The sequence below is a fragment of the Amborella trichopoda genome, chromosome 11 (genome assembly GCF_054954075.1).
Source record: "Amborella trichopoda isolate Santa Cruz 75 chromosome 11, AtrichopodaSantaCruz75HAP2 v2.0, whole genome shotgun sequence".
NCBI classification, from domain to species: Eukaryota; Viridiplantae; Streptophyta; class Magnoliopsida; order Amborellales; family Amborellaceae; genus Amborella; species Amborella trichopoda.
This window is the reverse complement of record NC_142346.1, coordinates 38,325,778-38,469,956: the sequence shown is the minus strand read 5'-3', so window position 1 is coordinate 38,469,956 and position 144,179 is coordinate 38,325,778. Positions and strand designations below refer to the sequence as shown.

The 144,179-nt window shown below is 35.2% G+C and overlaps 5 protein-coding genes and 1 long non-coding RNA gene across 13 annotated transcripts in view; 3 read left to right on the top strand and 3 right to left on the bottom strand.

The window, feature by feature from the left end:
• Nucleotides 1-17,476: 17,476 nt before the first annotated feature.
• On the top strand, nucleotides 17,477-25,071 carry LOC18436844 (ribonucleoside-diphosphate reductase large subunit). Of its 2 annotated transcripts, XM_006847066.4 has the most exons (17): nucleotides 17,477-18,107; nucleotides 19,421-19,482; nucleotides 19,610-19,697; nucleotides 20,002-20,265; nucleotides 20,409-20,649; nucleotides 20,737-20,813; nucleotides 22,090-22,260; nucleotides 22,336-22,428; nucleotides 22,509-22,658; nucleotides 22,786-22,872; nucleotides 23,012-23,176; nucleotides 23,273-23,392; nucleotides 23,525-23,727; nucleotides 23,821-23,970; nucleotides 24,069-24,216; nucleotides 24,527-24,610; nucleotides 24,708-25,071. In XM_006847066.4, the coding sequence occupies exons 1-17, from the start codon at nucleotides 17,880-17,882 to the stop codon at nucleotides 24,807-24,809; spliced, it is 2,433 nt and encodes an 810-aa protein (XP_006847129.1). In that variant the 5' UTR covers nucleotides 17,477-17,879; the 3' UTR covers nucleotides 24,810-25,071. The 2 variants fall into 2 exon arrangements, with proteins under 2 accessions (XP_006847129.1, XP_088707721.1); XM_088851595.1 differs by having other exon boundaries at nucleotides 23,525-23,970.
• A 9,323-nt stretch (nucleotides 25,072-34,394) lies between these two features.
• LOC18436843 (uncharacterized) lies at nucleotides 34,395-37,962 on the top strand. The gene is made up of 2 exons (XM_006847065.4): nucleotides 34,395-35,068; nucleotides 37,032-37,962. Exons 1-2 carry the CDS (start codon nucleotides 34,651-34,653, stop codon nucleotides 37,727-37,729), a joined length of 1,116 nt encoding a protein of 371 aa, XP_006847128.1. The 5' UTR covers nucleotides 34,395-34,650; the 3' UTR covers nucleotides 37,730-37,962.
• A 763-nt stretch (nucleotides 37,963-38,725) lies between these two features.
• LOC148779897 (uncharacterized) lies at nucleotides 38,726-72,205 on the bottom strand. Of its 3 annotated transcripts, none has more exons than XR_016044161.1 (4): nucleotides 72,047-72,205; nucleotides 71,821-71,957; nucleotides 62,247-62,320; nucleotides 38,726-39,002 (listed from the first exon to the last, which is right to left on the bottom strand). It is a non-coding gene; the product is annotated as an uncharacterized LOC148779897 (long non-coding RNA). The 3 variants fall into 3 exon arrangements; XR_016044162.1 differs by having other exon boundaries at nucleotides 71,825-71,957; nucleotides 72,047-72,204; XR_016044163.1 differs by lacking the exons at nucleotides 71,821-71,957; nucleotides 72,047-72,205 and adding an exon at nucleotides 70,641-70,905.
• A 4,836-nt stretch (nucleotides 72,206-77,041) lies between these two features.
• Nucleotides 77,042-87,349, bottom strand: BOB1 (HSP20-like chaperones superfamily protein). Its single transcript, XM_006847062.4, has 6 exons — nucleotides 86,866-87,349; nucleotides 80,251-80,423; nucleotides 79,974-80,022; nucleotides 79,525-79,691; nucleotides 77,512-77,595; nucleotides 77,042-77,429 (listed from the first exon to the last, which is right to left on the bottom strand). Exons 1-6 carry the CDS (start codon nucleotides 87,284-87,286, stop codon nucleotides 77,388-77,390), a joined length of 936 nt encoding a protein of 311 aa, XP_006847125.1. The 5' UTR covers nucleotides 87,287-87,349; the 3' UTR covers nucleotides 77,042-77,387.
• Nucleotides 87,350-97,029: 9,680 nt separating this feature from the next.
• Nucleotides 97,030-133,710, top strand: LOC18436839 (protein S-acyltransferase 8). 5 transcript variants are annotated; one of them, XR_002281370.2, is made up of 7 exons: nucleotides 97,030-97,858; nucleotides 98,449-98,634; nucleotides 113,369-113,671; nucleotides 116,634-116,867; nucleotides 131,401-132,033; nucleotides 133,012-133,057; nucleotides 133,126-133,710. XR_002281370.2 is itself a non-coding variant. In XM_006847061.4 (5 exons), the coding sequence occupies exons 1-5, from the start codon at nucleotides 97,820-97,822 to the stop codon at nucleotides 131,938-131,940; spliced, it is 1,302 nt and encodes a 433-aa protein (XP_006847124.1). In that variant the 5' UTR covers nucleotides 97,030-97,819; the 3' UTR covers nucleotides 131,941-132,359. The 5 variants fall into 5 exon arrangements, 1 of the variants encoding a protein (XP_006847124.1); XR_016044159.1 differs by having other exon boundaries at nucleotides 132,971-133,053; XR_002281372.2 differs by having other exon boundaries at nucleotides 132,971-133,057.
• Nucleotides 133,711-141,084: 7,374 nt separating this feature from the next.
• Nucleotides 141,085-144,179, bottom strand: part of LOC18436838 (peroxidase 12) — a 4,945-nt gene continuing 1,850 nt past the window's right edge. The window contains exon 3 of the mRNA XM_006847060.4: nucleotides 141,085-142,249. Within this exon, the coding sequence (XP_006847123.3) occupies nucleotides 141,632-142,249 (618 nt within the window). The 3' untranslated portion in view covers nucleotides 141,085-141,631. The remainder of the gene's footprint in view (nucleotides 142,250-144,179) is intronic.

Sequence of the window (144,179 nt, the reverse complement as noted above, 5' to 3'; positions counted from 1 at the left end):
ACAAGTATTTCTTGTCAAAAAATAAATATTTGTAAAAAAAAATAAAAGGTAATACAACAAATATTTCTTGTCAAAAAAAGTATATGTAAAAAAAAAGAAGGTAATACAACAAATATTTCTTGTCAAAAAATAAATAAAATGTAATACAACAAGTCTTCTTATTCTTTTTGTCAAAAATAAAAACGTAATACGACAAGTATTTCTTGTCAAAAAATAAATATTTTTCCAAAAATAAAATAAAAGGTAATACAACAAGTATTTCTTGTCAATAAATAAATAAAAGGTAATACAACAAGTTTTCTTATTCTTTTTGTCAAAAATTAAAATGAAAGGTAATACAGCAAGTATTTATTGTCAAAAACAATATTTGTCAAAAAAAAAAAAAGTAATAAAACAAGTATCTCTTGTTAAAAAATAAATAAAAGGTAATACAACAAGTATCATGCTTTTCAAGCACGCATTTGAGTTGCGATTATCGTAAGCTTAAATTAGATATGTAATGGTAATACGATATAGGCTTGAAGCATGTTAGCTCGTTTTTTATCTCTCATATATGAATGCTTATTGTTATATTTTTTTTTTACTTAGGAATAAATAATCTAATTATATTTTTTAGTTTTATAACATGGTAGTATTTAACAAAAATTTAGGAATATTAATTTAAAGATAGGGTTCGTACAATGAGGCCATTTGAAATCTCTCTCTCGTTACTAATAATCTCTTCCACTAACTTAATTCTAGAAACCTAAAAATTAGATTTTTGAAAAATTAAAGTGTTATTTCAAAAATTAGTGTGCATTCTAATAATTTCTAAATTGATAACTAAATCTTGTATTTTATTTATTACTTTATTTGCATTATAAATTATATAATATAATATTTTTTCTTACAGTGGTCAATAAAATATTTTAAATTAGATGATATTATAAGATATTTTGAGCTTGTTATTATTTGTATAGTAAAATAATTATAAAATGTAAACCAACAATTTCAATTTCAGTATATAATATTATAGTTAGTTAGGTTGTAATAATTTGAGTTTTTTTTTTTAGTGAACTAGGGTTTTCTGCCAATTCGATATTTTGGTGGCCATTGTTTCATCGATTTCATCCATTCTTTATTGTAGTCCATGTATGATTATATACTTCATCCATGATATTCTATGATTTTTCTTTTGCGTGATGTAAATTTAATGGTTAAAATAAGTTCATACAGTGAAAGAACATCTCAATATTCGCATCTTGATGAAAAAAATGAAAGTTAATAATGTAATACCTTTTTTCTTATTGGATTCCTAAAAAACAACATTTATAATGATTTTTAATAATTTTTTGGATTTTTTTATTGTCGAATCTGACCGATTCGGCCATTTTCCGATTCGAACTGCCGATTTATCGATCCAGATGGTTTTTTAGGGTTCCCGATCCATGGCACCGATCCATTTTTTAAACCATTGGTTTCAACTGTGATATAGTTACATAAAATGTATGCATATCACACCAACCATGGTACAAAGAAAAAGAGAATAAAAGTTATAAGGATGCAATTTTATAATGTAGAACTACGGGTGCACCTCAAAAATCTATCAAAAAAGGTAGTTTTAATGTTGAAAAACACTTTGATTGATCATCTCGACATCGAGATATATGACCATGAAAAATAAAAAGATTTTAAGTCTTAGAAATAGTACATTTTATAACATAGTATATACACTGTCCATTTTCAAGATTTTGATATGTTTATAGATCTACTTGATTTTAACCATTTTTGAAATATAAAATTTTATAATTAGATATAAAAATAGATTTTGAGATAATCCTAGGAACATTTTATCTCAAAATTATGTGCCATGATAAAATTTGAAGGTGCACCTAACCTCTACAGCTACGGATGCATCTGTCTGCCAACTACACTCTTTTAACAAAAATAAAAAGGAAAAAGTTTAAATAAGGTTGCAACCTTAAAATGTAGAATTAAAGATGCACATTAAAAATCCATTATAAAAAGTTGTTTGGATGTTGGAAAAACCTTCTAATTGATGATCTCGATATCATCTCGCATTCGAGATACATGGATATAAACCGAAAAAAGATTTCAAGTTTACGAAATAGTGTATCTTGCAACACATTATCTAGACTGTCCATTATCAAGATTTTCATGTGCTTATCGATCTACTTGATTTGAACCATTTTTAGAGTTTAAAATTTTACAATTAGAGATGAAAATAGATTCTCAAACCATCCTAAGAATTTTTAATATCAGAATTATATTTATGATAAAATTTAGAGGTGCTTCAATTGGATTGTTTAAAGTTGCAACCTTATGAAAACCACACCCTAAAAAAAATGCTAATGTTGTGAGAAAAAAACTTACGGCCATAGATATGATGAAATAAAATAAAAAATAAGTAAGTTATTCCAAAAAAAACCTAACGGTCATAGAATTGGCAAATACTCCAGTAGATGGTCAGAGGTTTCGCAACTATTCCTAATGTTGAACAACCTATATCAAGGGTTGTATGATGTTTGAAACATCAGACATTTTACGCTACACACGAAATAATTAATATATATATATAGGTGCAATTTGTATAGAGCCTAGGCTCTAAACAATAAAATTAGAGCCTACCTTCAAAGAATGTCGGGAAATGTGGTTTCAAAACTGGAAATATTTGTGATAGTTTCATCTTTATTTATAAAGTTTAAAGATCAAAAATAGTCTAGAACGACAGATCTATGAAAACTTGAAGATCTTGAAAATTGATGGTCCAAAAATGCGTTACAAAATACACTATTTCCAAAACTTGGAATCCATTTTTTTCTCATATCCATGCATCTTGATGTTGAGATGATCAATTTGAAGATATTTGTGCATCAAAACAACCTCTTCTAGTGAAAATTTTGAGGTAGGCTCTTATTTTATTGTTTAGAGCCTCAGCTCCATATAAACTTTTCCATATATATATATATATATATATATATATATATATATATATATATATATATATATATATATATATATATGATAAAATTTAAAGGTGTGTCTCGATTGGATTGTTTAAGGTTGAAACCTTATGCAAACCACACCCTAAAAAAAATGCTAACTTTCATGAGAAAAAAACACTTCATGATCAAATAAAAATAAAAATAAGTAAGTTTTTCCAAAAAAAACTAGCGGTCATAGATTTGGCAACTACTCCAGTAGATGGTATGAGGTTTGGCAGCTATTCCTAGTGTTGAACAACCTATATCAAGGATTGTATGATGTTTGAAACATCAGACATTTTACGCTACGCACAAAATAATATATATATATATATATATATATATATATATATATATATATATATATATATATATATATTATGGCGGAGGTTTTTAGTGTTATGATTAAATTTGCAGTAGAGATGGGGTTATTGACTGGTTTCACAATTAAGAACAATGGTACAATTGTATCTCTTCTGCAATTAGCAAATGATACATTTATTTTCTGTGGAGCAAGTGAGTTGGAGGTTTAAACTTTAAAGAGATTCCTTAAATACTTTGAAGTGATCACATGGTAGAAAGTAAATCTGCGTAAGACAAATATTTATGGGGTGGCCTACGACAAGGATCAAGTCAAGGAATTTGCAACGGTGGTAGATTGTGGAATAGGCACTTTACTATATGTTTCTTTCTAAATTGCCAAGCAAAGTTGTGAAAACTTTGGAGAGCATCATGAGGAAGTTTCTATGGGGTGGTTGTGGGAATAAGAGATGTTTTAATCTTGTTAAATGAGACAATGTATATACTCCATTATGACGGGGGAATGGGGATCAAAAGATTGAAGTTTATTAGCAATGCCCTACTAACTAAGTGGTGGTGGAGGTGTGCAAAAAGATAAGGATCGACTTTAGAGATGTATCTTGACATAAAAATATGGGATTGACAAGGAACATGGATTGATGGCAAAGGAGAGTAATAAGAAATGGATTTCAGTTATGTGGATTGGAATTGTAGCTCATCGAGATTTTTTTATGAGTTACATGAGAATGATGGTTCGTAAAGGTGAAGAAATGTGTTTTTGACAACAAAAATGGATTGGAGACATGCATTTAAAAACCCAATTCGCTAACCTTTTCACGAAAGCTATTTCCAAGAGCAAGATGGTTAGTGAAATAGTGGAGGGTAGAGGCTTTAATGCAAATTGGGATATTGGATGCTCATATAGAAGAGTGGATAGTAATGTGGTTGATGAATATATACAGTGTTTATGAATGCTCCAACCACATTTTTACTGTCAAAAGGATAAAAACAAAATTGTTTGGGAACTAAATAAAAATAGGGAATATTCTGTTAAATTTGAATATAAATTCTAGAATGATCATATTCGTTGGAAAGATGCACACGTGGTGAAAATCTGGAAATGGCCCATTCCAAGGCCTGTGTTTTTTTTTTATGGCTGTTGAAACTTAAAAGACTGTCAACTGCTGATGTACTCAGAAAGTATGGGAAAATATTACCAAAATGTCCGTATTATGTGCAAACGTGATAAGGAAATTGTTGATCATTTGTTTCTCAATTGTTTTTATGCTAAAACAGTTTTGGCAGTGGTGTCTTGCATGGTTAGGAATACAAGTTGATATCCCCTTGCAATCTCATAATTTATTTGGTGGATGAAAAGCTGTTAAGGCAACTCTTTTATGGGAGACATGGAAAAAACGCAATAGAAGATATATTGAGGGCATTGAAAAATCAGGGATTGAATTGAATGAAAAAATAAGAATATTGGTGGTAGAGTGACTAGTTGTTAAAAAAAAATGGTGGAGGGTATCTAGAGTGGATCTCATGAACAATCTACATGTGTTAATAAGGGAGAGGAGTATGAAGGAAACAAGGGTGGGTATTTGGCAGCCACAAGAGAGTGGATAGATGAAACTGAATTTTGATGCAAGTTCGATGGGGAATCTGAGTTCTGTTGGTGTAGGTGGTATTGTTAGAGATTGTTCTGGTTGTGTTTTGCTAAAATACTATGGCCCTATAAGAAGGATTAGGGACGGAGCTAAAATCTCTGCTTCAAGGAGTGAAATTCGATGTATAATAAACCAGTGGTGGTAGAAGGAGATTCAATGAATGTTATAAAATAGTTGAAGAAGGAGATGAAATATCCTTGGTCTCTACATGAGTTGGTTAGAAAAGCAATTGAGGTCTGCAACAATATGAATGTGCATTTGGTTCATGTGTATAGAGAATGCAACATGGAGGCAAATAGATTGGCGAAAACAGAGTTTGAGTTTTAGAGTTGTGTTTTTTTGTTTTTCACTATTGTAAGGGCATGTCTGCCCGGTTTTGATGTTACTGTTAACTAAGGTGCAATGAAATTGTTATTGTTTCTTGAAAAAAAAAAAGAAAAAAAAAAAGAGTAAGTTCCACCTTCATCCTCATAAAAAATGAAATGCATCGATTGATTAAGGCGCCACTTGACATTTCCAAGCACTTCCTCACCCTCAAAATTGACAAGTCCAAATAAGGCCACAGAAGGACACTTTTTCAGAAAAGAATAAAAGATACCATAAAATTGGAGGTATTGATGATGTTAATTTGAAACAATATTATTTTGAGTCTATTCCTCCTACACTCGGAAAGGAAGCAACAAAGACAATGGAAAATCAAGGACTAACAATCCAAAATATTAGTTTTGGTGAAATCTTCCAATTTGTCCTCCATGCTTTAGAAAGTCTTTGTAACCAAGTAGAATTTGTGAAACAAATGGAAAAAAACAAGCATCTTCTTGGAAAATATTGTGATAAGCCATACCTGAAGATCAAGTGTGATATAGAAAAGCAATGTGCATGTCCTCCTTTTGAAAAAAAAAAGAAGGTTGACCAAAAAAAGAAAAAGAAGAAATTCAAGAGATTTATTCGCAGGCCGAGATTTCGAAAACACATAAACAAATGAGATAGATGCTATGTTTGTGGAAAGAAATGACATTTTTCAAAAGACTACCCAAATCAGAAAAAGAAAAAGAAAGTTATAAATTTGTTATCTCAAGTCTTGGAAGAAGACGTTGAAGATGATTTGGAATCAATATTTTCTCTAGATGATGAACAGAATGCAGAAACGCTGATATCCATATCTTACACGGATGATTTTGAGCTAAATGAAATAAACAACACAGTGGTTCCAGAGAAATTGTCCCCACAGGATAAAATCCCTGATATCAACAGCCTCCCTCATCAACCTACTCCAATAGCTATTGTCCAAATCCTCCATGAAAACTATTTCAAAGCTTTGACAATCCCAGCTTTTTTTTATTCTGGTGCATCTGCTAGCATTCTGGAACCTGATTTGTTACCAAAACAATTTGGAAAAACTGTAACCAAACTTTTCGAGCTGCTAACAGAGAAAAAATTTCCATAAACCAAATTAGCAAACCCATCCTCATAAAATTATCTCCTAAAGTTGTTATCCAGCATAAACTCTTAGGTTCTTACCTACCAAACAAAGACCTTTTACTAGGCTTTGATGTTTTACACCAAGTAAAACTTCAATGGACTTCTAAAGGACTTCATTTTAGAAACCTAACCTTACCCTGGAATGCAAGCATAGACCAACCCCAGACTTTAGAAACTGTTAGGCAAAAAATTATCTCTGATTGTTGTGTCAATTCTCATTCTGAATTCTTTAAAAAGTGCACCAATCCTATCTGGACAAATCAAAACTTTTATGTCAGACTCCCATTTAAAGAGAGTGATGACATCAATCCTACGAAGGCTTCTCACAGAGGACTAAATCCTAATTTGTTAGACCAAGCTAAACAAGAAATACATGATCTGATAAAAGAATAATTAATTGAACCAACCAGCTCTCCATGGGCATGTGAAGCTTTTTATGTAAATAAAAGAGCTGAGAAATCCTAGGAAAACTTAGATTGGTTATAAATTATCAACCTTTGAATACCTTTCTTGTAGATGATAAATTTCCTTTACCAAACCAGATAGCATTATTTTCCCAGATATCCCATGCTCACATATTTTCAAAGTTTGATTTACAATCTGGATTTTGGTAAATTGGAATACATCCGGATGATAGACCAAAAATAGCTTTTTGCCTTTCAAATTATCATTTTCAATGGACTATTATGCCCTTTGGTTTGAAAAATGCACCCACTTATTTTCAAAAAGTTTTAACCACCATTTTCGAACCAATTTCAACCCAAGCTTTGATATACATAGATGATATCCTTTTGTTTTCTCCTGATCTAGAAAGGCATACACTACTGTTATAAAAGTTTCATTCTCTTTATTATAAGTACGGCTTTATGCTCTCTGAGAAAAAATGTGTTTTTGCTACTACTGAAATAGACTTTCTTGGTATGCATTTTCATAATGGTATGTACAAATTACAACCCCATATAGCTAAGCATTTGTTAGAATTCCCTGACACCCTGTCTTCTGTAAAGCAAATTCAGCAGTTCTTAGGACTTGTAAATTATATGTCCCCTTTTATTGCTAAGCTTTCTTTGTTTACCAGTCCTCGTTACCTACTGTTAAAGAAAAAAACACCACCATGGTCAAAGAAATAAACTGAGTGTGTTCAGGAGCTCAAAAGATTATCACAAAATTTACCTTCTTTGAAAATCCCTTTAACATGAAAAAGAATTTTGCAAACAGATGCCTCAGATGAATTCTGGGCTTGTATTTTGCTCGAAGAAATTGAAAAAGAACAAATGATTTGTGGTTATAAGAGTGGAAAATTAAAGGATTCAGAACTCCATTACCATTCTACTTTCAAATAAATCTTTGCTGTCAAAAGAGAAATTGAAAAATTCCAATTTCACCTTATATGACACAATTTCCTTGTTGAAATGGATTTATCTGCCTTCCCTAATATGTTTAAGTTAAAAAACAAAATACTTCCAAACCCCCAGTTACTCAGATGGTCAAACTGGTTTTCACAATGGAATTTTCAATATAAGCACATTTTCGAGAAAAATAATGTTTTGGCAGATATGTTCTCAAGAAGAAAGTTTTTGGAAGACCCTGTTCTCCAAATTGTTCTTTTTTTGGGAGCAATTATTAGCATCAATGATGACAATCCACAAGACCTCCCCGATAAAATTTACGATGTTATCATCAGAAAAACCATGACTTCCAGAAATGATCTAATGCAATAAAAAATGCATGAAATAGTCATTAGAAATCATGGAGATGGCTTTCAAGGAATCCGATGCCATCCTACATACCCATTTTTGTCTCTTTTCCAAACCAGACACTACTACAACATGCCAAAATAAGCCATTTGTTTTTTCTGGTATCTCCCCAAAACCACCACATGTGTTTTAACTTCCATATAAGAAAACTCCTATCTCACCTTAGACTTTGCCATTTTTTACAATGGAACAATTACCACCATCCTAACCCCAGAGCTCTAAACTTTTATAAATTTCTTATAAAACATTACCACTTTAACCAAATGGATCTCATCTTTTGGATACCCCCATAAACCTTACATCATTATCAGTTTCCATTCCCCAGATTTATTTTGAACACACCTACATTACCCAACATCCCATTTATAGAAACCATTGGATGGTATGATTCCAATCTTCTGAATTTCTGGCTATATCAGATAGATTTATGGAAAGAATTAAAGATCATTATGTGTTATATTAACCGAATCCAGCCAAAATGGATTCAAGTGGATGTTTATACAGGGAATACAGTGTGGAACAATGAAACCTTCAGGGGAGCAGCTTTATTGCACGACCTTTATCTGTGGTTTGCAGACCACCCTCTTCCTGAAGAACCACCCACAGACAGCTCAAGCGATGACACATACATTGGACCATCCCATAGCCCATCTATTCACTCATCACATAGCTATGACTCAGATGGATACCCTCTCCAATATGATACAGATTAAAACAACACTGTGGAGTACTGTCTTGTCAGCAGCACTGTGGACTACTGTTTTGTCGGCAGCACTGTGGAGTACTGTTTTGTCGACAGCACTGTGGAGTACTGTTTTGTCGGCAGCTCTATGGAATACTGTTTTGTCGGCAGCCCTGTGAAACATTGTTCACATGTCACTGTTTGTCGACTACCTGTCACTATTTGTCGGCCACCTGTCACTGGATTTGGGATGAGCTTGGTATCAAAATGTTTGGTTTTTTTCTTAACTGAGGAAAAAACATCTCTTCAGGGAAACATCTTTCATCTTCAAAAGAGCTAAAAGACCTAAAACCAAAATTTCTTGGAGGAATCATACCTGTAGGAGGATATATGGTTCTTGTAGGAGGAAAAGGGTCAGGATTTCTAAAAGTTGGGTAGTTTGGGACATAAGGATTTCCTAATAATGGTTGGAATTGAGATTGGTATGGAGACTGAGAATACTGATATTTCATCCAAAGGTCTTTTTCAAGACTTTGCAATTGTTTTTCCAAAAATATTTTTTCTTTTCCCTTTTAATTCAACAAGTAAGATTGCTCATGAATATCTTTAACTGAATACAAAATCTGCATCAATTCTTCATCCATCAGATGTATTTTTTCTTTTAACTGCATAATTAAGCTAGTTAAACCTTGTAACTGAGAAGACATATTATTCTGTTTTTCTTCTATCCGGAGCAATGCTAAGTTCTGAGACTTAGCATTCTCAGCTTGCCAGTTAAGGCTTGCTTCAACAGGAGAAATTGTCTTTAAAGCCCCAGTAGAATATCTGGTAGTAGGGTTTCTAATATTCCATACATGTCTTCATTATCCTGGATCTTTTCATAATCATGTAATGGAAGGAAAATTATTAGCATAATTAGAACTGTGAGGATCAAACATCATGCATTCAGAAATGTAAGACTTTTCATCAGTAGCATCATTCTTGTCATCCCATCCAGTAGGGATGATTTCAGAAGTTTCAAGTGTTTTTGGGTGCTGACTGCTATAAGTTACGTAATAATCCCATTTTCTAGAACTTTCACCTAATAATCCAACTTTAGGATCACCATCAATGAACCTTTGGTGAAGTTTTTGTTAAGAAGAGATTTTCTTTCTTTTTTCTTTTTTTTTATTCTCTTCAACATCATCTTGATCTTGGATGCAAGTAGGGCAGTTACAATAATCAAACCAATTATGACCATCTGAGGTCTTTTGTTCATAAATAGGATTCCCATTTTTATCAAATGCAACAATTGGAAATTTTCAAGTAACCCTTGAAATTGAGTAGGGAATATTTCTCTTGTTTGATTTTCAATATTGCTTGGGGACTGAAAACTTATTTGGACCATTCCATATGGCAACCTTGTCATTTTAGATTCAGACTGCATCACAGGTTGACTTTGGGTTCGTAAATTTTCATAATTCGTAACTCAGGAAGATGAAATTAACTCAAGCAACTGTTCCCTTGATATCTGTCTCGGGATGTAATGACATACAGGCTGGGAGTTATTATCAACTTTGCTAAACAGGGCAGTGTTTTCACATTCAGGGGTTAATGGTGTAACAATATCAAAAGCATGATTCTAAAGCCTATACACCATTTGGTAATGAAGTGTGGCTACAAAAGCAGTTTCAATTTGTCTTTTGCCAGTAATTTGTAATTAAACTTTGAAAGCCGAGTTCAAATGGGGGTCTCTGATAGGGATATTGAACTTAGGAAAGAAGGTAACAAAAATGGTGTCAGTATTTAGGGTTGTTTGGATTGTTCTGATGCAATCATGCTGGTATTCTAGAAATCTGGTGTCTAACAATGCAATTCTATTTATTGCTTCCATTCCTTTCCGACCATGGAAGGTTGGGGCTAGTTTATGGCTCCAAAATGGATATGGGTATATCCTTCTTTAAGCCATTGGGGGAAAAGGTTTTTGGGAAGGCTAATGGTGATATATTGTTCAGCTTGACTGGCTGGGATATGGTGTTGGTCAAAAGAAGAGGTTTGAACATATTCTTTGATGGCTTCTTGATTCTTTTTTCCACAAAGTTTTTTTATTCGTTTAGTCCAATTTAAGCTCTATTTATCATAAACATGATAATGATTAATTAATTGAGAAACGAGTTTCAAATAACTTTTATGGGGTATAGGTTATTTCAAAAAGGTGTTCTTGTTTTGAAAACATAAGTTCTAAATCTGGGCCAGAGGAAGCAGTTGGGTCAAAAGAAGTATCTAAGATGGTTTCATCTGCCATTTTAAAGAATTTACAGAGTTGACTGTAATTATAAAGCACGGGTAGGTTAAGGCCAACTTTCCTGGGATGGTTTACAAAGTATGAACTCATTTCTAGGCCTTATTGCCATCTTCAGAGCTCCTATTAAGTAAACCTAAGAAAGTATTTGATAATGAAATCATCATCAATAAAATTAACCTTTAATTCGTACTCTGTTTTCTGATGCGAGAGATCGTAGTCCAGCTACACGCAAAGCATACTAATCCAAGTACGGACTATAGATTAACCCAGTCAACAAAGTAAATATGGATTTAATCTCAACTGACAACTTGGCTTTGATACCAAAAGATGAGATGTGTAAACAAACAACAAAGAAGTAAAAGTACAGTGAAGTATACAAACAGATAGGTTAAACTGATACACACCAAAGTCTAACAACTTTAAGGATCAAACTAAGATACAAGATAGAAAGACCTGATGAAAAGATCTTCCAAGCATAAAGAAAATTTACAGCAGATAGATAAGTAACAAGGAAGCATACAAGTAAGAAAAACAAAGCACACCAAAGGCAAACAAACTAGGCTGAGAGGCTCTAGAGGCGGTCTGCCCTTTACAATGACGTTAGAGGCTATTTATAGACCCCGGACGCGAAATCCAGACTTCAAACAAAATTAAATAAAGACAGGTGGCCTGGACAGGTGGGCTTTTGAACAGTAAAAAGGTAATCTACAGTGACAAGTGGCCGACAAACAGTGACAGGTGGCCGACAAACAGTGACAGGTGAACAGTGTTCCACAATGCTGCTGACAAAACGGTGTTCCACAGTGCTGCCGACAAAACAGTACTCCACAGTGCTGCCGACAAAACAGTACTCCACAGTGCTGCCTACAAAATAGTACTCTACAGTGCTACCGACAAAACAGTACTCCACAATGCTGTCGACAAAACAGTACTCCACAGTGCTGTTTTAGTCTGTATCATATTGGAGAGGGTATCCATCTGAGTCATAGCTGTGTGATGAGTGATAGATGGGCTATGGGATGGTCCAATGTATGTGTCATCGCTTGAGCTGTCTGTGGGTGGGTCTTCAGGAGGAGGGTGGTCTGCATGCCACAGATAAAGCTGGTGCAATAAGGCTGGTCCCCTGGAGGTTTCATTGTTCCACACTGTATTCCTTGTATAAACATCCACAGGAATCCATTCTGGCTGGATTCGGTTAATATAACACATAATGATATTTAATTCTTTCCATAAATCTGTCTGATATAGCCAAAAATTCAGAAGATTGGAATTATACCATCCAATGGTTTCCATATGGGATGTTGGGTAATGTAGGTGTGTTCAGAATAAATATGGGGGATGGAAACTGATAATGATGTAAGGTTTATGGGGGTATCCAAAAGATTCGATCCATTTGGTTAAAGTGGTAATGTTTTATAAGAAATTTATAAAAGTTTAGAGCTCTAGGGTTAGGATGGTGGTAATTGTTCCATTGTGAAAAATGGCAATGTCTAAGGTGAGATAAGAGTTTTCTTACATGGAAGTTAAAACATATGTGGTGGTTTTGGGGAGATATCAGAAAAAGCAAATGGCTTCTTTTGGCATGTTGTAGTAGTGTCTGGTTTGGAAAAAGGACAAAAATGGGTATGTAGGAAAGGATCGGATTCCTTGAAAGCCATCTCCATGATTTCTAATGACTATTTCATGCATTTTTTGTTGCATTAGATCATTTCTGGAGGTCATGGTTTTTCTGATGATAACATCGTAAATTTCATCAGGGAGGTCCTGTGGATTGTCATCATTGATGCTAATAATTGCTCCCAAAAAATGAACAATTGGAGAACAGGGTCTTTTCAAAAACTTTCTTCTTGAGAACATTTTTGCCAAAACATTATTTTTCTCGAAAATGTGCTTATATTCAAAATTCCATTGTGAAAACCAGTTTGACCATCTGAGTAACTGGGGGTTTAGAAGTATTTTAATTTTGAACTTAAGCATATTAGGGAAGGCAGATAAATCCATTTCAACAAGGAAATTGTGTCATATAAGGTGAAATTGGAATTTTTCAGTTCCTCTTTCGACAGCAAGGATTTCTTTTAAAGTAGAATGGTAATGGAGTTCTGAATCCTTTAATTTTGCACTCTTATAACCACAAATCATTCTTTCTTTTTCAATTTCGTCGAGCAAAATACAAGCCCAGAATTCATCTGAGGCATCTGTTTGCAAAATTCTTTTTCCTGTTAAAGGGATTTTCAAAGAAGGTAAATTTTGATATAATCTTTTGAGCTCTTGAATATACTCAGTTTATTTCTTTGACCATGGTGGTGTTTTTTTCTTTAACAGTAGATAAAGAGGACTGGTAAACAAAGAAAACTTAGCAATAAAAGTGGACATATAATTTACAAGTCCTAAGAACTGCTGAATTTTCTTTACAGAAGACAGCGTGTTAGGGAATTCTAGCAAATGCTTAGCTATATTGAGGTGTAATTTGTACATATCGTTATGAAAATGCATACCAAGAAAGTCTATTTCAGTAGTAGCAAAAACACATTTTTTTTCAGAGAGCATAATGCCGTACTTACAATAAAGAGAATGAAACTTTTATAACAGTAGTGTATGCCTTTCTAGATCAGGAGAGAACAAAAGGATATCATCTATGTATATCAAAGCCTGGGTTGAGATTGGTTCGAAAATGGTGGTTAAAACTTTTTGAAAATAAGTGGGTGCATTTTTCAAACCAAAGGGCATAATAGTCCATTGAAAATGATAATTTGAAAGGCAAAAAGTTGTTTTTGGTCTATCATCCGTATGTATTCCAAATTACCAAAATCTAGATTGTAAATCAAACTTTGAAAATATGTGAGCATGGGATATCTGGGAAAATAATGCTATCTGGTTTGGTAAAGGAAATTTATCATCTACAAGAAAGGTATTCAAAGGTTGATAATTTATAACCAATCTAAGTTTTCCTAGGATTTCTCAGCTCTTTTATTTACATAAAAAGCTTCACATGCCCATGGAGAGCTGGTTGGTTCAATTAATTATTCCTTCATCAGATCATGTATTTCTTGTTTAGCTTGGTCTAACAAATTAGGATTTAGTCCTCTGTGAGAAGCCTTCGTAGGATTGATGTCCTCATTCTCTTTAAATGGGAGTCTGACATAAAAGTTTTGATTTGTCCAGATAGGATTGGTGCACTTTTTAAAGAATTCAGAATGAGAATTGACACAACAATCAGAGATAATTTTTTGCCTAACAGTTTCTAAAGTCTGGGGCTGGTCTATGCTTGCAATCCAGGGTAAGGTTAGGTTTTTAAAATGAAGTCCTTTAGAAGTCCATTGAAGTTTTACTTGGTGTAAAATATCAAAGCCTAGTAAAAGGTCTTTGTTTGGTAGGTAAGAACCTAAGAGTTTATGCTGGATAACAATTTTAGGAGATAATTTTATGAGGATGGGTTTGCTAATTTGGTTTATGGAAAATTTGGTTTGCTAAATTTGGCTTTAGACAAGTTTTTAAGAAAGTACTCATATCTTGTAAAGGTTTGGAGAGGTCAGGCTTTGTGTAGGTATTGAAGAGGCTATAACATCAAAATCACTATATGATGCCTGAAACATTTGAGTTTCATTTTTAGGAGGAATAGTTGTGGGAGGTTGAGTTGGACCTGGTTGTGAGGTAATAGGAGGTTTAGGAGCTGGGATTTGGGATGAGCTTGGTACCGAAATGTTTGGTTTTTTTCTTAACTGAGGAAAAAACATATCTTCAAAAGAGCTAAAAGACTTAAAACCAAAATTTCTTGGAGGAATCGAACCTGTAGGAGGATATATGGTTCTTGTAGGAGGAAAAGGGTCAGGATTTCTCAAAGTTGGGTAGTTTGGGACATAAGGATTTCCTAATAATGGTTGAAATTGAGATTGGTATGGAGATTGAGAATACTGAGATTTCATCCAAAGGTCTTTCTTAAGACTTTGCAATTGTTTTTCCAAAAATATTTTTTCTTTTCCCTTTTGATTTAACAAGTAAGATTGCTAATGAATATCTTTAACTGAATACAAAATCTGCATCAATTCTTCATGCAACAGATGTATTTTTTCTTTTAACTGCATAATTATGTTAGTTAAACCTTGTAACTGATAAGACATATTATTCTGTTTTTCTTTTATCCAGAGCAATGCTAAGTTTTGAGACTTAACATTCTCAGCTTGCCGGTTAAGGCTTGTTTCAATAGGAGAAATTGTCTTTAAAGCCTCAGTAGAATATCTGGTAGTAGGGTTTCTAATATTCCATACATGTCTTTCATTATCCTGGATCTTTTCATAATCATGTAATGGAAGGAAAATTATTAGCATAATTAGAACTGTAAGGATCAAACATCATGAATTTAGAAATGTAAGACTTTTCATCAGTAGCATAATTCTTGTCTTCCAATCCAGTAGGGATGATTTCAGAAGTTTCAAGTGTTTTTGGGTGTTGACTGCCATAAGTTACATAATAATCTCATTTTCCAGAACTTTCACCTAATAATCCAACTTTAGGATCGCCATCAATGAACCTTTGGTAAAGTTTTTGTTGAGAAGAAATTTTCTTTTTATTCTCTTCAACATCATTTTGATATTGGATGCAAGTAGGACAGTTACAATAATCAAACAAATTATGACCATCTGAGGTCTTTTGTTCATAAATAGGATTCCCATTTTTATCAAATGCAACAATTGGGACTTTTTCAAGTAATCCTTAAAATTGGGTAGGGAATATTTCTCTGGTTTGATTTTCAATATTGCTTGGGGACTGGAAACTTATTTGGACCATTCCATATGGCAACCTTGTCATTTTAGATTCAGACTGCATCACAGGTTGACTTTGGGTTTGTAAATTTTCATAATTCGTAACACATGAAGATGGAATTAACTCAAGCAACTGTTCCCTTAATATCTGTCTCAGGATGTAATGACATACAGGTTGGGAGTTATTATCAACTTTGATAAACAGGGCAGTGTTTTCACATTCAGGGGTTAAAGGTATAACAATATCAAAAGCATGATTCTTAAGCCTATACACCATTTGGTAATGGAGTGTGGCTACAGAAGCAGTTTCAATTTGTCTTTTGCCAGTAATTTGTAATTGAAATTTGAAAACAGAGCTCAAATGGGGGTCTCTGATAGGGATATTGAACTTAAGAAAGGAGGTAACAAAAATTGTGCCAGCATATAGGGTTGTTTGGATTGTTCCGATGCAATCATGCTGGTATTCCAGAAATCTGGTGTCTAACAATGCAATTCTATTTATTGCTTCCATTCCTTTCCGACCATGGAAGGTTGGGGCTAGTTTATGGCTCCAAAATGGATATGGGTATATCCTTCTTTAAGCCATTGGGGGAAAAGGTTTTTGGGGAGGCTAATGGTGATATATTGTTCAGCTTGATTGGCTGGGATATGGTGTTGGTCAAAAGAAGAGGTTTGAACATATTATTTGATGACTTCTTGATTCTTTTTTCCACAAAATTTTTTGATTTGTTTAGTCCAATTTAAGTTAGATTTATCATAAACATGATAATGATTAATTAATTGAGAACGAGTTTCAGAAAACTTTTATGGGGTATAGGTTATTTCAAAAAGGTGTTCTTGTTTTAAAAACATAAGTTCTAAATCTGGATCAGAGGAAGAAGTTGGGTCAAAAGAAGTATTTGAGATGGTTTCATCTGCCATTTTAAAGAATTTACAGAGTTGACTGTAATTGTAAAGCAAGGGTAGGTTAAGGCCAACTTTCTTGGGATGGTTTACAAAGTATGAACTCATTTCTAGGCCTTATTGCCATCTTCAGAGCTCCTTTAAAGTAAACCTAAGAAAGTATTTGATAATGAAATCATCATCAATAAAATTAACCTTTAATTTGTACTTTGTTTTCTGATGCGAGAGATCGTAGTCCTTCTAAAATAGCGGGGCCACCAAAAAGTTGAATGCCCTCGACATTACCCTCAAAGGGTGGCACTTTATGATCCCTATGACCATTGAAAATCCGTGCTCACAAGTTATAACCGTTGATCACCATCAAAATCAACGCCCTAACGGTCATGAATAAGGAGTGGGAATCAAGGAATCAACACCCGGTCTTATCATGTTCTGGCCGTTTCTCTTATTCGCTATCACCGTCGCTCTGTGGATCAATGGTGTTAAGCGTACATAACCCTATGGGCCTGTGGATCATGGTACGCGATCCCAATCTCAAGAACTAAAAAAAATGGCGCCTAATGTTTGAAGTTGGATTCCATTAAAACGCTCTCATTCCCCTTGCTTTTTTAGTGTCGCTGTCCCCTTTAAACCAACGCAGGGCCCCTCCTTTTCCATGGCGGGAACTTTTCAAACTCATTTTGCGGGGGAACCCCAACCCTAATTTCCCCCTTATAGCCACGCCCTCCTCCCCTCTTCTCTCTGCAATTCCCCCTCTCTCTCTCTCTCTCTCTCTCTGTGTCTCTTGATATTTCTTTGCAACTCTCTCTTTTAACCCTAGTACCAATCGAGACATCCCTTCTGCCAGGTTTAGATCAAAGGAATTTGAAGTTTCAGGCCAATTTCAGGCTAGAAATTTCTGGATCGATTCTACCTTTATACCCTAAAGCTTAGTTTTTAGGATTCGGTGAAGTGGAGATTCGTGATTGCAGGCCAAGCGTTTGCTCAAATTTCTTATATAGGGAGAAAGAGGTGATCTTGATATTGATCCGTTTGTTGCGTTTCTTCTCTGATTACAGAGATGTATGTGGTTAAGAGAGATGGGAGGCAAGAGGCTGTCCACTTTGACAAGATCACTGCGAGGTTGAAGAAGCTGAGCTATGGCTTGAGCACTGAGCATTGTGAGCCTGTGCTTGTGGCTCAGAAGGTTTGCGCTGGTGTTTATAAGGGGGTAACAACAAGCCAGCTTGATGAGCTCGCTGCGGAAACTGCTGCTGCCATGACTGCATGTCATCCTGATTATGCATCAGTGAGTGATTTTTGCTGGTTTGATTTCCTTTTTTCTGAAGTTAAAATAGATGGTAGAGGTTGATATGGTTATTTGTGTTTGAAGGACAGGCTTTCTGGTCTTGATTGTGCTTTTTCTTTTTTCTATTTTCATGCCTGTTTTTCTGTTTTGATTTTATTGACTTGTTACAACCTGGTTTTGATGTTTGGGATCATTTCATTCACAGCGTTTATTGCTTTTGCTTGCCAATGTTTTTGTCAAATTTCATTTAAAATTTATGTTCTATCTTATTGCTGTATAAATAATTCATACTTAGCTTGTTTCTGCTGGTTTTGCCTATGGTTTACATATCAGGCTCTGGTTTGATATTTTTTGTGTCCATGCGTCACTTGTTCAGTCTCTCTCATCGGTGTGCCTTTTTTTTGGGGGACAATTCAGCTGTAGTTTTGAACTTGGTGCATACTGTTGCAACTGTGAACACCTGAATAATCAACCCAAGCTTAAGTCCTGCCGTTGCAATAGCTACAGGATGTGTGTGTGTGTTCTCTTTTTTTTTTCATTGGCCAGATGTTTACTTTCTGTGCTTGCAATCTCTCTCTCTCTCTCTCTCTCTCTCTCTCTCTCTCTCTCTCTCTCTCTCTCTGTCCCCCTTTTCATGTTCATTTTAGTTTTTTGGTTGGGTTTGGGCTTAACAAGTCATGAGTATAATTTTGGGATATGATCCAGTAAACAATAAATATGCAAACTCTCTCTTGTTTGACTCTATGATTTTAAATTTTCTCCTATTTACAAAGCAAACAAACTTTCTTTTTGCAGTGTTCAATGGCAGGATTCAAACATAGGGTGCAATATTTATGCGGTCAAGACATTAATGATCAAGACTGAGCTTGGATCCTAAAACTATAAGTTTAATCATGATTGAGTTTAAACGTAAGACATCTTTTATAGATGCTACAGCTCTACTGCTTCATCAAGCACTTGTTTGTGAAAACAAAAAGACATATGGAAAGGATGGTATTTCCAGTATGAATATTTCTTTAGGCTATTTTGCATTAAACATGAGCTCTTGGTGTTCTTGTTCTGTCTCAAGATGCAGATTTCATTTATTTAGCCTCTTTTCTTTTTGTGCTCTCTAGGGATTGTGAGATACATATCACCACAAATAGGTTGCTATTGGTTGTTCTTATTTTATTGGTCATTTCCTTCTTTTTCTTTGTTGTTATATTTTTCTAGGTTTTTTTTTTTGGTTTGCTCAGTGATTATTTATTGCTCTTTGATTGTTTCTAATGGTTATGAATGACATGGTCTGACATAGCCTTTGTTATTTGTTTAAGCTTGCTGCAAGGATCGTTATTTCAAACCTACACAAGAATACCAAGAAATCATTTTCAGAGACGTAAGTTTGGATGATCTGGCTCCTGTTTGATTACTTTTTGGGAGCATCCTCCTTTATTTTTATCAATTCATATTTGTTAAATTCCAGTTGTTTAGGTTTTATTGGACATTGATTTTTTTTGTTGCAGGATCAAAGAGATGTACAACCACTTTAATGCTAGATCAGGACAGAAAGCTCCATTGGTTGCTGATGATGTTTATGAAATAATCATGAAGGTAAGCAAGTTACAGAAGAGGTCTCACAATAAGTGATTGATTATTAAACATCAGGCAGTGGGTGCAATCTTGGCTTTTGCATGTCTTCTCTTAATTATGATGCGTCTTACATCTTGCTGTTTGGATTATGTCTAACTGCTGTTATTTATAGCTAGTTCATGATTGTGGCCTCTTTTGATTTATGGCTCTAGGCTTATTTTCTCTTTTGCTGTTTTCTTGAAACCCAATAAGCCACAATAGTGCTATTGTGTTTTGCCTTTGACTACATTTCTTTGGTGTTTGTTTATTCACTTATTTTTTCCAGAATGCTGCCCGACTGGATAGTGAGATTATCTATGATCGGGACTTTGACTATGATTATTTTGGGTTCAAAACTCTCGAGCGATCTTATCTTCTAAAAGTTCAAGGAAAGGTTGTTGAGAGGCCTCAACATATGTTGATGAGAGTAGCTGTTGGCATTCACAAGGAAGACATTGATTCTGCTCTAAGGACATATCATTTGATGTCTCAACGTTGGTTCACTCATGCTTCTCCAACCTTGTTCAATTCTGGGACACCTCGTCCCCAAGTATGGCTTTTTGAATTTTTTTCAATAATGAATAATATATTTTTATATTTACCTCTGTGTTTTCCGAATTGCATATATACTCCCTGTTACAAATGATTCCTCTTGTCAAACAACTTAATATTTTTATTTTCTTTTCTAATCAGTTAAGCAGCTGCTTTCTTGTGTGTATGAAAGAAGATAGCATTGAGGGTATATATGATACCCTCAAGGAGTGTGCTGTTATTAGCAAATCAGCAGGAGGCATTGGTGTTTCTGTCCATAATATTCGAGCTACTAGTAGCTACATTCGTGGTACAAATGGCACATCTAATGGGATAGTTCCAATGCTACGAGTGTTCAATGACACTGCTCGTTATGTCGATCAAGGGGGAGGCAAGAGGAAGGGTAATTTACTCGTTCTTGGTTTAATCGTATTTCTGATTCTTGATTTAGAGATATATGATAAAAGGGTTTCCTTTCTTTTGGATTTAGGTGCATTTTCTGTCTACCTTGAACCATGGCATGCTGATGTTTTTGAGTTTCTGGATTTGAGGAAGAATCATGGGAAGGTATTCTTTTAAGTCATTCTACTAACAAATTGGTGTGTGGGAATACAACCATTGTCAGCAAGTCTTTGTTTAAAACACAATTTTTTCAAAAGATCTCTGATCTTTTGAAATTCGCTAAGAACTTTGAGTTTCTTTTTTAAATAGAACCAATATAAATCAGTATTTTGTATTTTTTCAAGAAAATATAAAAGATATGGGGACTTATGGCCTCATTGAAGGTGTATGGCTCTTAATAGAGCAAAATGGTGGATCAGGATTTGTGTAATTGATCCCAATTAATTGGAAAGGCTTTGATGATGATGATCTTTTTTTCAATAAACTTTTCCCAAAAACTTCTTCCTTGTAACTTTATTTCATCATTAACTTAATATTATTGAATTTTGGTTTAAGATAAGCACATTAACAATGGGAATAAATTAAAATTATTGCTTTAACAAAAATTTTATGAAAGATTTCACCATTAAGTTCCCTAAAAACAAAGTGTACGAAAAAAATAAAAGGTATAGATTTTCCAAAAAATGAGAGAAAAAATAATGATATATCTCAAAATAATAGGGAGAGTTAGAAGATGAGTAACTCAATGAAAAAAATTGTTTTTCTTTAAACCTAGAGCATCCTTATAAAAAACAAGAGAGGTTCAATAATACTAGGCAATTAAGAATTCAGCATGAAATTTGAATTTGCTTGAGAATTTTGTTGTTTTAAATAAAACATAGAGAGGTTTGATTAATTTTCTATTTATATTTTTATATTTTTATTCAATTGGTATATGCAATGTAGCATTTGGATGGACCGCTATCTTACATATTTGGGCCCTTATATTTTGTTTTAGTTAATTGCAATCCCATGTTGAGGGTCTTTTTTTATTTTTTGAAAAATAATCATATACATTAGTTTATTGTTCTTTTATTTACTAATGTAGTTCTTGTGTTTAGCATTGTTGTCGTTATTTTATTTCATGCTCCCAATTAATCTATGATACATATTCAATTTTTAACTCCATTTTTTTTGAGCCAAATATAAAATATTCATGATTGTATAACTTACCTCTTTTTGGTGATTCATATTTTTGATACGATTTCTTTTTCAATTTTTTAAAATAAAACTTATTTATTGCTGATATTTTGATTTACGGATATATTATTATTCCTTGCTAACTATGAATACACATGCCTGAAGCATATTGAAGATTGCATATTTGCTTTTAGATATGCATTTGTTATTTGTGATTCTCACTCTACTTGGTGTCCTGATCTTATGTATTTATCATTTGCAGGAAGAAAACAGGGCAAGGGATCTCTTTTATGCACTTTGGGTGCCTGATCTCTTTATGAGAAGGGTCCAGGAAAATGGGGAATGGTCCTTGTTTTGTCCCAATGAAGCTACAGGTCTAGCTGATTGTTGGGGCGAGGAATTTGAAGAACTATACACTAGATATGAACGCGAGGTACTATTAATTATGGTATGAACATTGATATTCCTGATTGAGAGTGAAGTTTCTGACTTTTGTTGTTGGAAGCAGGGGAAAGAAAGAAAGGTTGTGAAGGCACAAAAACTTTGGTTTGCAATTTTGGAATCTCAGATAGAAACTGGAACACCATACATGCTTTTCAAGGTATCCTATCTTTCAGTTGTCCAATTCACTTGTTTTTGAGTTCTATTGGGCCATATTTTACCGCTGGATCCTTGTTACAGGATATGTGCAATAGAAAAAGCAACCAACAAAATTTGGGCACAATCAAGTGTTCGAATCTGTGTACTGAGGTTGTTGAATATACAAGTCCTACGGAAACTGCGGTGTGTAATTTGGCATCTATTGCACTGCCAAGATATGTGAGGGAAAACGTAAGATTTCTTGTTTCTCTGTAAACAGGAGAAATTGTTTCTCTGAAAACAAAAGAGCGAGAAGGAGTTGGTACTTGCCCCTACTTTATTGCTTAGTTGTTTATTAATCTTGCTGCTTTTATTGCAGGGGGTTCCCATAGAGTCACATCCTTCAAAGCTGGTTGGAAGCAGGGGATCTAAGAACAAATACTTTGATTTTGATAAGCTGGCAGAGGTATCTTACTTCTTTCCTTCTGTCCAACTGTGGTTTGTATTTGATTGGATTTTCTTTCTCTTTCTGTTTCTTTCTCATACTCGAGTCTTTGCCTAACAGATTGCTTTTGAATGACCTCCTCTTTTATTTGCTGAAGCAGGTTACTGCAATAGTTACTGCTAATCTCAACAAAATCATAGATGTCAACTTTTACCCTGTTGAAACTGCGAAAACCTCAAATTTGAGGCACAGGCCAATTGGAATAGGTGTGCAAGGTCTTGCAGACACTTTCATACTGCTTGGTATGCCATTTGATTCACCAGAGGTGAGAATAATTGCTATTTGTTCTATTGAACTATGGCAGTTCTTTTTATTGTGCATATGTTTGTCAAACATCGAATCACTTTACTGGCTTGTGCAGGCCCAGCAGCTGAATAAAGATATTTTTGAAACCATTTACTACCATGCCTTGAAAGCGTCTTCTGAACTTGCTGTGAAAGAGGGCCCTTACGAGACATATTTTGGGAGTCCTGTGAGCAAGGTTTGTCTTGATACTCTGAATCCTGCCAACCAAATGTATTTTGAAATCTAACAAATAAATAAACCTTATGTTTTTCTGCACTTTTTTATTTTTTTTATTGTTGTAGATAGTCTGAGAACAACTTGTACGCAGGGAATACTTCAACTTGACATGTGGGGTGTAAATCCATCCAACCGATGGGATTGGGCTGCTCTAAGGAACATGATTGCAAAGAATGGAGTGAGAAACTCCCTTCTTGTTGCTCCAATGCCCACGGCTTCTACTAGCCAGATTCTTGGAAATAACGAGTGTTTTGAACCTTACACCTCCAATATATACAGTCGAAGAGTTCTTAGGTATATTTTTTTCTTCTTTAACCCAAAAAAATTGAAACTTGCTTTACATGAGCAAAAACCATTTATAAGAAATGACTTTCCTTGCTTTTGCAGTGGTGAATTTGTCGTGGTGAACAAGCATCTTCTTCACGATTTAACGGAGATGGGTCTGTGGTCTCCTGCCCTAAAAAACAAAATAATTTATGAGAATGGTTCTGTCCAGAAAATCCCTGAAGTGCCAGATGATCTCAAGGCCATTTACAAGTAACTACTGGTCATTTCTATGTTTTTATTTGTATCCGGAAATGTAACTTTTAGGATGTTATCTTCTCTGAGAACTTATATGGAGATCTTATTTACAGGACTGTTTGGGAGATAAAGCAAAGGACTTTGGTGGACATGGCTGTTGATCGTGGTTGCTATATTGATCAGAGCCAGAGCTTGAACATCCATATGGACCAGCCCAATTTTGGGAAGCTCACTTCCTTGCACTTCTATGCCTGGTCCAAGGTAATAATCAGCTCATTTTTTAATGCTTACAATAATTGCTATTACTCGAAACCAATATAGGCCCCTTATATGTAGCCCTTATAATTCATGGGTTTTGGTCATGAGGGTACAGTCAATGCTTTGAACAGTGACGGTGATAGTGGGGCCTACCAGACATTGATTTGACTTTATGGTTTCCCCAATCTTTCTTCATCACAATTCAGTGCATCTATGGTGATCATAATTCCTACAAAAAAGTAATCTACTGGGTTTTGTATTTTCTCTTATTTGTAAAGATTTGCACTTCATTGAATGTTTGTTGGAATTTAAGGGCCTGAAAACTGGAATGTACTATTTGCGTTCTCGTGCTGCCGCGGATGCAATCAAGTTCACTGTGGATACCTCTCTTCTCAAGGTAATGGTGGCCTTAGGGTATAGTATTTGGTAATTCTGAAATCTGAAAGTTGTATCTTTTTACTTTAGTATGAACTGTAAGTTTTATGGATATACAGCAGGAAAGCCCCAAGCCTGCACGTGATGATGATGATGCGAAGATGGCACAAATGGTTTGTTCTTTGGAGAATATGGAAGAGTGCATGGCCTGCGGAAGTTAAAAAGAGATTTGGATTCTATTTCTCTCCTCAAATAGTATTTCTAAGTTTAAGGCCCTCCTCTTAAGGGAGAATACTTTTCTCCCTCAGCATCACTTGGAAATTTGTGACTCATAACATGTGCAGAGGTTGCCTCTAGTTTAGTCTGTGGCCTATTTTGTTTAATGAAATGTGTGATTGATATATTTCTTTAACTTGTGGGTTTAATGCACTTAAATTTTGTATATTCTAGACAATAATTTGAAAGTGAAGTCTTTGCTTACAAGTGGAGAGCCCACTTGCACCTGTTGGCTATTATTGACCCTAAGCAATCTCTCCATTGACTTTGAATCTACGATTTTCGAATGTTCAATCTAGTGTTTCTATTTCGATCCATAGATTTGAAGGACCTTTAAATTGTTTTATGTTTTTTGTTCAATGTTGATTTTTTGACCGATTAATGGGTACGATCTAGATTTTGATACTCATCTTGTGCTTGAAAACAAGTTCCAAAATTTAGAGATAGCTTAAGAGCTCCTAATTGTTATCCTATTCCGAGTCCGCAGATGTTGTTATTTATTTGCATTTGTATATGAAGTCTTCCGGATCTACTTCCCAAGTCAAATGCATAATCTGTGAGAGCCATCAATATGTTCTATCGAATGGAGTGGCATTATTTTACTTCAGGCCAAAAGCTTGGCCATGTATGTCAAAGGCAATGTTATCTCTTTAAATTACAAACAATGAACTGAAAGTAAGCAGCTACTATATGTATTGTAAGCTTGTGCGTTAGCGTTCGCATCAAGTGGGCTTTGTCCATTGACTTACTTCCATGGTTTCTTAAATTCCTGAAATATTGTCTCACTCTAAGCTTCAATTTTTGTATGTATTCAGTGTCCTTTTCTCTCTCTAAAAAGTTCATAGGGTACTGTGCTCAAAAGCCTGAAGGATATGGATATAACTTGAATCGTCTTTTTTGCTCATTGGCCTGCACTTTGACTGCTGGTTTGTCCGTTCTTCCCTCCCATATATGGATAATATATTTAGGCCTAATTCTACTGTTTCCCTAGGTTTTTCTTATTATTATTTTCCCAAGTTTTTCACTATATTCTCACCTGTCTAGTCGAAAAATTGGACTGATTGGACTTTTATCCAAGTTTGAACGTAACCTTGCAAGTGGTAAAGGTCGTAGCGATAAATGCCAAAAAGTTCCTACGCTTGAACGGGTACACTATCTAATTACTCCCATAGGCAAGATACATGTTAGGGATATTTTTTTACATAATTTCTGATTTTGGTAAAGATCCACCATCCATATAATAATCTCATTTTTTTTTTCTTTGTAATAAAAAATAATGCCCCAAGAATAGGGATGGCAATGGGTTGGGTTTGGGTCTGGTTGGACTTGGACTGGGTTACCTTGTGTAAATTCTTAACATTTTTTTATATATTTAAGGGTTTTCACTTTTGGGGGTTCAAAAATAAACCCTATAGCTTTTTTATACAAATTTGGGGGGTCAAAATAATCCCCTTTGTTTTTTTGGGTGAATTTAAAAATTGAAAAATGCCTTATGGCCCGGGGAATTAGACGCGTCGAGCGGATTGCCGGACCTGTACTAAAAAATATGGTGTGAGACCCAAACCTTGGATCATTTGATTGGACCCAAACAAAAAATTAAAATATATATGTATTTAACTAAGGAAAAAGTTTAAATAGAGTCGAGGCTCTAAGCAATCATATTAGAGCCACCTCAAAAATTTCATTAGAAGAGGTTATTTTGATGTCAAAATACCATCCGATTGATCATCTCAACATCAAGATGCATGGACGTGAAAAAAATGAATTTGAAAATTTGAAAATAGTGCATCTTGTTACGTATTTTTGGGCCATCAATTATCAAAATTTTCATAAATCTGCATGATCGAATCTAATTTTGAAGCTTTGAATTTTATAATTAAAGATGAAAATATATTTTAAAGCTATCACAAAGAGTTCTAATATTGAAACCACATTTCTCAACACTATTTGAAGGTGCACTTTACTTTGATTGTTTAGAGCCTCGGCTCTATACAAACTGAATCGTTTAACTAATACTTAAATATATTTTATATATCGGGACCTGAAAATATTATTGGACTCGAACCTGGATTCGAACTCGAATAGTATTTAGGTCCAAGATTTGGACTCAGACCCAACCTGTTGGGTCTAATTTTTGGACCCATACCCAGACCTGGATCCGGTGTACCCCTATCGCATCAAGGCAATCCAATTTTTGAAGGACTAGATTTAAGTGTTACGAAACTCAAAATTTAATTTTTCTTTTCAAAATAAGGAAAAATTTCATATAAAACCCTAATTCTTCATATTATTTCATGGTGGACCCTCCTTCTGTTTTTCTTTGAAGCGGTATAAATAAACCTCTAAAGATTTCACCGCAATCCCTCATCTCTTATCTCCTTCTTTAACTTACTTTTGACTATAAAAATTAGCTCCAACAAATCTTTTTATACCATTTCAACTCAAAGGCTTTTTTAACCCTATTTTTCTCTTTCTACCCATTAAAAAAATTTTTGGGTTGAAAATGGTATGAAAAGATTTTTTGAAGTTAATTTTTAAGGAAGAGTTTATATAGAGCCGAGGCTCTAAACAATCAAATTTGAGCCTACCTCAAAAAGTTCACTAGAAGAGGTTGTTTTGATGTTTAAATATCTTCAAATTGATCATCTCGACATCAAGAAGCATGGACATGAGAAAAAAATAAATTTCAAGTTGTGGAAATAGTGTATTTTGTAACATATTTTTTGACAGTCAATTTTTAAGATTTTCAAGTTTTCATAGATATGTTGATCTACAAAATTTTTGAAGCTTTAAACTTTATAAATAAATAAAAAAAACATATTTTAAGATTATCACAAAGATTTCTAATAGTAAAATCACATTTTTCCATACTATTTGAAGATAGGCTCTAATTTGATTATTTAGAGCCTAGGCTCTATACAAACCACACCTTAATTTTTTATGATAAAAAATAAATAAAAGAGGGAGATAAAGATGATAGGGTATGGTGATATATTTAGGGATTTCTTCATGCCGCTTGAAAGAAAAACGGAAGGAAGGTCTATCATGAAATAATATGAAAAAATAGGGTTCTACATGAAATTTTCCCTAAAAATAATTATCTAATAATTGTTGTATAGTTTTCAAAATTTTAGAATAAAAAAAAACCCGACCTAGCTATAATTATTGTATAGTTATCAAAATTTTAGAATAAAAAGAATCAACCTAGCTAGGTGTTTTGACGGAGGGAGTAGATGCGATAAATTTCTCACTCAAGAGCTGCAAATTCAATCTTAGGTCCATATCAACGAGCTAGTTTGGGTCCTCTATCAACTGGATCTTATTCAAATATCTTTTTCTCTCTAGAATATTGCCAAGTGGTCAACTAAACTTGTAGTTTTCATTTGTTATTTCAGGATTGTAAGTGCGTGATGACTGATGTATGGTCATGGTCATCCAAGAAATGGAAGTGCGATGGACCGGATTTCACCTCTCGTTTTCACATTTTCAACCATTCAAGAACAAGGTTTTGATACCTAGCCATGCCACCTATTCAAATGTGATGTCCTCCCAATTTTTTTTTAGAGATGAAATTTTTGACCTATAATTTGAGAAGTTGACAATCTCGATCATTATGATTTTAAAAAAGACATTGAATTTTAAGATGGTTGGTTTTAAACTTGTTTTTTAAATCATTTATTTTAGTTTTTCTAAAAATATGCGTTTAGAACAATATTTTCTAATATTCATCTTGGTGGTCGAAATTGTTGTTTTGTAAAAGTTTTTAAATCCAAAATTCATTTTCAAGATAGTTTTTAAAGATAATATATAATCATCATCATCATCATCAAAAGCCTTTTCCCAACTATTTGGGGTCGGCTATACTAATCTTGGTTATTACTCATATCTTTAGTGAGAACATAAATCCCTATATATTTTCTCACAACTTCCAACCATGTCATTTTGGGTTTATCTCTAGCCCTTTTGAGCCTTCCACTAAAACTAACTCGTATATCTTAACAGGTGTTGTACTAGATCTACATTGCACATGACCAATGCACCTAAGTCTATTTTCTTTCATCTTATCGCCTATTAGTGTTACATGTAAGTTCTCTTGAATGTATTCATTTTGAATTCTATCCCTTATTGTTTGGTCACTCATCCATCTCAACATCGTCATTTAAGCTATACTGATCCTATAGACTGTCCAAAATTCCATCACATGAAGCAAATCTCGTATCATAACTGTCCTATGGAACTTATCCTTCAACTTCATTGGTATGAGCGATCACATAAAACTCTGGTTGCACATCTGCACTACGCCCACCCAACTCTAATTCTATGTACGACATCTTCTTCAATCTCTTTATTTTTCTGGATTATCGATCCAAGATATCAAAGTGTTATTATTTTTTATATTTCTTGGTCTGCAATTGAATTACTTCATCTTTACTCTTATTATTACTAAACTTGCATTTCATAAACTCAGTCGTATTCCAAATAATTTTAAAACTATTTGATTTTAGAGTGTCTCTCTAAAGTTTTAACTTTAAAATAAATGTATGTAATGATATTATTTACTTATGATAGTATTTTAATGCCCGGTGATTCTTGATATGGATTGTTAATACAAATGGGAAATTAGTTGGAACCAAACCGGTTCTGATATGGTATGTGTCTAAGCCAAATTGCTGCCCTAAAAACCATATATATATATATATATATATCACCCTATAAACCACTATTTAAATTTTTATTTTATTTTGTTTATTTTAAACATTTTCTAGATCATTGATTTGGAATGTTCCAAATTGATTTGACTCGCCAATCTATTAATCCAACATGAATTTTTTAGGTAAATGATTAACCCCATTGATTTGGTTTTTGAAATATAACTTTTGATGTAAGGTCACAAAACATTATTGGCGTTTAGATATGAAATCAGGTGGTTGACAATGTGTCACTAAGTAGGCGCATTGTTCAAAATAAATTTTTTTAATGTTGTGACACTTTCAAATTGCCTTAATCAAATCCATAGCTAAGAGTAAACATTTCTTGTTCCAAAGATGAAGGTCATATCATGTACAATCGCACATTTAAAATGGTGAAGTTTGTACAAGGTGCCCATCTTGTGTTATACAAGTAAGGCACATCTCTAAATTTTGCTTTAGATGCAGTTTCAGTATTACAAACCTTTAGATGTCTTAAAAATCTATGTTGAATCTTAATTATGAAATTTAAAATTTAAAAAATAATGTAGATTGACCATATCTGCAAACATTTGAAAATCTTAAACATAGATAGATCAAGTAGGTACCTGGTTATAAAATGCGGTATTTTTAGGTTTTAACAATTTTTTTTTTTTTCTTTATATCCACCAATGTCGAGGTTGAGTTGACCATTTAGAAGGTTTTCCAACTTAGGAACACCATTTTCTACTGAATTTTTGACATGGACCTTCTACACTATAAGATTACAGTCTTGTATATTCCTTTATAAAAAGGATGTAATTTGACTAATTTCTATAAAACCTAGGTTTTATGAAAACATAGTAAAGCCTCACCTCGAATCCCTAACTAGAAAGCACTTGGGAGCCCCAGAAATCTCCATCACAGCTCTAAAATAAATTTTCAATACCGAGTATGAAATTTGAAGTTAAAAAATCTTAAAGATCTTGTGGATCTATGAACATCTATTTTTAGGGCAAAATCTACCGTCTAGATAATTTATTACAATATATGCTACTTTTAGATTTGAAATCCTATTTTTTTCACAATCATAATGGTCAACGTGGAGATAAACGATTTGAAGATTTTCCGATACCAGAATTACTATTTTTGGTGAGTTATAAGGTGAAGCTTGAGTTATTTTCACAGGGTTGCAGCCTTAATAAACCATTTTCCTGCCCCGGGTGTGAACACCCAACACCACAAACTCTTTTTTTCTATACTCCTACTAGTCGTGAGGGACGACAAAATAAAAAAAAAGAGGGGATGTCGCCATCCTATTGGTCAAACAGGCCTTGTATGTGATCATGCCTTGCCATTTGCAAAAGGGTTTGGGGTTCCAAAATAAATAAAGTAAAAATAATAGTATTTAAAATCTTGAAAGAGGATTGTGTACTTGCAAGTACGAGTTGGGCCCTTGTGGCTACCTAAATGCCGATGCTTAAGAAAATTATAATTCTTTATAGTAAAGAATATTTGATTAAAATTCAGAAAATTCTCGGGCTTTTGAATGATGCAAATACCAATCAAGCTTCTGAATAATCAAATAGCAATCAATTACCACATGCCTCTCTTGTGTGGTCCTTAGCGTCTCCAAGCTCTCTCTCTCTCTCTCTCTCTCTCTCTCTCTTGTGGGAGGTCTATTTGCATTCTATTGCTTTAAAACCTCTGTGACAATTTAGATGGGCTAAACAAATTGTTTGGTCAGAGTTGGGCATGTCATAAAGTGTTTAAAAAAATAAAGATAAAATATAAAAAAATTCAAAAAATAAAAAAAGTACACATCTAAATGAGTTTAAAAAAGTAGTAAAAAAATACATATTAAAAAACCAATTTATAATTAAGGATATTTTATAAATAATTCAAAAAGAACGAAAAAATGTAAAAATAAGTATTCATGATCAAAACACTTCTCAATCTTTCCCAAAATAATAGAAAACCTAAAGAAATACATTACATATAAACTTCTTATTTTTTTGGTTTTTTATTACTTTTTCAATTTCTTTTAAGATCCTGCTTGACTACCAAAACTCGCGAGGGTGAGTCCAGGTTGTGTTGCTCGAGTTGTCGAACACAATGTTCAATTGCTCGGGCGAGTTCGCTCAGATCGCTCATCTCCCTGGTGAGCCTAAGTTTCCCCGAGTTGGGTGTCTACCTAGGAGTAAAAAAAAAAAATAAAAAAAAAAGAAGAATTTGTTTGTAATGTGGCTTTTTATGTTTTCTGTCATTTTGACAAAAGCTGAAATGTGTTTTGACCATAAATATTTTTTTTCTATATTTTCCTTTCTTTCTTGATTATTTTTTAAAAGATACGGTTAACATGCGCCGAGCCCACATATGTATAAATGCGGGCTTGGAAATAAATATATTTTTTAAATATAATTTGATCCTAATTTTTAAAGAATATATAGTTTTTAACATGAAAATCATGAATATGAATTTTTTTTTGAAAAATCAGAAACAATAAATATATTAACAAAGCATTTGGACTGTTAGTTACTCGGGCCCGCGCCTACAGCGGCCCGAGTAGCTCTTTTGAAAACTGGTCGAACTGGGGTTGAAGACATTGATCCTTGTGACGGACGTGCGGATGCAAATGATGGGAGTTCAGCAAAACTGCATGGATTCCCAAACATCATCATTCTTTGAATGCTCAAAGCTTTATTTTTAATATTTGTTTTACGCACTACTTAAGAGAAAATGTCACCGGTCGTATTTGGCTGCATTTAAAATTTTTTTTTTCTTGAAGAATGAGCCTTTTACGTGGTTAGGCATCCATTGTGCCGCTGACCACGCTTCCTGACTTATCTAAAAAAAAAAAAAAAAAAACCAAACATGAAACTTGCTAGTATTCCGTTGGAGGGATGGTAGCAGTTATTTTCATGTTCATTGAACCATACCATGTTTAAAGCGCTGGATTATACACTTTCGGTTATGCTCGCCTTAAAAAAATTGTACAAAATATCTTTATTCTTCAAAAATACAAGAAATACTATTTTCCCTTGAAATTCATGTGAATACCCTCTTTTTTTTTTTTTTTTTTCTTAGTATTCATGGATGTTTGAGGAGCCCATTGGGTGCTTCCCTTGAACATCATGGCCCCATCAGAGCTGTATTGTGCCACCACTATTGGCCGTGATGCCCAAAGCACTCCTATAGGTGCCTCCATTGGGTACCATGGCTTTATTAGAGCCAAGCTTTGATAAGGCCTCGATGCCCAAGGCACTCCTACAAGTGCCTCCATTAGGTACCATGGCTTTATTAGAGCCAAGCTTTGATAAGGCCTCGATGCCCAAGGCACCCTTTTGGTTGCCTTGGGTGCTTTCTATTACAGTCCTAACTCTCAAATCTTAAATTACGAGTGAGATTGCAGGTAGCTTGGCAAAGTGTTGAGGCTGCATATGGCTTGTCAAAGTTTGGGGCTTCTTTGCAATCTATTATGGTAGTTTGGCTTATATATGTGTAATTTGTTGGTAATTTTTATTGAGTAATAAAATATAGTAATTGGGAATGGGGTTGAGATCGTGATGATAGCACCGCTCGAGTTTTAGCTATCATTTGTATTCTCTATTGATCTACCCAAAAATAAGATATAACAACACCACAAAAAAGAAAATAGAAAAAAATCCCAAATCTTAAATTTGGATAAGTTAGCAAACTTCAAAATGATTAAGCCATGACTTTGATATTGTCCACGTGAGACCACGTCTTCATGGACATTCTTCATTACACTCTACCAGGGTTTCTTTCCTCACTCAATTTCCTCGCCAAAATGAAGAAAAGAAAAGAAAAATGTGGCAATATATATATTTTTCAATTTTGAATGTCATCCTTAATGAGATAGATCGCAATCCTCTTTTACTTGTTCATATCTAACGTGGCAAGCCACTTGGAACGTGGACGCACGTGAACATTAACTCTCTCCTATCCTCCCAAGTACTTACCCAAACCCCAAAACGTGACAAAATCAAGAAATTTACTTCTTAATTGCTTTTTGTTGTATTAAAAGAAAAACTTTTAAATAAAATAAAAACAAAACCTTAAATCCCCTTTGCTTCATAGATGGGTCCCATGTACCCAAATTTAGCTGATTCTAGGTGGGATTTGGACGGACTTTAACCAGATTTAACCAAATCCGAAATGCACGAAATTCACTGAATCTTTCGTTTCGTGGGCCTATACGGACCGAAATCTTGGGCCATCATGAATGTTGCGGTTTTTTTGGGGCTAAATTTCGTTCCTTGCCTCAAACGTGTTAAAATCCATTTAACAAATCACCGAATTTTTTATGTCGGCACTCCTAGAATCCAATTTCAACCCAAACACTCCTCTTTTCGGGCAAATAGAAATACGCCGACCTAAACAAATTTTTTCAGTCTAATATTCAGTCAAATTTGCACGTGTGAACGCATTTTCGTTCGAATAAGTCGGCAAAAAGCTGAAAAGAATGGATTTGAAAATTTCGAAGCTTCTTTTCCAAAATTTTAAAGTTCCTCTTTTTTGAGTGTTATACCTTAAGGAAAATGGTATTTGTACACTTTTTTGCTATTCGCACCCATTTATACGGTGACAAAGGGGAGTGCCCAAGCGAGGCTAGAAACAAAGGGAAAAAAAAAAAAAAAAAAAAAAAAAAACCGGGCCAAACAGAGTTAGCACTCCTAATTTGGCTCTCGGGCTACATTTGTTGCCCAAGCCCGATCTGTCCCACGTGGTGGAATAAGAAACGAACACGTATGGTTATCAAAAAGTGGGTCCCCTATAGGTCTAAGGGTGGTCTCCTACTATCCCCCTATTTTATTTTTTCTACAAAAACTAATATATGGAAAAAAGAAAAACCACAAAAAAAGAAAAGAAAAAAAAGGGTGGCGGTGCAGTAAAAGGGCGATGAGGACTATTTGTATGGCGGCGCTGAACTAGATCTTATAATAAGTATGACTGCCCTAAACAATTTCACGGGCTCTTGCACTCATGTTTCATTTACCCCTCTCTCTAAAAATTCGGGGCAATTTTCAACGCATATCGCCGGAAAAATTGAGGTTTATCCTTTGTGGGTGAGATTCTGGCGGAGCCGGTTCGTTTAATGTGCACAAAAGTGGCGCATCGAAAGGGATATAGTGACGAGTGGCTCAATTTTCCGGCTCCGGAAAATGAAGAGGAAGGAGAGGGAGCAGCCCCCAGTTTTGGGGGCTACACAAGTTCACAGGAGATGTCAGCTATGGTCTCGGCTCTGACCCATGTTGTAGCTTCTGAGGGGCCGGAACTTAGGCCGGAGCACTGGTATTCCCGCCAAGACTTGCCGAATTTTTCGACCTCTTCTTATTTGGTTTCTTCTTCTACTTCTTCATTGGTTTCGTCTTCTTCGTCTTCGAGGCTAAAGAGGGGGAGAGAGGAGGATCAGCCAAGTGGGTCGGATTCCGGTGGGCTGAGGTTCTATCAGAGCTGCTTTCCGGGTGCTTCTCTGGGGCCGTTCAGGCAGGTTTCTCCTTTGGTGGGGTCAGGTATGTTGATATCCAACTGTGGTTTTCTTTTGTTCTTCAAATTATTGATGTTTAGGAGCCAGATTTTATCTTTCTACTGATTGTCTCCTTATTCTCAGACATAACCATTGTTTTATGTCTTGCTCCATGCAATTGAATTTCCTTGTGTGTGTTTTGAATGTTTCTAATATATATATATATATATATATATATATATATATATATAGAGAGAGAGAGAGAGAGAGAGAGGTGTTTTGAGTGGTGTGTGTTTTTGAGTGTTTCTAATATGCAAAAAGTTTAAGGATGCTACCTTAGAACTACGGATGCCCCTCAAAAATCCATCCAAAATGGTCGTTCTAATGTTAAAAACCTTTTGATTGATCATGTCGACATTGAGATATATGACAATGATAAATAAAAAGATTTTAAGTATAAAAAATAATGCATTTTACAACCTATGATCTACACGGTCTATTTTTACGATTTTCATATGTTTATAGATTTATACTTGATTTTAACTATTTTTAAAATTTAAAATTTTATAATTAGATATAAAAATAGATTTTAAGATAATCCTAATAACATTTTACATCAAAATTATATAGCATGATAAAAAGTTCGAAGGGGCAACTTACTACCTCTACTGCTACGGATGCATCCGTATGCCGACTGCACCCTTCTAATATGGAGAGATATGGAGAGAAAGAGAGCAATGGGATTATTTTGTGGGAATAAATGTAAGAATTTTTACGTACTTTGATGCTCTTAAGTACAATCATTTTTACAAGACGATATTTATATGTTATGATTTCGAGAAGCACCGCCTACTGAACCATGCCTTAGTTTTTTCACCTTGCACACCAACTAAAACCCATGTTTTCTTGGTTCCAAAGTTTATCTTTCCAACCAATATGATCTTGTCAATCAAAGTAGAATTGAAATCCATTTTTGCTCAAATCACATCGTCTCTCTCTCTTGCAAATGCAAAGTTGCTCTCTCTCTCTCTAGCAAAATTAAATGTAACAATCCGGAAGTAGTGTTGGGAATTTGGCATTCAAGACACGACATTGACCCAAACAAACACCTTTTTATCTAAAAGTGTTCACAAACTAGGCGGGTCTAACTGGGAACTGGCTGGTCATATCTGAATTGGGCACTGGTTGGTTTTGGCGGTCCGGCTATGTATTTTTAAAAAATTTAAAAAATATATATATAATCCTAAAGAACGGATTTGCTTGTAGAATGTTTTTAAATGTTTTTTATAATTTTGGCAAAGATTGAAAAGTGTTTCAGTCAACAGATATTTTTACATTTTCATGTTGGTTTTTGAAAATTTTGAATATAATATAGGCACAAATCAATTTTTTAAAATCAATTTTTTTCATTGCTATTCAACTTCATTTGGTCGAGCTTTATTTAATCATACTTTAAATAATAATTTATGCGCGGACCCTCTAAGTTTTCTAAAATACAAAATGCTCAGATAGAAATTACAAAAACGGTTGGTGTATTTATTTGTTTTTTTAATTTTTAAATTGCCCTTCGGTTTGAAGATAGAATCCTTAATCCGTTTTTTTTTTTTTTTTATTTTGTTAGTAGGGCTATGCTTCAAGCTTTAAGGTAGTGTCTTAATGAGAAAAATAAAATAAAATAAAATTCGGTATGATGATGGCCTAGAGGTAACTTTTGAAAAAATTAAAAAAAATAAGTTGACCTTATTGTTACCTAGGGAATTTTGTATTTAGAAAAAAATTTACGGTCCATCTATCAAATTTTTTTTAAATATACTTTTCATTTTGTTTATTTTTTGTTCTGAGTTTTGGTGTTTGTATATTGGACACTCTGTATGCCGACCCAGAACTGCCCAATTAGACCGTTGAACTGGCCGGATTATTGGTTGCCCGGACCCGCCGTCAGCCGGTTCTTGAGGCCAGTTAGATTTTTGGAACACTCTCTCTGACCACCTCTATTCACACTGTAACAGAACAAGGATCCACCATCTCTCATAGTGGCGGAGGAAGCTCCATCACAGTTAGCGCCTCAACGATCGTAACTTCATCATCTTCCCCTTCATCAATCAGTGAAGAAAACCCAGAAAGGAGAAGAAGATACAGAGGAGTGAGACAAAGGCCGTGGGGTAAATGGGCAGCAGAGATAAGAGACCCCCACAAAGCAGCTAGGGTTTGGCTTGGGACCTTTGACACAGCTGAGTCAGCAGCTAGAGCCTATGATGAAGCAGCTTTAAGGTTTAGAGGCACAAGAGCCAAGCTCAATTTCCCTGAAAATGTTCAATTGAGGCCACCCATCAACCCCAATCCCTCTGTTTCTCTCTCTACAATTCCATCTCTCTCTCCTCTCCCTACTTCCTCCTCTTATTCTCCATATAGGCCTGATGTTCAGGGTGGGCAGTCAAGCTTCTCTTTCTCTCATTTACCCCATGATTATATTCAGTATTCCCAGTTATTACAGAGCCACCAGGGCTTACCTAGGCCGCCGGCGCAGAGCTTGTTGGACCAGTGTTTTAACGTGGGGTCTTCGAGTTCTGGTATTCCGGCGTATCCACAGGGATATCCGATGGTCCGGACGCCGGTATTTCAGTATGGCTTGCCGGAAACTCAGAGCCAGGCGCCAGAAAGTTCTTCTCCGGCGGCCGAGAGGTACCCCACCACCTCATCAGGCTGAGTTCTTGTCCCTATTTTTGGTTTTTTTTTGGATATATTTATTTTTTTGACGCTTTGTATGTTTTTTGCTTTCTATTATTTAGAGATTTTGGGTTTACCTATCATTTATTGGAGTTTTTTTTTTTCTTTTTGTGATACATTTCATTGTAAGCTGGCATTATATGGAAAGAGAAGATCACCCATTGTTTCTCACTAATTCAGCATTTATAAAGAGTATCCACATGTTGATTGTTTTATCTTTAAGTAATGTGAAAGAAATGTTTTTTTACTTTGAAACGTCATCTAAAAGGTTCATTTGAGTTGGTTTTATTTTGAAGGACTCATTCCTGCTGTATTTGACCAATAAAAACCTGTTTTTTCTCACATATTTAAATTTTAGAGAAGCCCAGGTTTGGTAGAAGACTCAGGGAGAGATTCTTGCTTTTAGAAAGAGGAGATTGCCGGTATAAAAAAGGGATTTTATACAATGAGATTACGTACTTTTCATATAAGGTGGTCGCAATTATTTACAATCCGATGTTAAATTTGATAGTTTGGATGTGTCGTAAGGTTTGAAATTTTTTTTTTTGAGATTTGAGCTTAGTCATTTAATTTCACGTCCAATAATCGTGTGACCGCTTGTAAATTGTCTTATTTTATATTTTTCGTATAAAAAATGGTGTATAGTACTCATGGTTGTGGCTTGTATGTTGTATCTTTCCCCCTCCATCTCACTCTCCTTTTAATCATGTCACAAATTAATTGGTAATATTTTATGAATTTAGGTACCCTTTAAAAAAAAAAAAATCAGAAATTTGAGGTATTTCTTTAAAAAATATCTTAGAAATGAACACATCTTAGTAATTTGATTAGGTAAGGAGCCTTAATGGTGGCAGTGGGCGAGATTACTGAAATGTTATGCTTGTTTAGAGTTCTCGATATCCAATATAGAATAAAGTTAATTTGTGTATTTAAAAAATAAAATTTAACTTGAACAAGTAAAGTTAAAATAAAAATATTTTAAAATAAATATTATTACATTAATTAAAATTGTGGCCCATCGACATAAAATGAAATTTTTTTTTTTTTGGGTGTGCGTTTAGAGGGAGTGTTTTTCCGTTTCTTGAGAGATTCCAAAAATTTTAGAGTGGAGCAAAAATATGGGCAGTACAAGGGAGATTTAAACATCTCTTTCGCTGGGTGAAGATTTCTTTTCTTCTAGTCTTCTCAAGCGGTCGTAGCATGCTTTTCAGTCAAGATTTTCTACCTCGTCTATGGTTGCAACTCCCCTCCAACTGAAATTCTCAAAACAAAAACAAAAAAAAATCCTCAAAATCAAAAGAAATAATAAAAAATGTGGTGTAAACCGCATGGTGGTCAATAAAGTATTTCATTAATTATTTTTAAATTATTTGTTAAATAATTTGCAGTGGGTATAATTTACAGTGGGTTGTGATGTTGAGAAATATGGACAAATTAAGTTTGAGTTTAATATTTAAAAATAAAATAAATATTGATTATAAATTTTAAAATAAATTTATTTTTAATAAAGAAAAAAGTTTATATAGGGTCGAGGCTTTAAACGATCAAATTCGAGCCCGTTTCAAAAATTTCATTAGAAGAGGTTGTTTTGATGCTCAAATATCTTTAAATTGATCATCTCGACATCAAGATGCATGGATATAAGAAAAAACTAGATTTCCAGTTTTAGAAATAATACATATTTTTGGACTGTCGATTTTCAAGATTTTATAGATTTGTTCGATCTACACTATTTTTGAAATTCATAATTAAATATAAAAATATTTTTTAAGGCTATCATAAAAATTTTCAACATTAAAATCACATTTTTCGACAATATTTAAAATTAGACTCTAATTTGATTATTTAAAACCTCGGCTCTATACAAACCGCACCCAATAATAAAATAGCAGAAATTTCCTAAACAATCCAAGGGGTGTGTCTGTAATTTCCCTTCTTGTTCTTTTCACTTCTCACCTGAAATGAAACAAAGAAATCCTTCCCATTTTTAAATTAATTTAATATATATTTAACTAAACAAAAGGATCAATGCCCTTTATTTTTATTTTTATTTTTTTTCAAAGGTTTTGTTTTGACCTGGGTTTCCGTTTCCGGAACGGTGGTATACGCGTGATGATTCGATGATGATGTGGACAACAAGTCATATCATTTCCTTTGACTTCTTCCGATCCCAAACCACCATCTGCCACGTGGGAGTTTACGTGGCAGGGTGCCATCCGGCCATTTAATATATTTAGGACCCTTTAGAAAAGAGAACGAGTTAGGCACGCTTTTGGTAGGGCACGTGTTGAAGATGCTGTGGTCTTTGATGTGACGTGTGTGGCTGAGATTTGAAGGTAAAACACGTGTGCGTAGACCTGTGTTACACGTGTCGTTTGGGTGGTGAGAAAAATACCTAATTGAGGTGATATATGGGAAGAGAACACCTGGGAATGAGTGTTATATGGAAAGGGTAATTTGGCCATATGGGGATGGAAGGGTTGCAACTGTGTCTACAACTCCTCATACTCTCTCTATTTTCTCCCAACCTTTTTTTTTAATCAATGAAGTTTAAATTCTATTAATTTTTAATCAATGAAGTTTAAATTCTATTAAAACAAAAAATAATGCTTCACTACAAATCTTCATTTGAAAAACTTTCGACTCAATTTCCAACATTGATAATAAAATGAGATTAAAAAAATAGCATAGATCTTATCGAGATAGTCGATATAAAGGTTTTACAATACTTAAAACTACAAATTTCGATGAGTTATATAAGATGAAACTTTACTTACTTTAATAAGGCTGCAGCCCTAACAAACCAATTTTCTTTTTTTTTTAGAAATGCTCTCTCGCTACCCCTCTCTTCCTATTGCTTTCTCTTTTTGTCTTTTGCTGCCTCAGCAACCAGTACCTCATCATGTTAGGTGGACAGAGCTCCATGTCTCTATGTCAGGGTGGTTTAAGTGAATAAAACGTGATTCTAATAAAAAAAGATCACAGACAATATTTACTTGTTCAAAGACTTTATATAATAGTGAGACATTAAAGGATCAAAATAAGGTGTCATTAATTTTTTTTTGAAAAGGTTGTTTTGGAGCTAAAAAAAGCTCTTAATTTGATTATTTCAGGCATGAAAAGAAGAATAAGATTTTAAATTTTGCAAAAACCTTTAATATATTACTTAGACTGTAAATTTTGAAGATTTTCACCAATGAAGCTAAAGAGCAAGTTTTATAAGACCGTTGTGAGACCAAATTTGTTTTATAGGGCAAAATGTAGGGCGGACAAAAATTAATATACGATAGAATGAGTATAGCAGAGATGATGTTGAGATGGATGAGTGGCAAGACAAGAACTGATATAGTTCGAAATGAGCCCATTTGAAAAAATTTAGGTGTGGCATCAATAGACGATTAGATGAGAGAAAATAGACTTAGATGGACTAACTATGTGTGGAGTAGACCTAATATAACATATGTTAGGAAGTGTGAGTTAGTTCAAGTAGAAGACTCGAAAAGGGCAAGTGATAGACTCAAAAGGACGTGGTTAGAAGTAGTCCAAAAATATATTGAGATTTATGACCTCACAAAGGGTATGACCTTTAATAGAGTAGAATGGTGACCATAAAGGCTTTGTTGACGATGATGAATTTCCAAGATTTTCAAGTGATCTAACATATGTTCAATCTATGATATTTTTTAAATTTTATAATTAGAGATGAAAATAACTTTCAGGACATCATAAAGATTTTTGTTACTTGAAGAACATGTTTACGCACTATTTGAAGTGCACCTTACTTTGATTTATTAGGGCCTCAGCCTTATACAAACCACACTCGTTACTATTAATATAAAGAGGTCACAATCACTCTTGTCAATCAGATTTTGAATTAAATGGTTGTAAGCGTGTTACTGACTAGACTTAATGTTTCAAAAAAAAATCTCGAACTTCGTGACACATCCCAAGAAGCCATCCAATTTGACATCTAATAGCTAAGAGTGATTGTGACTTCTTTATAACAATGGTAAATGATATCCTAGTATACAATCCCTAATATCCATGTCTTTTGAAATAAGTGAGAGTGTCATTCACGGGCAAAGAATGCTTTAAAAAATTATTTAAATGGTCAAATTATTCCTATTGACATCCGATGGTGTATTTTTTTTAGTTCACTTAGATATCTCTTTATTTTTTTTAAATACTTGAATTGTCCTTGTCTAATATTTAGAATGATGAACAATGAGGGGCATTTAAATAATTTGACCCTAAAGAGTTATCAACTGAATAACAAAATGAATATGTTTTGATAAGGTTGAATATTTTGATAGGGCTTCTACTCTATTAAAACAAGTAACACCTCACCACAAAACTCACTGAAAATTGCATTTCTAGCATAAAAAAATCTTTGAATTGATCATCTCAGCTTTGACCATTATGGTTATGAAAAAAAATTAGGATTTCAACCCCAAATATAATTTATATTATAAAACATTATCCATATCATTCATTTTGCCCTAAAAATGAGTATTCATGGATATGAAAGATTTGTATCTTTTTTTAGCTTTAAATTTCATAGTCGGTGTTGAACATTGATTTTGAACCATCATGAAGATTTTTTATGCCCAAAGTGCTTTTTGGGCGAGGATTCATGGTGATGCTTTACTTTGTTCACATAAAGCCTAAGCCTTAGAGCAACTGTATTGATAACAAAAATACACCTAGCTGTCATGCATGTAAAATAAGGAACACACTGTTCATGATTAGCAGTATAAAACAACTAAGGATATTTTTAATGCCGAACATTGTGTTTTTTATTTGTACTGCAAAACAAATAGGGGTTGGTGACCCACAATCATGGAATTTGCCCTCACCTCCTTCAACTTTATTGAGTAGCATATGGGGAAATGTGGAGCAATATACACTTCCCTTGCAGCATAAAGGTGATTAATTGGTATGGATTCATATTGCCAATGAAACTTTCTCAATCAAATCAGCATAGAATTTCATTTGGTACAAATGCTCACCTCAACTCTTATTTCGTGCTCTTTGGTTGTTGAAATGTCATCCATGGGTTAAGTGGTTTTCATGGTTAGCTATGCATAATTAGTTACCGAATTCATCCATATTTCAGCAGTGAGGTACTCACATAACTATTATCTGCCCATTTTGTAGAAACATCGAGGACAATCTATGTCACCTCTTGTTTCACTGCTCTAGCAGAAGTTAAAAAATGGGCATTCCATTTGTCAGAAAAGGCAGTTATTAAGAATTTACAAATTAACTGGAGTCAACAAAAGCCAAAATCCTCGAATCCCACTCGCATGGTAATTTCCAGAGGCTCAGTGTTATAAGCAGATATTAATGGTGCGTCCTTGCATAATCATGGCTTGGCAGGAGGGGGTGGGGTCATAAGAGACAACAATGGTGGATTTGTGACAAAGTTCGCTAAACACTTTGAAGTTGCGTCAAATAAATACGCAGAACTTTAGGCTCTTGGGGAAGGTACTCTCTTAGTTATTCAGATGGGCTGCTTCCCGAAGCAAATAGAAAGTGATTCATATATGTTAGTAGATGTTATTCAAAATCGTTGCAGTGTCCCATGGAAATTAAGAACGTTAGTTGACAACTGTCGTTCAAAGCTCTTGCCCCATATGTAGTCTATTGCTCATGTATTTCAAAAGGTGAACATGGCAGCGGATGCCCTAGTTAAGAGAGCATAGGGCATTGGCTAATACAAGTCCAACAATTTGGCATCGTCGACTGCCATACTATCTTTTTCTTTTATTATTACATGACTTGGCACAGCTACCCTATTTTAGGATTGTAAAATAATGTGTTCTTTTTTCCAGTAATGAAAATTTCGGGTAGGGGACCTTCTCCCCCACTGACTTGCCCAAAAGAAAACAAATAGGGGTATATATGTCATTCGAATGATGCATATTAAGGCTCAAATTACAAATATACCCATGATTATTATGTGTTCCAAATACCGAATGAGGATAATTTAGGTATTTTATAATTTTTTTATTCAAAAGATATCTAATTGAAATGAGAAATGAAAAGGATACCCTCAAATGTTACAAGAGAAAATTTGACTTCTTTAAGGAATAAAAAGCCATAATTTTCTCTTTAGCATGTAGAAAATTATATCATTCTAAAAAATCCCTTTAAAAATACTTTCCCTCGAAATAAAAAGCCCTAATTAAATTTTTTTTTAATCAGTTAAGAAATTTTATTGATAAAACTACCCAAAGGGTATTACATCATAAAAAATAGTAAGAGCTGGCAAAGAAGAGCCCACCTTAGCCAAATAATCAGCTAAGGAATTAGCTTCCTTAAAAACATGATTAAAGGAAATAGACAACAAGTCAGCAAGATCTACGATCTGCGATCAAATGAAAGCTAATTTCCAAGGAATATGCGTCTCCTTTCATATACCATTAGAAAGTATTTAGGGAATCCCCTTCCACCAAGCATCATCCAGTCAAGTTCCTGCTCTTGACAATTTTTAGACCTTGCAAAAGAGCAAGCATCTCAGTGTGGTTGGCCAAAGCTATCCCCGCTGATCCAACATAGCTAAACAAAACATTCCCTCTTCAATCCCTACAAACACCCCAATGCTTGCAGGCACTAGATTCCTTAACGAACTACCATCAAAATTAAGTTTGAAAGAACTCTGCATCATAGGAGACCAAAAACTAATGGGCCAATTTTTCACGACATTCATTGCCATTAGATTATGAAGATTCAGCCTTACATCAATTTCTAAAACCCCCTTTCTTTCCTTTGTTATTGCTAGGATCAACCATAATGAATGAAAAATAGCCTCCATAACTCTCTCACTCGATTGACTTACCCCTTCAAAAGTATGACCGTTCCTTTCTTTCCAAATGTCCCATACCACTACACCTATCAAAATCTTATATATTACTTTGCACACTTTGAGTAAGTGCAGTATTCACAGTCCAGAGATGACCTGTAACACATCTTCTTGAGCCATGGTCAAATGAAACTAAAAAATAAGGACCAGGTGGCCCCAAATCCAAGAAGCAAAGGAACAATAAAGAAGCACATGAGAGACAAATTCTACATCTTCCTAACATAACAAACAGACATTAGGCAAAATCTTACCCCTATTAACCAAATTGGCGATAATAAGAATTTTGTTTTGAGAGGCTAACCATAGGAAAAACTAAATTTTGTGTGGGATGGGCCACTTCCATACTTTAGACATTTGAGACAAAGACCAGTGCCACATGTTGTGGAATTAAAGTCGGTAACAAGATTTTACTGAGTAAATCCCATCGATCTCCAAATCTCAAATTAAATTATCTTCCAGATTTGATAGAACATAGACCTTATCCAAAGATTCTTAAAAAACACATAACTGGTCATAGGTTGTCCCATTAATTCGATCATAAGTTAAGGCCACATTCCACACAAATGTTATCACCGCTCCCTTGGAATATATCACCTACTTTTGCATGTTGATCCGTTACCCTTTGGAAAACATCTAGATAGCTTAACCTTAAAGGATACTCCTCCAGCCACCTATGATGCCAAAATGAAATACGTTCCCCATTGCTAACTAACCATTTAAGGTTTCCAGAGAGGAAAGGCCTGGAAAGGTAATAGCTCTCCAAACATTAGAAGCACTAGAACCTCTCCTACTGCGAATCCATATTCCTTAACTCTCCAACCCACACTTTGCCTTTAAAATTTAAACCAAGGATAGTCCGTCAAAGTGAAGTTACGCCACCACCATTTGTATAAGAGAACTTGATTGATCAATTTTAACTTACGAAAGCCCAACCCTCCTTCACTTTTAGGTGTACAAACATGACCCCACTTTAACTAAATGATACTTTCTAGCATCTTCAGCAGATCCCAACAGGAAGTCACACATCATCTTTTCTAGCTTCTTTGCTATAACTGTAGGGATTTGATAACTGGACATTTGGTAAATAGGAAGGTTCGATAGGCACGACTGTGAAGGGTAACCCTACCTCATGATGATAAGTACATATACTTCCACAAGTCCAGCTTTACTTAAACTTGTTGTAATACGTTATCCCTTACCGAGATGGGTAGACTCCTATCCGAAATAGGCAGACCTAAATAAGTGATTGGAAATGATTGCGTTCTACAATTAAAAACCGCTGCCAGATCCAAGAGGGCTTCCCCATCACAATGTATATATATCATCGATGTCTTCCTTAGATTGACCTTCAGACCCATCACAACTTTACAACACATCTAAAAAGTAGCAACATTCTAGACCTGCTCCACCTCTGCCTCACAGAAAATGAGAGTTTCTTAAGCATATTAGAGATGCGACACATTGAGGCCATTGCTATGAATTTCAAACCAAGAGAAGTTACCTCAATCAACCACATTCCTAACCATCAAACTAAAACACTCAGCATATAGAATGAACAAGAAAAGAGATAAGGGATATCCCTATCTTAATCCCCCTCGATGCTTTAAAAAAACTAGTAGGGCTACCCTTAAGTAGCACTGAGAAGTCTGCTGAAGATAAACAACTGAAGATCCAATTTCGCCATCTCTCCCCAAAACCCATCCTTCTCATGATCTCCAAAAGAACACCCCATTCAACTATGTCATATGCCTTCTCCATATCGAGCTTGATGATAACCCCCGGTATCTGACTTAAGCACCTAGAGTGAATGCACTCCTAGGCCACCAAAGCACTATCTATAATAAGCCTATTCCGAATAAAGGTAGATTGTTGTCCACATATAATATGAGGCAGTACCACTTTCAATCTTTCAGCCGAAGCCTTTGCCACTGTTTTGTACATGCTCGTAAGCAAGCTTATCGGTCTAATGTCAAACAAATTAGCAATAGTGTTTTTTTAGAAGAAGACCAAAGGGAAACCATTTGATCTTTGGGGCTTTATCCCCTGCAACGCAAAAACTGTACTTTTAAGCTCCTTCATTGTCAGATCCCTCTCTAACTTCTCAATGACAGGAGGAGAAAGTGAAGAGAAAGGCACTCGATCTAGCTTGGGTAAAAATCTAACTTTAAAAAAAAAAATCTTTTTTAAAGTGACCTACCACTGCATTCCCCATCGCCATCCATCTTCCTGATCAACCCTTAGAATAGATAACTTCGAGATATCATTCTGCTTTCTTCTAGAGCTAGCAATGACATAAAAGAATTTTATGTTTCTATCTCCCTCCTTTAGCTATTTGATTTTTTATCTTTGTCTCCAATATACCTCCTCAATCCTATGGAGTTTTCACTGTGAGACTTAATCTAACTATCTCTTTCAATCTTTTGCTCCTCAGAAAGAGAACCTCCCTATTGGATAGTAAAATCCTACAATTCGATTTCATATAGAATTTCATCTATCTTCCATTGAACCTAGAATCTATTTTCCTTTTTCCATACAATTAGCTTATGCTTATTGCTAATCTTCCATTGAACCTAGAATCTATTTTCCTTTTTCCATACAATTAGCTTATGCTTATTGCTAATCAGCTTCTTATGTAACTGAAAGTCTACAGAACCCAAAACAATAGAGTTTTTCCAAGTACTCATGACAAGGTCAACCACTTCTCTATCTTCCAACCACCCTATCTCCAAATGAAAAGGCATGGGACCCAAAGCCAGAACCTTGTTAGAAAATAATAATGGGGTATGATTCGAAGTAAACCGAGGAAGGGCTCGCATTGAGGCTAACAGAAAAGCCTCCAACCACTCCCTCGAAACAAAAAATCTCTCGATTTTAGACATTCGGAGAATGGAAGTGCTATTGTTCGACCATGTATAAACAGTTCCACCAATTGGTAAATCCATCACAACATGATTCTGAATAAAGTTATTGAACATACACATGACCTCATTCAATGACGTCCCAGAAGAAATATCTTCTAGCCAACATAACAAATTAAAATCCCTCAAGACAAATAGGATAAACACAGCCGTTCAAAACATCAGAGAGATGATTAATAAACAACTCTTTAAAAGAACTTCAATTAGGACTATAGTAATTTAGCAAACCCCAAGAAAAATCAACTGCCGGACCATGAAAACCTACTAACACAATTATATCCCTAATAATGGAACATAAAGTTTGCAAAACCTGAGGGTCCCACAAATTCTACAGAATGCCATAAGCTCCCATAAAATCAACACCCACAAAGTGAACCGCTTCATGACCCTAAATACCCCTGAAGCCTACAACAGTGCGCCTTGGCAATTTGGTTTCCTGAAGCATCAAAACAACATGTTTATATTTAACTACAAAAAACCAGGCATCCATTTTTCTCCTAGGATCTCCCAAACCCCTAATATTCCAAGAAATTATATTCATTTAAAGGGGTGGGCAAGAAGAAGAGCCTAGACCATCGACATAAGGTCCAAAATAGGCTTCCTCAAGTATAAGAGCTTAATGTAGAGCCGCATCCTCGTCTTTCGAGATGGTGGCTTCAGAAGTAGTGGTCTCACTACTGAGTTCTACCACATCCGGTTCTTCCATCTGAATTGCTTACGATTGACACCCGTCAAAGAATCTAAATAATGCTGCAATACGCGCAGAGGACCTTGATGGCTTTATTCCTTCTTTCTTCTTCTTCTCGGCATTCTTAATTGAGGTTTGCTTCATCTTTACTTTACATTTATGAGCTACCTCCAAGGCAGCCTTAGCTTTTTCTTCTCTCTTTTTAACTTTCATCTCATCCAGCACAACAGCTATAGGGACATTGAAATCGGCCCCCATATCATCGAACATATTCGTCACCATTCCGCTATTTATTTCCAACTTGTCCACCTCCTCAAGCTTTGCTTCCTTATGTTCGTTCTTTGAGGTGTTCAAAGAATTGCCCCTGTGCGCAGGTGGTCAGCTACCATGGAGTCGTCACTTTCATTAATAGAGAAATATGAAAGTAAAAGATTTGAGGGTACCGGCTGGGCCACCATAGCCAAAATCTCCCTAACAACACCCTCCAATACCGTAGAAGTGGGATCAAAATCACTAACATCTCCTGCGATCCCCTGAGCCTGTTGCTCTTGATCCATATGAATCTGCAAAGGAACTTCCTCTTCAACAGGGTCTATAACTACAATGGCTAGTGGAACCAACAAGAGGGGATCGAAATGAGCCCGAGGACGGCTTGCCTGACCCCTTATAACAACTCCCTTAGCTGACAGTGGATACATCCTGAGCTTGAAATACATAAGCAACACCACCATAATTTACCCCACCCTCTCCGAAAAGAAGCCGATATCACCAAACTTTGCAGCAATAGAAACCATAGAACATAGCCCAAAAACCCCTTCTTCTCCCCCCTCCCAAAAGGAGGATATGGTGAAGATTCACTAACAGAAACGTCTGCCTCCATACATACCATGTAAGGCGGGGATGGATTTTCCCACGGAAAGCCATCATTAGCACCGTCATCCACAGTCATACGTCTTAAGGAAAGGTTCATGAAGTTACCTAAAGGAATGCCCGCACGATCAACACCATCGGAATGGTTCTTTACCATAATGGGAAGGTCAACTCCTCCACGTGTCCTTACCTCAGATGATGGTAAAAGATCTCTCTTAGAAGTCACACGCACATCCGAAAATCCCAAGACCGTTTCAGGAAATCTTTCCACCGGAATCCACCTCTTGCAGATATTCAAATTTTTTAAATTTTGTAACGGTTTCCAATTTCTGTTATTCCCATTCATCTTCCCTTTCTTATCAAATCCGATGGCTGGGAGGCTACTTTCCGACAATATTGCAGGAATTTTTTGTGAGAGACCAAATGCCGTTCTTCTCCCCTTTTTGGACTATCATTAGATCCTAGCAGTATGGTCTTATTAATAGCTACCACCTTCTTTGGAGATAAAACACCTTATTCAATCTTTACAGAGATTAAGAAAGACTGTTTACCAATCTGCAGTTTACACAAACTTTGGAATTTTGTGACCATTAATACACCAAATCTTAAGTCTAATAGAAGTTCGATCTTTTCACAAAAATGAGTCTTAGTCTACATCACATTAATCACCACAAATGTTAGCAATCTTTTGGATTATCATTAAACTTCAAGCATGAAACGGGATTCCAATAAGATTTATACAATGAACCTCCTCCTGAGCGAAGGAGTTACGAACTTTTGGAGATCTACGGTCCAAAGAGAACAATTTACCCCTCACCCTTGGGAACCTATTATGCAGAGCTCTGCCAACCTCCATTTCCTCACGCAGCAAGAAAGCCACCTTATCCGAGCCTATTACCTTGACATTTGGATAATAAGAAAGGCCCCAACCTCGCCTCGCCTTGCCTCGTCCAGTCTCCAAAACTAAAATATCAATCTAACTTCAAAAGAAAAGGCTTTCTTAGAGTGAGCTACCACCGCATTCCCCATCACCAACCCATCTTCCTGATCCACCCATTGAATAGATAATTCTGAGATATCATTATGCCTTTTTCTAGAGTTGGCAATGACATGAAATAATTTTGTGTTTCTATCTCCCTCATTTAGTTATTTGATTCTTAATCTTTGTCTCAAATATAGCTCCTCAATCCTACGGAGTTCACCGAGAGACTTGATCTTACTATCTCTTTCAATCTTTTGCTCTTCAGAAAGAGAACCACCCTGTTGGATAGTAAAATCCAGTAATTCTATTTCGAATAGGATATAATAAAAAGCCCTAATTTTCTCTTCAATGTGACGAATATGTTCAATGTAATAAAAAGCCCCAAGACAAATGAATGTAATAAAAAGCCCTAATTTTCTGTTCCATGTGTAGATAGGTCTATCTCTCTCCCTCTTTTGTGGAAACACACATTTTATTACTAAGGGAAAAAATTATCAAAATACAAACGAAGGAACAACTATTTGAAATTGTACCCATAATTATTATTCAATTTGAACGTGATCTCTCTCTCTCTCGTGCTGATACATTTTATAAGGAAAAATTTTATTACAATATATGCGAGGGAACAACTATTTGACATTGTACTCATTTTTTATTTAATTTCTAATATCTATAAGAAATACATAGGACCATGAGTTTGAATATTAAAAAGGTAGGTGTATTTTGATAAATTGAAATCTTCTTTATGTAAAAGGGTTGCTTAGAAGTTACAGGCATCCAGCAATGGCAATATATCTATGCCTAACTCCTAAGGTCACAAAAATCTTAATTATCAAATGTGAAATGTGAAATCTTAATTATCAAGTGCCTATACTACAAGTTTCTATGCTATTAAGGTCACAAAATTCTTAATTATCAAATGTGAAATCCAATAGCTAAGCATGTATCTCAAATAAGTAAAATTTTTGGGCTTTTAGCTTGACATTAGTATAACATGAGATACCAAAATTTTGCATTTGTCATGATTATAACCTTCTTGTATTAAACGTGCATGATCTTATTGCATACTTTCTAGGGTCGTATGCTACAAGACTATTTATCTTTCAATCAAGAAGGTCACAATTACTTTTAGTCATTAGATATCAACTTGGATGGATCCCGAAATTTGAAATTTTTATTTTTTTTAACTTTGAGTCTAGTTAATGACGCACTCAGTCGTCCATTATGAAATTTAAAGAATAAGAGTGATTATAATTTTCTTGGGTTAAAAGTAAATAATCTCTTTATATAGCTTTTCATATTTTTATGGCATAGTGCTATGTTTTCTTCTAATTCATTGGAGTTTTGGTATACCAGCCGATAAATATATATATATATATATACTTTCTCTCCCTTTATAATTCATCCTTGATAAAGTGGAACCCAAAATTTAAAGAGCCAATAATCTTGAACATGGTGATCATAAATAAGGAGAAATAAGTTGGTTTTTAAATTCAAAAAAATAATTTTTAAAATTGTATTTATGCACCTTTTATGTAAGGGTGTGGTTTGCAACAGGTTGTAACCTTAAGAAATCAAATTAAGGCGCACCTCTAAATTTTATTACAACAAGTAATTTTGGTATTAAAATTATTAGGATGGCTTGAAAAATTACGTATTTTGAATTACTTTTTTGAACCGTATTTCTACATATGTAGTCCAAAAAGTGTAAAGCATCCGTCTTAAAAGATAGATGCAAGTAGGTGTTCCATCTAAAAACAATAAAAACTAACAGTCCAAATGTATTTTTTCTAGAATTATTATTTTTAGTTTTAAATTTTATTTATTTATTCATATTTCTGATCTCCATGTTAAAAAATTACATATAAGTCTTAAAATTCATCTTAAAAATAGATTTATTAGGATAATCACATTTCTACATACGCGGGCTTAGCCGCATAGAAACAGCGTCCAAACAAAAGAAAGCACAATGGACTGTATTTTCAGTAATTTTATGTGACCTGGATCCCTTGGAAACCTAGGTGAACCCATGGGTCCACGAATCTCTTAAAATCTTCTGTCCTTCATTCATAGTGATGTATTGCTGCCTAGTGTTCACATCCCTGTCATTTCATGTTTAACTATCATCGTATCATTATCCACAAGAGAAAGAGACACCTGCCTCTCACTGTATAACTCTTTGTCTCCATTGCCAATCAACATGAACCGTTTGTTTTTTAAAAGACTTAGAAAGGTTAACCACAAGAGCATCAATGCTAAGTTTTGTGTCACACTTTAGTTATTATCGTGTGGTTTTTATTTTTGAAAAAAATAACTTTTAAATTATTTTAAAAAGTACTATATTGTGATTTTCATTTCCACTTATACTATCTTATTAATATCTTAAAAAAAAACTATTTTTTAAACTATTTGAAAAAACAAGTAAGGTACTATTTTTTCCATTGAATTACCAAAAATAACAGTAAAAATAAAAACTTTACAAAAAAACATTGACAAATCTAAGCACAAAATAGGGTGATATTTTTTATGAATTAAAATTGATTTGATTAAAAGTAGTATATATATATATATATATATATATATATAAACCCTTAAAATAGAAGGGCGGCAACGGGTTGGGTCTTGCTGGACCTGAACCCAAATCCGAAATATTACTTGTCGACTTGTACCTGTACCCGATGGGTCCAAAAAAATAGTACCCGTACCTAAAAAATACTAAGGACCCGGGGCACAGACCTACAGGGCTTCACAAATTTTTTTTTTTTTTTTTTTTTTTTGTGGTAACCTCTCTTGGCCTTTATTACCCTTTTTAGGTCCGGTAACTCTATTTGCCTTTTGGATATGGGATTGATCCCACATACCGGTGGGGTGGAGTGGAGAGGGAGGGGTGGAGTTGGACGTGGGATTAATGGGACGGAGATGGAGAGGGAGGGGTGGAGTTGGAGAGAGAAACAAGTATTCTCAAAGAAAAATGGCCATTTTCGCTATTAGAGGGGGTGAGCTAGGGTTTTCCTGTCAGAAAACATTGTGGAAGTGTCAAGTTAGATCGGCATTTTGGCTTTTACCCATTTTGAGTCTTTTGACAGATCAAAAGGCGACTTCTTGGCTTCCAAAAATACGGAGATTGACTGCTATTTCGCTGTATTTATTTGTATAAATTATCCTCTATTTCAACAAATATTGCACTGGAATTTAAGAGATACCTATCAAAGAAGTCGCTGCCCACTTAATTAATGCAATTAAACTCCATAGATGGGAGGGGTTAGAGAGAGAAAATTGCTGTTGTTTGGTGGGGCTGGATAAATCTTTTAATTCCACATTGAAAGATTTAAAGAGGTAATATAAAAGGGTTTGCTATAAAATGAAAAAGGTAGATTTCAAAAAGGGTGAGACATTTTGGGTCTCGGGTCGGGTACGGGAGGGGTTCGCTAGTACTTGGATCCATACCTGAGAATATTCAGGTCCATAATGAAGCACCCGGACACTACCCATGGGTCCAAGGTTTGGACCTATACTCGGACCTGTGTCGTGTATACCTTGCGGGTCTGGGTCCATTGCCAGGCCTAGCGTTGTGCCTCATAAAATGTCCGCCATAGTAAATAGTAATATAGATAGAATCTCAAGCATCAGATCTCATCGGGTAATTCTCATTTCTAGAAAAAAATCCCAAACATCAGATATCATCGGGTAATTCTAATTTCTAGAAAAAATTTAAATTAAGATATTGATATATATTAATTCCAATTTCTAGAAAAAATTAAAACTAAAATAGTGGTATATATTTTGAACCACTTGATGAAGATGGTAAGATGAACATATTTCCAAATTTCAAAAAAATCATAATTATTTAAAAAATATTAAAATTTAAATATAATAAGATAAGGAAAATATTTATATAAGATTATAACCTTAAAATGTAGAATTAAAGATGCACCTAAAAAATTCATCGAAAAAAGTTATTTAGATGTTGAAAAACCCTCAAATTGATCATCTCAACATCAAGATAGATGACTTTAACAAAGAAAAAGAAAAAAAAAAATTTTTGCCTAAGAGATAGTGCATCTTGCAACATATTATCTAGACGGTAAATTTTCAAGATTTTCATATGTTTATAAATCTACTTGATTTTAACTATTTTTGGAGTTTAAAGGTTTATAATTAAATATTAAAATAGATTTTGAGATAATCTTAAAAATATTTTAAACCAAAATTATATTTTATGATAAAATTTGGTGGTGCGATTCAATTGGGTTGTTTAAGGTTGTAACCTTATACAAACCACACCCACTAGATAATCATGACAGTCTGATTAACTTCCGATAGAGATGAGCAATAAGTGATATACTGTAGAAATTCGCTCAGGGTGGGATCCCCTTTTATATCTCAAACTCATCTGGGATTCCTAAAGGGGATCCCGCATTTTTGTATCGAGAAATTCTTCGAAGTTGTTTTATCGAAGGAAGCAAGTGTACAGTTGCTTCCACAGTAGCAAGGTCAAAAGGTGGCCACCTTATACTGTACAAGTAAGGTCGACCTCAAAACCCCTATAGAAAAGGTTTTTTCATCATTAGAAAACCCTTTAATTGTTCTTCTTGACCTCAAAATGTAAGGATATTAAAGAAAAAATGATTTTTAAATATTAAAATTGATATATCTTGCAACACATTATCTAGACCGTCTATTGTCAAAATTTTCGTGTGTTTATAGATGTGCTAGATGTACCATTTATGGAGCTTTCAATTTCATAATAGGTAGAAAAGTAGATTTTCAGGTCTTCAAAAGAGTTTTGGCACCAAAAATGCATCTTTTAACAAGATTTTGAGGTACAATTTACCTTGATTTTTAAAACTTGATACCTTATACAACCTCACCCAATTCTAAATTGTGTGTGCTCTAAGATCAGTTTAACAGGGGCTATTCACCCCCAAAAAAAAAGTTTAACAAGGGCTGGAGCAGGGCCTAAAATCTCAAAAATTGAATCTGAACTGTCCATGTTTGTATCATCTATCAAAATGGGATCTTCATGCCCCAAAAAATTCATGTCTAAACGCTCTCAGCTCTCAATTCTTGAATTGTTAAAAAAATTATGGATTTAGAGCTCAAAAAATTCCCAAACAAGGAGGTTTGGGAGAACCTAAAACTCCAAAATAATGATACCCTAAAAGCCAATTAGAAAAATATGGAGTTGGAGCTAAGAAAGTCCCCAAACAATCTACTCAACGGAATTTTGACGCCAAATCCCTTATTTATTTTCTTTTTGAGACAGGCTTAAGATGCATCAGCTATGATTTTTAAAGCTCTACGATACAAATGGACTGGTCTTGGGACCAACCAGGGCCAAATGTACAATTTCATCCAGAGGCCATATTCACCTTCTATACTTGTTCATGTTGAAGATCATCGCTGATTTGGTTAGAAGCATGAGTTGGTTAGAAGCATTAGTAAGATTGATTGTCAGGGGTCCCAATTTGATTAGGATTGTGTTTAGTTAAAAAATTATTAAATAAGAGTCTGAGTTTGATTAGAAATGTGTTTAAATAGAAAATTATTAAAGAGTTCTAGTTAGATCAAGATTATCAAGATTGTGCACAACATAAGATCGATATCTATTTGAGGATAAAATTGTAGTTACTTGTGGGATTATCTTCTATTAAAACTTGTCTTTTTAGTTACTTGAGAATTATATATATATATATATATATATATATACGGGAAAAGTTTATATAGAGCCGAGGATCAAATTTAAGCCCAACTCAATAATTTCACTAGAAGAGGTTGTTTTGATGCCCAAATATCTGTAAATTGATCATCTCGATATCAAGATGCATCTACATGAGAAAAAAAAAAAAAGATTTCAAGTTTTGGAAATAATGCATCTTGTAGCGTGTTTTTGGACCATCAATTTTTAAGATTTTCAAGTTGTCATAGATCTGCTCGATCTACAATATATTTGAAGCTTTAAATTTTATAATTAAATATGAAAATATATTTTAAGGCTATCACAAATATTTCCAGCATTGAAACTAGTTTTCTTGCCCTAATTTTATTGTTTAGAGCATTGGTTCTATGCAAACCCCACCCTATATATATATATATATATATATATATATATATATATATATATATATATATATATATATATATATATATATACCTTAAATTTACTTAATAAAGTGATTACTCAAAAATGATTTGTATTAGTCAAAATCGTAGTCAATAATGAGTATGACTTCCAATCGTTAGCCTTAATAGACTCCGAAGCAGATTTAAACTGTCTCAATGAAGGATTAGTACTTACTAAATACTTTGATAAAACAACTCAAATATTAAACACTGTTGATGGAAGTAGATTATATATTAAATATAAATTATCAAATACTATGATCTGCAATAATGGACATTGTTTTCCAACCCCTTTTATCATGGTTAAAGGATTAAGTCAAGTTGTTATCCTTGGTGTACCCTTATATATATATATATATATATATATATATATATATATATATATATATATATATATATATATATATATATATATATATATATATATATATATATATATATATATATATATATATATATATATATAGGGCAATGATTTCATGCAACCATAGCATAATAATATAATGTAACAACCTTTAAAAACCATCTTATGACCATTTGTTTGATCAAAATTTTGAAATATACACTTTTTTCATTCTAATGAACCATCACAAAAAAAAAAAAAAAACATTGAAAACACAAGCTAAAAAATATTTTTTTAGCCCAATTAACATAAGCTGTTCATTTTGATGATGCTTAGATCTAGGCCTTAAAACGATTTTTTCATTTCCAATTTTTTTAAATGGCTTTATTATCATTAGATGAACTATGTTAAAAAATAAAGAAAATGATTCCGAGTTTAAAAAGGCTAAGATCTTAAAATTCACAAAATGAATGGTTTAGATTCGTTTTTGGAGGTGACTCATTTTGACCATATCTAGGGTTCAAATTTAACTTTTTTTTGGGGGGGGATTGATTATTGAGATGACGAGAGCGTGTGTGCAAAATTTGAAGTCCTAAAAATACCACAAACATGGTTTTCTAGAACTGTCGTTGCCATTATACTATGATACAACTGTTGTATTTGGATCATTGCTTATATATATATATATATATATACTCTTCCCAACGCCTATAAGCAAAAATGAACAGTGATTTACCTACTCTCATCACCGTCCAAACTTTATCGCACGTTCATAGTTGTCCTGTAATGTTTCAACTTTCATTTTTTTTTTTCTACAAATCCAAATTACTTGAAATTTGGAACGTATATATATCTTAGTGAGGTGCACTTAATAAAAATATGAAAAAAACAATTCGTAAAATATATATTGATCAAAATACTCTCAAAAATTTACAGGGGAATTTTGATTAATTTATATTTTACGAATTATTTTTTTTTCATATTTTTATTCGGTGCACCTCACTAAGATGTACATACGTTCCAATTTTCATATCATTCTGATTAGTAAAAAAATGAAAATTGAAACACTACCGGACAACTATGACCGTGTGATAAAGTTTTGATAGTGATGAGGATAAGTGAAATCACTATTAATTTTCTCCTATAGGAGTTTTGTATTATCTTTTATATATATATAGATAGATATGGGATATTCTAAACTTCACAACCTTTCAAATTACAAAGGTTCAAGATAGAGAGAGTTGTAAATGGTGGATTTATTAATTTTGTAGTCTATTTTTTTAAAAAAATTACTTTTGTGGGGCAATTTTGTAAATATTATTGCAAGACAAAAGGTACTTTTGTCATCTCCATAAGGAGTAAAATTGAAATTTTAACTGAAGGACAATGACACTCTACCAATAAAGTTTCAGGACACTAACTTCCAAACGCCATTGTACTTTTGTGAAAATTTCAAATTTGTCATTGTTTAATGGTAAAATTACCTATTTAAATAATTTTTAGTAAAAAATGGGTTTGTCTAGAATTAACAACCCCTCAAAATACAAAGGTTCAAATTAGATAAGGTTGTGATGAGTGTATTTATCAAAATAGTTATTACTTTTTTATTAAAAAACTATTTAAATAGGTAACTTTACCATTAAGCAATGACAAATTTGAAATTTTCACAAAAGTACAATGTCATTTTGGAAGTTAGTGTCCTGAAACTTTATTTGTAGGGTGCCCTCATTCTTTAGTTAAAATTTCAGTGTCTTGGAACTTTATTTGCAGGGTGCCCTTGTCCTTTAGTTAAAATTTCAATTTTACCCCTTATGGAGATGACAAAAGTACCCTTTGTCATGTAGTAATATTTACAAAATTGCCTCATTAAAAGAACTTTTTTAAAAAAATAGACTACAAAATTAATAAATCCACCCTTCACAACTCTCTATCTTGAACCTTTGTAATTTGAAAGGTTGTGAAGTTTAGATTATCCATATATATATATATATATATATACTTTACTAGTTCTTGTAAAATAAGCTATTACACTTTACTAGTTCTTGTAAAATACGATAATAGTTTAAACAGAAGAGTAATATGCAAATGAATGGACTGAGAGATATATCACTAACAATCCACTGTGTGTGAATGTGATTATCGATTTTAATGCTAAATACTATTTTGAATTGCATAATCTAGGTTTATACAAACGTTTATATCATCAAAGTTTATATCATCAAACCATAATACAGAAGTTTCTTACAGACAAACTGTAAAAGCAATCTTACAAACAAAAACTATAAAAGCAAACTTACATACAAAAACTGTAAAAGCGAACATACAGACGCAATCTTACAAACAAACTAACACTTTAAAAGCAAACTTACAATTTACAAATACAATAACTGGAAAAGAGTTTCCAGTGCTGAGGACAGTACAATGGAAGTGAAGGAAAATTGCAATCGCACATACTGGAAAGATAAGAAGAAAGGAGAAGATAGAACCTAGGATTTAGAGTAAAATATGAGACCTGGAGAACATGAGCTATGAGGTCAGGATAGCTGTTGTAGTAGATGGAGCTTAAAGATGAGCAGTCAGAAAGAAGGCAGAGTGGCAGAGTAGAGTCTGAGAGAGAGAGCAGAGCAGAGTCTAGGAGAGAGAGAGCAGAGCAGAGAAGAGAAGCTCTTGGACGACCTCTACATGATAGATTAAAAAAGAATCCCCCACCATGGACAGATATTCATACCAACGCAGTACGAATAATTAAACAGAAAGTCAAAACTCTCCCTTGTCTTTCTCTTCCTTAGCCTAATGCTTTTAAAATTATTAAATGCGATGCTTCAGAGTTGGGTTTAAGATGAATCCTAAAACAACAAGTGGATAGTCAGGATCAACTACTCAGGTATACTTCTAAAGCCTGGAATCCAACCCAACAAAATTATTCCACGGTAAAAAAAGAATTACTTACTATTGTCCACTGTGTCACAAAATTTCAAAGTGATATTCTCAATCAATATTTTCTCATACGCACTGATTGCAAAGCTGCTAAAGATATTCTGCAAAAAGATGTTCAAAATCTTATTTCTAAACAAATATTTGCTCGCTGGCAGGCAATTCTTTCTGCCTTTGATTTTACTATTGATCACCTTCACGGTTCTGCCAATTCCCTTCTTGATTTTTTAACCCGTGAATTATTGCAGGGGGGCCACACTGACGCCAACGACGAAGAAACACCACTCTCACTTGCACTACAGCTCTTTGCAGCTAATAAACATAATACTTTGTCCAATCCACCTACTCTTATGGGCACTCGTAGCAACTCTTCTCGCAATGAGAAACGCCCACTGGCAATAATACCTATTGAAGGTGAAAATCCGCCTTTGGCCACCCTTTCACCTTCCATTTCACCCATTCACCAAATCATCTATCCAAAAGTTAATACGTCCACTCCAGCCTTTACTCCTGCTCAATCACGGCCGACTCAAAGGCCTAATATTCCCCGATCTTCATTTATCGAAAGAGCATTTCTCATAGACATTACCATAGAAGATCACCATACCAATATGGATCCAGTTAAACTTGCTCCCTTATATCTCATAAACCATTTGAATCCTACCAATGGAGTCAAAACCCGTGAATACTATGAGGCAATTCTTATGGAAACAGGGTCCATCTCTGTTGTCCATTATTACCAACTGAATACAAGAGTGATTGCATACTCCAAAATGCAAATTAAGAAGTTGGTTTCTTATGAGGAGTGGGGTTGCAATCCCACCCAAGGAAAAAAGTTAAATAATACTAATTTTTCTTATAAATATTATAAATATGCCGAATACATAGAAGCATGACATAAAGTATTTTCCTATCAAAACCCAAATCATTCTAATAGCTGGTATATTCAATTTAGGTTACCAATTTTCGAAAGATTCTCAAGTTGGTTTAAAAACTGGTTTTTAATATGGGGATCAACCACTGAGATTTTACCTCCTGCGTTTCAAAAAGCCCAGGAGCAGTTTGCTATCTTTAACAATGTTGATATTACTAAAGACCCTCACCTTTACTTTGTTGCATTATACCAACTCCCATGGATTATGAAATGGGAATATTCGAGCTCTGTGAATAATACAGCTGACCATACTTATATTCCTAAACTTGGCAAAACCATTTTCATTAAATGGTGGGACATCTTCAATATGGACCTCACAACCATAGTTCCAAAAAAATTCCTCCACAAAAACCTATACACAATCCCAATCCAACAGGATATAATACTGCCAATACCTCCTTTGATTTTCCCACATACTTGAGCAACATGTTGCAAGCAAACCCTAATGCTACCAAAGAGACCCTTGGACAACAAATGAGGGAAATTTTTACAGAAGCCGGAAGAAAGCAAGTCTCATCAGAAGAGACCGTACAATCATCACCAGACCGTACCAATAAATACTTCCCACTGGAAGAAACTGATCTCGAAGAAGAATAGGATGATCCAGACGAATGCAACCAAAGACCCTGATACTATGCTGCACGATGCCCAAGAATATGCTCACCGACATCACCAACAAAAAAGACAAATATTCCACCGACAATCCACTGTTCCCACTGCGATATAAGACAAACAAGCAACTGTAGCTACAGTAAACGACAAAGGTACCGACATGTGACGACAAAAGAGATACTATTCTCAGATGCCATTTTGTTCTCACTCCCGATCAAAAGAATATGCCTTTGTCTTTTTGCTTTTGTCTTTTTCTTTTGCTTTGCCTTCGAGACGAAGGCACCTGTCTTTTCTCTCCTTGCTTTATGCTTTACCTACGAGACGAAGGCACCTCCCTTCGCTCATAAAAGGCAACCGTCTGCCTCCAAACCCACAGGTCGTCCAGGAGCTTCTCTTCTCTGCTCTACTTTCTCTCTCTTAGACTCTGCTCTGCTCTCTCTCTCCCAGACTCTGCTCTGCTCTCTCTCTCTCCCAGACTCTGCTCTGCCACTCTGCCTTCTTTCTTACTGCTCATCTTTAAGCTCCATCTACTGCAACAGCTATCCTGACATCATAGCTCATGTTCTCCAGGTCTCATATTTTACTCTAAATCCCAGGTTCTATCTTCTCCTTTCTTCTTATATTTCCAGTATGTGCAATTACAATTTTCCTTCACTTCCTTCGTACTGTCCTCAGCACTGGAAACTCTTTTCCAGTTAAGTGTTAGTTTGTTTGTAAGATTGCATTAGTAAGTTTGCTTTTACAGTTTTGGTATGTAAGTTTGCTTTTACAATTTTTGTTTGTAAGATTGCTTTTACAGTTTGTCTGTAAGAAACTTCTGTATTATGGTTTGATGATATAAACTTTGATGATATAAACGTCTGTATAAACCTAGATTATGCAATTCAAAATAGTATTTAGCATTAAAATCGGTAATCACATTCACACACAGTGGATTGTTATTGATATATCTCTCATTCCATTCATTTGCATATTACTCTTCTGTTTAAACTATTATCGTATTTTACAAGAACTAGTAAAGTATAATAACTTAGTATTCACATACCTACTCTAAATATTATCAAAAGAATTCACTGTAGATCCTAGCCCCATTTGGTATCAGAGCCAAACAGTGAAACTGTTTAAGAGTCTAAGTTACCATATTACTGTAGAAACCTAGCTAAATTTATATCTACGAAAGTTGATCCGAGAGTTAAGGCAAGAGACGAAAGAAGTCTAGGCAAAGTACCCGCCAAGGCTAAGAAGAGCCGCTTAGGGGAACACGCTGGACCCTTGATCGTCCAGATTGTCATTATCCGCAACCTACAGATGGCAAAATTAATTAGGAATCTTAAAGGTAACACAGTAACTCAACTTCAAACCTTAAGAGTGAAAAATGAGGAAGAGATAGTCATAAATGATATTGAAGATCATATACAAAACTGGAATATCCCCAAAGTACCGATAAAAGATATTTATCAAAAAGGAACATTTAAATTCAAACTTGGATATGTTATTAAAACAGTTGAGGAAAGCCTATCAGTGAAACAAAACAATGAAGACTTCCAACTGTTATCCAGAAAAATAATTGAAAAACATAAAGAAAATAATTATAAGTATTTACACATTGGATTAATACAAATAGCTATAAAACCTTTAACACGTTTAGGTTTAAACAACTCAGTGCTCGTATGTCTAAGAGATACGAGGCACGATAAGTTTTCAGACTCACTCCTAGGCATGGTTGAATCCAGCCTTTGTACTGGACCCATTTATTTCAACTGTTTTCCAAATTTTTTTGTTTCATTAACAAACCCTAATATATTGAAAATATTAACAATAAACCTTAAGACCCATGGATTCAATATGACTCCTGGATCTCAAAATCTAGCTATCGTATACCGTATATATATTATAAAGTTATGAATACCCTCTGTCCCAATATTATGATGCAAACTAATAAGAATGATTAAATTATTTTATTTCAAACCAATATAGAAAAATCTAATACTATTATTCCAAAAACTATTACTCGGTCAGATATTATTCTACCACAAACATGGTCTATCCAAAATGAAAACCAACCAAGAGAAATACTTAATAATAATATTCTCAGCCAAATAATAGAACATCAGGATGGCAATATTGAAATAAAATTTCAAAAAAATGACTTAGACATAAATAGGAAAAGGATTCGGAAGCCATTAATTCCTACAAGAAAATCTTGTCATACAACCCCAGAAGTTATAACCCTTCCTTCTCCATCAATACCTACAACATCTTCAGACTTACAAATACAATGAGTAAAACAGACAGCTGATCGTGTAGTAATACCCACTTATACATTTGACCCTAACATAGCAGATTTTCAAATACTAACTTTGCAAGTCGAAGAAGATATAGACATAGAAGAATATCTAGCATATAAAATACAAAGAAAACAGAAAAAAGTAAATATTGAATATAATAAACAGGATTATTTAGCCCCTGAAAACCAAGGTATTAGAGAATGGTATCTACAAGCATTTCAACCCAGATTAATAGAATTATTTCATAAAAAATACAAGAAATTTCTAAAAAAAAAGAGAGAAACAAAAGGATTCTTTATCTGGTTACAAGAAAGTTGTGCTCAATATAATATTCAAATTCCCCAGTTTAATATTCAAACAATTGAAGAAAAAACTTATATCAGTATAGACGGAACTAGTACTTCTAGTACACATCCACCTGAGAGAAGTATTATCTTAAACGGTGCAAAAAGTCCACTTGAAAAATGTGAACCACCACAATCCCTATATGATATTATTGCAACACCTTATAAGGTTGTACCTAAGGATATGGGCAAAAAACATGAATTAATCCCGCATATTGTGGAACAAAATAATTATACTAACTTATATATGCAGTCATTAGGAAAACAAGCTGAACGAATAGAACGGTTAGTTACTCCCCAACCTAAAGGAGTAAGCCCTCCTATACCAAAAGTTGTTTTATTTAAACCTCCTCCAGAACTAAATAAAACTAAATTTCATTTAGGTGAGGATAATAAAACACTTATGGATCAATTAATATCGAAATTAGCCCAATTAGATATCAAAGGGATTCCTGCGCCAAAACTGAGTATTCCTACACCAATACCTAGTAGTATAATACCTTTATCTAATATTCCAAAATCATCAGATAAAGGTAAAATGAAGATTCCTAAGCATGAGACTTTAATGCTCCAAGAAGAGGAACCAATTATAGACAAAATAGAGAATCTGCTTTTATGGATACTTCAACCAATTATCTAAATAGGATAGCCTATGGTAAAACATGGAAACCAATCACAGTTTTACCATACTATAAGAGACCTACACCTGTTGATGTACAATTAGAAGAAGATGCTATACAATAGGCTGTTTCCTATTCAAGAAGATCAATTGTCAATTGGACAATAGATGGTCTATCAGATCTAAAAATATTAGATGTCATGAGACATGACAATGTTTGCCTCAGCAAATAAAATGGCCAGCAATCCAGATCAAGAGGTTGCTAAAGCAATAATAAATGGATTTACTGGCTGGTTAAGAGGATGGTGGGATTTCTATGTTGATGATGAAACAAAAAATAGAATCCTGACCAATATTAGACAGTGGATAGCCAGAAATGAACAAAATCAAAAAATAATCTATACAGAAAGTGATGCAGTAAACACTTTAATCTATACAATTACTTTACACTTTGTAGGTAGTACAGCTTTATTAGCAGCACGATCAGAGGATCTACTGTCAAACCTAAAATGTCCTACCCTCTCTCATTATAAGTGGTGTAAGGATGTATTTTTTTTCACGATTACTAATAAGAGAAGATTGCCAACTAGACCATTGGAAAGAAAAATTTATAGCTGGTCTTCCCTACTTATTTGAAAAAAAAGTCAAAGAAAGACTTAGGAAAAAACATAATGGAGTTATTATATATTATGCATATACACTTGGAGAATGATCAGCAGAAATATGTACTGAAGGATTAGCTTTATGTACTGATCTTAAACTCAAAAGACAACTTGATAAACAACAAATTACTAAGCGCAAAGAACTTGGTGATTTTTGTGAACAATTTGGTTATCATATAGATAGGAAAAATAAACCTGAAAAACTATATAAGAAAAAGAAAAAATATAAGAAAAAAAAATATAAGACTGATAAAGTACATAAAAAGTCTAAACAAAAATTTATAAAAGAAGTTTTCTCTCAATAGTAAACATAAAAAGAAAATACCAATCTGTTATAAATGTGCAAAACTTGGTCACTATAAACACCAATGTAAATTAAAAGAGAAAATCGATACATTACAACTAGATGAATCATTGAAATCAAAATTATATAATATTATCAATTACGATACATCTTCCTCAAGTACAGATTCTACTTAATCACTCATAGGAAATATCCAAGATGAAGATTTCATATGGGCAGAGTCATCAGATTCTTCATATTCTTCTACTAATACAGAATCACCTCATCCAATGGAAGAATCTACTTGTGCTTGTCCTATCCCCTCACATAATCTTCATACTTTAACACAAGAAGATAATTTGATTCTAGATCTCATAGAAAAAATTACAGATCCAGATGAAAAAAGATATGTGATCACAAAATTTATCAATTTAGCTAAAACAAAAGCAAAAACACCTCCTATCAGTAAAACACCGGATGAATATAATTTTGGCTCTATTATAAAAAGAGTTAGTGAACAGCATCTCACTAAACAAAAAGAACCTTCTATCTCAGACCTAAAACAAGAGATAAATGAATTAAAGAAATAAGTTCATCAACTAAAAAATAGGATTAAAATTTTAGAGTTTTAGAATTTATCAAATCAAAATTCAGATACAGATGGAGTAGAATTTAATCATTTAGTTACTACATACAGTCCTGATCCACCCGGAGATGCTCCAGAAACGTCAAACACTAAACCACTTCTGATAACTAAACGTTCTTCAATTAACCTGTTGAATAAAATTATAATACAAAAATGGTTTGTTCAAGTAACCATCATAGTCGCAGAAGACTACAGGTTTCAAACATCAGCCTTAATCAATTCAGGTGCTGATTTAAACTGTATCAATGAAGGTTGATACCAATAATAAATTTTGATAAAACAACACAAATCCTAAATACTGCAGATGGCAGTAGACTATTTATAAATTATAAATTATCAAATGCTTCTGTTTGTAATAATTACCAGTGTATCCAAACACCATTTATCATGGTAAAAGGACTAAGCCAAGCAGTCATCCTTGGAGTCTCATTCCTTACATTATTATATCTGTTATCCATAGACCATACAGGAATATCATCTAATTATCAAAATGTACCCATACACTTTGAATTTATTCACAAACCAAAACTCAAAGAAATAAATAGTGTTAAAAGCCAATTACAAAATAAAGAAAAATTTCTCTGTACTTTAAAACAAGAAATTAAATATAAACATGTAGAAGAACAATTACAAAATCCCTTGGTACTACAAAAAATCCAACAACTTCAACGACAGATAGAAAGCTCTATCTGTAGTGAACATCCCAATGCTTTCTGGGAAAGAAAGAAACATAATATTAATATCTCATATGAACCTGGATTTGATGAAAAACAAATTCCTACTAAAGCAAGACCAATTCAAATGAATACTACTCTACTTGAACTGTGTAGAAAAGAAATTACTGACCTCCAAACTAAAAAGCTGATCAGACCAAGCTCATCACCATGGAGTTGTGCAGCTTTCTATGTAAATAATATATATATATATATATATATATATATATATATATATATATATATGAAAAAGCTAGGGTTAGCCCACTAGCTCACATGAACATATGAGCCCAACGGCTCAGATTGAATTTAGGCCGATCTGACGATCACAGTTGTCCGGTAGTGCTTGAATTTTAATTTTTTTTTCTACAAATCCAAATCACGTGAAATTTTAAGTGTGTGTTCTTCTCATTAAGACACACCTATCAAAATACCCCTCGAATCTTTCGGGGGTATTTTGCTCAATTTATTTCATGTAAAATATTTTTTTGATATTTTTCGAAGATTCACTTATTTTTTATGAACATACGCCTAAAATTTCAAGTGATTTAGATTTGTAGATTTAGATTTGTAGAAAATAAAATAAAATTCAAATACTATCGAACATCCGTGATCGCCAGATTAGCCCAGATTCAATCTGGACCGTTGGGCTCATATGTTCACATAGGGTTTGTCTAGAGTTAACAACCCCTCAAAATACAAAAGTTCAAGTTAGAAGAGATTGTGATGGGTGTATGTATCAAAATAATCATTACTTTTTTATTTAAAATTATTTAAAAATGTAACTTTACCATTAAGTAAGAGCAAATTTTAAAAATTTTAAAAAGTACAGTGACATTTTAAAAGTCAATATCCTAGAACTTTATTTATAGAGTGTCATTGTCTTTTAGTTAAAATTTCAATTTTACCCCTTATAGAAATGACAAAAGTATTTTTTGTCTTGTAGTAATATTTACAAAATTGCCCCCACAAAAGTAACTCTTTTAAAAAAATAGACAACAAAATTAATAAACCCACCTTTCACAACTCTTTTTATCTTAAACCTTTGTAATTTGAAGCGCTGTGAAGTTTAGATTAACCATATATATATATATAACAATGATATCATGCAATCGTTATATAGTAATATGATGCAACAAGGTTAAAAAATTATTTTATGGCCATTTGTTTGATCCAAATTTTGAAATATATACTCTTTTCATTCTAATGAACAATCACAAAAAAAGAAAAAATTGAAAACACAACCTAGAAAGTATTTTTTTAGCATAATTAACATAGGCTGTTCATTTTGGTGAGATGCGTAGATCTAGGCTTTAGAGGGATTTTTTTATTTCCGATTTTTTTGGATGGCTTTATTATGATTAGATGAACAATGTTAAAAAATAAAAAAAATGATTTTGAGTTTATAAAGGCTAAGATCTTGAAATTCACAAAATGAATAGTCTAGATTCGTTTATGGAGATGACTCATTTTGACCATATTTAGGGTTCAAATTTAACTTTTTTTTTTTTGGAGATTGATTATTGAGATGAGAAGATTATGTGTGCAAATTTTGGGGTCATACAAATACCACTAATATGGTTTTCTAGAAGTGTTGTTGCATTATACTATGATACAACCGTTGCATAGGATCATTGCTTATATATATATAGATATGGAAAAAAGCTTGGGTGAGCCCACTAGCTCACAAGAAAAAATGAGCCCAACAACCCAGATTGAATTTGGGCCAATCTGACAAACACGGATGTCCTGTAGTTTTTTAATTTTAATTTTCTTTTTTTACAAATCCAAATCACTTGAAATTTTAAGTGTGTGTTCTTTTCATGAAACCGCACTAATAAAAATATATAAAAATAATAATTCGTAAAAAAAATTGACCAAAATACCCTCGAAACGTTTCGGGGGTATTTTGGTTAATTTATTTCACGTAAAATATTTTTTTGATATTTTTTGAAGATTCACATATTTTTGATGTACACATACTCCAAACTTCAAGTGATTTGGATTTGTAAAAAATTAAAATTAAAATTCAAACACTACTGGACATTCGTGATCGTAAGATCAGCCCAGATCAATCTGAACAATTGAGCTCATTTTTTCCTGTGAGCTAGTGGGCTCACCCTAACATCTTCTATATATATATATATATATATATATATATATATATATATATATATATATATATATATATATATATATATATATATATATATATATATATATATATATATATATATATGGGAAAGGTTTTTACTTCCCCTACAGTATAAGGGGCGTCCCCTACCATCCAGAATCTAATTTTGATTAAGCGAGTCACTCACTTTCGTTATCTTAGATCTTATTTTATTTTTAATATTTTATACAAATTGTATGAATATGAAATTTGGTACTTGTATTTTTCTCATTGAGGCGTACCTAAAAACAATATTAAAAATAATTTTTTTATAAAATATAATGACCAAAGTATCTTGTATCTTTCAAAAATATTTTAATCATTTTATTTTTTTTATATATGTTTATACTTTTCACTAATGGTTTAAAAAGCGAATCGGTGACCCGGATCGGGCACCTCAAAAACTGATCCGGATGGGCGAATCGGCGATCCGGATCGGGCACCTCAAAAACCGATTCGGATGGGCGAATCGATGATCCGGATCAGGAATCGGCTGAATCGGTGGAATTAAAGCTTCAAAAAAATCCGAAAAAATTATTAAAATTCATTATAAATGTTGTTTTTTAGGAATCCAATAAAAAATCAGGGTACTACATTCTTAACTTTCATTTTTTTATCAATTTGTGAATATTGAGATGCTCTTTCCCTGTATAAACTTATTTTAACTATTAAATTTGCATCACATAAAAGAAAAATCATAGAATTATCATGGATAAAATATATAATTATATATGGACTATTATAAAGAGTAGACTAATCAATGAAAGAATGGCCATTAAAATCTCGTTTTGGTGAAAAACCCTAATCCGTTAAAAAAACCCAAACTATTACAGCCTAACTAACTATAATCCAAAATTATTACAAACTCACTAATTATAATATTATATACTGAAATTATAATTATTAGCTTACATTTTATAATTATTTTATTAGACAAATAATAACAAATTAAAAAATGCAACACATACCAAAGGGGATTCGAATGCAACACATGCCCAAGGGGATTCGACCTTAGAACATCAAGTAAAAAAACAAAAGTCATAACCACCAAGCCATCTAACTACATGCGATTATAAATTACTGATTAATAGACTATATTTACATTTCGTTTTCATGATATTTGAGAATAATCCTACATCGAAAAATGGATATTCAACTTTGGTATATAAATACTTATGTAATATGAATTATAATATGTGTACAAAAATATTAAGACCACCTCACACGTGCGCTTGGATACACGTGTGCACACGTGAGTGTGCATGGGGCATGCTCGCACATGCGCTTGGATACACGTGTGCACGCGTGAGTGTGCGTGGGGGCATGCTCGCACGTGCGCTTGGACACACATGTGCACGCGTGAGTGTGCGTGGAGGCATGCTTGCACATGCGCGCTTGGACACATGTGTGAGTGTGCGTGGGGCACGTTCGCACGTGCTCTTGGACACACGTGTACGGGTGTAAGTGTGTATGGGGCACGCTTGTACGTACGTGTCATGCGTTACGTGTGTAAACCCGGACTGAACCGGATAGAACCAGATGGAAACCGTGAACCCGGACTGAACCGGATAGAACCAGATAGAAACCGACGGTTCTACTCTAGAACCGAACAGTTCTCGATTTTGTGCTGGAACTGGCACGGGCTGTGCCGGTTCTCGAGTTGAACGGGACTTTTTTTAAAACAATGCTTTTCACTCATTAACCATATCAATCACCTCCCAAACCCCATCAGTAGAAAAAAGTAGATTCACAACAATCCCTCACAAAACACTAAATCTCCTGGCCCCAATTGCCATGGAACATTTCAAATCTCATTAAAAAAAAATTATGCTAGGGAAAAAGATTGACCCATTCCAAACCCTAAAAAGATGTTTAGAGAGAGAGAGAAGAATACCAAATCAGTTGTAGTAAACTTCATGGCGCATTTCACTGAGAATCCCGCAGACCTTTAGGGTTTTATGGCCCGGGTAAATATGAAACCATTTCTGAATGCGAATTTGGGCAGGTGTTATACCAAATTGTGTCATCTTCGTTGCCTTGTTTCGCAAACCATCGCTCACAAATGCCTCGATCATCTTCTTTCTCTCTCTAAGGAAACTCCCTTTCTCTCTCTAAAGAAGAACCTTTCCTCCCCTCTCTCTAGCAACTCTCTCGATTCTTCTCCCTCTTAATTCACTGCGTCATATTTATAAAGAAACGATAAATGAAGGGCGTGCTGCGATGGGATGGATAATTACGGGAGTGATTTACATATAGTGCTGGCACGGCCCGGGACGGAGAGGCCGGAATGCCGGACCGGAAGAGAGGAGGCCCGGAAGAGAAACTATGCCAGTAAAGCCCGCCCGTAAAGGCCTGGAACTTTACTGAAAGATCGGCCCAGCCCATTAGGAATATTGGGTCTCGTTTTTTTTTTTTTTTTACAAAAAATCAACTTTTCTGGTAGGGAAAACAAATTTTGCAAATTATTTTTTGCCAGCCCTCACAGAAAAGCCCATTAGGCTTATTTGTCCTGCCCGTCCCATTAAAAAAAATAATCTGCGTTCAACTTTTCTTGCAGGAAATTTTATTTTATTTTTTGCAATTTACCTAAGAATCCAAGGCATAAAATAAGTAGAAATAACCAAGAAATAACATGAAGAGATGGCCCCCATGAAAACCTCTGTAGAGCCCAAGAAAACTTTTACTAACCGACAACCTCACCCAAAAGGCCCTCTAGTGACTCCTTTGAGAGAAGCACCGAAAAGCCCCTTCTAGATAGAAGAAATCCTAGAGAAAACCCCTTTTCCATATAAAATCACTATAAGAACCCAAAAAAATCTCTAGAAAACCAACATAAAACATTCAAAAAAGTCTCAAAAAACCACCATAAAACCTCAAAAAAGTCTCAAAAAACCACCATAAAACCCTCACAAAATCATTTGAGAACGGCCATCAAACCTATAAATAATCACCGAAAAATTACTATCAAAACCCCCACATCAATCCTTGAAAAACCGACCGACAAAGCACCTTGCAAGTCCCTGAAAACCACTATCAAAGCCTATGAAACCACAGAGAAAGAACAAGCTATGTACCTGCCTTATTGAAAAAGTGGAGAAAGTATTTTCTCTCTCTACTTAAGATGATCTCTTTGGCAAAAAAAGAACCAGCTCCAAAGCCTCGTCTCTCCACTTAGGAAGCCTGAGAAGAAGCACAGGATGGTGCCTGCAATCTGATGAGGAAGCCTAAGAAGAAGCACATGATGGTGCCTGCAATCTGATGAGGAAGCCTGAGAAGAAGCACGAGGGGCACGGGTCTTACCCTTCTATCCATTACACCAGAGGATGCTTCTTTTCCCGCCTTTGAATCAATGGGTTTTCTCACTGAGGGAGAGTTCAACAGTCAACCAACTAGAGAGAAGAAAACGACCACGATAATGTGGAAGAAAAACTTAGATGAAACATGAGACACACAATGACATTACAACCACAACATACAAGATTAATCTTTAACACATATGACCCCCCCGAGAGGAGGTACACAAAAGGATTACAATCTTAATACACGAGATTAACCTTAATACATCTTTCTCACTACATATCTCTCTTTAAATAGAGGTTTTTACAAAAATTTTACCCTAACTAGCCACTTGCAACAATAACTACTAAACACTTAATAGTTTTACAACTTCTTAATACAAAAACTTACAAATGCAATTTTACTGCATCACTTATAATAAAATAGTATAAAAACTAATATACTTTCTAGAAAATACACTTTAACAATTTTAGCACTTCATCTTAAAATGATTTTTTTAGAAATGAGGCAATGCATGCACGATCATCTCCATCATTCTTTAAAATTGGAAATATAATATACTCTCTCTTTTAATCCATGAATGATTAGTCACTTCATTCATGCTTCCGAATAGGTTCTTCCGGAACAACGATAGTTCTCCAAATAAAGACCGTAGATATTTAAGAAGAATTGAGAAATAAAAATACCACATTGAGTTGAGTTCCCAACTTAACATTAAAACCATTCAACCTTCTACCCGAATTCATCTTCAAAAAGATAATTGATCTTCTTCACCAAAGGAGTGAAAGAACATCACCACCCCTTGTGGCTTTGATACCAAGTAGAGAAAAAAAAATATCACAATACCAGAACAATATACTTCTCAATTAGTGTAATAATGTCACACTAGCCCAAGACTCAACCAAAATAGAAAGAGGAAAAACAACCAAGATAAGGTGGAAGAAAAACTTTCATTCAAAGATGAAACATGGGGAACACAAAGGCATTACAATCTCAACACACAAGATTAACCTTAACACATGTAACCCCAAGGGTACCCAAAGGCATTACAATCTCAACATACAAGATTAACCTTAACACATGTGACCCCACTTTCTCACCACACATCTCTTTTTAAATAGAGGTTTCAACAACCATATTTCTCACAATAACTACCCACTTGTAACAATAACTACTAACCACCTTGTAATTTTATAATTTTCTACTGCACAAACTTACAAGTGCAACCTTATCGCATCACTCATGATAAAATAACATAAAAACTAATATCCTTTCTAAAAAATATATTTTAACAATTGAGAGAGAGAGAGAAAGAGGGGCGAGAAAGAGAGCCAAGCAAGAGAGGAAAAAGCGTGGGTTTAGAGAGAGAGAGAGCAAAGTGCAAGAGGGAGTTAGAGAGGAGCAGAGAGAAATGAAAGTTAGGATTTAGAGAGTGGGGAAGGTTAAGTATTTAAGGTATTTTTTGGGCCAGCCCATGAACAGCCCGACCCACCCAAAATGTTGTTTACCTTCCCTCTGGCCTTGCCCCGCCCAGCTCAGAGCCCGATAGTGGCCCGACACCAAGCCGTCCATGTCCATTAGCAACTTATTTAAATGCGAACATTAAAATTTTGGGAAATTATCAAAAATATATCCTAATTTTCGCCTAATTAGAAAAAAATCCAAACTTTCATGAAGATTGTCCATACTTTCTTTTTTTTCCTTTTTATGGGCATTTTTTTACTAAAATGGCCTTCACAGTAATCGTATCACTGTGAAGATCCATCAAGCTAAAGTACCGTGATAACAACGTATCATTCAGACGTTGATAGTACTTATTTAGGCATCACATAGCATCGCGGTACTCTAAGTACCGTAATTAATTGATCATCTACTATGGCACTTAAAGCTACTACGACACTTAAAGCCCCGTAATTATATTTTTCTCTTGTCCTTGTTCGAAAGCGAAAGAATAGGAAGGGTGACTAGATAAACATTGCAATTGAATCTATGACAGGGATAGCCCATCCTTTTCCTCTCGATTTGTATGTATCATTATATTTAGAATCACATCTCTTCCTCATCTTTGCCTCTACACCTAGAGAGAGGTCCCTTTTTCTTTCTCCATTTGCGTATTGCCCTCATCCTTGCGATGATCATCATGGTGACCCACTCTTTTTCTTTTATTGATTAAACAATCCGCGGAGGGTTGAGAGAGAGAGACTTTACAGTGCTGAGGATGGGGCTGTGAAATCTGCAATACGAAATGCCCTTCTCACCTTCCTATTGGTATTTCTCTGCTGCAGCGATTGGACCCCTGACTTTCATCATCACCTCTTCCTACCTCCCTTATCTTCAGTTGGGGAATTTCCTCACCTCTGTGCTCGTCATCGTTCTGCTATTCTTCATCATTCTTTTTGTTTTCATATTTGTGGGGATGCCATTGGAGGCGCCTCCTTCAATCTCACCACCCTAGCTTGTTTCTACACTATTGGTCTTCGCTCCTCACACCATTTTAAATGCCATATAAGATGTCTTATGAATAAGGTATATAAAGCACCGTAATGTAGACTTTACGGTAATACGACTATTGTGAAAGCTATTTTTATAAAAAGTTAAAGTCAAAATTGAAAAAAAAAGGTATGGACGTCCTTTATGAATGTTTGGGGTTTTTTAGTTAAGCAAAAATTAGGGTATATTTTTTATAGTTTCCCTAAAACTTTAGGTAAATACAAAATGATCTCTTATAGATGGAAATTACAAATAAGATAGGTCAACCCGTATTTTTTTTATTTTTTCAAAATTATCCTTCGGTTAACCGGAATTTTGATTTTCTTTTAGTTTTTTCATTAATTAACAAAGAAACTAAAAAAATCAAAACTTGGTATGACCAAGGGGCAATTATGAAAAAAATACAAAAAAAAAGTAGGTTGGCCATCCTTCTTTATAATTTTTACACAGTGGAGTATTTTGTATTTTACCTAAAATTTTAAGGTTTGTACGTAAATCACTCTAATTACAAAAAGGACAGTTTTTATGAGTCAGTCACCTCTTAAAATCTATTTTTGAGATGAATTTTTGGACTTAATTTTTAAGGACATGTAATCTCTAACATGGAGATCATGAAAAAAAAAAAATTTGAAATAATATTTTTATTAAAAAAACATTTGCAGTAATAATTTCAATTATTTTTAGATGGACCACCTATTTACTTCTATCTTTAAGATAGATGCTTTATACCTTTGGACCGCATATTGTATAAATGTGTTCTTACACTGTTTTAAAAATCGTCGATCCAATTTGAAATCTGACGATCCAGATCGAATATCGATGATACCGCACCAGATCGGGTATCGTTAATATCGGGCGGGTTCCAATTATTTTTGATATTTGGGTTTTCTTTGCCCTCCGCTTTTTTGGTGTGTTACACACCATCAACAAACCATGTGAACAACACATGGACCATTGTCTTATCGTTAACATCGGGCGGGGTCCGATTATTTTTTATATTTGGATTTTCTTTGCCCTCCGCTTTTTTGGTGTGTTAAAACCATCAACAAACCATGTGAACAACAACACTAATGGTTGAAGAATGATTGCAACCACCCAATTTTGAAACAATGAAATATTGTCACAAAGTTCGAAAAAAAAAAATTTGAACTTTACCAAAAAATAATTGCAACCACCTAATTTCACATCCAATGATCAAGATTAATGCCTCACCTTGTACTAAAGTGAAATGGTCTCATTCCATACTTTCCCTTAAAAATTTACAAACGCCAACACCATATTCAAAGATCCACGAAGCAGGTAGATCTTCCATAAAAAAGCACCAATTATCGATCACCTTATTATCAGTTAAGAGTACGTTAGAGCATTTCATTTTCAATTATGATCAACCGATAGATTCTAGAAGGTGACAAAGGACCTACACCCGGACCCAAATCCAACTCAGGACTCAAAGGGTAGGCCCAACCCAAATCCTGGTATGAGTTAAAATATTGGACATGACAAGTCAGGTCCGTCACGAATCACTATACAAGTCGAAGTCCAGGTCTAGATCCCACATATTTTGGGTCCTACTTAATAAAAAAAAATTTAATAGATTTAAATGATATATATTTTAATTTTTGGGTGAGTCCAACCCACCCCAAAATACTTTTTGGGGCACGCCCAACCTGACCTGTTGTCACCCTAAATTAGATTCTCATACTTCCCAATCCTCATGCATATATTTCCCTAAATTAGATTCTCATACTTCCTAATCCTCATGCATATATTCTCCTTATAACGAAAATATATAACAAGACGATTTACCTTTTGCACAAAATAGTTACAATTAATCTTGACCACTAGATGTAAAATTGGGTAGGCAAAGTTAAAAAAAAAAATTCTTGAACTTTATAACACACTCAAACTATCATATTTTCAGATTTTATAAAAAAAAAACTTCTCGAACTTTATAACACACTCAAACTATCGTATTTTCAGATTTTATATCAAATGGTTATAAGTAATTGTGGCCACCTAGTATTATGGTCTCTTTGTATACAATCCCTACTTTTGTATACAATCCCTACTTCTCTTTTTCATAATGAAGTTTGTTTTTTATAATGAAGTTTGATGAATAACTTCTCTTTTTCATAATGAAGTTTGTTTTTTATAATGAAGTTTGATGAATAACTTCTCTTTTTCATAATGAAGTTTGTTTTTTATAATGAAGTTTGATGAATAACTTCTCTTTTTCATAATGAAATTTGTTTTTTATAATAAAGTTTGATGAATAAAAATGGTAGCATCCTTTCTTGAGCTCCAAGGAGACATTATCAGGAATGCATGTGTCAGTGTCATTAGTAACATAGTCCCCTCCATTCCACTGTTATTGAAGACGAATGGTGGAGATGACAACCAAACAGAACACCTTCCATCATCCATCATTGAAGATGGATGATGACAGCCAAACAGAACACCTTCTGTCATTGAAGATAGATGATGACAGCCAAACAGAACACCTTGGTGGAGATCACAACCAAACAAAACACTTTCTCCATGAGACATAGTAGATAAGACTGCACATATACCCATACAGAACCATGATATCCAAATTGGAGATCAATTTCACAAACATCAACCACCAAAAGACATACCATAAGTCATTGTAGCTCCTTGATCCAGATACCAAAATTATGAAGTAGAAAGCCTACCAAAAAAAAAAATTATCAAAGTTCCGATCAGAGCAGCATAAACGAACCTAATGTAAATATATTTATCTTTCCTCTATGCTTAGGATGGATAATCTCAATCTCCAACTTCAACCAAAATCAAAGTCATCATCCTTCCCCAGCGATCTTCCAATCGATGCATTTTAGGGTGATATCTTTGCTCTAGAGAAATCCATCTCCGGATGCTGGATAAAGCAAAATGATTCAGTTTCTAAATTAAGAATAGATTCATTTGAAAACGCAGAGGTGGAGAGAACATTTACGCACCTGAGCCATGAACTTCTTGAGAATTTCTTGCTTCTGCATCTCATCACTCGTTGGCAGGCCCATTGATTTCTGCCTTTGATCAAACTGTTGCAAGCAAACCAGATAAACCAGAGTTGGTTAATCACTAATGATGACTTTGTGGAAGATTAGCCTTTGAAAACTTCATTAGACTGTAATGATGCCCCGTTCCTCAAAAAGTAGATCCCTATACATAGCAAGAACAAAACAATTTGATGCTGCATTGCAATATGATTCATCGATGCTTTATCTTTCCTTGCAGGAGGATGCTTAGGAAAAAGTCTAAGCATGGTCATACTTAAAGCCTACTCTTGAAACCCATAAAGCATATATCAGCGCCATATGATTCTTATTCCTAGTAACTCACGACCCCAGTTTACACATTCAAAGTTTAAGCTTTGACAAGATGGACAAGTTGACCTGTTTTATGGTGAAGGATGTCTTATTCTAAATTTCCACATGGTTGGATAAGAAATTGAGAAAGCAGCGCATTGAGGTGGAAGGATATATGGAAACATTATTTGCATGGGGGGCTAAGAATTTAAATTATCATGGGAAGATGGCACTAGGATTCGACGAAGCGTCAACGAAGTGGAGACAATTGGTTGAGGATAACATTACAGGTGTTATCATAGAAGGGATAGGTGGGGAGGGGCATTTGGAGGATAACATAACAGGTCAGGAGAGACGTTAGATAACAGTTATGATAGCATAAAGGTGCGGTTGTGGTCACATAAGTAGTGTAGAAATGAGTATTTGTATTTTAGTTCCCATAAGTAGTTGGCTTGCAGGAAGGCCTTAAATAGAGATTGTTTTCAGTTGGCAGCACACAAGAAGTAGAGTTGTAGTGTGTCATCTTACAAGGGACTTCAGGGATGAAGACTTATCAGGTTGGATAGTTAATTCTTCAAAACTATATATAGTTAATTCCATTGTCTAGAAGCAGTTATGTCCTGATTTCGTTGGATTTAGTAAAGAAAAATAAAAGGAAAGATCCAGAAGTGGGATGTTATAGGGAGGTTTTCAATCAAGTAGTTTCGACGACTTGGTTGGATAAAGATGGTCCCCAGATGCCATCGGTATTCCAACACCAGCCAGGGTGCTCACCTATGGGTAGATAGCACAGATACTTTGAAGTTTCATAATAGATTTTCTTACACTCATCAGGGGATGCCAGTGCCCATTAGCATTTCTCATAGGCTGTCAGTCCTTTTGTTGCATTACATCAAAGCTTGGAAGATATTGACTGATCCCCTTCAAAGTATTTTGAAAAGAAAAAATGAAAAAGATCAAAATAATTCACAAGTACACACACAAGTATGCAGGTGACTAGAGAAAGAATTAGAGAATTCCATGACTCCCTAAGCTCTTGTTCTTAAGGAGACATACTCCAAAGCCAGGGACAAGACGAAGTACAAGCCTAAGCTGAAAAGCTCAATAAAGTCAAGCCAATAAGGGGATCCTGACTCTACACGAACCCTTGGCCTCTGGGTATGACCAGTATCTTAATGAACAGAGATGGAAAGCTTCTCCATATTGGTTAGGTAGAGTTTGTGACTCCACGAACGCAGAAGCAATACTAATATTGTGGTCCTCAAAAAGTGCTTCTTAATTTTTGTCAGAAGCCAGAGTACCCCCAGGAAACTAACCATGCAATTAAAACACCAGAAAAGAGCAACAGAAAGAACCCAACAAGTTTGGGGAATGGATACAGCAGTAGTAGATAAAAAAGAAAATCTCCGCCAACTCTAGAAATTTGAAAAGAGTTTGCAAATTGGCTGGAAACTTCAGATATTATCCGAGTGTTGGGAAAAAAACAAAAAGTAGAAAGGAATCTTCGAAGTCAAAAAAAAAAATTGCAATTCAAGGATTTAACTTAGCAGAAGAGAATGCTAAGAGAATGCAGATTGTGAAGAAAGTCAAATATCACAGGGCTGTGCAATCAGAACAAAATGCTCAACATAATCATATGAAAAAATATCTTTTGAAAAATACCATCATCTTCTCAACAGTTTGGCGTGTTTCAGGATCCAGATCAGAGAGCTTGCTATTTTCAGGTTCCACTTTCTGAGTGTCAACTTCAGGTTCGCCTTTAACAATACATTTCCACCACTCCATCTGGTTATGCTTGGTGAGAAGCACAGAGATAGACTTACCATCCTCTGCATAAATTTAAAACAAATTTAATTTCTTACAAAATTCAACGACGTGGACATTAAAAAACCTGGATTTTCTAAAGTGATCACTATTTGCACCAAAATTTCTGCTATCTGCAACAATATTTTTCCTATGCCCAACCTGAACATGTGCAAAAATAACGAAAAACGTATGCTGGATAGAATTTCCACCCATGCTGATAGATGCAAATAGGAAAAACAAGGGTGCATATGGAAATCCCATTTTGTAGAGGAAACATAAAATAACCAACTTTTCTATCCTCATACCTAAGCTCCAAAAGCAATCATCCACTTTCACAGGCTGATACAGCTCTCCCTGCATGCAACCCAATTGACAATGGAATAAAACAACCAAATAAAAGAAAAAAATAAAAAAGGACTTCTCACTAAATACTATATAGAGACAGATCAGACGTAAGGAGGCACAAGTCAGGTGCCTTCCATGTGCCATTCCCAAAAAAGAAATAATAAACCTTGCCAATCTTAAGACGATATTTGTTTGGGATAGTTAATATTGAGATTAGAAATGAGATAATAAACTCACATCAATTATTGGAGGCTGACCCTTCAATCCGACCTTCAAGTGCTTCTTCTTTATCTCACAGACAATGAACCTTGACTTCGTACCCGGAGGAATTGGGATGTTAACACTTGCCTCTTGTAGTGTCTGAGTCCAAGAATACTTCTCCAAATCCAGTCCATTTCCAGAATTGGGGCCTACATATAAAGAGATCAATCAGGCAGAGATTCATGGAAACAGAAGGGATACTCAGCACATGGACGAACAAAAACAGAACACAATTTGCAAGAACCGAAGTACCAGAGCTTAAAACCAAAGTTACCGGAATCTCTTCGTCGACCCCTCAATTCCGGCTCGGAACCCCGATTCGATGATTCCGTTAAGGAATCTTCTCCAAAACTGTTTCTCAGAACCAAGGAATCATGATTCCTTAATTTAGGAATCTCATTCAAGTACATCTTTAGAATCTTGAACCCATTATTTTTGGAAAGTCATTCCCAAATATATTGAGTCCTGACTCCAACAAAGATTGAAGCTTGAGTCCAAATCGAGTGATACATGATTCCATATATAATGAATCTCATTTTGTTAGGGTTTTGAATCTAGAATCTACCATGTATAGTACATCGGTTCATAGGAGTAAGGAAGTGTGATTCAATCAATATGGAATCTTGCTTCGACCTCCATGAAATGGCAGAAGCTCCTCGCAGCAGCCCGAAAGGGCGGAAGAAGGAACAAATTGTAGCCCTCCTCTCTCTCTCTCTCTCTCTCTCTCTCTCTCTCCCCCACGCCTCCAACCCCTTGGTCCCCATAAATATTCCCATCATCATTAACTGAAAGCTATATATGAAGTATTGTATTGTTTTTCTTTTATTACATAATATATTAATTCTAGCTACCATTCGACAACAAAATCTCTCTCTTTATCCATGTGTGTTGCTTTTTATTTCATGCAATATGTATTCATAGATGTTTAGCGCTCAAACTTAATTTCTTCTCTACTATTATCGTAAAATGTGAATGTGAGGAAAAAAAATTAACAAAGGAAATAAAATATAATAGATGTAACAAAAAAAATACAAAGAAAAAAAAAACATTTCAAAGTATATAATTTCCAATGTCTATGATGGTTGTGCACTTTCTAAAGGAAATTGGAGTAGAAATCTTCCTTCAAATGCTTCTAATGGTATCAAGGTTTCATATTTTTAGTTGTGCTACTCTGGACGGCCGTTACTTTAAATGTAACTAGTAAATACAACACATACAAATAAAACCATGGCATTGACATAATCCTATGTTGCCTTTATAATAATAAAATCAAAATCACAATTTAGAAATACATATCTTTTGTATATAAATTTGGGAGAATCAACACAATCACTTTAAAATTTGGAAACCCTTTTGAAAAGAGACATCTGATATAGGTTCTAAAGTTGATAAGTCTCAAGATATGTAAGGGGCTTCCTACTCCATAAGATTGAAATCTCAATTCCTCGTAGGGGTCAAACGCATTCCATACTATTGTAATTCACGATATCGAACTGGTATGGATCTCTGATCCATATACATCAGAAACTTGATTCCAAATATGTTGGAATCACAATTTAAACTGCATAACATATTTTGTTCTACATTTGTAGAAACTAGATTCCATAGATGTCGGAATCTTGATTCCACATATCAATGAACCTTGACTCCTCGAATGTCGATTCTAGGGGGATGGGAATCTCGATTCCAAGGAGGCTGGAATCTCGATTCGAGATGTGGAGGAATCTTGAATCTATATTGGTCGAGACACAATTCCAAGAAATTAAGAATCTCATTCCCCACAATTCCTATTGTAAGGATGTCGATTCCTAAAACATAAATCTCTAGGCAGCTGCGATTCTGATTCCTGAAACGACTCAGGTTCCCAGGAGTTTCCAACAACTACGCTTAGAACATAAAAAGAGCCACCTGGTCTATGTGTGTGTGTGCTAAGGGGAGGGGGGGAGAGAGAGTGAGAGAGAGGGAAGTTGGCACTATGATTTCCATGTCTGCATGTGACAAAGAAAGAGACATGTCCTCAAGTGGCTGATAAGAAAGAGATGCCCTACAAGCATTTCACAAAATGTGCTGGATATGGATTAAAGAGAGAGTACATGGGGCAGTATGAACATTTCCACAACACACACACATATTCCAAGTGTCCTATTGTCCTCTGCCTTTACCAAGGCACGAAGTAGACGTCGATAGGAACCCTGCCCAGGGAATCCCAACCCAGCAAGGCAGGGCACCTAGGTTCTTGGCCACCTCATAGCACCAAGGAGCGTGTGCCAACTTTAAAACTAATGCGAAGGACTAATCCTCTTTTTTTTCTTTTTTTTCTTTTGAAAAGTTCGAAGGACTAATCCTGTTTCCCAAACTACAATGAAAATAATTTCAGAAGGTGTTGGATCATTGTTCAGGATTCAGGCTTGCGGTTGACTGGTTAAGGTGTTGATTGCAACATCACATCCCAAGTTCAAATCCTATTGCTGAACTAACTGCAAAAGAAGCCACTGTTTAGGAAGGGACTTGCCTCACAAATAATGGACAAAACCAATTCAATCCTATGCCAAACAACTGAAAGTCAAATTCTCATATATCAAATCAATTGACAACATGGAAAATGATAAAGCCAAAAAAACAGAAACTCCAGCCATAAAGTGCTGCAAGCAACTAACTGGCAACAACTGAAAGAAAATAAATTGTGCATTACCAAATAAATCTCTGCTTTGTACCCAAATATGTAAGGCTCTTGATAGCCATGTCAATAACATACAATACAGTTCAAACAAAGAAAACAGTAGGCTCTCAACATAGGAAATGTTATAAAGAATATGATTTATACAGCCCTTGTGAGGTTGGCACTGGAAGAGACTTCAGTAAAGAAGAGCTTCTTAACTGCATGAAAGATAACTCAGAACAAGTTCAGGACAAACATTTGTAGTGATGACTAGTTAAGGTGTTCAATGCAACACCACATCCCAAGTTCGAATCCTATCGCCGAACTAACTAATAAAGAAGGCACTATTTAGAATGAATTTGTGACACAAATAACAAGCAAAAACAACTCAATCCTATGCCGAACAACTGAATGCTAAATTCACATATATCAAGTCAATTATCAACATGTAAAATGATAAAGCAGATAAAACATAAAACTTGATGTATAAAGTGGTACAAGCAACCAACTGGTAACCATTAAATGGAAATATATTGTACATTACGATTATATCTCACTTTTGTAACTAATATGCTAAGGCCTCAATGTAGGCATACACTACTATATAAACAAAGAACAAAGCAAGCTCTCAACGTAGGAAATGTTTATAAAGAGCTTATACAGCCCTCGTACGGTTGGTATTTGAGCGTCCTAACTGGATGATAGATAAATCGAACAAGTTCAGGACAAAAAAATTATAGTAATGACCCTGCACAGATCGAAGAGGAAACAAGGAACCAAAGGGTTCAACAGAGGGAATTAAAGGGAAAGGATAACTCAAGGGGGATCTGAAATTTTGACTCCTCCATAAATTTAAAAAGAATAGGGAGGCCAGTAGAAGAATGGGAGAAATATTTTTACTATTTTTCCAATAAAAAAGAACAAGAATTGAGGAAAAGAACAGATTGGGCAAGAGGGGAAATCCTTTCATCACGAAAGCCTCTTGTGGAATACTAAATAACTGGACCAGCACATCACACACATAGGAGGTGAGCAGAAAGATCTGGTGAGGGAAAAAAAGGTGTATTTGACAATAATGATTCAAGAATTAAAACTCAGAAGGTATAGTGATAGAATATCCATGATGCAGGTAAAGATGTGGGTAGTCAGCACTTCTCCGAAGGAGCTTGAGAATACATAATTATCATTATAGTTTAAAGATCTGTAATTAAAGACAGAGAGGCAGTTTTGGGGAATTATTACATGCATTTAGATTTTAATAAGAGGCAGAAAACTTTCGGTTGCTACTTGCAATGCTGGCATATGAGCCAAATGATCAAGACAAGTGAGAGATGACAGATGTAACAAGATGTTGGATGTTGTCGGGAATAGACGGAGAAATCCTCGATGTGTGGAAGAAATTGAATGTCATTCAATTTTCCCATTAGAATAAGGGTGAAAAATCGTGCAACTCTTTTTCCATGCGGCTACCTAGGAAGTTGAATCCAATGTTTTGCACATGGATTACACTTACAATAAATTTACTCAAATAAATTTCGAGAGCAATAATTCATAATTGAGTCTTCTCATATACAAGTCCAACCCGATAATATACTAAAGATATTTGTTTGATCTTACACTGTAAATGGCAATAAAGAGTATTATTTGGATTGAATCCTGACAAGTCCTGCAGTTTTCTCACATGGCCTGCTTCATTATTAATAATAAAATAATAAAAAACACTGAAGCATGAGGTGAAGCAAGAAAATAAGTAATATAGAGAGAGGAAAAGAAAGAGAGAGATCCTCTCATTGATGAGAGGTCCAAATCAATGTTATTAGATTCGCTTCGCTTTCGCCGAAGTCTTCGGTTTTTCAGCCTAGACCAAAGCAAATCGAAGTTCCGGTGCATCAGCTTCAGATTGCTTCGGGTCGCTTTGGAGTGCTGATTCAGCCTGTTCGACCAAAGCTTTGGCCTCTTCGGCCGAAGCATAAATTGTCTTTTTGAAATACAATTATTTGCTTCAGTCCACTTCAGTCTGATTCGGAATCTTCGGCCAAAGAACATAATTGTCTTTTTATATTCTTTGTTTTTTTTTTGAATTTTTATTTTAAAATTTTTATTATTTTAATATAGGTTTATATACTTTATTTATATTAAATTTTTTATAAAAAAATCCGACGTCTTCCTCCAAATCGGCCAAAGCACTGAATTGCTTCACTTTTTCCACCGAACTGAAGAAGGCTCTGAAGTGAATATGACAACAAAACTGGTCCAAATCCCATAACCATTTGTTACAAATGTTGGGCCCATCGTTCCCTACATTAAATGCGTTTTTGGGAGCATCGGATTTAAAACTTTCTATGTGATCTGCTGGCACCCCCTCATGCTTTAGTTTTAAATTTTTTCCCCCTAACTGAAACGAAGGAAGATGTGTAAAGAAAGAAGCAGGACTTATCAATGTCCTTTATTCTCAAATATAACATAGGATCAAACAAATATTTTTAGTATATTAATGTGGACGACTAATATAAAAGATGACTCAACTACATAAACATAAGTTATTTCTCTGAGATTTTATTTGAGTAAATTTATAAGCAGGCATAATAAATATATTTCGAATATATTGATTTTGCAAGTAAATATTATTCAAAGAACTGTGATTAATCATCTATTTTTTCAATTTCTCCATTTTTATATATTTATTGATTGGATGCTATTCAAATAGGGAAGTCACACATCGTGGAAGTCACAGAATAAATCGAATGAGAATTCCTGTAAACATCACTGTGCAATGAAATTACAAACTTCTTGTCAAATTCTTAATAATCTTACAGGACGTTTTATTCATAGAGACCCCCCACTTTTTGCAGCATAATTTGAAAGAACAATACAACCCAAAAAGAATATTAAAAAACAAAACCAAAACAAAACATAAAGCTGGTAACCAAGAAAAGAAAAGACACAAAGTCAACAGCTTAAGCTGAAGGAATAACAGGATTTTGAGGAATCCTAAAGAAGCAAATGGAACTCATTCCCACAATTAGAGCATGGGCTACATGGCTGTCATTGCCGGTTAACAGCTATGCACTGTCCAGTAATAACTCAAAATTGTTCACAAAAGTTCTAACCCTTGTACTGCTTGTCCGTGAAAACTAAAAACACCAAGCTTGCCACTATGTTTGCACATTGGCATCACATAACTTATTCTTAATTACAAGTCACCCATACCGCTACAATATGAATAACTAAACCACCAAATTACTGACTATTTCATCCATCAAAAGACACTACAACACCCCCGCTACCCGTGCTACGAATGAAGGAAAGACCCTAAACTCCAACATGCATTCCATGTACCGCAAGTACACACATCCTAACACATACCCAAAAAAAGTACAAATATCATAACAACGTAATCTCATATAAAATGAACCAGGCTCCCGGTAAATAATGGTATGCCCTAATAACAACAATAGCAATACGTAATTTACTTTACCAATTCATTGCTACACAAGCCAGTAAAAGCATATAAAGAAATAAATTTTGGTGACACAGCAATGAAATTCATCAAAAAGGGAAACTAACAATAGCAATGAAATAATAAAAAATAAAATTAAAAGAAAAAGAAAAAACTAAACATGTTGCATGCAACTCCGTTAGCAATATCTAACAATATAGTCTGCACATAAAATCAATCAACCACCAAAAAAGTGGTCATATACTCTAATGACCAAAGAAAAACAGCAACCACAAGTTAACTATAACAGCAACAACAAAAAATCTGATAAGATACCATTTGAGTTACGGATCGATTGTTTTGCAGAACGGTAAAAGCATATAACCAAACAAACAACAAGAACACCACTAACAATAAAAATACAGGAAAATTGTCAAAAGCCAAAATTGAAAAGCAAAGAAACATTAACAATGTAGAACATAAAAGGGCATACTTCTAACATTCTGTTTCTCCGAAGAAGTGGCCTTCTCTGGTTCTTTCTCAGGCACTTTCTCAGATTTCTCAGGAACATTAAAAGCCTTAACAGTCTCCATGTCTTCTTTGAGTCGTTTCTCAGATTTTCCAATCTCTTCTGACCTCCTTTCTTGAGCTTTGTTCTTCTTCTCCTCCGAATCCTTCACTTTCGCAGCAGAAACAAGGCCTGCAATCTTTTTCTCCACGGTTTCATCCTTAAAAAGGTCGCACCTCCTTCTCAGAGAATCGATCACTAATTCGAGAAAAGCTAGAGGGGGCTGGTCACCCTGAATGCTTTTCAGAGCGTCATCGAACTGATTGCTCGATGCAGCTGCGTCTGAGCAGGAAGCAGAGTTGTCAGGGCTTTGCTCTTCTTCTTCAAACTCAGATATCACTGCCATGTCCTTAGAGAGAGAAACAAATTCTTCGAAATTTTAGGGAGAGAGTGAACAAAAACTTAATACCTTCAGAGAGGGAATGGAAAGACTGGAATTAAATAAAGTGAGAAGACCGAGACTAAGGGTTTCAGCGTTTATAGACCTGAAGGTTTAGGGCTACAGTATTTATACAAAGTTGGAAGAATATGGAGCTTGGAGAAGAAGAATTAGAGCTAGGGATGGAAAATCAAAAAATTAAGAAGGGGCAGGGGAGTCTGGAAAGTTCTTTCTTTATGAATTTGTAGCGGTATAATTGCAATTCAATTAACTCAATTGATTTCTCTTAGTTTTCGGACTTATCGTTCATTTCTCGGCGAAATCTGAAATTTTCTTACCGGCTAAGTTTACTTCCGGTAAAGTTAAGAGGTTCCTTTTGGATGGGTCGCGGTTTCTATGCGGCCGGCCCAATGTTCACAAAATCGTACCCGAACGGTAAACGGGTCATACAGCCGGGAGCCGTTCTAATCAGAACCGGAGATCAAATAGATTTAAAAAAAAAAAAATGAGTCAAAATCCTCAAAAAAAAATTAAAAACAAACACAAAAACTTAGATTAAGTATACACCATCATATTACATATATTTATCTTATAAAAAAAATTGATACAACTTTTTATATAATTTAATATTTGAATATTATGAAAATATGCAAGACAATTTATAATTTCACATAAATTCAATGAGTGAAGTTACAAAGTCCAACTAACAATAGATAGTCCAACTAACAATAGATAATGCAACAATATATACTTCTATATTGTTTTAATATTAATGTTGAAAAATGTTGTTTTAATGTTGAAAAACCCTTCAATATGGTTTAGAATTGGGTTTGAGAGTGTATTTTTTTGTAGCATATGTTCTAAGCTTTTCAAAGGGTTGTGAGTCAAGGTAGTAAGAGAGAGCCCCTCATTTACTTAGTAACTTGGTTTTCAAATGCAAGGTGTGGCTAAAGTGTTAAGTGCTGCTTCAAACGGCCAAATCGCATATTTTAAAAAAAATGTGGTCAAGTAGATTTTCATATGGCCAAATCGATTTTGAAATGACTAAATCGTTTTGAAATGGCCAAACCTCATTTACATAGTAACCTTTTGAGTTGGGTTTTAACATAAAAAAAAAAGATTATATAAGATAGCAAGTTTAAAATGAAGAATTAAGATACATATTTAAAATAAAATAAAAACAGGCTAAGTTTTTATCCATTTCAATATGTGGAAACATGAGAAATGAGCAAAACACTTTTTAGTTTATACCTCTTTTATTCATAGATGCTAGTAAATAGATTTAAGGAATATGAAGTTGCAACAAATGATAGATAGCTTGTAACAAATAAAAAAATAAATTAGAAGAAATGTCACAACTAAACAAGAAGTTGAGAACACAGACATAAGTAATATACACCAAAAATTACCTTAAAAATAAATAATTTTTTTCTCATATTCATCAAAAAATAATATTTTTATAAAAAAATATATAAAACATTAAAAACAATCCAACAAGCTCACCAAAAGTGTATAATATTAAAAGAAACAAATTTTTTCCTCATATTTATCACAAATAAATATATTTTTGTAAATAAATATATAACATTAAAAACAATCCAACAAGCTCACGAAAAATATATAAATTTAGAAAAAAATAATATATTGTTTTTTCTCATATTCATCACAAAATTCATATTTTTATAAAAACAAAACGTAATTTTATTTTCAAAAAAATTGTTTTAAGAACGTTAAAATCGAGCCAAAGAATACATAAAATTTAGAGTCAAAATCAACCCCAAATCTTTCATTTTTTGAATAAATTGATATGGGAATATGATAGATGCTTTAATTAAGATTCAAATGCTCCAAATTTCATGAAAACTTATTCACTATTGAGATATTTATTAAAAAATTTGCAATTTTTTTACTTCATGAAAAATTCAGGAAAAAACGTAGCAAAAAAAAATCGATATAAAAAAATTTAATCAATAGTAAATCAAAATAACTAGTTTATTTGATAGATAAGGACTTTATGATCAAACTTCAGTGATTAATTTGATAAAAATCGATTAATTGATAGTTCAAAAATCAATTTGTTTGGATAAAAATAGTTATTCAAGCAGCAGTACTTCGGACCCAAAAAAACCTCAAATCTTCATCGTTTTGGAAAAATTGAAATATGTAAACACTGAATCCTTCAACAATCAATCAACGCCCTCCATTTTTATGAAAATATATGAGGTATTAAAGCTGTATTTGATAGAATGGAGGAAATTTCTAATTTTCAAAAATCCCTATTTCAATCCGCCAAGAACTGTTTGTTTTTTTACTTTTGATTCAATAATAGATAATCTATATAAAATTTACGGTGTATAACATCAATATTTGATTGAAAACAAAAAAAAAAACTACAAAATGGAAGAAAAAAAAACTACAAAATGGAAGAAAAAAAAGCTACAAAATCTTGATCTATGAAAATAACGGGCATGTGTCAAATAACAGCCATTATTTGATGTGTTATAACGGTATTATAACGCACAAAAAACAACACTAAACTGGACCGGTTAGGAAAACCGGCTGGTTTTGAAGAAAAACCTCCTGTTTGACATTGAACCGACCGGTTTTGGTCTCGATTTTTTTTTTAGAGTTCCCTCTTATTATGTGTGTACCGCAAAACCGGCCCTAACCGCAATCGCCACCCCACCGGTGGCAATCTAACCGACCGGTTCGGGTTCTAACCGGCCGGTTTTGCGCACACTGAGCCAGCCCGCATAATGTACGAATGCGAACTTGACAATAAAAATATTTTTAAATATAGTTTGGTCTTAATGTTCAAAGAATATAATCTTCAATCATGAATATGAAAGAAATAAAAATAAAAATTATATTAAAAAAGCATTTGGACCGATACAATTGTTTTTAGATGGATTACCTATTTGTGTCCATCTTTAAGATGGACGCTTTATACTTTTAAACCACACTGTAGAAATGCAGTCAAGTCCGCATGAAAATATTTTTTTTTTGGATAACTATCCGATTCTATTTTTAATCACTTTAATAATAAGATTTATTTCCTAATTAAATGGGACTTCTATGGTATCTATGTTTCCTTCCTTTCTACAATTATCTAAGCTCTCCAACACTTCTATGGTATCTCTTTTTCTTTCCTTTCTATGATTACTCTCTAATTCCAAGCTCATGTATTGCTTTAGAGAAAAACGTCAAATATTATTTTAACACATTGGATAATTAAATCATTTTAGTTATGGACGATTTAATTAAGCGCCTATAATATGAAGTATTGTGGTTTATGTTGTTCGCTAAACAAGTAGTTTTTATGTATAAGACCCTAGGCATTAACATAAAGTTAGAACTTTGAAGGGATATTGTAGAACCTAAAGGTTTTAAAATTATTCGAACTAAGAAAAAAGTATATGAAATGCAGGTTTAATAATAATATAAGTATAATCGATGAAGTAGTTAAGATTAAAGGTAAATAAATACCAAAAAAATCGTGTTTTCGATATTTTGAGTTGATAATCCATGAAAAATGATCTTGGGTTGATAACCCATAAAAACAAGAGATTGAATAAGATGTCGTACATAAACTTATAGTTGGGTGGACAAAATGAAGATGTACAACCGGATTTTTATGTGATCATTGTTAGGTTTATGCGGTCGTTAAAGACCATATGAAAGCTTGTATGAGCATTTTATATAATGAAACATAGACTCAGTGGGAGTACGGTCCTCTTGTATACCATACTAGGCAAATACTATATGGTCATACTCGGACTAGGCTCGACGTGCTAGGGCAATCGAGTTAAAAATACTCAATATATAAGAGTTTAGTGGGTTCGCCCCTGATGAGGTCGTCGGAGTATGTCTAGATGAGAACCAAGGGACTATGTGACCCTTGTATATGATGAGTAGACTTTAGAGACAGAGTTAAAACTTCATTGTTATATCATCACACAACATGTACATAGATTCACTATTGAGTGTAAAGCGTGTACATGTGAGAGATCATCCCTATGCATCATCAAAGTTGTGGTTGCATCATAGTCTCGAAAATCATGGTTTGTCTCTAAGGGAGAACCTGAAATCCATAAATTAGAATTGCGTGGTCCAATTATGAACTCCTGTAGTGGACTGTAGGTTTGTAACGAGTCTATTGACTCATATGTAGATGTGCATCCTCTCCTCATGATCCATTTTTTAGATGGATTTTGAACCTATTTTTTAAGGGTGCTATTTGTATAGAGCCGAGGCTATAACCAATCAATGTAAAACGCACTTTCAAATACTATCAAGAAATGTAGTTTTAACACTTGAAATCTTTGTTGACTCATATATAGATGTGCATCCTCTCCTCATGATCCATTTTTTAGATGGATTTTGAACCTATTTTTTAAGGGTGCTATTTGTATAGAGCCGAGGCTATAACCAATCAATGTAAAACGCACTTTCAAATACTATCAAGAAATGTAGTTTTAACACTTGAAATCTTTGTCATAGCCTTAAAATATATTTTCATCTTTAATTATAAAATTTAAAGCTTAAAAAACAATGTAGATCAAGCAGACATTGAAAATTTTGAAAATTAACAATCCAAAAAGAAGTACTATTTCTAAAACTTGAAATCCATTTTTTTCTATATCCATGCATCTTGATGTCGAGAAGATCAATTTGAGGGTATTTTGGCATCAAAACAACCTCTTATCGTAAAATATTTTAGATGGGCTCCAATTTGATTATTTAGAGCCTCATTTGTATAAAATTTTTCTAATTTGTAATGTTATATACTCTCTATCATGGCATTATAAATTGAGAAAAAACAAATTTTAAAAATTAAAAATGACGTCTTTTGAAGAACAATTTTTTACCTTTAGTTTTATTCTTTGGTGAGACCACTGCTTTTTGTACAAATATGGTAGAATTGCGTCATGCGATGCACTGTATATACTCAAGCACATAGAACTTTAGGTCAGGATCAGCCATTCAAACATGGCAGTTTGAAATTTAATTTGGAACCTTGATTTAAAAAATGCTAGGTTGGCACAGAATCACCTCATCCAACTTGGGAATCCATCACCCAGTGCCGATTATGTCAATATATACGAAATCGTCTAGACTTAAAAGAGAACTGATTATTTGCTACAGTAGAAATGTCATTTTGCTACAGTAGAAATGTCAATTTGCTGTAATAAAATGCCGATTCACTGATATGTTTTGGGTTTATGTGTCATTTAAAGGCCTTATGAATATGTATTGAAATACTTTTATTATAGTGAAACATAAACTTAGTGGGAGTGTGGTCCCTCGAGTACCATATTAAGCGAATGATGTTTACTTATACCGGACTGTGCTTACCGATTTAGGCTAGTCGGTTGCAAAACCCAAGGTACCTGGGCATAAAGAATTAACCGATTAGGGTTTTGGGTTAGCCCTGGATGAGATCGGAGCTTATACCTAGATGAGAGTGTCGAGGGACTGTGTGACCCTTGTATGTGATGGTAGGCCTATTGAGACGGGGGTCAAAACCTCATCTATGTTCCATCACATGGCATGCATATTGATAGATCGCTCGGGAAAATTAGATATCTACCTTTGGGTGAAGCGTATGCATGTGCGAGAGATACCCTTATGCACCATAGAACTGTGGTCGCATCAGATCGTGGTGACCTTGACTCGTCTCTAGGGAATGACCTGTAATCCACAAACTAGGATTGCGACCCATTGATTCATCGATCTAACTTTTGTGACCCGCTAATGAGCCCCTGCTTGGACTATGGGTCATGGAAAACACTTGGTCGGTTCGATAAAGATAGTGTGGTCTGTAGTCCACTGTTAAAGGTGGAGTACCCCATTATTACAGATTGAATTTCTAAAACCAAAACCATATGGATCATTTTCCCATCATATTAATTAATTGTGTTCGTTTTATTATTGAAATGATTTTAGTTTTATTATTTGAATTTTTATGAATCTCTCAATATTTTAATTATGATTTTTTGACTTATAATGATTTTACAAAGTTGTAAAAATTCAAATATATATTAATTCGTTTTATTTAATTTTAAATTTTTTTATATAAAATTTCGTGGAGGCCCAAATTACACATGATGTGGCATGTGGGTGGGGCCCCACACATGCCACAAAGGGGTGGCACGCCCCACCCTTTGGATTCCTTTTGTTTATTTGTGATCAAGGTCTTTAAGATTATGATAATTTTGATTTGAGGCATGTGGTCAAATATTGGAAACGATATAGCGGCAATGACATATTTTGTAATATGATAAGTATGCTTTAAAAGAGATATGGTCAATTTGAATAGATGGTAAACATTGACTTTGTTTAAAAATTCTGGTAGTATTTATTTACTTGATGATGTTTTATATATCCTTATAGAATATGTGATATGATCATGCTATTTTTATGGAATGCATGATCTAAATATATTGATGGGAAAATAGTTTAAGGAAAGGGGGATAATGGTCAAAGCATATTCCATAATGTTGATGGCCCATTTATTGAATTGATGACTCAGATTTCTCACCCCACAAGTCATCGTGATCCCTGGTACAGATTCAATCTCGAGGTAAACTATGGGAAATCCCAAATAAACCCTAGATCTTATTTTTTTATATAAATAGGGGAGTTCTTTCCCATTTTTATAATAATAACAATATATCTATCTCTTTGAGGGGCACGCCCCACTCTCCCTCCTCTGAGTTTCTCTCTCTAACCCTCTCTATCCCAAAGTTTCAAAGGGGGGCCACGGCCCAACTCTAACTACTACTCTTTTTTTCCCTAGACCTAAGAAGAAACTAAGGGTGGTAGAAATTAGAGGGAAGGCTAAGTTATTTTTGGAGGTTAGGGTTTTGTGAATAATTAAGGGTGGTTACATAGTTTAGCCGAAATTAGCTTTCTCCATTCGAAAATGAAGCTAGATCGCAGATCCCGTACCATTGGATGTGGTGACTCGGTGTGAGGTGTAAGAAGACCGGTTGAGGTAATCTCCGACATCTTTATCTTATACTTACTTATTATTTATTTCATATTGTCAAGCACAATATTAGGTTGTATGAATGGTATTAAGTAGTTGAGATTTATTTTATTGATGTGTTATTTATTTTTGGAATTTCTATTGTTTGTAATAAGACCATCTGCGAGTGATATTGTTTCCAAAATTATAAGGGGTGATTATTATTAAAAAAAAGTAAAAAAAAATTGTATTTCCCTGGCAAAAAATTACATAGGTATTTCTTTTAATATGGACTAGTTTTTGGCCGGTTCACTATTTTTGCACGTGTTTTTTTGCTTGTTCACTAGTTTTTTCGCACAATAAATCTAGACCAATTTTTTACGATGTCCAATCCGAGTCACCGATCTGTTTTTTAAACCACCGGTTTCAAAGCAAGCATTTCACGTAAAATTGTAAGTAATTCCACAAAAAAAAAGAAAAAGATATTTATGATAAAATTTATTTTTTAAATAATTTATGCACCCAATCTTCTCGGAGAAGATATCCTCTAGAAAGTTGGTTCTTCAAAGATTTAGATCGGTATGGACTGACATGACCACCAATTGATACCCCCCCCCCCCCCCCCCCCCCAAATGATTTTATGCTCTTGACGGAGCATATTGTACATTTACTCCTTCGGCAAACCCAATCGGGCTGCCTATATGCTATACTCAATGCAAAAGTTTCTAAATTGCATTATTTATGGGCTTGAAAGAAATAATGCCTCTAAATTGAACATACACCATCATATTTTTTTTTAAAAGTGAGATCCGAGTATTAAAAAACTCAAAATTAAATTTTTTCTTTTAAATATAATCATCTATTGATTTTTAGGTGGTTTTCAAACTTTCGATTTTTTTTAAAAAAATATCTTCCAAATTAGTCTTATATCAATGGGACTAACTGTACAATATCCTCCCGCAGGGGCATAATTACATGCCCTCATCATAGAAGGGGGTGGGGGTTTTATGAGTGGACTCCTCCTTTGATTTGCGTCCCCTTCCAAAATTTATTTAAAATATAGATTTGGGACCCAAAATTTTAGTGATTACGAATGTTAAAAATAATAAATTCTTAATTTAAAAGTGATTCTAATTTTTTCTTTATACCATCTATTTTAAATTTTGGTCAGATCCATTTTCGTGAAGACCATCTTTAAGATGAATATTCCCCTGATCCATACAATACTTTTCCTTAATAAAAAATCCACTACCTGCACCAAGATGACACCACATAATTTATTAGTTTCTCTCTCTAAAAATTACTTTCATCTCATTTCCTCTCTCTAGAATTTGAACTTGCTTTTCAGCTCTTATCTATTGTGAAGGTACATCTAATGCACTAGCTAATCGTCAGGAACCAGTCGTGGGTCGTTGGGGGCATTTGCAGAAGTGTCTCACGTCAATTTTTAGAACAGTATAAAGTGTAAACAAACAAACCAACCATTGAATTTGAATTTGAATTTGAATCAAAAGATAGTTACGAGTAGAATGTCTATTTACTTCTTCGATTAAAATCTCATATAGAACTTATTTTAGCATCTCAAATTTTGAGGACATAACGTATTCATCTCATAATATATTAATTTCAATTAAAAAAAATCTTAGGTGTATACCTTGTACACTTGAAAAAATAATGTCTTGAGATTCAATAGCGACCATTTAATTTTAAGGTGGTGAGATATAAGTGTCAAAAAATTTTAATTTTTTTTTTTTAGGATAATCATCTAGTGATTCTTAAGTAATTCCTAAAATGTCAATATCAGATAAAAAATTCCTTCTATGTAGTGCTGATCTAGGGAGTAGAAATAAGCTATTTTCTCGAAAAAGCATAGTACAAGTGCCCTTATTTAAGAAAGGACATTAAAGTGAATGAAATTCTTTTATTAATAGGCCTTACTTTTTAATAGAACTAGAGAAAGTAATGGAAGCCCAAAAAAGAAATGAAAAAGCAAAGGAAGCCCGAAAGGTGTGGTGCTCTCACCAAGACTGCACAACAATATTAATATAATACATAAGGGTGCAGCTTGCATACGGATGCATCCGTAGGTGTAGAGGTAAGGTGCACATTCAAATTTTATCATAGTATATAATTTTGATGTAAAATATTTTTAGGAGTATCTCAAAATCTATTTTTATATCTAATTATAAAATTTAAATTTTAAAAATGGTCAAAATCAAGTAGATCCATAAGCATATGAAAATATTTTAAATGGATGGTGTAGATAATATGTTGTAAAATGCAGTATTTTTGAGACTTAAAGTCTTTTTATTTTCATAGTCATATATCTCGATGTCGACATGATCAATCAAAGGGTTTTTCAACATTAAAACTACATCCTTTCTCCTTTTCCTTGGCCAAGCTAGATAGGGCCCATCCCCTTTCCCTAGTACTCCTACTTGAAATTCCCTTTTATATTGATTTATAGAAAAATATTTTAATAGCGTTGCAGCCCTATCAAAATAAATGAAAAAGCCTTACTTCATAGCTTATTGTATATTGCAATTCAAATGTTTGAAAAACATTTAAATCGATCATCTCAACTTCAATATTATGACATAATTTTGTCTTTTAATATTTCAACTATAAAAAAAAGTGTATATTGTAAAAAATTATCTAAACCGTTTATTTTACCTTAAAAAATAGATCTTCTATTGTTTATCTGAATCATTTATTCTTGTTAAAAATTGATTTTATAACTATCGTGAGAAGTTTTGATGTTATTCGAGGCAAGGATTTGAGGTGAGGCTTTATTTGATTTTCATAAAGCCTAAGCCTTATAGGCATCCGTTTTAGTTTCCAAATCAAGCCACGAGCTCAAGTATCTGACTCTTTAACAGCTAGCCTATTATCTCCCTACCCCTGTCATGGTTATCGCCGGCTCCTGAAAGTTCGTCTCTCTTTCTCTCTCTATCGATAAATTCCTCCCCTATCAAAACGCAAAGATCATTCCTTCTCAATAATCTTGTTCCACAACAAAACACTCCCTCCATTAAAACCAAAGTTCAATTTCCCTCTTCTCTCTCTTCCCTCACCGTCCTCCCCAATTCTCTCACACCCAGTTTTCCAAATCCCTCTCTTTAATTCCCTCTCTCTCTCTCTTCTTCCATTAAAACCAGAGTCAAACTACTCCTCTCGCCTAAGGTCCCTCTCTCTGCACTTTAATCCAGGTCCTGATAGCTGATCACAGTAAGCATATATCATTTTTATTTGGGTTTTCCTAAAAAAGGAATACAGAGGGGTATTATGGTCATTTCACAAGCATTCTTCCTGCCATTAATGAATAGGCGGCAGAACGTGTAGGGGGCATGGGGGTTGTAGCCTATATCTCCGGGAACTTCTCTCTCTATCATGCATTTCATTCCCGCTTCCATTCTCTCTCCAACCGCTAGAGAGAGAAACTGTATTTTATTCCTTTGGTGATGCCACTAGCCATGGCCGTTTCTCACTCTAGAAGATGAACACCGGACCAGTTTCTCTCTCTAACTCCCATGGCCAAACGAGTTTATGAAGTTTGGAAAGGAAACAATGTTGGTTCATCACACCCATTCTCTGTTCCATTTTGTCTGTAAATTAATATGAACTTTTATCTCTCTTGTTATCATGTGATTTGGGACTTCTTTTTTTTTGCTTGTAAAGTGGTTAGTTATTATTGTTTATTTGTATCTTTATCTGTGTTTGCTGGTCGATTGAGAAAGTGGTATATGAGATTTGCTTCAGTAAATGGACTTTATATGGAACTGTTTTTTTTTTTTTTTGATTTGATGGATGATATATAGAGGGCCTGATGCAGTTAATCCTTATTGGCCACAACTTTCTTCTGTTGTTTTCTGCATTCTACTTATTTTTTTTCAAAGTCTGTTTCTTACTGATGCGATCTCGTGCACATTAAGCAAAGACCAATGCGGCTTTTTTATCTTAATATTGATCATAAATTATCAATGTTGAGGCTCATAGTCAAAACCAGTATGAGACCTTGTAGTTATATTTACACTCATGTGTAAGATATGTTGGTACAACAGTTTTAAGGGGTATTCTAGTTTGTATCAATTGTTCGTTTCGGACTTCATTAACATATTATTGTTTGCATTTTTTATGTATTATTTGTTTTCCATTTCAGAGGTTTTCCTTTGGTGGACGATTGGTTTTTGGGCCAGATGCAAGGTCACTCCTTTTAAGCATTCTGCTCATAATTGTTCCTGCTACAATTTTTTGTGTGTTCATTGCAAGGAAGCTTCTTCACAAATTCCCCAATTACAATGCTGGCTATGCAATACTGGTGGTGGCAATCGTTGATACAATCTATGTGAGTTATCTCTACCTTGCTTGATTTTCAGTCTCTTCTTTTTTGGAGTCGCCATTTTATTTGTTGTGTTATACTGTGATGCACAATTTCACTTTTTTCCTACACCTGTTACAACAATTGCATACAGAATCATCCAATCACTTTAGTATGTAATTCAATTGCACACCATATTTTCTTGAGTAAAAAAATGAAGCAAACTATAGAACTACCACTGAACTAACCAAAAAAAGAAATATATATATATATATATATTTGTGTGTGTGTGTGTGTTTGAATGTGTGTATGTGTATATATGTGTATTTATATGTATGTATGTACGGATATGTAAATATATGTCTGTGTGTGTAGACACACACATACATACATACGTATAACATGTTTATGCATATTCAAGAAAACATAGCGTCTTTTTGCTTCATGTATAATAAATCAGGATCAGGTAATTTGCAAATGTTTTCTGTGTTTTATTTTTAGGATTACATGAAAGATAACATCTTCTATTATCCAAATGGAGAAACTATGAAATGAACCTATGCTTATCTGACCGACAAGGTATATGAACAAAAAAAAAAAATGTGGGCTCCACAAGACAGTCTACTTTGCCTGGTATGTGAAACCTTTGGTGGCCTTTGGTATAAGAAAATAGTAATTGCTTGACCATACTATATTAATAACTTGCAAATGATTTTTTTTTTTTTTAAAAGGAAAGAAAACTACAGTACTCCATATGGTTCAATAAAACTTCTTCTTGTTGGACTGAAGTGGTCTAGTGAACTTAGGTGGTTAAGCTGTTAGTACACTTACTATGATTGCATCAAAGCCCTTGATTTAATGATGTGATTATTCTTCATTATGTAGTGATGTTATGGGCTTTGTTTGTTCCAAACAATGCCATGATGGAACAATTGAATTCACGCCTTATGGTGCACCTGTAAAGTAAATTATAATGCTACCTTGATTCATAGATTGGTTATGGGCTTGAGGAGAACATGGATGGTGTTGGCTTTTGGGAAAATCTAAAATTCCTTTTCCCTGAATCTTTCCCTCTATTGTGTATCCTGGATTCATTTGATTGCAGGGTAAAATAGTAAAATACTATAGCGGGCATCAGTTACCTAGGCTTATACACTATGTTACATTTTCATACCCTTTTAGTCTAGTCCTCGGCTAACAACCATCTAGACATCATCGGGCTTTCCCTTAATTGTTTCCTTGGACGGGAACAACTATGTAATAATAAATGAACATAATCACCCATGCCACTTGGCCGTCCTTTGTATATTTCTTGACCTTTATATTTTCTCGTGGCCTTGGGAGCCATTAATTGGGTTCTTGTTGCCTTTTTCCGCTTGAATGTTTGTGCTACTAATTTACCATGGCTAAGAATAAGTCTACTGCTGTGTTACTTTTGATTGATGCTGCAACAGTCTTTAATTTTGACAATATTTTGTGATTTCAAACTAAGGAAAAAGAACCTTATCATGGCTTAAATGATTACATTCAGTAATGGAGGTATCTATTTTTTATAGGATAGCATTATAGGGATCATTTCAAGAAAGGAATTTTGTGTTTGGTTCGTTTAGTTAAAGACATTTTAACTAGAATTTTGGTTTGATTATCGGTTCAATGAAAATGTTTTATAGTAATGTAAAAAATAAAAGGGCATGTAAGCAACTTCCTATCTCAAAATTTCCTCTCTCCTCAATTACTAGGGATGGATCATCCCTTAAAATGTTCAACCTCGGGTTTCAGTCCTATCAGCCTCATCCACCTATAGTTAACCCTCCCTTTCAAGCACCAAATGCCTCACCAAACTACTAGGACCACCTAATCGAATGAGCCACAACCTCGTGGTCCCCCTTTACCCAATATTTGAAGCTCTTTTATGTCTAATTTATTAGGTTCCATGAAGAGCCCTTAGTAGTTGGCAATTGGGTTGGGTTGGACTCGAACCAGGTCTGGGTCCGGCATGGACCTTATTGGGTTGGGCTAGGTCGGGTCTAGGTTGGGGTCGACCCGACCCGACCCGGGTATAAAATATATATACTAAATAATATTAAAATAACATTTTATTTTTTTTAATTTATAGACCCAGGTCTGGGTTAGGTTTTGGTCCAAATGATTCAAACCCAACCTGGGCTCATGTTGGGCCCCGGTCTGGGTGAACCTAGTTGGGTTGGGTCTGGGTTGACTAGGACTGGGCCCGACATGTTGCCACCCCTAGCCCCTGGATGCGAACCCTAATACTATAGCTGAAATTGCTCCCACAGCTAGTTATGACAAGACAAGCCTTGTTTCCACCAAACTACTTTCTAGTAAATCACCGCAAAATACCCAGGGCTATTGAAAAGATGCAAATCCCTTTGTGATGGTGGTCGAGGATGTGGTTTTTGAAAGATTGGACCTTTTGCAATCGTCCTTGTTGGGTGCTCTCCATCCCCTACACCATGACATCATATCCATAACTTTGTAAACTCAAGCCCATTGGAACTCATTGGAAATTATCTATTGGCAATTCATAGGTGAAAAAATCTTATGACTCCTTCCCATCTTATACGCAAGTATGGAAATCCAGCCATTGACATTGTGTTCCAATGGGGCCATGCTCTATTTATCGCCTTGGTCTACAACGGTTGGAGCTCTATAAAGGAAAAAAGTATGAATAATAGTAAAGGGGATTCCCTTCATGTTTGGCACAACAGTACATTGATAACCATTGACAACCTTTGTGGTGAGTTTATCAAGGTAAAGTAGGAATCCTTTGGGCTCCTTCCACACATGACCGTTACAAATGTTGATTGTTGCAACAAACCCTCATACATTTTAAAAAACTCAAGGCTCCTCGCAACATATTGTCTATCCCTAGTCTCCATCGCCTATGAACTTTAGGGTTTGAGATGTTTTGGCTACCTATACCACCACCACTGTGATTGGAAGCACAAAAACAACCCTCTATAGATTGGGACTACGATTCTGCTTCTCGCCAACATAATTTGGGGGAGTGGCACATAGTGCTCCATAGCAATAACAATCAAAACTTTGGTCCAACCAATCATTCCCTTGTGATGGAAAAAAAAAGAAGAAGGGATCGTAGTCAGCAAAAAGGATCCAATGAGAGAATGCTACCCTTCTATAATATCTCTATAAGTAGTGAAATATCCCCTATTTTGAATTCAAATTCAAATTTGAGTTCAAATGGGGGATGGGCCAGCTAGCGATTTCCCTAGGAAGAGGATGACACTTTTCAATTCAGTCGTCTATCTTAAGACTCATATCCTAAAATCCCCTTGGCACGATCCAAGTCCATAAGAATTGGCCGATGTCCACCCCAGCCTAGAGAATTGAATAACCATTCTTCCCCTAGATCTATCTTGGTTCAAGAGCCTACGATGTCTCTCGTTAACCCTCCAAGCACAAACATAGGAGCTAACGGCCATGATGGGATGAGCATTAGGTCCCTCCCATCTTCACCTAAGTTGGGTGACAATTCGCAGGCCGTCCTTCAATCGAGTGGCTCTGGCTTGTCCACGTTCCCCACCTACGCATGACGCAGTCAGAGGCACATGCCCATTTGCACACATCACAACTGCGATTGCGCATGTGACTGGTGTAGTGGTCCCTATCCCCTTCAGTGACTCGCCTCTAGATATGCCCCAACAGGCTGCTTAACAAGCACCCATGATCCTTGCATCTGACGGCTTTCATGTTGCCACCTAGGAAAGGTTGCATTTGGACAATCCATCAACCATTGGGACATTGGACAATGGACAAAGCTACACATTCCCCCTTCCCTCATCTCCTTGATAATAAAGTAATCACATGTGTCCCCAGAACAACCCCATTCAAAAGGAGCTGTTCCCATCGTCCAGTCACCACAGATTGACGACTCACACAGTGACCCCTAATGTTATCTCCTCCCACCCTTTCTCTCTCTCTCTCTCTCTCTCTCTCTCTCTTCTTATCCCCCATCGATACCCTATCTCCCTTCACATCTAATGGTGAGATGCAACTTGGCTTCCAAGTTGGAAAAGATCTAGGAGACCTCATCCATTGATGGATCTCATGCCGCTTTAGTGGCTTGTCAATTGTCTTATCTTGCAGAAAGCCGTGAGTCCCTAGATGCCAAGCATACACCATCATACACGGGACCTTTGGATGTGAGCGCAACCATCAATTCCTCTTCAAGATCCTTGGCAGATTCCTAGGTCAGCATAAAAGCTCGCCTTCTCCCCTTAACATCTCTTTCCCCTTCGCTAATGCCCTTTATTCACTTTCCCTTTCCCCTTCCCCCTGCCTCGCTCTTTTCCTCCTTTCCTCTATGTTTCCTCATTTCCCCCTTCTATTCTCTCTTCCCTCTTGCACCCTTCCTCGATCCCTGTCTCTCGGGGACCCTCTTTTTCTAACCCCTTGCCCAATTCTTTACCCCCTTATTTTCCCCTACCTCTTCCTCTCTTGTCCTCTTCTTCTCAGCAAAAGTTTTTTTCCTCACTCTTTTCTTTACACACTCTCCCAAACCTTCCCAACAAAAAAAAAAGAATAAACAAACGAACTTCTGTGCCTGCTGATGATGTCGTCCACCAAGCTGAGCCCTCGAATATCCTTGAAAAAACCACCTGGACTCCTCAAGGGGATGGGACCCTGTCCCTCCCTATACCTCGACCTATGAAGAGACGGTGAGTAGAAAAGTAGCTTAGAGTCCATCTAATCTGCTTTTGACTCTTACTGCTCGATGGACTAAGAGAAAATCAAAGAATCGATCAGATGCAAGGTGACATAGACCTAGAGTCGAAGTTCAGAGGATTTGAAAAGGAAGGCCAAACTTTGGATATTAGTGAGGTTTGGAGGAACAATGCACTACAAAAAAAATGCTAGCAGGGGCCAGTGAGGTCAAGAACCTCTCTTTCAAAATCCAATATGATAAACTAGAACCTTGGTCTCAGGCGGTCTTTGCTCAGTGATCTTCCTCGGAAGACTCGTGAAGGGCTCCCCAATGTTCATCCCATCCCCTAACCCCTCAATCATGAGGGTCCTTGTGTGGAATATGAGTGGTAAGGTTGACCATCGTAAAAAGGGTTGTTGCTAGTTATGCCCATAGCCTCTGGGTCATTTGGGGCTTTACAGTTTTTGTTATAACTTCCGGTCATCTTTGTATTTTTTTGGGCACTATGTCCATCAATGGAGTATCATGTAATTTTCCATGGAATTTTGCTACTGTTTATATGTCATCTAGGCCCAATCTCAGAGAAAATTTATGAGCGAAACTTAACTTAATGGCTTTGATCTATCTTGATGCATGGTGCTTGGGAGGTGCATAATGTTACTAGGAGCTCCATTGAAAAGAATCGTAATAATCATCTCACTGCTATCATGATGAGTTTTTTAGACTTGGTCTGTCCGTAACTTATAGAGCTTCCCCTCAGTGAAGCGTTATTCACTTGGTCCAATCACACCTCTATACCACTGCTTACCAAGCTAGAGTAAATCCTAGTTTCCATGGACTTGGAGGAGGTGTTTTAGGGATCCACCTCCGGGCTATCATAAAAACCACCTCTAATTACTCCCCCATGCTTCTCGACATGGATGAACAGATTCAATTTTAGCAAGTTTATGTGGTGGAACATATTCTATCGACATACAAATGATGTGGATCGAGAATGGGTTGATTTAAAAATTTTATTTTATTTTATTTTCAGAGATGTGGGTAGATTCATCTTGGGTTAATTTTTAGGAGTTTTATTTTAGCAGTTAGGGTTAGATTTTTGTTTAGGAATGCTTGCCGTTTCATTTTGTTAGGGGTGTGTGGGGCGGGGGGGGGGGGGGAGTCCTATCCTCATCTTTAGTCGGTTTAACATGGGATTCTAGTAATCTTTAGTAGGTTACACGTTCTGTATCTCTAGATGGTTTAGCAAGAAAAGTAATGTTTATCTTTTGTGAAGAAGAAAGGAGGTCTATGAAGAGGGGGAAAATGAAGAGATACTATAGGGATAGATTAATGTGGATAGATAAGGTTATTTTTTGAAAGAGAACTTTCTAAAACAGGGACTTCTCATTGCAAGTTGGAATATTTTCTTAGTGAATGAAAATCAGACGTAGATGTGTAGAGAGAGAAAGTTTTTCTCTTGATTTCTCTTGTGGTGTGTGGTGGAGGCCTCAAATCCCCATGTTTGTTTCTTGCGATTTCTTTCTTAGTTTTGTTTCTCTCTAGAGTGCAGTTGTATTTGGCGCAGTGTTCGCAAAAATCAAACCGATACGGTTAACCGGACATGGGGTCAGAAGCGGTTTAACCGGCCTAACCGGCAATCCAACCGATTCAACTGTTTTAACCAGGCAAGTTCTAGGCGGCCAAAAAATTGTTGAAAAAATAAAAAAGATGCACAAAAAATCTACTAGAATATGAAAAGCATATAAGAATGATTAAAACAAAACACATTCAAATGATATTGAAAATTAATGAAAAATGGATTTGAAAAGTGAGTATTAATGACCAAAGCAATTTTTAATATTTATCATAATGTAAAAAATATTAAAAAATGTGTTACAAATCAAATTCCTTATTTTTGGGATTTTCTAGACATTTTTTTGAATTTTTATTTTTAAAATACTGGCCGATCACCAAAACCTCCCGAAACCGGAACTGGCAAGGGGCCGGTTCCGATCTAATCTAGCATTTACCGGTTAGATCGAGCGGTTTTTCAAACAATGATTTGGCAGTTGTTGGCTGCCTGTAGGATTTCAATTGCGTCAGGTGGTATGAGAGCATTAGTTCTTATTGGATTGTGGTTTTCGTCGATAAGACATTATGGTTCTTGGAGGTGGTTAAGGTCAGGTAAAGGGAAATGAGCCCATCTAGCGAGAATGAGACCTCTGAGACATTCAGATAGAAGACTTGAGAAGTCAATTTGAGGAGTTGACACAGCGCTTGGCGCAAAACCCAACCCCGATACACTATGATGATGGTAGTGAGTTGGAAGCTCTCATATTTGGAAGAGTAGACCTAAGTTTGATGAAGAACCAGTCGAATTTAAAGAACACGTAGGTTTGGATATTTAGTTGGTCTTCATTTCTTGATGGCACGAGTCACCCCATCTTCGATTAAGGTCCTATTTTTTATGAAGAACAAGATGAAATGAAAGAAATTGGCCTTGAGGCAGCAAGGATATCTAATTTTTTCATCAATGGAGAGATGGAGAAGCAAGATGTTGACTTGAACTAGAGGAGCTCGAGCTTATAGAGATATTTGACGGGGACAAAGATGAGTGACTTGAAGGATAATTGATAGGTGAAGTTGGTTCCTTCATCGGAAGTTCTCATGTCATTTTGAAGATGATCTGTGGGTATGTTTAGGGCTGAGCATAAACAATTTCTATCGACATATAGTGACCCATTCCTTGAGGGTTTCTCAGTTTCGGTGCACAATCATTGTGTTTTGATTAATGCAAGAGTCCACAAGTCTCAGGATCGCGTTTACTATATTTGGGATGGAGAAGATCAGGCTAATGCAAATTACATTTCAACGCATTTCATAACTCGAGGATGAGTTTTCTCTAACCAGGTGAGAATGATGTAGATCAAGGATTTGTTGATTCAAAAATTACTTTTCTTATTTTTATTTTCAGAGATGTGGATAGATTTTTTTTGAGATAATTTTTAAGAATTTTATTTCGCAATTAGGGTTACGATTTTTTTAGGAAGACTCGCTGTTTCTTTTTTTTTTTTTTGGGGAGGGGATCTTATCCTCATCTTTAGTAGGTTTAACATAGGATAGTAGTGATCTTTAATAGGTTACGTTGTTCATATCCCTAGATGGTTTAACAAGGAAAGTAAAGTTTATCTTTTGTGAAGAAGAAAGGAGGCTTAGGAGAAGGGGAAAAAGGAAAAGATAATATACGTCTAAGAAGGGTGATGACCTTAAACTTTCCCTTAACCCATCCCATACCCGGGTAAAGGGGCATGGTTGTATCAGGTAGGCAGCCAATATAAAATTTTGCCAAAACCCATCATTAACATGGATAGATAAGGTTATTTTTAGCAACAGAACTCTATAAAAGAGGGATGTCTCATTGTAAGTTGGAGTTTTTTCTTGGTGAAGGAAAATTTGACATAGATGTGTAGAGACAGAAAGAAAGTCTTTCTCTTGATTTCTCTTATGGTGTGTTGTGGAGGCTTCGATTTCCCACTTTCGTTTATTTTTCTTGTGATTTCCTTCTCAGTTTGTCTCTCTCTAAAAAGCAGCTGAATTTGGCAGTTGTTGGCTTTTGGTAGATTTTCAACTTTGTCAAGTAGTATCAGAACGTTAGTTCTTGTCGAATTGTGGTGTTCACCAATAAGGCATCTTGGCTCGTGGATGTGGTCAATGGCTGGGTATCAGGAATGAGCCCATTCAGCGAGAATGAGACCTGTGAGACATTTAGATGGAAGACTTGAGAAATCAAGTTGAGGAGTTGACCTAGTGCATCGCGCAAAACCCATCCCCGACACACAATGATGATGGTAGTGAGTTGGAAGCTGTCTTCGAGAACCTTTCTATGCACACACTCCGAGTCAAGAGCTTCATGTTCGGGAGAGTAGATGTGGAATGCCAACATTAAAGTTGATCTGCTTAAGTTTAGTCGAAGGTGAAGAACAAGCAGGTTTGGACCATTAGTTGGAATCATCATTGGAATCATCATTCCTTGATGGCACGAGTGACTCCATTGTTGATAAAGGTCCTATTTTTTATGAAGAAGATTTCGAAATGAAAGAAATTTGCCTTAAGGGAGCAAGTATATCTAATTTTCTAATCAATGGAGTGATGCAGAAGCAAGATATTGACGCGAACCCAAAGGAGCTCGAGCCTATAGAGATATTCAAGGAAGGAAAAGATGAAGGACTCAAAGAAGAATCAATAGGTGAAGTTGGTTCATTCATTGAAAGTTCTCATCTAGAAGATACCCCCTTGGTATGGTTTAAGGCCGAGCATAAACAATGTCTATTAACATGCAGTGATCCATCCCTCGATGGTTACTCAAATTCAGTGCACAATCATTGTTTTTTTATCAGTGCAAAAACCCAAAAGTCACATGATTGCGTTTACTATATTTGGGATGAAGAAGGTGTTGGGACTAATGCAAATTTCATCTTACCGCATTTTAAAACTCGAGGACGAATTTTCTTTAACCCGGGGAGAATGATGCAGATCAAGAATGTGTTGATACGAAAATTTATTTATTGTTTCTTATTTTTACTTTCAGAGATGTGGGTAGATTTTATTTTGGTTATTAGTAGGTTTAACATAGGATACTAGTGATCTTTAGTAGGTTATGCTGTCCATATCTCTTGATGGTTTTGCAAGGAAAGTAAGGCTTATCTTTTTGTGAAGAAGAAAGTAGGTTCAGGAAGAGGGGGAAAAGGAAGAGACAATATGGGGATAGGTTAACGTGAATAGATAAGGTTATTTTTAGAAAGAGAACTTTAAAAGAGGGACGTCTCATTATAAGTTGGAGTTTTTTCTTGATGAATGAAACTTTGAAATAGATGTGTAGAGAGAGAAAGAAAGTCTTTCTCTTGATTTCTCTAGTGGTGCGTGGTGGAGGCCTCGGATCACCACATTTGTTTCTACTTCTTGCAATTTCCTTCACAGTTTCTAAAATGCAGTTGTATGTGCCAGTTGTTTGCCGCGGGTAGTGTGTGAGGATCCAAGTCCTCCACCACGCACGTCAAGAAAAATCAACAGAAAGCCTTTCTTTCTTTCTCTACACATCTATTTCAAATTTTCATTCACCAGTAAAAACTCCAACATAGTATGAGAGGTCTGTCTTTTATAAAGTTCTCTTTCTAAAGTTGGCCTTATCGATTCACACTAACCTACCCCTATATTATCTGTCGGTTTTCCCCCTCTTCCTGAACCTCCTTTCTTTTTCACATAAGATAAACTTTACTTTCCTTGTTAAACCATCTAGAGATATGGACAACGTAACCTACTAAAGATCACTAGTTAAACCCCCTCCCCCCCCCCCCCCACCCCCCCAAAAAAAAAAAAAAAAAAAAAAAAAAATATACGGTAAGCCTTTCTAAAATAAATAATAACCCTAATTTCTAAACTAAAATTCCAAAAAATTATCCAGAAAAAAATCTACCGACATCTCCGAAAAAAAAAAAAAAAAAAAAATTTGAATCAACCCATTCTTGATTTGCATCATTCCCCTGGGTTGGAGAAAATTTGTCCGCGAGTTTTAAAATGCGTTAAGATGAAATTCTCATTGGTCCCACAATCTTCTTCATCCTAAATAAATTAACGCGATCCTGGGACCTATGAGTTTTTGCACTAATAAAAAAACAATGATTGTGCGTTGAAATTGAGTAACCCTCGAGGAATGGTTCAATATACGTTGATAGAAATTGTTTATGCTCAGCCTTAAACCATACCAATGGGGCATCTTCTAGTTAAAGAACTTTCAATCAATGAACCAACTTCACCAATTGATTCTCGTTTGAGTCCTTCGTCTTTTTGTTCTTCAAATATCTCGATATGTCGAGCTCTTCTGGATTTAAGTCAACATCTTGCTTCTCCATCTCCCCATTGATGAGGAAAGTGGATATTCTTGCTGCGTTAAAGAAGAGTTTTATCAAAGATGGGGTCACTTGTGCCATCGAGGAACGATGATTCGACCTAAAGATCTATATCAACTTGTTCTTCACCTTCAACTGGTTCTTCATCAAACTTAGGTAGACCAACTTTAATGTTGAAATCCCACAATCTACTCTCTCGAACATGATGCTCCTTACGCGGAGTGTGTGCATAGAACGGAGTTCTCGAAGACAGCTTCCGACTCACTACTACATCATAATGTGTCGGAGTAGGTTTTGCACAAAGCTTGGGGCAACTCCTCAACTTGCCTTCTCAAGTCTTCTATCTCAATTTCAGGGAGGTCTCATTCTCATTGGATGGGCTTATTCTTGGTACCCAGTTGTTGACCACGTCCACAACCCATGATGCTTTATCGACGAACACACCATCCGACAAGAATCAACGCTCTGATACCACCTAATACAATTGAAAATTCATCGGAGCCAACGACCGGCAAATACAACTGTCTTATAAGGGAAACAAACAACTGAGAAGAGATCATAAGAAGGGGCACAAACGTGGGGATCTGAGACTTCCACCATGCACCATCAACAAGAGAAGACGAAAAGAAGAACAAAGAGCCAAGCTCTTTCTATTCCTGTTCGAAGTCCTCTGCTTTCAAGAAGCCGAGCTCTTTCTGTTTATCTCTTCTTGGTTGTCATCTTTCTCTGTGTTCAATTGGGTGGGCATTAGGCTCACGAAAGAACTACAACTCCTCAAAGGAACCCTCGAATACTAGAGGTACTAGTTAAGTGTTCTCCATGAGAAGAAGGCTTCATGATATTGAAGAGCTGGTTTTACTCAAGGAATTGAGGGGCCTCACTCCTGATGTAAGGAACAAAAGGGTGGTGGTGAATGCAGACTTCAGCAAAGTGAGTAAAGAAGAGGAGATTTTTTGGTATCCAAGTTCTAGGTCAAAATGGTTATGACAGGGACAAAAACACTATTTATTTTCACAAAGTGGCTAATAGTCTCAACAAATTCAACTCAAATTTGCAAATCATAGACAACAAACAAATCTACACCAACCTTCTAGACGTCAATAGGATGGTTATCAATTTCTTCGGTGATCTCTTCACAGCTTAGTCCACAGTGCAAATTTACAAAGCTGAAGAGTCCATTCACCTAGCCAATAGGCTCAAGTGTCGATTCACCAAGGCTCAAATCTTGCAGACCATTAAAGACCTTGGCTAGGATGAAGCCCTAGATAGTGATGGCTTTCGGATTTCCCTCTTCCACAAGTTTTGGGAATTCCTTGCTCTAGATGTAAGCACTTTCTTCTTGGAGTTCTACCATAGGGGGTTCATTTATAAGGAGATGATTCCATATTCATCACCCTCGTCCGAAGGTAGGAGCGGACCCTTTAGCTTTGCTAAATAGCAATCTGAGTTTTGGACACTAGTCTAAGGAGTGTCCTAAACTCTATCTTCTCACGAAATCAGGGGGAAAATGAATTTTGGATGGGGCATAAGTTGCAAATGAAGTCATCCACTTATGTGCCACTAGAAAGAGCCAGGTCTTATCCTGGAAGAAAACATATTATCATGTAGTTTGAGCCACTGGACCAGGTCCAAGAACCTATGGCTTTGGGAGAAAGTAGAAGTCTTGGATTTCTGGGTGTATCTTGTCGGCACACTTCTTGGTCTTACTTATGGGTGTGCAACGAGAGACCTTCGACAAGGGGATCCCCTGTCCCCCTTTCTTTTCTCCATTTGGGGCGAATTTTAGTAGATCCATTGAAAGCCTATATCATCACAATCTGTTACGAGGGTTTAAAAGCTCAAGTAGAGAATCCTTTATAACTCACCTCCAATATGCTGACAACAGGTTGCGATTTGGTGATGCTTAGATACGAGTTGATAAGCTGTATTAATCTTACAGTATTTTGAGTTCTTAAACAAGCATGAAGTTTAACATGTGTAAAATAATCTATTGGGGTGGGGGTGAATAGAGATGAACTCCTTGAGTTTGCTAAATGAATTGTTGTGGTGTTGACATGCTGCTAACCAGATACTTGGGTCTGCCTTTGTCTGTCTGTATGCTTGGGAAGAACCAAAGAGATAAGAGTGGTAAAAAGAATAGAACGGAGATTATCCCCTTGGAAGGGGTGGTTTCTATCCACTGAAGGGAAGCTCGCCCAATTGAAGCCCACTTTGTCAAATATCCCAATCTACCTATGTCCCTTTTAAAAATTTCCAGCGGCTATGGGAAATTTCCTTTGGATGGTATATAACTGTGTGGGACAGAAGTTCCATCTGGGATCTATGTGAAAGCCCAAGATGGCAATGGGCTGGGGCATAAAAGGCATAAAAACCATGAATAGGCCCTTACTTGCAGTGCTGTATGGACAATGACATAGGTGTCCTGACTATTACGTGTCCCAAGTATTTGTTATTTGATTCTAAAAACTACACATGCATATCCTTGTGCATAAACTTTTATGAAAGTTTAAAATATAATATAAAATTTATGGTTTTTTTATTGATATGAAGATAAAGCTTTTTTTTTTTTAAATTCTTAGCATATCAATTGTTTCTAGATCCCAACTTTAGAAGGAATTTTGCCTTATGCTCTAACAAAACATTATGATAATATATATACCAATAATCTATTTTGTTCCATAGTTTTGTCAAAAAAGAAACTTAGGAGCTAACGTAGTTTTGGCTGATACTATGGCTAACTAGAGTATTTATAATTCATTTTTTGTACTCTATTAATTACTTCTAGTAATAGTCGCTACGTGGTTTATGGTTAGGGGTTCTCAAATCCTAATTAAAATTATTAAAAATGAAAATAAAACAAAAAGTAAAATAAAATGATCATGTATTTGATATTCAATTGTAATTTTTTTTTTTTTGTGTATTCATCATTGACTACCATGTTGATTTTAAAAAATATATTACATATACATATGATGAAGTTATCATTTTTAACAACTGAATGTACATAATTTGAACATATTCGTTTAATAAATAAAATTTTATCAATAATTTCGGTTGTGTATAATTCTTTGATAATTTTTGTTATGTGTAGTTCCCATGGAACAAGGACTACCATGGAATGTAGTTCCATTGTTTAAATCTCTCTTTCTCTCCCCCCCTCTCTCTCTGATGGAAATAAGGCTACAAGTTTTACTTCCATTTTAACCTTTAGAATCCCTAGTTCTCATGAATTTTTTTTAATATGCATTACCTTTTAGAGGGCAAGTGCACTCTTTCATTCATAAGGAACACAGAGGATATGGAAAGTTGAAACCCCGCATGACTCATGCTACCTTTGTAGGAAGCCTTACTAGGTCCCTCTTTAAATTTGAAATGTATTATCCCATGCGGGAAATAGAAAAAGCACATGAGAAGTTGAAACCCCATGGCTTGTGCTAAATTTTTTTTCTGTTTTTGAATATAACTTTGTTCTATAAGAAGTCAACTCTAGACAAGGATAGTTGTGTCTCACAAAGTGACACTGTTCTTTTTTATTTTTATTTTTATTTTTTATGTGGGGGACTGTATTAGAAAACCCAAAACTTATGTTTGGGTAACCAATTGTCGGCTGGTGACCATACTAGTACCCAAAAAGCTTGACAAATTGTCAGGGTTAGTGGCAGCCCTCTGATTTAATGGACAGCTAGGACTCCCCAGCCACAAATGCATTTTCTGTGGATGGGGATATATGTCATTAAGTTCTTCAGAAAAAAAGAAAAGAGAAAAAAGGTAACGTACGAATGTCTTACCTGTTCTTTCCAAAAGAAATATAGATAATTATCCAAATTAAAAAAAAAATCTATAGAATGCAAATTGAGGTGATGTGTTTCCGTTATTCGACCCCTACATTTGTAGATGCACTATTTTTAGAAGAATAATATGGAATAATACCCTATTGTCCTCTTGTATGTTAATTTCTAACTCTTACAAACCTGACTTGAAGTCTTGAACTGGAAAATGAGATGTTTTCATCAATGTAAAGGCCATTTTATTTTTGTTTTGATTATGCTTTTGTTGTATAATTCTTTCTTATGAATTGGGCATTGTTTGATGAGATCAAATGCCTCTTCCTTTTTGCATTGTACAGATTAACTATATACTCTATAGTACAATTAATGCTTATGAATATATAATTTGGCCTTGAAAGGTTCTTGGGCTGCTTCTTATAACTTCAGCACGAGATCCTGGAATCGTTCCTCGTGCTCCACATCCACCAGAGGAAGAGTTCTATGATTCTTCAGTTTCATTAGAAGGTGGCAGTGGGCAAACACCCAGGCTACAGTTCCCTCGCACCAAAGATGTTGTGGTCCATGGTGTGACTGTGAAGATCAAATACTGTGACACATGCATGCTGTATCGCCCTCCTCGTTGTTCTCACTGCTCCATCTGCAATAACTGTGTCGAACGCTTTGATCATCATTGCCCTTGGGTGGGCCAATGCATTGGAAAGGTACTAATTTTTCGTTCAAGGGTTGTTTTTTAGTTTTTACTCTTTTCGTTTTGGATTGGTGCTCTTGTTGGCCTGATCAGGCTTACAAGATCAGTAAGGGTTGAATTTTCAGCTTGCTTATTGAATCCAGCTATGTAAAACCTGAATCCTCCAAAACAATAAGGCATCAGAAATTAGTGGTGGGCAACTTGAATTGTTTTGTATTGTATGTGTATGTCTGTGCATGTGCATGTGCGTGTGCGTGTGCGTGTGCGTGTGCATGGTATGCATGCATACATGCATGTGCGTGTGTGTGCCAGTGCACGTGCTTGCATGCGTGCATTGCTGTCCCCGTCCATGTACACATGCTGGAGGCACACAGTTTAGAGCGTAGTTCTTATTTGGCTTACCAAATTGAAAATAAGAATAGAGTGTTCTATTCTTATTGTGCTAGGTCATCTTCTATAATTCGCAGATGATTTCCCCATTTTGATTTCAATTCAATGAGTAAACAGGACTAGTATCTTGATTTTGATATCCCTGTTTGATCTGGCCCAATGGGATCCCATACTTCAATATCCCACTGTACATGCAGTCATGGCAATGTAGCAATAAATCTTTTCTAAATTCCACTTGATGCAATTTCCCGTCCCAGCTGATATTTTCATGACTTATTGGACATGGAAAACTCATCTTAGAATGTGGAAAACTCATTTATTTATTTTCCTGCCCGGTTCCATTTCAGGCAATGTTTGATCCTCCCACATCCCTAGCATTGTCATCTTGCTTTTGTTTTCTGGCCAAACTCCTGGAAATTTGTCTCACTATTCTTAGATTTAATAAAGCTCGAACTTATTTAAAAGAATCATTATTTTCTTAGTGATGGAGTGGATGTATTTTTTTTCTTTGGTGGAATTTTCAATTGTTATTTGTGTGGTTTCCTTCAAAACAAATCCCCTTGATCAAACCATCTTGAATTCATGGAACGTCTACTTTTGACCCCATTCTCACAAATGAGTGAAGCACATATGTGAAACTATAAATATGTTAGTTCTGGATGTTGTAAGAAGCTTTATGATCCCTACTCTGTGAGTTGCATCTCGACTAACAATTATCTTTCTTTGATTAGATAAATTTCTCAGTTGATGACTGTACTATCGAATAATCAATATGACAGAAAATCTTAAAATCCTCGGATAGTGTTTCATATGCAGCTTTCATTACATTTAATTGTCTGAAGAGTGGTTGTTTGTTGCGTTGTCAATAAAGTCTGTTCTACTAATTGTTTCTTTAATGTTTTTTGTTGTTGCATGAATCATCATTTGGTGTTTTATCCATTTCGTTGCTCTATTCTAGGGATAAGTTTCCATACAGTACGACGTAAAAAAATTAATTAAGTTGTAGTTCCCGTAACCCTCTCTCTCTCTCTCTCTCATACACGCACACACACACACTCACACTCACACGCTTGGACATATGATACGGATCTTGAATGTTTCCTAACCAGTGAACTGGGATCCTGAAACTATACTACCTGAGCATGTCTTTAAGAAGTAGCAGGGTTTTAGAATATCCAAGGACCTCACTTGGGTCTGGTATATTAATTTTTAAAGATGCTCAATCGGTTGATTCGGTTGCCGAAAATGAATCATGGAAAGTCCTTTCCTGGGCTGTTTGACTATTTTATATGTTGTATGAGGCAAAATATCTTGCAAGCTATCGCAACTCTTGTGTTCCCTTTGAAATTTATTTAAGGTCTTCCATTTGCTTCCATTTATTATTTGAATATTTTGTTTTACGAATATTTTTTGTGGTTTCCTCATTATTTTTGTAGCGTTTTTTTTTTAGTTTTTAAGTGTTCCCTGTTTCACTTATCTCACCTATATTGAGACTTTGTTTCCTGTGCTTTTCTCAAAATTACATGCCTCTTTTCTGATCAATTAGAATGACATACTTTTATCCAGGGCTTCAGGTAATAATCTTGTAGCTGCTTGTCTTATGAGTAGTGTCAACATGTGTTGCTAAGTATTGTATGCCTGTGGGGTTCCACCAATTCTAATTTGCTAAATATATAAGAAATATAGGAGGATTGGACAACGCTTACTATAAATGCAAACTTGTTACACTTCCTCAACTTTCCGTTCCTAGGGGACGCTCTATCTATAAGCTGGACTGCTATATTTGCATGAATGTGTGCTTACATGTTTTTTCTCTTTTGTTGTATTTTCTTGACTTTCTGTTCCCAGCAAATATCTGCATGTATGTTATCAATGCGTGCTTGTTTTTCCCTTTTTCTTGTGCTTGTCGTGCATATGTACCAATTGCTTGATGCTTGTGTCTGCGTGCATGTGTATTATTTTGATTAAAGTTGATTTCTAGCACTCGCTTTGGAAGACTGCTGTTCAGTGTAAACCTTTTTCCATTGACTTCATCACTGCCTAATGGAATGATTGATAGTGTTGGAAAGAGAGTGGGACCACACCATAGGGGGCATCCTGTTCTGGTTGGTTCGACTCTTGCTCTACCTCCCATTACATTGGATGGCGATGATCCTCATTATCTGAGCGTGCCAGTGTTGAAAAACTCGAACTTGGCAGCCAACTTTGGTATGGCCAAAAAGTGACTCGACTGTCCTGGTTGAACAGTAAACATGGAAAAAAAGGGTGAGCTTTTTAAATTTTCATGCAAAAAGTTCGAGAAGAATAAAGAAGAATAAATGAAATTAAATCCAGCTCATTATGCAAGGCATTCTGCATCCCCGTCACATCTGGATTGCCATGTATTTGTCAAATTAGGTAGGGAAATTATATTTTATGAAATACATGGATACATCCTGAGTTTTCATTTATAAAACATGCTCGACCTGGAGAGTTGAGAACTCGAGAGTTCTTCCAAATTGAAACAAGTTTTCCAATTTGTCTATAGAGCATAGCTGTTTTCACATTTATATTGACTCTCTTAATCCTAGTTTTATCTCATGCAGCGCAATTACCGATTCTTCTTCCTGTTCGTTTCGTCTTCAACCATTCTCTGCGTATATGTTTTTGCCATGTCAGCCTTGTACATTAAACTTCTTATGGATGGAGGTCATCATACAGTTTGGTGGGCATTGAGAGAATCTCCCGCATCAGTTGCAGTCATGACCTATTGTTTCATTTCTGTATGGTTTGTTGGTGGTCTCACTGTCTTTCATCTCTACCTTATAAGCACTAACCAGGTGAGTTAATCTTCTAAGGTTTTAAGAACTTGCCTTCTGCTGCTGATCATGGTGTAAGTATGCTATGATCCAATGGATTATATGTAACAAAAGTCCACTGAGGGTCATCACCATCGAATAAAACGATTGACTATGTTCTAGGGCGTGTAGATCTCAGCATTGAGATCATGTCCTGTCCTAGTGGGTTCCACTCTCCATGCCGAATCATTTCACTGGACGGTGATGACCCGAGTGGATTATGGTTTTAAGCAGGCCATTGGATTGTTATATACTTTCGCTTTTCGTATGATGTATTGTTCTCTAAATGATTGCTGCAACGTTTATGTTATTCATCTAAAACCATCTAAAAAATGAAAAAAGAAATGGAGCTATGCACAGAAATCATGAGGTGTTTATAAAGTTAACCCTTACAGTACAACATTTGGCAACAGTTGGCAATCTGTGATTCTAGGACTCGTATTGACATGGTACTTTGGAATTTTGGAAGTGTTTTGTGCGATTCTCGATCTTGTTTTTGCAAATGTTCTTTCATTTGATTTCTAACTGTGCCGATTGTGGCTGCAAAACATATTGTTTTGGAACGCAAGGGTGACACTTTTGGAATTTATTTATTTCCAGAATTATAGTTCTGTGTTAGGTCATTTGTTGGACTTGGAGTTTTGCTTGGAGGATGGAGTGTTGTGGAAAGAGTTGGTAATGGGAAAATTCTAAGGGGGCTATTTTATCTTCTTTGAAGTGGATAACAAGGCTCTCAGAAGGCAATGCCTAGTGGCATTTCCTCTTTCACTTTGCCAACAGCTGAGCCTATACAAGACAAAAGGGAGTTCTGCTCCTCACGATGAAAGCTCCTTGCCTGCTGATACCTCAAAGAAGCTAAGGGTTGTGCTTATTCCTTAGAGAATGAAGCAGGAGATGCTACACATGACTGTGAAGTCCACATATGTGGAGATGGGTATGGAGGCCAAAAGGAACTTTATAACTGATAAAGCTGAGGAGGCTGAGTATGAAATCTTTGGGGATAATTAAGCACCATATTCCATGAAGGAATGTTATCTATAGAGGATCCCTACATGATCATGCGCCACAAGGAAGATTTTATTTTATTTTTTGAAAGTGACGCCACAAGGAAGATATTCGAAGCCCCTTCATGACTGTTAATTCCTATGAAGGTCCCATTAAGAACCTATGAAGGCTTGCCTCGACAATCATGGAAAGAATAAGTATGTGCTTTTACCAACAGTACAAATTCCATATGTTTGCTAACTAACAGCCTGTAGTCATTGGTTAGCATATGACACTTCAGTGGAAAAATAACCATGAGAATGTGGTATGTCTCTAGACAACTTAATGCTTCATTACCTCTTTCTGTTTGATCCTTGGACTTTCCTGAAATCTAACTGGTGGATGGAAAGAGAATGTGGTTAGGATGAAAATTTTTAAGAAATCAGGCTGGAAAGGTCCTTGATATTTCATAATGGATCAGGAGTCCACAGTTCTAAAAGACTAACAGTGGACATTGACGAAGAAGGTTAATATGGGTAATCAAGGTGATTATGGTAGTCATGCTGGGGATATTGCTTGAATGGGTGATAGAAGAAGGCTGCATTGAGAACATACTGCTGATTCAGGATGTTGGTTTTGAAGAACAATTTTTTATCATGATGGGGATGGCCCTTGGTTTTATAGACTAGGATCAGTGACGAAAATGTTTAGAAGCCTTAGGAAAAGAAATAAGAACCTGACAGGTTTTATCCCAAGGATGAAGACAATGTCATGGAATGTAAGGAGTGTTGTTTTCAGGATTGGATTGGCCACCGAACCATTGAGGGGTTAGGTTCAGTCAAAACCAGTCCAATCATTGGTCGAATGAGTTGGACCAAATTTTTTCAAAAAAAGAAAGAAAAATAAATATGTAAAAATATGCCTAATTCATTTAGATGGTTGAACCAGTTAAAACTGGCTGGTCTGATTGGCCAACACTAGTCAAATATTTGTTTTGACCGGCTTTCAACCAAACCTGGTTTTTACCTTCGACCAATACATCTGTTGGTGGCCTGACCGGTTGGACCACCTGTGAGGTCCAGTTTTGATAACTATGTTAAGGAGTTTGGGAATGAAAAAAAGGTTGTGTTTGTCAAGGACTTTGCTTATAGGAGCGGATTTGATATCTTGAATGGTAAAAATAGATTTAGTTGGTACCTTCTGCAGTTATAAGATCTCTAGGGACGAAAGGAGTCTATGAGCTTTCAGACGGCCATCTATTGTTGCGTTAAGAGGCATTATAGTTATATGGGCACTCCTTTTGTCAAGAGGGGCATCCGTGATTGGGACTTCTTTTTCTATCAAGTTGTGCATCCAGTGGCTGAAAATTGTGCTTGTGTCCTAACCTTAGCATAACCCCTAGGGGGCTAGAAGGGAAGAACTTCCGCAAATCTTGACTCCATGAGAAGTGTGCGACAAAAACCTTGGTGTTTGGATTTCGGTGGGGGTAGTCAGATTTTCCTATAAGAAATGCTGTACCAGGCTTACGGCCTTCCACTAGGTGAAATAACCAGGAGAATGCAGTATTGACTCATTTGGATAGATTTTTTATATCTTAGGATTTGGAATCCAAGTTTCTAATTGTGCTTTTGAAGGCCTTTTGAAGGCCCTCCCAATACTAGTTTCAGATTGTGTCCCCATATTGCTTTGCTCCATTCTTATACTAGGAGTCTCAGGCGCTTCTTTCAGATTTGCAAATTGTAGAGGTTTGAGTCTCATAAGGAAGCTGGCTTCAGTGGAATTTTAGTATTCAAGGATAGGCATGCTTTGCATTTATGCAAGAAGTTACAAGATGTAAATGCTACATGATGGAGTGAAATATGTTTTTATTCGGACTTCTAGGTGTGAAAAATCCAACGTGCGGCTCAAGACCCTTGATAGAGGGGAGGGGACTGTTCTAATTGCAAAAAAGGATAGACTCAAAAGACCATTTTGAGAAGAGATTGTGAAGATGTCACATGACAAATGGAAATTTTTTGAAGACAAAAATCCATGTTGAGCTGGTTGGAGGGAGGGAATTCGAGCACTTCCTTATTCCATAAAATAGCGACTATAGACAGTTGTAAGATTCGTATCAACAAGATTAGCATCCAAATTGAGATAATTGAGGATGTAGATGATATCTTAGAGGCGATCGGATTCTAGTGACACCTCTACACATTAGGGAAGCTCGAGTGTTGAGTTTTGAGTGTGTGGAATTTGGTTTTATATTTGGAGCCTTTCATTTTGGAAAGATAGCTTGATGAGGATATTGAGGGGGCCCTGTTCTTTTTTGGGTAGAGAGGGAAAGCCCCAGGTCTGGTTGTTCTTGTCATAGCATTTTGCTAAGATTTCTCGGAATCGATAGCGACTAATGTCCTCTATTTCTTTTATGAGTTCCATGACAGGAGTTATCACAATTGTAGCAAGAATGTCACGTTTACACCCCAAAATTTTTAAGGCTGGAGGTGCAATGAGATAGAAGGACTTTAGGTCAATTAGTTTGGTCAGAGTATGTATAGAAAATAATGTTTTACATGTAGATTCAAATTGATAATTTAAGCCAAAAATAGATTGAATTATGTAGTGGATCAAATTTTATCACCTACCCCAAGTGTTTTTGCAAGGGGGTATGCACATCCTGGATAGTGCTATGACTGCTTGTAAATGTATCTTTTATCATTTGGTGGCAGAATCATGATGTTCATATCATTGTTTCCTGATGTTTTGCAATGTCATAGATGAGCCAGTCATTGCAATATCGTTGATAAGCTAGTGAGATTGCAAATGGCCTTTCTGCGGTGAGGATTCAATGCGGAGAGGAAATTCCACTTAGTTAAATTTGAAGATGTGTGCAAGCTGAGGGGTGTGGGAGATCTATACCAAACTATCCTAGGAAGATGACTCTATAGGAATACTTTTGGATGATAGTGTTTAGGTGAGAGCTTTTAGGGGAAGTATGGGTTTAAGTCAAGTAGGGCTTATGCGATTTGGAGGGATGTATGCAGTGTGGACACTTGTTTCTAGAGGATCTTTAGTTTAGAGTAGGTAAAGAGTCAGATTTTGCTTTGATAGTTGAATATGTGAAGATCCTTCCTGTCGTGCTGCCCTAATATTGCAAGATTGGCCCCTGGCCCTTCAGTTTTGGTTTGTGGTCATTCAAGTGGAGGGGAGGAAGCATAGTGTGATGTTCTCCATTCATCAAGAATGATAACTTCTATGAGTCAGTCTTCATTTCCCATTCTGGTAATATTGTTAACAAGTTCGTTTGGCCCCTCTATGTCGGGGTCTGTGGCCTTTAAAGGCTGTGAGAGCATGAAAATAATGAATTAAAGTGGATTGAAAACTTATGTGTGTTGGTCAGTCTATGGCTCTGGTCATGGCTAAAACCCTTATTTTTAGGCATGTGGAATTACTATTGAGGGTTTCTAGAGGATCATCATTTGTTGAGGTTCGATAGATGCCCAATAATGGTTTGTACGCTTGGAGAGCTTCGCCGTTACCAGTGTGGATGTAGGCATGTGAGAGCGATGGCTAAATACGCAACAAACTTTGGCACAATATGTAAGCATGACAGTCGCATCATCGAGAAGCAACCTTGCAAATGTATACGTGTGCATGTGTCCAGAGAGAGACCCTTTTTCACTATAGTGATATGTGTATGACTTGTTTTTAAGGGAGGAACCTGTAATCTACATTCTGGGACCTAATTTCACTATTTATTGGCTAGCTTTGACGAGCCAATCATGAAGCCCTACACGGAACTGTGGTCATTGGGCGCTTTGGGTTGGTTTGAGAAGATGGTCGAAGGTCATGGTTACTAGGTCGGATGGAGTGCCTTGACAGTCACTTTTCTTGACCCATTGGTACTTATCCATTCTTAGATGTTTTGTTTTCAGTGTGAGAAATGTTCATGTGAGTTTTAAAACTTTTTTTAGAATTTTTAAAATTACTTTGAGTAGTAAAAACCCTTAAAAGGGCTAGTAGGAACATGTGTGGTGCCCTGGGATCTAGGCTCACATGTCACCACACCCACATGTGTAGGATGCGGACCCACACCGCACATATGTAGTTGGGATGACCCCTCCTCTCTTCTTGAAATTTTATTATTAAAATAAAAGGCGTTTTGTTTTAGTAGGAAATCTTGGAGAAAAACCGTGTTCTTATTTTGTGGGACAGCCTACGCATGGAGGTGGGACCCCTCTCTTCTTGGAATTTTATAATCAAAACAAAAAGTAGTTTTGTTTTGTAGGAAATCTTTGAAAAAGACCAACTTTATTGTTGGAAATAAAAAAAATTTGCTTTATTATATTTGATGGATAGAATTGTCATTTATCTTTTGTTTAATGTTTATGTTTTATTTCTCTAAATTAGGGCAGTTTTGTCCATAAGTTGTAATTAGTTTATTACGTTAAAAAAAAGGGAGGGGAGAGGTAACTAGAGATCTCTATGCCACTCTCTTCAAAAAGTCGGCGAGAACTGAGTTTAGGGCTAGTGTCATTTTTTAGATGATGTCATCATGCCCTAGAACCCTAACCTTTTTTCTCCAGCACTAACTGTGTCAATGGAGGTGAGTTTTTTTTATATATATAACTCTGGATGTTGATTTAGTATTTATTAGAAAACCTAGTTTTTGGATGGACTAGGGTTTGTATACCCCAATAAGAGAATACTCTTAGTGCTGTTTTTTTATATTTTTATTGAAAAAATGGAGTGTTATCAGATCTAAGAGTGTAACCAGATCGTTAAAACTTTTTATTTGAAGATATCAAAGGGTGTAATGGAGAGTATGAAATAATTAGGGCGAGGGTAATGGAGAGTATGAAACAATTAGGGCGAATGTTCTCGGTGGTGAGACTTTGTCGTCACTTGGTATTGTTTTCTCCCTTCTTCAGCATGAAGAAACTCGTCGCAAGGTAATGGTTGTGTCTATGGGTGAAACTGAAAGATCTGCCCTATTCACAAGTTCTAGTGGTAATCAAGGTGGAGGACGTTTTAGGAGTCGAGGTGGAGGCTGAGGTGGTGAATGTGGCTGCAGAAAATGTGGGAAGACTTGACTTGAGGGAAACATGTTGGGATATGGTTGGATGCCCAAGACGATACTTTCAAGTGCAAATCCAACGACAAGCAATGAAAATACTGCTCTACTTACTCAAGGGCAGCAAGCTACTATCTCGTTTGAACCTTAAGAAGAGTTGGTGCCTATTCCTAAAAGAGAGCTCCTGTTTCTCAAGTAGCAAACATCCATTTGAGACCCTTCTTTCTCCTCTAAGTCTCACATTGCACAATCATGTATATTTGCAGGAGCCAATTAAAACTCTGTAAATAGCGCTGAAACCCTTGGGATTATTGACTTTGGAGCAACTGAACGTATGATTGGTATGGCTGATTTTTTCTCGTCTTATGTCCCTTGTTCTAGTTATGAATCGGTTAAAATATCAGATGGTTCCCTTATTCCAATCAAGAGAAAGGGAACTATACATCTTACTACTTCTGTTAACTTGTCATCCACCTTGCAAGTTGCCAATATTTCTAATAACCTCCTGTCAGTTAGTAATCTCACAAAGACCTTAGATTGTAGTATAACCTTTCTCCCTTCTCATTGTGTACTCCAGGACTTGATGGCGGGGAAGACTTTTGGGCATGGTCTTGGAAATGGATGGTTGTACTTTTTGGAGACTCCTGATCGTCCCTTGACTAATGCAGCCACATCTTTAATTGCTATTTGCTAATAAAGAAAGAGTGTATTTGTGGTACACTCAAGTTGGTCATGCATCATCTTTTACTTGCGTTCTTTATTTCCTAAAACGTTTGAGTCTCTAGGTCAAGTTCAATCGCAATGTGACATTTGTAAGTTGTCAAAATATTGTAAAACTTCATTTCCTATCAATATTAATAAAAAAACTGATGTTCCTTTGTCTCTTATGCACTATGATATATGGTGTCCTCACTAGTTACATCTATATTTGGATCCATTTTTTGTTACATTTGTGGATGATTATTTTAGATTTACGATTGTCTATCTAATAAAAACAACGATGAAGCTGCCAACTCTATGATGCACAAATTAAAGTCTTGCGCTCTGACAATGGGGGTGAGTACGTGTCAAACAAACTTAGAAATTATCTTCTTGATCAAGGGATTGAGTTCTAAACGTATCTACACCCATGTCAGTAGATTGGTATAGCTGAGAGAAAAGCATATACTTGTTGGAAGTCACCTGAGCTCTTTTACTGGGAATGAAAGTTCAAAAAAATTTCTAGTTTAAATCAGTTTCATTGCAGCCTTTTTAATAAATGATTTCCCTCTAGTGTTCTTGAGGGAAAATCTCCCGCAGAAATTGTTGATCCTTACTTACGCATGTTCCCCGTACCTCCTAAGGTGTTTGGTTTTGTATATTTTGTCCACATCCTTGGTCTAAAGAGGGACATGCTTGATGCTAAAGCTGCCAAATGTTTTGTTTTGGGTATCCATCTCATCAAAAGGGGTACACATGTTATGATCCTAGTACCAAGGTCTGCTATGTCTCCATGGATGTTACTTTCCTTGAATCTGTTCTATACTTCTCCTCTAAAGGTCATGAATGCTCTCTTCAAGGTGAGAATAAGATACATTTTGGTGAAGAGAGCACATCATTTGTTCCCTTCCTATTCGCACATCACTTTTATCAGAAGAGAGTGGTTTATCTGATGGTTTGCTTGAAAGGAATGGTGTGCATTCAAAGGAGTTAAAGATGTATATTAGGAAGAAGAAAATGGTACAACCCGATGTTCTAAGCAACCATTCCCTGAATGCTAACCCGGAATCAGGAACTGTTCCTGACTCAAGTAACTCTTTCACCCTCTTAGAGAATCCTAATTTGGACTTACCTAGTGCTATACGTAAAGGTACACATTCTTGCACTCAACATCCAATAGGAAACTTCATATCTTACAATTCTGTGTCTACCTCTCATCGTGCGTTCATATTTGCTTTTTCTTCTGTTTGAATACCTTCCAGTGTTGCAGAAGGACTTTTACAACCTTAACAGAAAGCTGCCATGGATGATGAGATGCGAGCACTTGAGCGAAAAAATACATGGGAAATCACCAACCTTCCTAAAGGGAAGAAGGTCGTAGGATGTCGGTGGATATTCACTGTAAAATATAAAGCTGATGGTACCATTGAAAAATACAATGTTCAATAAGTCGGAGGCGGCCGCCTAGGTTGTGGGGGAGATTGGGCCTCCTAGGCGGGGCACCCAGATCTAAAAAAACCTGGTGATTTTTTATTTTTTTTAAGTTGGATTCCCCACACCTCCCCCCATTTATTGTATATACTATGTGATAATAATTACGCATTACTACTATTTTTTTGGATTACCAATAAATTAATAATTAATATTACATGCAAAAAGTATTTTCATAGTAGTTATTTTTGGGTTCCCAATAAATTAATTACTATCATATGAAAAATGCATTTTCGATAAATTAGCAATTACAAAATAATACTATTTTTTTGGTTTCGGAATAAATTAATAATTAATGTTACATGTAAAAAGCATTTTTGATAAATTAGTAATTACGAATTAATACCCAATAAATTAATTATTGTCACATGCAAAAGATATTTTCGATAAATTAGTAATTACTAATTAATACTATCGTTTTGGTTTCCCAATAAATTAATAATTAATGTTACATGCAAAAAGCATTTTCATAGTGATTATTTTTGGGTTCCCAATAAATTAATTATTATCACATGCAAAAGGCATTTTCGATAAATTAGTAATTACGAATTAGTATTATTTTTTTGGTTTCCCAATAAATTAACAATTTATGTTACATGCAAAAAGCATTTTCGTAGTAATTATTTTTGGGTTCCCAATAAATTAATTACTATCACATGCAAAAGGTATTTTCGATAAATTAGTAATTATGAATTAATACTATTTTTTGGCTTTTCAATAAATTAATAATTAATGTTGCATGCAAAAAAGCATTTTCGTAGTTATTATTTTTGGGTTCTCAATAAATTAATTACTATCACATGCAAAATGAATTTTCGATAAATTAGTAATTACGTATTAATATTATTTTTTTGATTTTTCAATAAATTAATAATTAATTTTACAAGCAAAAAAACATTTTTGTAGTTATTATTTTTGGCTTCACAATGAATTAATTACTATCACATGCAAAAGGCATTTTATACTATTTTTTTGATTTCCCAATAAATTAATAATTAATGTTATATGCAAAAAGCATTTTTGTAGTTATTATTTTTCGGTTCCCAATAAATTAATTATTATCACATGCAAAAGGAATTTTCGATAAATTAGTAATTAGGAATTAATAGTATTTTTTTGATTTCCCAATAAATTAATAATTAATGTTACATGCAAAAAGCATTTTCGTAGTTATTATTTTTGGGTTCCCAATAAATTAATTACTATCAGATGCAAAAGGCATTTTCGATGAATCAGTAATTAGGAATTAATACTATTTTTTGTTTCCCAATAAATTAATAATTAATGTTACATGCAAAAAGCACATTCGTAATTATTATTTTTAGGTTCTCAATAAATTAATTACTATCACTTGCAAAGGGAAGTTTCGATAAATCAGTTGTTACAAATTAATATTATTTTTTGGAGGGGGTAAAATGACACTTTTCGCCCCTTCCCGAATTTTTTTTCCGCCAAACTCCTAGGCGGGCATCTAGTTTTGGCTGCCTAATAGTGTCCGCCTTAAGAATGCATAGGCGTTTTTTCCAAAAAGCTGCCTAGGCGGGCGCCTAGTTTTGGCCGTCTAATAGTGTCCACCCGCCTTAAGACTAGGCGTTTTTTTCAAAAAGCCGCCTAGGCGGTCGGGCGGACAACTTTTTGATCATTGGAAAGATATAAAGCAAGATTGGTTGCAAAAGGTTTTACTTGGACTCTTGGTATAGACTACCAAGTCTATATTGTAGCAATAACGTAGCCATTCATATTACAGAAAATCCTTTTATTCATGAAAAGACTAAACACATTGAAGTAGATTGTCACTTCATCAAAGAGAAGGTTGCTGCCAACATCATTCAGTCTCCTCATATGAAGTCTAAAGATCAACTTGAAGATATCTTCACCAAAGCCGTTGGACGGACATATTACATGATATCACAAGCAAGCTGGGCATGAATGATATCTAAGTACCTACTTGAAGGGGGGTGTTGGAAATAAAAGGAATAACCTTTATTGCAATTGATGGGTAGAACTGTCATTTATCTTTTTTTAGTCTTTATTTGTCTTATTTTTCTAAATAAGTGCAGTAATTTCCATAAATTGTAGTTATGTAATTACTTAATATAAATAAGAGGGGTAGAGCTCATTATAAATCTCTACGCCACTCCCTTTCCCTCGCTATCTCTCTATCTCTCACACGCCTCTCTCTCCCCCTCTTCATATTTATTTTCTTTCCTCTCTTTCGCTCTCCAGATCCTATCTAACTGTTTTCTTCTCTACTTTAGTTTAAACTCTTATTTTGTGGGAGCAAAAGAATATATATATTTTTTGAAAATATTCTTCAAAATTTTTGACCAAATCTTTTGACTTTGAATTTCTACATCTTATGTGAGAGAGAAGGAATATCTAATCAAAATAGAAATTCAAATTTAGATAGGCATGCCTAGGGCTCTTGAGGCGTATATGAGGAGGGTAATTCCTAATTCTACACAAGTTCCTAGCGCCCCACCCCCCCCGCTCTCTCTCTCTCTCTCTCCCCTTCCACGCCCCTCTCTCTCTCTCTCTCTCTCTCTCTCCTTTCTTATCTCTAGAGGGTGGCACATGCCACACTAAGAAGCTAGGGGTGGCACATGACCCATAGGTGACAAAAGAGGGGTACACGTAGCCCTCAGAAGACTAGGTGCTGTTTGTGCCATTGTCCTATGGAGGTCCAAAAGGCGTTTAAGAAACATGAACTCTCGTTTATGCTCTCAAATCCTAGATTAGAAATGTAATGCCGAAGGAAGCTTCCCAACTGAAAGAATTTAGTAAGGCCAATAGGATCAGAGTGTCCCATCAATCAGGTATTCTAGGGAGGGGTGTAGGAAGTCCTAAGGGGGTGCCCCTGGGCAAAGTCAAGTCTTCCTTGTTCTAAGTTTGTTTTCAATCATTTTTGCTTATTTTATTTCAATTTTCAGGAACATTATACGTGTTAGAATTCATATTCAAGCTAATATTCAACTCTTGGGTTGTGTTAGTCTTTATTTGGCAGTAAAAAGAAAGATCCTAGGTTGTATTTAGAGTTTTCTTTCTTATTTACAACAATGTATTGTGACGCTTATAAGTGGAATTTGGATATGCTAATAATAGAAAAAGCAAAGATTTTTATTTTACTCTCTGGAGCTGTACATAGCCGCTTCTTTTATTGATATCAGAGCAGTCATATGTTGCTGCCACAGTCTAGGAATTTACTTCTGTTCTCGAGTCAAAAAAGAAGGCAGCTAAAAGCTTTATGGCTGAATTTATTTAATTTGTATACGTTTGACGGAAAGAATTATGCGAGCTGGAAAAGAAAAATTGGCCATGTCCTTCGAAGGACTCAACCAGATGCTTATTGAGAACGGACCCCCCATTGGGAGCCAAGAGGGAATGTTTAGGAAAAGCAATCTATAAGAGATGCTTATGCTCAGTGGGGGTGCAAAAATACCCTGGCTAAGAATGTCATTTTTATGGCCATCGATGATACTCATGCCCTGGAGTATGAGCCTTTGAAGACTGCAAAAGAAATCCATCAAAAGCTCGAGGATGATCATACCACTCCTTCCCTCACTAGAAGAACCATGGTAATGAAGTGGTACTCGGACCTAAAGATGAAAGGATGAAAGCTGACTGAGGACTTGAGGCTGCCGATATAAAGCTAGATGAAAAGATAAAAGCATGCAAGCATGCCACCTGTTAATACGATGCCAAGCTCATGGGAAGCCTTCATTTCAATCCTCACTGTACAAGAGAGCACACCAAAACTAGACAAGATCATCACCAAGCCTAAAGCCGAAGAAGAAAGAAGGATGACTTTGTGTTACTCCAACTGCAAATGATTCTGTGAACCTGGTAAATCTGAAACCCAACTCTAGTTCATTCAAGAAAAAAAGGGCTAGGGAAAGAAGAACAAGAATAATGGGATTCAAAAAGGGTATAACAGGCTTAAGAAAAAGAGGGATTTAAAGAATTCCTAGTGCTATAACTGCAAGAGATTAGAGCACATTGTGAAGTATTGTAAAGCAAGAATGTGAATCCCAAAGGCGACATGAAGCATGCTTGTGTGGTTGATGGGACCATGCTAGTTGACCCTCAGGATGGGTCGTGGTGTTTTGACTCAGGTTCCACTGCACATGTGTCTAACAGCAAGGATGGCTTTAAAAATTTCAAGCTTGTTACCCCAAGGGACCAGCATATCTACATGGGTGGAGATAAGAACTTTGGGTATTGGAGATTACATCCTTCAGTTGGAAAATGGAAAGAGCATGATCTTAAAGAAAACATGTTATGCTTCTAATATGAGAAAGAGTTTGGTTTGGGTCTCTAGATTGGTTAAGGCAAGAACTCGACCAGTTTTATTGGCAATAAGGTGGAAGTGAAATTAAGGAAAGAATTAGTCATGAGTGGTCTTCTTGTAGAGGGATTTTTTTTTAGTTGTCATAAGGAACTTTATTTCTTATGTCTTACAATGATGGTGATGATGATGCATTTACATGTCATATAAGATTAGGACATATAAATTTAAGAAAATGGAGAGATTAAAACGAGAATTACCATTGTAAAACCTGAATGGAGACTTAGCCAGAGTTTGTGAATCATATATTCAAGGAAAGGTGTTTAAGAAGTCCTTTTGCGAAAGCTCATTTCTAGCCTCTCTCTCTCTCTCTCTCTCTCTCTCTCTCTCCTCTCTAATCTCTAGAGGGCACACACCACCCTAAGAAGCTTAGGGTGGCTCGCGCATATGTGGAAAAAGGAGGGGCATGACAGCCCTCGGAAGACCAAGGGGGGTGCCATTTGTGGCATGCCTTATAAAGTTTATAAGGTGTCTAAGAAACCCGAACTCTTATTTATGTTCTCAAACCCTAGATCAGAAAGGTATTCCCTAAGGAAGGTTCCCGACTTGGAGAATTTAGTAGGCCAATAGGATTAGAGTGCATCATTGGTTAGATAATCAGGTGTGGATTGTATGATGTCCTAAGGCAGTGACCCTTGGCAAAGTCAAGTAAGTCTTCCTAGTTGTTCTAAGTTTGTTTGCAGCAATTTTTGCTTATATTATTTTAATTTCTAGAAATGTTATGTGCTAGAATTCATAGTTTAAGCTTTGTATTCTACTCGTAGGTTGTGTCAAAGATTGTAGGTTGTATTTAGAATTTTGTTTCTTCTTCATAATTTAACCTTCTTCCCAACCATGTGGCAATGGTTTATTGCCCTAGTGGAATATGTTGATGGTATGATGAGAAAGAAGTTTGGCAATAGTGGGGATTGAGAAATTAATTTCTGAGACTTCAAAAAAGAAAAAATAATCAGAAAAAGGAATTACTGTTACTTCTTAGTTTGGAAAAGAAGTATTTGATATGATTTTAAATAATAGTACTGGGTACTGATTGAAAATAGGGATGAAATGTACCTAGTAATAAAGCTAAAAAAGAAACTCAAATATGGGAGACACCTGAATTCATGTTAGCTGCAATTATTTGTACTTTTTTTTTTCTTTTCTTCCATTAGCTTATTTAGCACTCTTTGTACCAACAGAAATCTTGAACTTCAATGGGTTCTTCATTTTTGTTATCAAGTTTTGTAGTATATTATTTTATCCTATTACTGCTTTGTTTCTATCCCTTTGAAAGAAAAACTGCTTGATGAGCCTCTTCTATCTTACTTCTATCTTGACTAGTTCTGTGCTTTTCTCTCTATACCTTCTTTTTTATGTTTTCCTAACCTATGTGCACTGATACTTTACCCACTATATCATGTAACTGCACTCTATCATAATCAGATCTCTTTGACATTCATTATGACTTTTTATTTAGGCTTTTCCCATTTCATATTTCGGCCATTGTTAAGAAGACAATCAATATATTGTGAATTCTTTTGTATCTTCTGTTCATTCAATCTATCAGTCAGTCTCCCTCTCTCTCTCTCTCTCTCTCTCTCTCTCTCACACACACACACACACACACACACACACACGCACACATGCGTACGTGCATGAGCACACATGCATATTCAGCAACTTTGTATTCCTCTTGATCAATGTTCCAGGTCACAGTAACATTAGCGCTTCCATCTCCTTGTTTTGACTGTTTCGTTGGTTCATCTATTTATTTTTACAGTTGCATGTGCACAAAAATATGGATGGGATGTAGCCAGAAACAACTAACTGCATAGGATTCCTTAAAGCCAAAGATAAATGTGCTTGAATAAGAATTTGAATTACATGAATGACTGTCTAGGACGAACACACACCCACACATGCACACCCTTTCTAACTATTCATAAATGCATATTTTGCAGACCACATATGAAAACTTCAGATACAGAGCGGAGAACCGGCTCAATGTATTTGACAGAGGTTGTTTAAGTAACTTCCTAGAGGTATTTTGGACGAGGATACCTCCTTCAAAGAATGACTTTCGTGCCTTGGTACAAGAGGAGCCATCAACAAGGCCTTCTGGCCTTCCCACCCAAGGAGATGTAGAGGGTGAGGACTTGGCAGGCTATCGACGCACCAAAGTGGAGGCTGATCTCGAGTTAGGGTGTGAGCTCTCGAAGTTCACAGGGCGTCGAGATTCTGAATCGGAAGTTGTGGATGAAACAAGGGGAAGGAGTAGTGGAGGACCCAATATTGCCTTAGAGGCTGAGCTTTTACGAGGATCAGCTCGAAGTCTTCCTTTGAGTGGTGGAGAAACATACAATGAAGGTCATCCAAGGCGATCAAGTTGGGGTCGGAAAAGCGGGAGTTGGGAGCTCTCACCGGATCTCCATCCGGTGAGTTCTCCTGGTGTTGAAAGTGGAAGGTTTCATGGAGGTGGCAACACCCCAGTTAGTAAGTGACGCATTTTATCTTTTCGAAAGTTGGAGAAATTGGTCTACAGTGAAGGTTGTGGAGTCAGAATTGGTTGTTGCGGGGATCCCCTTCTTGGCATTGTAAAATCTCTCTCTCTCTCTCCTCTTATTTGAGCTCCCTTTTGATGATTTCTCTCCCCTATTTGAGCCCCCTTTTGATGATTTTTGTTGGTCTGTATGTGTTGATTTATCTGTTTATTTTCTTTAATTAGTTTGTGTTTGATCTAGAAGTTAGATTAGATTGATGCTTGTAATGGTCTCAACTCTAGAAAGATAATTTGTGTCCACATTTTTTTGTATCTTGAAATTCTTGTTTTGGAACATATTGTGGCAGGCTTTGACCGGGGAAAATGAGAAATTCTCAATTTATTGTATACAGTAAATATAAAGGCAAGGTTTGGTTTTAATCCCGGTCTCGGTAGGTTATTAGATTATGGATAAATTTGTCAAAATGCACCTAACATATCAACTATTTAACATTTTGCCATTTTCAATTATTCCAACTCATGATCATGTGTTTTAGTTAAAAAAACTCATGATCATGTGTATTTTGATGGGATTATGAAGTTAAATCGAAACATGTGTAAAATGTTAAATAGTTGTTGCAAGTGCATTTTTGATAAATTACCTTGTGTTATAAGTTAGCATTAACAGCCTACAATTTTGGCCCTCTCTTATCATCTCTGGCCTCTTAGACAACAATGTGGAACATTTACCGAGGCCATTCTCTTTGAGATACTTGCTAATAAAATCGTTGTGCCAGTGGAGGACCTCCACACCACAGGATCCGTGCAAGAAGATTGTTCAGAGGGGCGTCCAATTGTTGGGTCTAGTTCGCAGTGAAACAGGAAAAAGCTAGAACTGTTTTTATCCAAATTTCGAGAATCTGCAGAACTTAAACTAGGTTTTCTTGGTATTCATGTCTTTAATTTTCAATACGTTACTGAATAGCAACTAACCCAAATTGTTTACTCTGGCATGTTGGACCTTATTCCCTTTCTTCGGTTTACTCTGTCAGCCATATGGGCAGGTGCTAAATCTGTGCTGCTCTTTATTCAGGCCGTAATCAAGGGAAGAAGTTAAACCTGGCAACCATGGAAAGCAAGTATGGATTTATTGATTTATTTCCTCTGAATGTACATTTCCATATACTTATAAAACTCACTCATGCAGTATCCAGAACATCAATACAACATGTGAAACATAACTGGGAATAAGGATACACACCAGCTGAGGATGGATGGAAGCAGAGAGTAGCCTTCCTGTTCATGTATCTAACGTACAAATTATTACCCATAATCCAAGGAATATTGATCATGCCAATTATTTGCAGTACATAGTGAATGAGGTTGAAGGCTCTGCATAATAGCTGAGTTAACTTAACCACAATGGTCGACGGATACTGTTACCGCATGTTCTTAAGAGCATAGTTGGAATCACGAGCAATTAGCTGTGGTGTGTACCGTTACCGCATGTCCTTCAGAGCATAGTACTGTTGGTCGACGGGAACTCTTACCGTATGTCCTTAAGAGCATAGTTGGAATCACGAGCAATTAGCTGTGGCAGTCTGGTTATGGTTGGGCCTGGTGATGCAATTGATGTTCAAAATTACAAAAAATGGCTTCAAGCTCCAAAGAGAAGACTGCAAGGAGACCTTTGTTTTCACCAAATAATAACCAAACATCATGGATGTTTATAAAATTGAAAAATATAGAAAGAGATTATTTATTTTTAGTACAAGGATAATGAGGTTACATCCATTTGTGTCCATCACATTTTAAATCAAATGGTTATAAATGTACTTGTGATTAAGCTCAATGCCCAAAAAAAAAATAATTCTTGAGTTTCATGACACATCTCAACCTATCCAATGGGATATCTAATGGTTAGGATTAATTGTGACTTCTTTGTACTAAAGATAAAAAGTTTTATAATAATATACAATCCCTTACAAAATTCTTACTCAGAACTATTCTTGAACTGAAAGTCATTTTTTTACTACACATGCAAAAGAATGGCGGACTAGGATTCTTGTAAACAATTTCAATTGGTTGAGAAAAAGCTTTGACGATGAAAACATACAAAAAAAGAGAATATTGGTCCATAGGAAGGTTGGCCATAAGAAAATTGACAACCTCCTACCCACCATTGGACATCGGGGCCCAAACAAGAAACATTTTCTTTATGCTAAGGTATCCCTTTTGGAATGGTTAAAATACTTAATTTTGTAGGAAACAGAGGGACAGAAGTTTTAGTCACTTACAAAGGAGCCGCATCTTTACATAGATTTAAGGACATATTGTGTGTTTTGATATTCTTCAAATTGCTAATATTCCGAGCTATTTCTACATGCTTAGTGATTGGATATTAATAAAATATGGTACTAATGCTGGGCATTAGTTTATGCTTCTCGGGAGGTATGTCAATGGGCTCCATTTGACTCGCAGGGTATAGTTCTAGGATTTTTGGCCTTTAAAGGCCTAGAAAGCATGTAAATAAAATAAATTATAGTAGATTATGCACTTCAATGGGATTTGTTAGAGTGACTTAGCGTTGGGTGGTTTATTGCCCAGGTCACATTGAAAATCCTTACTTCTGGGCATCTGACACTATTGTTAAGGGTTTATTATAGATCATCAGAGATGCTTATAGACATTATTTATAGGCTAGGTGAACTGTGAGGTCTCCAGTATGGGAAGGAAGGCATATGAGAATAATGGTCAAATTCTCAATAAAATTTCCTCATGGCATGTATATATGAGAATCACATTTTGGAAAATAATCCTACATAGAGGACATGAGTATATGTGCACAGAGAAAGCCCCCTTGCGCTACAGTGATGTGTGTGTTTTGACTTCTCTTAAGGGAAGATTTTATAATCCACATACTGAGAGCCAATCATGTGCTCTTGCACTTGGTTGTGGGTCATGGATCCGGTTGGGCTGGTTTGAGAAGATAGTTAGAGATCATTGATTGTAGCTCATGTGGGGTGCCTTGACATTATGTCCTAAATAGGGGTAGCAGCAGCAGGTATGGGTCGGGTCTGGTTGGATCTGAACCCAAACCCGAATAGTATTCAGGTCTAGGTTTTGGACCTAGACCCGACTTATCGGGTCCAAAAGTTGGATCATACCTGTGCTCATCGGGTCTCGGGTTTGGTCGGGTCCATTGCCACCCTCACTATGAGTTTTTTCCATCATATATCCATATTATCGGCAACAAGGTCACAATCACTCGCCATTAGATTTCAAGCCTTTTGATTTGTCATTTAATAGTTAAAGATGACTATGAGTTCTTATTGTATATGATCTTTAATATACCCAAACAAATAGGGCTTGAAGTATTTTATCTCCAATAGTTTATGGGTACGGGTTGGGTCCAACCGGATCCGGACTCAGACCCGAATAGTGTTCGGGTCTAGGTTTTGAACCTGGTCCCGACCCGTTGGATCTAAATGTTAGACCCATACATGGACTAGTTTCGGGTATACCCAGTGGGTCTCGAGTTGGGTCCGGTTCTTTGCCACCCCTAATCCTAAGATCCAAGGAGAGCAGAGAAAGGAAAGTGATGTTTAAATAGGGGAATACCCTCTTTTATTATGTCCTAAGAAAAAAGAAGAGAGCAGGGCGTCATGTTTGAGGGTGTAAGCGCACTTGAGGTAATTTTAGTAAATTGGTGTGGTGGGTACTAGTGTATTATCAATGCAATTCATGCATGACAATTGATTTTTAGGAAGATGATGAGCTTTTTTTTTTTTTTGACCGTTAAAATTGAGGATCAAGGAGTCCCAAATCTTCATCTAACAAGTGCAATATTCTCCCACCGTAGTGTGCAAGGGAATGTTTGGTAGCGCCAATAAGTGTACTGTCGTTGACAGTTAAAATTGTGGATGGAAGAGTCCCCGTTTAACGAGTGCAATGTGCTGTACTCCCACCGGCGTGTGCAACTGTTTAGTAGCTCAAATAAGCATAGCATCGCACAAAATAGTGTTCCCAACGGCAAGAAGAGTTGGAATTATATGTAGAATACCTTACTTCACCTCCAGTTCATTAAAGCATAAGCATTAGTCTTTCAGAACATGAAAGGATAACACTTAACCATATGACTCTTGGGTATTTAGTTGCACGTGAGTCACAATGTCATAAGCTAGCATTTAACTGTTGGATCTTGATTAAACGGCTCATAGTGTTTTATATTTTGTTTTTATTCTATAAATAATTTTGAAACAAAATTTAGGACATGCATAGATCTCATAGGGGCACATATGATAAAAATATTAAAAATATTTTTCTGATTATAAAAAAGTTACAAAAATACCCCTAAAAATTATCCCCCTATCCTCTATTTTTAAAATATTACTTGTAAGTAAAATGTCTTCATCTTTTCTATCTTATAACCCTTGGACCCCTTTGGCCATCAATTTTTGACCCAACACAAACATTAAAATGACACTCTAAAACTCCATCTCTTTATCTCAAAACTCCATTCTCTCTCTCTCTCTCTCTCTCTCTCTCTCTCTCTCTCTCTCTCTCGTTGCCCCATTCTCTCTCTTCAACCCTTCCACCTCGCTCCTCATAACAAAGCACATCCCTTCACAAATTCCACGTCCTTTTCTGGCAACCCGCTCGACGGAAAACTAAATAAACTGCCTCAAATTAGGATAAAATTATGCAATATTACCATTTTTTAATGATAAACGAAGAAACAAACAAATTCATCAAGTTAGAGAGAGAAAAAGATAAATTATAAACGAAAGGAACAGTCAAGTTAGGGAGAGGGTAGGTTATAGAAGATCATACCTGTAGAAGAAACGAATCAATCCATCAAACTTTTTATGTCTTAAGGTACTCCTTATCATTCTAATCACTTTTTGGACCAATTTTTTAGAGAGAAGAAATATGATTTGTGTAATACATTGTTTTGAGCATTTCGAGCTAATCCACTAAGCTTCTCTATCTTTAATTCTTTCATTTAGTTTTTTATTTTTTTTAAATTTAGTTTAATGTTTAAATATGCACCTTCTAAATTGCTTTTAGATAGAGAAATGATAGAAAGATAAACAAACCCGTAGTCGTAGAAGCATTAGAAACAAACAGCGCAAGTTTTAAAGTTTCCGTAGATCTTTCGATTGTTTTCCCACTTTGTAATCAACTTCTTATATTATATTAAATTTCCAACCAAATGAGTGATTCAATATTTGTTGGTTAAATTGTTTCTATTGAATTCTATATCTTTCTTTTTATTTGTTGATTCTATCTCTCATTTTCCATTTTTTCCCTTCTATGAAGCCATGGCTTCATCTGATAAGCCAGTGGAAAAGATCGAAACAGAAGAAGAGAAGGAGGTTTCCTTGAAAAAGTGAAGGATTTCATCAATGACAATAGAGAGAAGATTGAAGAAGCAGCCGGTTTCGAAAAACCCACTGTTGATGTCTCTGCAATCCACATTCCATCAATAAATATGGAGAGAGCTGATCTTATAGTTGACCTTCTCGTAACAAACCGTATATATTGAAAATTTGAAGCCACTATACACAGAGAGAGATTGCAGAAGAGGCTCTAATGGCCCGAGTCCATACCCTATTCCATATTTAAAAATCTAGTTTTATCTTCACCCTACATATTGAAAATCTAAAGCCACCATACACGGAGAGAGATTGCAGAAGAGGCTCTAATGGCCGGACCCATACCCTATTTCAGATTTGCAACAAATTGAAAGGGTTTCCATGAATTGTTAGGGCTATAAGAGGCTCTAATGGTGGGGGCAGAGGACCAAGCCGTTCTCAAGTTTTAGAAGGAGAGAGATATAGTTTTTTAGATAGGGTGTTATTTTAGTGTTTGTTTGGGTAAAAAGTATATGGTCAAAGTGGTCCAGGGGGTTGTATGATAAAAAAGATAAAGACATTTTGCTTACAAGTAATATTTTCAATTTTTGGGTCTCATGAGATATAGAAGTTAAAAATAGAAGATAATGAGATATTTTCCCTATTATTTTCACATATTAATAATCTCCATGTTAGGAGACTATATATTCCTTAAAAATCATGATCAAAATTCATTTAAAAAATAAAATTAAGGGCCGTACATTTCTACATACTCCGGAGACTCATAGAAACAGTGTCCATAAGATATATCGTTGGTTTCTTTTGCTTGGTATGACTATTGGCTCATTAATTTGGTGGTAGGTGGTAAGTTGCCACGACACAATCTAAGGCTTGAATCCAAGCAAAGTAGTCCAGGGTTTGTATTGCCTTTAAATGGTCTGAGGTTTGAATGCATTTAACCTACACGAAAGAAACATATACCATAGATAAAATATAGCTTCCTTGTGTGAACATATGCTCTTTGTGAAGATTTTCTATTTAACAGGAGGAATACAAAGTTCTTCAATTATTTAGGGAAGCGTGGTATACCATCTCGTATGTATTATACTTCAAACCAAAGTTGAAAGTATAAAGGGTGAGGTTTTACTTCAAACCACTCTTGAAAGTGTAAAGGGTGAGGTTTGTGTAAGGTTGTCTCTTTATACTGTAGAACTGAGGTGCATCTATAAAAATTTTCTAGAGCGGCCGTTTTGGTGTCAACAACTTTATGATGGTTTGAAAATCTCTTCTCATCCTCAGTTATAAAAATTGAAAATTTCAAAAAATGATAGAGATTGAGCAGATCAAGAAACACTTGAAAATAGACAATCCATATCTATTACAAGATGCACTGTTTTTTTAAACTATATACATATACACATCTCGAGGTTGAATCCATATCTATTACAAGATGCACTGTTTTTTTAAACTATATACATATACACATCTCAAGGTTGATGTGATTAATTGGGGTCCCCAAAACGAAACACTATCCTCCATAAAATTTTTGAGGTACATTTTACTTTTACAATATAAGGTTGCAATCTTATATAAGTTTTTTTTTTAAAATATAAAATTTTCTATTTAGATGGGAATCAGTGATCTTAATCAAAATGGCATTGGGGGTGGATGGGCAGACTCAGTGATTCCAATGCGTGGAACCACCAAGTTCCCTTTCAATTTTTATTTTAGAAAAAATTACAAAAAACCTTCTAGACCATATTTTCTAATCAACTTACCCCAACCATTTCTTCTCTCACTTTTTTCCCCAAAAACAAGGTTTCTATCCAAATACCTGCCAAGGAAAAAAATAAATTTTTTTTTTACAAAAAATCATTTTAGGCAGATTTGACGTTGATTTTGGATCCGAGTAGCACATTATTGGAGCGCACTATCAAATTGTCGGACCGCCCATTTCAACTGCCGGACCACCCTTTGCAACTATCGGATCGGCCTTTGTAAATGTCGGATCGTCCTTTGTAAATGTCGGATCTTTACGAACAACTGTCCCTTTGCAACTGAGGGACCGCCCTTTGTAACGGCTGGACCGCTCTTTTCAATTGCTGCACCACACTTTATACAGTATTGGAGCCCTACTGCCGAAGCACAATTTACACAGGGTAAGATAAAAGTAAGAGAAGGTAGTTTAGGCTTTTTTTTTTTTTATTAAGAGGTTTTTGTATAAGAAGTATATTTTCGAAAAAAAAGTGAGAAAAAATGTTAAGTTTGAAGGTAAGTTACATAAAAAGTATAGTTTTGGTTTTCTTTTTTTTTGGGTAATTTTCCCTTTATTTATCGTGCCAATCGGGGTTTTAAGCGCATTGCCAAACCACACGTAAAGAATGGATGAATGGGAATGCCCATGACGGACTATATTGGGACCACAAAACCAAATCTGTTTATCCTAAAGTTTCGTTTTTTTATTTTTGTAAGTACTGGAAAATGTTGTACGCCTCAAGGAGAAATCCTTGTGCTGCATTCACCAAACAAAAGTACAAGGAAATTTTTACCATACATGCGCTATTGTATAGTATGTTAATAGTAGTGTACAAAAAATAGTTTATATAAGATTGCAACTTTATACTATGCACCTCAAAAATCCATGGTAAAAGAGATTTCCAAAATTGCAAAACTTTTTAATTGAAATTATAGACAAAAAAAAGAAAAAAATAACGATGAGATCCTCTCGTACCCATGTGTATAGAACCCTAAAGATCACCATTAAATTTACCATAGATATTAAAAAAATTAACTCCCACACCCATAAGTCAAAAAAATAACAAATAACAAATTTCAAATTAAAAAAATAATGCATACTATATCAACTTATTTGAACTTGTTATTATCAAGATTTTCAACTATTTATAGTGTTTGATCTACACTAAGTTGAAAATTTTTAATTTCATAATTATGATGAATATGTTTTCAAGGCATGACAGAAGAATTACGCTGTCTCGGCAAAATTTAAAAGCACCCCTTACTTTCATAGTATAAGATAGGCACCTCATAGAAACCCTAACCCATAGTTCACTGCCCTATACCTCTGATAAACAGATCCAACATTGGAGAAGGTTGGCACCTCAAGTCCAGCATGTACATCATCCATCCAGGACACAGATCATCTCCACCATCAGGTTGAAATAACAGACGATGGATTGACAACACGGCAAAAGGGAACATGGATGTATTACATCCACTAGAAAAATGGCTCCAAATAAAAGGAAACCAGAAATACATTATTCCTTGAGAAAGGTTTTTATATTTTCCCTACCATTTTGTTGTCCAATTTTGATCAAAAAAGCCACTTATCGCATACTTTTACAGCTGTCCAATTTTGATCAAAAGAACCACTCACTGTCTAACTTCAGATCTGCCGCCTCAAAATATTTTTTTTTAATTTTTTTTGTACATATTGTATAAATATAAAATTTGATACGTACCATATTCTCATTAAGATACGCTTATAAAAATATTAATTGTTTTTTTTAATAATCTATAATCAAAAAATCCTTGAAAGGTATTTTGATCTTTTTATATAATTGAAAATATTTTTTTAATATTTTTTGGTAGTACTAATTTTAAAATATTTTTTTAATATTTTTCACTAGTAAGAATTTAATGAAAAATTGATTGTCAAAAATTTCAAAATTTGGTGTAAAAATAATTTTTTAAAAAAAATTAAAAATAAAATAATACAGAGACGTGACATTGAAGAGGCAATCTTAACCCTCTATTCAAAATGGAAGGTGGGATAAAAGGCAGTATATAAGTTTTATGCCGTAGAGCGAGCATAGAAAGCTTGCCTTTATTCGAAAGTGTTATCACAAAACAAGTTACATGTAAACAACACAAAAACAAAAAACCCATCGTTATTTCTTCTGCCCTGAAACCCACATAACCGAACCGAACCGACTCGAACCATACCAAAAAGGAAAAACAGGAGAAGCAAAGGGCAACCCGAACCATACCAAAAGGAAAAACAGGAGAAGCAAATGGCAACCCGAACCATACCAAAAGGAAAAACAGGAGAAGCAAAGGGCAACCCGAACCATACCAAAAGGAAAAACAGGAGAAGCAAATGGCAACCCGAACCATACCAAAAGGAAAAACAGGAGAAGCAAAGGGCAACCCGAACCATACCAAAAGGAAAAACAGGAGAAGCAAATGGCAACCCGAACCATACCAAAAGGAAAAACAGGAGAAGCAAAGGGCAACCCGAACCATACCAAAAGGAAAAACAGGAGAAGCAAATGGCAACCCGAACCATACCAAAAGGAAAAACAGGAGAAGCAAAGGGCAAAGGGCCTTCTACACAATCTAAAAGGAGGCAGCAACACCCTCCTCTCCCTCCCCACCAAGGGGTACCAAAAACCTGGAAGGGTTCCTAGCAGAGCAATTAGCCCTAATCTCCCCCCGTCTCCCAGTAAGCACACTCATCTGCCCCATCTTGATCATCCCCAACACGAACTTCTCGAAAAACAGTGATTGGTCCACCGCAAAGCTCGTGACGATCGATCTCGTCCTCTTGTCAGTGTACAAATCTTGATCCGAAGTGAACAGACCTTGTCGATTCATGAGGTCAACATAGTATTTGTTATCAAACACGTTTGGGGTTCGAATGTCGAGCACAGTGGTAGCATTGGTATCGGAAATGGGGCAAATTTTGTAGAGGTTTTTTGCAAAGGTTTTGTCGAGGGTGGGGTCTTGGGAGGGGAAGAGGCGGTTGTCAAAGGAGGGGCAGTGTGAAATGCCGATGGTGTGGCCGCCTGAGAGGGCGACGAGGTCGGTGGCATCCAGGCTTTTGTTGGCATAGGCCTCCAGGAGGACGGAGGTGGTGGACGTGGGGCCTGGGAGGTTCGCCAAAGTTGCTTCTTGAGTCGCAAAGTTGAGGCTGTCACGTCGGCCGAGGGGAATGGGGTATTCAGGGCCTCCCGCCTGCGCATGTTCATCAAAGTTTCAACTCAATGCAATACATTGACACTGATCTTGGTCCTCACTCAGAGACGCACATAATTCTTTAAATTTCCTTGTTAATTGTTACTCTTCATTAAACCAGAGATTTTTATTTATTTTGCTATCACCTCTTTTTTTAGCGTTATTGTGCTTCTAGTCTTCCCTTCTGTTATAGAAAAAGATAATGGTTAATTTACTTGTTCTTCTTCCTTGAATACTGAAATTTCTATATTATGCTACTATGTTGAATATTAATAGAAGAGTAAATTATGAATATCCCCCGAATTCTACCCCCTAATATTTTTAATAGCCCACCTGTTATTAAATTGCTATTTTTATCCCCGATATAATAATAATAAATAAATTAAATAATAATAAATAAATTAAAAAAACATTCTTTTCAAGACTAAACTCCACTTTCTCTGGCCATTTTTATCCCCCCATAGATAAAAAAAAAAAAAAATTTGTTTTAAAGACTAAATTCCACTTTGTCTGGCCATTAAATCTCTCTGCCCACCCTCTTTTTTTTTTTTTTGTCGCAGAAAAGGTAGAGAGAGAGACGTTTAACGGGTATGGTAAAAAAAGGGAAAGGGTCAGATAGTCTTTAAAAACAATGAAATTTTTTTTTCAACTTTCTACCCATTCAATCTCACTACTTTATGTATTATACCCTAAATTACATCATTATTTTTTTTTTTGTATTTATCCCCAATCAAATAGTTTTAAGATTAAAATATAATTTTTTTTTTCTCTATACCCTCATTCATTTTTTTTCTCTCTAAAAAAGAGTGATGGTGTCGGACCACATTACGGACAAGTGAATTCTAGAGAGAGAAATAACGAGGGAGGGTAAAGAACGCAGGAGAAAGTGAAAGTGGGTCGAGAGAGAGAGATATGGACGGAGGGAGGTAGAGAAAAAAAATAAGGCTCATGTGTCTATAAAGACAACCAAAAATAAAAATAAGAAAGAAAAAGAAAAAGGGCAAAGAAAAAAAAATTGGTATTTTGGTATCAAAATGCTTTTGACTATTTGGCTGGAGGTAAAAAAAAAAAAAAAGTGTCTGAGTTTAAGATATAATACAAAAAAATATTAAGAGTAGGATGCATCCAAAGTTGAAATAATAGAGTATTTGTAATTCTTCAGGAAAAACCAAAAAAAAAAACTGAGATATAGGTGCGATGCTGAAAATATTGAAAATAGAATACCTACAAAATTCATTTGAGAGGTATCCATAAATAGAATAGGCAATTTTTACATAGTAACTATATCAGACAATGGAGAGAACAAAACAGTGAGAAAAATATAAGCAAATTTTCCTCACAAGTACTATGGAAAACCACAATATCCCATACCCACTCTATTTGGGCAAGATGGCCTATTTGGGAAGAATTTTTTTCTCTCTACTTCGAAATTTTGGGAACCACCTAAGAACTATAGTATGGTTATTTTTAAAAGAATTTTTTTTTTTGAATTTTTAGCTTTCTAACACTTAGATCTCACTATCAAAAAAAATGTTTCTATTCATCCAAGAGATCATTTTTTCTAAGAGCATAAAAGCGTGCCACTCGCAAAGTTATTAGTAGAGTGATAATTACATACAAAACCTAAAATTTTAAGTCAAATATGAAATGCTCTATTTATATGAAGAAATTATAGAGAAGGTCAATCAACTCACTTTTTTTCAATATTGCCCCTTGGAACAACTCAAGTTTTAACTAATTTTTTACATTTTGCTTTTTAGTTTTTTCTTTAGCATGTTTGTTCCCCAAGATTTAAGGTACTGCCCTACTAATAATATATATATATATATATATATATATATATATATATATATATATATATATATATATATATATATATATATATATATATCAAAATTTAAGTAGACCAATGGGCAATTTTGAACAAAAT

What these genes read in the sequence shown, in the direction of transcription:
- BOB1 (XM_006847062.4), bottom strand. Translation starts at nt 87,286, where the DNA reads ATGGCAGTGATATCTGAGTTTGAAGAAGAAGAGCAAAGCCCTGACAAC. An exon ending in GGAGAAACAGAATGTTAGAA is followed by an intron (nt 80,424 to 86,865) that starts GTATGCCCTTTT and finishes CTTTATATGTAG; the next exon opens with GCCCCAATTCTGGAAATGGA. An exon ending in TGATTGCTTTTGGAGCTTAG is followed by an intron (nt 79,692 to 79,973) that starts GTATGAGGATAG and finishes AAATTTATGCAG; the next exon opens with AGGATGGTAAGTCTATCTCT.
- LOC18436844 (XM_088851595.1), top strand. Translation starts at nt 17,880, where the DNA reads ATGTATGTGGTTAAGAGAGATGGGAGGCAAGAGGCTGTCCACTTTGAC. An exon ending in GTCATCCTGATTATGCATCA is followed by an intron (nt 18,108 to 19,420) that starts GTGAGTGATTTT and finishes TATTTGTTTAAG; the next exon opens with CTTGCTGCAAGGATCGTTAT. An exon ending in CAAGATATGTGAGGGAAAAC is followed by an intron (nt 22,659 to 22,785) that starts GTAAGATTTCTT and finishes CTTTTATTGCAG; the next exon opens with GGGGTTCCCATAGAGTCACA.
- LOC18436839 (XM_006847061.4), top strand. Translation starts at nt 97,820, where the DNA reads ATGGCCAAACGAGTTTATGAAGTTTGGAAAGGAAACAAT. An exon ending in CAATCGTTGATACAATCTAT is followed by an intron (nt 98,635 to 113,368) that starts GTGAGTTATCTC and finishes TGGCCTTGAAAG; the next exon opens with GTTCTTGGGCTGCTTCTTAT. An exon ending in TGGGCCAATGCATTGGAAAG is followed by an intron (nt 113,672 to 116,633) that starts GTACTAATTTTT and finishes TATCTCATGCAG; the next exon opens with CGCAATTACCGATTCTTCTT.
- LOC18436843 (XM_006847065.4), top strand. Translation starts at nt 34,651, where the DNA reads ATGTGCACAAAAGTGGCGCATCGAAAGGGATATAGTGACGAGTGGCTC. An exon ending in TTCTCCTTTGGTGGGGTCAG is followed by an intron (nt 35,069 to 37,031) that starts GTATGTTGATAT and finishes ACACTGTAACAG; the next exon opens with AACAAGGATCCACCATCTCT.